The following is a 119,507-nucleotide window of genomic DNA, read 5'->3' on the forward strand; positions in this document are numbered from 1 at the left end:
AATTGCATTATTGCTTTTTCCACTGAATATGGTTATAAGAAAACTCCACTAAACCAAGCATAGCATTTCATCAGTGAGAAGTCCTTTAAGGAAAATACAATTAATGCTTTGGACTGTTTAAAGGAAGAAGTCAAACCTCATATTTGCCTGGGGAAATTTAAGGTAGCCTCCATGTTGCAGATAGAGAAAATCAAGAATAGTTTTTGTAGCACAACTTGTCAATTAGCGTGCATGTTTTAACTGTGTATGCCTAGAAAATTTTAATGTCTTCTCATTGTTACCCACGTACAAACCCACAACCAGTGTGAACACCGAAAATTTTGCTATCTCGGATGGTATTTATCTTGTTTCTTATAGGAATTTTAATCTCGTGATGTTTCATGTAGCCATTAACCCTTCTTCAACCTGGATTTCAAGGCACAGATCTGGTGTGAGCAAGCCAGGCAAGCCTGTTAACCACTCTTCTGAGATGCACACTCAATCTTGGTTGAATGAATGAACGAATTTCTCTACTTTTGCCTCAAGCACAGTAGGGTCCACGTAAATGCGGTGTTCTCTCCGGATCTTTCTTTTGAGGGATAATACTTCACATTCTTTGTCCCTTCCTTCTTATTTTGCCCTCTGTACATGTGTGTGTGCATGTATGCCTGTGTGTGTACATGTATATATTTTATTTTATTTTTTTTAATTTTTTTTCAACGTTTATTTATTTTTGGGACAGAGAGAGACAGAGCATGAACGGGGGAGGGGCAGAGAGAGAGGGAGACACAGAATCGGAAACAGGCTCCAGGCTCCGAGCCATCAGCCCAGAGCCTGACGCGGGGCTCGAACTCCCGGACCGCGAGATCGTGACCTGGCTGAAGTCGGACGCTTAACCGACTGCGCCACCCAGGCGCCCCACATGTATATATTTTAAAATTCAAGATTAAGTCGGGATGATTTTCCACAGGAGGAAAGAAGTGGTGTCAGCAGCTCCATAAGTCAGAGTTCCATTTAGAATTCTCTGGGAAGGACTCATTCCGTCCCGTGGCAGCACGGGGGAGAAAATAATTTTTTAAATGTCTATGAAGAACGTTTCCATTTTCCCAATGTCAATAACAAGGAGCAATGGTTCACCTAGTGGGCCCTCCAAAGACTTTGAGATGTGGTCTATTTGACCTGAGTTAAGTTTTCATAATATTTGCTATTGAATGGAGGAGAGTGACTTCCTATGCTGTTGAGAAGGAGATACTGAAGGATGTCCATGGAGTGATGAAACGCTGGTCTTAATGTTACCCTGGGACCTTCGATTGGAGGCAAGTCCTCCTTGTGAGTCATAATGGCTATGAAGAAGGAGCCCTGTTGTCTCTTTGGAGATATTCTGCTACATAGAACCTCTCAACCTGCCAATGTCAAAAGTGCCACAGTTTGGTAAGTCCAAGATGGTAACACGGTGGGGGCTTTGATGGTAAGAGAAAACAGGATTTTCAGCAGCCCTTTGGCAAATGTAAGCAGTCGGACAAGAAATGAACACATTTGATAAAATCATTCAAGAGCTACACTCAAAGTGGACTCCAGGGTGGAGAACCAGCTCATTTGCGGGGTGTCTGGAGGTGACAGAAAGACGACCAGCATTGAAATGGAAGTGATTACAGATCCAACTGTCCTGTTTCTGGATGAGCCCACCGCTGGCTTGGATGCCAGACCATCAAATACAGTTTTGTTTTGTTTTGTTTTGTTTTTCTAACTCTTGGAGAAGATGTCAAGTCCATGCCTGCCTTCACATCATCTTTGACCTTCTTCCCTATTCCATCTTTGTGCTGTGTGATAGGCTAACCTTGCTGGCTTTGGGAAAGGTGACGTTCTATGGCCCTGCACAGGAGCTATGGCTTGGATTGCATCTGCTGGTTGCATGTGTGAGTTCTAAAACAACCCTGTTGATTTCTTCCCGTATGTCGTGAATAGAGACTCCTCTGCTGTGACTACACAGAAACTGAGGACCTGGGAAACAGGAGGCATTTGAAGAGCCTGGCAGCCAAGATAAACAATACAGAGAGGAATTAGCTTAAGTTTATGTTAATTCTTCTCTCTACAGAGCAATTAAATCTGAACTGGATGGACTCTCAGGAGGCTAAAAAAGGAGTATGCTGTTTTCACACATATAGCCTGAAGCACTCTCTTTGATCATTGGCTCAGGCGGGTGTCCAAACGTTCACTCAAAACTTTGCACGGTGAGCCTCAAAACTCTCCTGAGATAATAGTGCCAGCTTTCAGCCTCCTAGTTGTAGAGGCTCTTTACTTCGGCTTAAACAACCCTGCAGGAATTCAGAAGAGAGCTGGCTTCCTGTTCTAACTGAAACCAATTCTTCAACCATCTCTCGGTGGTGTCTCTTTGGGCTCTTGAAAAGAAGCAGTTTATGCGTGAGTCTGTCGGGGGCAATTATAGGATAACGTTATATGTATTTTTTGAAAACTAATGTCAGACCTGGTGCCTGTAGAAATTTGATCACGTATCATGTTGACAAGGGGATCCTGTTTAAGGTTGGGACTGAAACTGAAACTGAATGGAGAAGACTTCTTTGTCTTGAGGCCTTTCCTCATGGTGCTCGCGCTGATGCCCAGAAACCTTGTCTCTGGTGTTGCTTGTTGCAGGTCAAAGTCCCATTACATTCTTTGGCTGCTCTTCTTTTCACTATCCCTTTAGTGCTAATTATGACCTTAGGAGGCCTCTTTGTGAATCTCAGAACCATGAGGTCCTGGTTTTCCAGAGTACAATGCGTAAGTATTTCTTAGGGTAACTACACAACTTTGCATAATGAATCGATAGGCCAAAGCATTTGTCTCAGATAAATGGGACACAAGAAAACAGAGCTGTTACTCAGCAGTGTGTTCCAGGGAAGACTTTTTACCAAACAAAGCTGTCCTCCCGGGGCCGGTGGGGGAATCGGCTGACCTTCGCCCACGCGACGGTTCGTTTCTCCACAATTCCCACCCCCAGATTTCTGCTTCTAGAGAAGCTTTTCTAAGCCAATTGTACCAGGCATCTCTGGACCCCCTGTTACATTCTTTCAGCCACCATTGAGTTCAGCCTCAGCCCCAGATCCCAACTCACTGACAACAACTTACCTTGTCTTTCCGCTATAGGAAATTCTCACGGCTGAGAGAAAATGTTGGACCCGTCTTTCCCCTCCCAAGGAAAACTTAAATCTGTAGGGGAGCTAATACCCCTGGGGACAGTCCTCAACTAATGAGGGATGTGAGCCAACTGCCAATTACTCCATTCACCATCTTTCAGGGGCATAATTCCAAGACATCTGTTTGTTTCTCAGGTGGTTCTAATGGAATCGGTGTCCCCAGAATGACCTTAAAAGCTTTTTTCTCCCTCCACCCTCCTGCTTCACTCGTGTTTCCTGATTTTATCACTCAAATAAATGACCTTCACCTGGGGCTTTGCTTTTAGGAAATCCAACTAGGGTGCCAAGAAACAAGATCCTTGGTTTTTTTTTTTGTTTTTTTTTTTTAATTTTTTTTTTTTTTAACGTTTATTTATTTTTTTGGGACAGAGAGAGACAGAGCATGAACGGGGGAGGGGCAGAGAGAGAGGGAGACACAGAATCAGAAACAGGCTCCAGGCTCCGAGCCATCAGCCCAGAGCCTGACGCGGGGCTCGAACTCACGGACCGCGAGATCGTGACCTGCCTGAAGTCGGACGCTCAACCGACTGCGCCACCCAGGCGCCCCGATCCTCGGTTTGTTTTAAGTACTCATTGTGCGAATTCATATCGTTGCGACCCCCCGTTGGAGTTGTGGTGTATTATTTTCATTTTTAGTGATCTCTATAATACCTCAGCATTTGGTGGGTATGATTGAGCCTGTATGGAAACTACAACCTGTATTACTATCTAGAAGAAATGAAAGTGAAGCCTAACGATAGGTAACACCATCCATTGGATAATCAGACAATCAAAGTTTGAGGAGGAAATGAGGAACAATCCACTGACTTAGAGAGGAGGCCTGATTTCTAGATCTAGCTCTGGTCATGATTCCACAGTGACAAAGTCAAACGTCTCTCTGCCTTTGGTGTCCTCATCTTTAAAATTAAGGTATTGAATTAGATGGTCCCTGTCTTTCTCTAGCTTAGAAGTTCTGTAATTTGTACCAGTCAACACCGGGCTAAGAACCTTTCCTGTCAGCGGAGCTCAGCCACAGTCAGGGTCCACTGTGTGGAACCCAGAAAGCCCATGGCTGCCGGCTTTTGGTGCACATCCCCTTGTTGGAATCAAACATCAGGTTTCTTTGCTTTCACAGCACATTCCCTGCCAAAATATCTGGCATCTCATAGGTGCTCAATAAATGCTGTTTTAAAGGGAACTCCTACCATCTTCTAAAAAAGACTCTGCATGGAACTCTACTAGAACGAGAATGGTTTTTGATGGACGCTCCATTAGTCAGGATGTCATAGAAATGGAAGGGGAATTAAGCAACTTTTAAATGGTCACATTTTGTGAACAATTTCTGTGACAATGTTTTATGTAATATGAATACGACCCTTACCCAAATTGCTGTGTCTTGTAGTTTCTTGTGTTGTGTTTGATTCTCTTATTGTAAGTTCTCTTGAATTTAGTCACGTTCTAGTCATCTGTATATACCGCTAAGTACTTGCCACATAAGACACTTGTCAATTTTGGGGATGGGAAGAGAAAGACACCAAGACTCCACTACATGTAGGAATTAGGACTCATTAGAAGTGTGTCTGAGATATTTGAAAAGAACAGTTAGAGCGGTACCTAGGTGACTCAGTCAATTGAACGTCTGACTCTTGATTTCCACTCAGGTCATGATCCCAGGGTCATGGGATCAAGCCCTGTGTTGGGCTCTAAGCTGAGCATGGAGCCTGCTTGAGATTCTCTCTTCTCTCTCTCTCTCTATCTCTCTCTCTCTCTCTCACCCCCTCTCTTTCCCTCTGCCCCTCTCCCCTACTTGCACTTGCTCTCTCCCTAAAATAACAACAAAAAAAGAATAGCTAGAAAATAAATTCCAGTGTGGTAAATAGCTTTCTAGTAACTTAGGTTTGAAATACTCTTTTTTTAAATAATTTTTTTACTTTATTTATTTTTCAGAGAAAGAGAGACCAAGTGTGAGCTGGGGAGAAGCAGAGAGAGAGAGAGAGAGAGAGAGACACAGAATCCGGTGCAGGGCTCGAACTCACAAACTGTGAGATCATGACCTGGGCCGAAGTCGAATGCTTAACTGACTGAGCCACCCAGGCGCCCCTAGGTTTGAAATAATCTCATGTTAAACTTCCCATTAACGTGTTTATTGACCACCCGCCCCCCACCAAAAAAAAATCAGTTGAAGGTCACCTTTAAAAAACTGTTTAAGTGACAACATCTGTCAAACTAAGCACTGGGAAATACAATTTCAATCAGTATAAAAAAGTACCAAAAGAAAAAAAATCAGCCAAAAAACACAATGTGATTCCGAGATGAGAAAGAAGGAAAAGAAGAGAAGAGACAACAGGAATGGAGGAAGAAGGAAAAATGGAGACAGTAGAGGAGAGAGGATCTGTGCATAGTGTGAATGTTTGATCTAGGTAGGTAGAGAATTTTTTACTGTTGTTATGAGCTTTATTGACATATAATTCATGTATCATAAAATTCACTCTTTCCAAGTGCACACTTAGCATACTCACAGTGTTATGCAACCATTGCCACCACCTATTTTTAGATTATAGAGAAACCACATACCCATTAGCAATCACTCTCCATTCCCCTCCTTTTCCCCTGACACCCCACCCTACCCCTACTTCCTGGCTCTATAAATTTACCACTTTTGAACATTTCATACAAATAGAATCTTATAATATGTGGCCTTTTGTGCTTGTTTTTTCTTTTCACTTAGTACAGTGTTTTTAAGACTCATCCATGTTGTAGTATCTATCAGCACATCATTCATTTTTGTTGCCAAATAATGTTCCATTGTACAAATTTACACATTTTATTTAGCTATTCATCACTTGATGACATTTGGATTTTTCCTACTTTTGGGTGATTATGAGTAATGAAGCCATGAACACTCATGTACAGGTTTTTGTGTGGACATATGTTATCACTTATCTTGGGTGTATACCTAGAAGTAGAATTGCAGAATCATCTATGGTTAACCATTTGAGGAACTGTCAAACTATTTTTCAAAGGGACCACATCATTTTTCATTTCATCAACAGCATATAAGGGTTCCAATTTCTCTATGTCATTGTCAATATGTCTTAGCCATCTTTTTCGATTATAGCCATTCTCATGGGTGTGAAGTGATATGTTATTGTGGTTTTGATTTACCTTCCCTAATGACTAATGACTTTGATGATCTTTGCATGTGTTGTTGGTCATTTACATCTCTTTGGAGAAATGTCTATTCAGATATTTTGTCCATTCTTAAATTGAGTTGGTTATCTTTTTATTACTGATTTACAAGAGTTCTTCATATATTCTGGATACAAGGAAAAGTCACTTATCAGATATACGAGTTGAAAATTATTTCATGCCTTTTTGTGGGTTATTTTTTGACATTTTTGTAATAACCTTCGAAGCCCAAAAGTTTATCATTTTTATATACTCCAGTTTATTTGTTTTTTATTTTGTTGCTTGAGCTTTTGGTGTTATGTCTGTAAAAAATCATTGCCAAGGTCATGAAGACTTACTCCTATATTTTCCTCTAAGAGTTTCATTGTTTTAGCTCTTATATTTAGGTATGTGATCCATGTTGAGTTCATTTTTGTGCATGGTGCGAGGTAGAGGGTTCTCATCATTTTTGTGCATGTGGATATCCAGTTGTCCCAGCACCATTTGTTGAAAAGATTTTTCTTTCCTCCCCTGAATGGTCTTGGCACCGCAATGAAAAAAATCAGTTGATTATACAAGGGGGCTTCTAACTGGGCTCTCAGTCCTATTCCACTGATCTACATGTCTACACTTATGCCAGTATCACATGCCTTGATGACTGTAGTTGTGTAGTAAGTTTGGAATCAGGAACCGTAGGTCTTCCAACTTTGTTCTTCCGTTTCTTTGTTGGGTTTGTTCTGAATATTTGGGATCTCTTGTAATTCTATATGAATTTGAGTATTGGCTTTTCCATTTCTGCAAATAAGCCAGCTGGAATTTTGGTAGGAATTATGTTGAATCTGAAGATCAGTTTTGGGGGTGGGTGGGTGGTACCATCTTAACAATTCCAAGTCTGTCTGATTTACGACGGAGGATGTCTTTCTCTTTATTTAGAAGTTTTCCTTCATTTCTTTAATAACAGTTTGTAGTTTTAGTTTCATTTTCCACATCTTTTGTGAAACTAACACCTAGGTATTTTGTCTTTGTTTTTGTTTTTGATGCTATTGTAGAAGTAACTGTTTTCTTAATTGTATTTTCAGGTGCACATTATTATCAGTGAACACTGATAGTGTGTAGAGATACAATTGAGTTTTGTATGTTGACCTCGAATCTTGCAACCTTGCTGACCTTATCAGTTCTAATAGTTTTTTTTTTTTTTTAGTGGGTTCTTTAAGATTTTCCATATATAAGATAATGTCATCTGCAAATTAAGATAGCTACTACTTCCTCTCCAATCTGGGTGTCTTCCTCCTTTTGTTGTACAGATGCCCTGGCTAGAATCTCCAGCACAATGTTGAATAGAATTGGTGAGAATAGACATCCTTGTCTGGGGCCTGATCTCAGGAAGAAAGCATTCAGTCTTTCGACAGTAGGTATCATTAGCTGTGGGATTTTCATCGATGACCTTTAACAGGTTGAGGAAGTTCTTTACTCTGCCTAGTTTGTTGACTGTTTTTATTATGATAGGGTGGTGGGTTTTATTAAATGCCCTTCATACTTCTTTTAAATTTAGTTAATATTATGTATGCCATTTCATGAGATAAGTCCCGCTTGGTTATGGTACGTGGTCCTTTGTATATATGTCTGGATATAGATTACTAATGTTTCGTTGAGTATTTTTGTGTGTCTGTATTGATTAAGGCTGTTGGCCTATAGTTTTATTTTCTTGTGATGTCTTTATCTTACTTTAATATCAGTGTGATACTGTCCTCATAGAATGAGTTAGAAATTGTTATCTCCTTTTCTACTTATTGGAAACGTTTCTGAAAGAATTAGCTTCAATTTTTCTTTGAATATTTGGTAGAATTTACTTGGCTTTTCTTTTTGGAAATATTTTTAGTTACCAATTTGATATCTTTGTTTGTTGTTGGGCTTTTTGAGCTTTTTATGTTTACTTGAGTCAGTTTCAGGATGTTGTATCTTTCTACTCATTTGTCCCTTTTATCTATACTATCTAACTTATTACATACAGTTGTTCATAGTCATTTTTCTTTCTTACAGTTGGTAGTGATGACCTCTCTTACATTCTTGAGTTTAGCAATTTGTCTCTCAGGGTCCACACCCCCTTCCCCTGCTTTTTCTTGGTTAGTCTAGTTAAAGGTTGTTAATTTTGTTGACCTCTTCCAAGAACCAACTTTTAGTTCCACCCATTTCCTCTATTGTTTTGCTATTATTTCATGTATCCTTGCTGTAAGTTTCCCTCTGAGCAGTACTTTCGCTGCACCACATGAATTTTGGTATGCTTGTGTTTCCGCTTTCATTCATGTCAAAGTATTTTCTACTTTCCTTATGATTTCCTCTTTGACACATTGGTTATATAGGAGTGTAACATTTAATATCCCCATATCACTGTAAATTTCCCAAAGTTCCTTCTGTTATTGATTCTAATTTAATTCCACTGTGTTTTGAAAACATACTTTGTGTGATCTCAATCCTTTTAAATTTATTAGGACTTGTCCTCTGGCCTTGCATGTGATTTATTCTGGAGAATGTTTTAGGTGCACTTAAGAAGGGTGGATGCCTATTCTATTGTAGGGTGTAGTGTTCTATAGATATCTGTTAGGTCTGGTGGCTTTTCTATCTAGTTTTTCTATTCATTATTGAAAATGTGGTATTGAAGTATCCAATTTTTATTGTTGAATTGTTTATTCCTCCATTCCATTCTGTCAGTTTTGCTTCATATATTTTCGGGGGTTATTGTTAGGTATATATATATGATCATAAATCTTGTATCTTCCTGATGAATTTATCCTTTATTATAATGGAAGCCCCTCTTTATCTCTAGTAACAATTTTTGTTGTAAAATTTATTTTGTCAGATATAAGCATAGCAACTCCAGCTTTTTTTTTTTTTTTACTGTTTACATGGTATATCTTTTTTTGACCTATTTACTTTCTTTTTTTTTAATATGAAATTTATTGCCAAATTGGTTTCCATACAACACCCAGTGCTTATCCCAACAGGTGCCCTCCTCAATGCCCATCACCCACTTTCCCCTCCCTCCCACCCTGCATCAACCCTCAGTTTATCCTCAGTTTTTAAGAGTCTCTTATGGTTTGCCTCCCTCCCTCTCTAACTTTTTTTTTCCCCTTCCCCTCCCCCATGGTCTTCTGTTAAGTTTCTCAGGATCCACATAAGTGTGAAAACGTATGGTATCTGTCTTTCTCTGTATGACTTATTTCACTCGGCATAACACTCTCCAGTTCCATCCACGTTGCTGCAAAAGGCCATATTAAAAAGAATTATTCACCACGATCAAGTGGGATTCATTCCTGGGCTGCAGGGCTGGTCCAACATTCGCAAATCAATCAATGTGATACATCACATTAATAAAAGAAAAGATAAGAACCATACGATCCTGTCAATTGACCTATTTACTTTCAACATATTTGTGTTTAGTGGATAGTTTTTGTTTAATGATTTCAGGGTTTTTTACATTTATTTTTTTAAATAATCATACAATACTATTCATTTTTTTCTCTGGATGTACAGTTCTAGGAATTTTAACATACATGTAGATATGTGTAACCATGCCTGTCATAGGATAGAAAATAATTCCATTATCTCCAAAAACTCCCTTCCTACAAACCTAATCCCTAACATACAATGATATTCTCCCTTGTGGAGAGTTCTTATTATACCATCATAGGTCAGGGATTCATTTTACATTATTATCATTATCCCTATTATTTTTTTTAAATTTTTTAATATTTGTTTATTTTTGACAGAGAGAGAGAGACAGAGCATGAGCGGGGGAGGGGCAGAGAGAGAGGGAGACACAGAATCCGAAGCAGGCTCCAGCATCTGAGCCGTCCTCACACAGCCCGACGTGGGGCTCGAACTCACGGACCGCGAGATCATGACCTGAGCCCAAGTCGAACGCTCAACCGACTGAGCCACCCAGGCGCCCCAATCATTATCACTATTATTTGACATTTATTTTGTGAATTGTCTTTATTCTTCAACTCTTCTGAGACTTTGTATTGAGTTATAAAACTCCATCTGCATGAAGAGTTAAGGGCAGACGGGGAGTATTTTCTGGGCTGCGATATTGATTAGTCATATAAATGTAGAAGATTCTTAGAAGAATTGGCATGGCATCAAGATTGAGGCTTGAGTCACACTTGAGGTCTGGTATCTTCTGCCAAAATTGGGAAAACTACTACACCACTGTCATATTACCTAATCTGAGTGGTAGTTTGGAAATACAAGGTCTTCGGGGATAGCTGAGCACCAACTATGCAATTGTAAATGTGTCCCCAAGCATGCCTGGCGTCCTGTCTCATCCTCTTGCTCCCAGTTGACTCTGGAAAGCAAATACAGTGTGAACAATAGAGTCCTATAACGTCCAGGTGTAGGACTGACCTTTGTATCATTGTTAATCCTTGTCCTCTCTTTTCAGAGACGAGACATTAAGTTGAAACTGCATGAAAACCTTTCCTGAGCCACAGGGCTGGGCAGCTTTTCCCTCTTTGCAAATCCAAAGGATTTAGCAGGATTTCCCCCTTCTCAAACGCCGCCCCCCTCCTCTGACCTTCACAGCTTCCCAACATTAGGGAAAGGCAGGAAGTTTTCCCTGTGGTTATTTTTTTGTGACGACATGATGGGGCAGGTTGATCAATGGGGGAAAACCCACGTTAGAACACGCCTTCTGTGTACATTCCCAATATTTGCTATAAGTAGGGCCATCCCAGACCCAGGCTGCTACCAGAACCCAGCAGCACTCCTAGCACACTGGGTACCCAGCACTGGGCAGATCTATTCCCTGAGCTGAAAATGATGGACAGTGGCAAGAACTTGCTCTTGGCTGCTTTGATGTCAGTGCTGCTACTCCACCTGTGCAGCAAGTCAGAAGGTGAGTATCACTCTTTCTGCTAATGCAGGAGGAAGAACTATTTTCATTTTCCGCTAAGCCTTGAGCTCACCCGGGGGTCCCCAAGGAATGGGAGCCTGTTAGAAAGTCTTCAGAAGTGATGGGAGTTGTCAGCTCATTGGCGAGTGAGTAGGGAAAGGTTGCTGCTGCTGACCGGGCTTTTCTCTCTGCTGGCAATCCCAGCAGATTTGGAGGTGGGTGGGTGGGCTCTTAGAGACCCCCCAAGCTCTGCAACAAGGCCAAAGTGCTATTTCTGGGAGTGATGTAAATTGGGTAACATTACCAGTAAGTGGGGTCAATTCAGAAATGTGGGGAACACTCCCACCTTCCCAACTTTCTCACCTCTCAGCTAAATAGTAAAGATCCAAACTCACCCTTTAGGGGCAGATGATGGGACCTGTCTTCTCCGTCCTTACGTGGCTTTGGGGCCATCTTTTGCCAACTTGGAGACAACATTTATTCCTTACCGTATAGCAGGTTATAATTTAACCTGGGGGGGAATGTCCAAGAATTGCTTTATGACTGTCAGAGCACATGACGTCTAATGACAGGTGCATCCCTGAAAATGCACGTGTTGAACTTTTATGATCAAAATAAAACATTAAAATAATAAATTAAATTAAAATGTTTCCATTAATATTACAATTTCAATTGCAGCCCGGATAAGCAGCTCCGATAAATCACATTTTCCTTTATAACTTCTTGCTGTTCCCCTCCTCTTAGTACCCAGTGGCCGGATAATAGATTAAGATCTCCATACTTCTTCATTTTCTGAATTTGGAAGCTTATCTATAAGAGTTTCTTCAAGTGGGAGGTACTCATATTCTTGAGTGATCATAGTGAACTTAAAATAAAACACTGTCCATTTGTATTTCTTAGTAAAGATATTCCTTTCGTTGGAGATCATGTGCTTCTAGACTTTCGAACCAAAATTGCCCAGCACATAAACCATTTTTTTTTTAAAGAGAGCTGGGAGCTACCTTAAATCAGGTCTCAAAGCCATTGGAACTCTTTCTCTAAATAGTTTATTTAGCATCTACAACTCCAACTCCAAGTAGTTCTGTAATACTATCACAAGATACGTTCATTCATGTGGACTCAATACTTGCAATTTCTTTTTAGCAGCAAGCAGCTTTGACTGCTGCCTTCGGTATACAGAACGCATCCTTCATCCCAGATTTATCGTGGGCTTCACGCAGCAGCTGTCCAATGAAGCCTGTGATATCAATGCAATCATGTAAGTTATCAACTGACTTGAATTCAATTGTATCAATTGAGTCTCAAAACATGTTTGCCTTTTTTGGAGTTGCATTCAGAAATAACCGATGTGGCAAAGATACGTTTGTTTTGATAGGGCATATGTACTTCAAAGTTTAAATAGGACAGGACTAAGGTGAAAGCTTGGTTTTTTTAGAAAAAGAACAGAGTCGAGGGCAAAAACCGCTTTCTAAGATAAACTTGTAAGCACCTAACGCGTTAGCTCATGAAAATATGGAAGACATCGATTTGGAAATGAGCATCTTCCACCAGGGAATGGTTGGGGCTTTTATATTTTCACATATAATATTCTTGATTCATATAGGATATTATACTTCGGAATGATATAAATTAGTCAGATATACTCATGTTTAGTGTAACCACCGGCAACAAAATTAAATCATTCTAAGACTATTTTACAGTCATGGTTCAACCATTTGTTCAGTTGCAGAGAAAGTAGGAGAGAGTCCCTTTCATTTCTTGCATCAAGCTTTATCAGAGATATATTTTTTTTTGGTATTTTGTTTCACCTCTGAAAAAACTAAAATGCTTAGTGGGTAGAGCAGTCAGCTGGAATACAAAATTTCCATTGGGTGTTCTATGACATAGCCGTTCAAAACTTTTGAAGCACAAATAAAATGTTCTGTGTTTTTTTGTTTTTTGTTTTTTATAGCTTTTACACAAAGAAAAAATTCGCTGTGTGCGCAGATCCAAAGAAGAACTGGGTGAAACAGGCTGTGCATATCCTCAGGTATGAGATATTTACCCTCAGTCCCTCTCCAAATGTCTGGGGCAAAGGTCAAGTGCAGAGTAGTGGATCATAGACTCGCTGGGACCCTTCCGCCTAAGCACTGTAGAATTTTAAAGGGGAAATTTGAGTTGGACCATAAAACAAAAATTCATTTTTTCCCACTTAACATCCTTTTTATTTTTTTTTAATTTAGTGAGTTTTACGAGATGTGTTAGTCCTCCGTGCATTTAATAGTCACAAGCTTCTTCATTTTGGTGCAAAGATGCCTCCCATTTATAGAATTTACAGACCGCATGATACTTCTTTGTTAAAAACTAAAAAATAAAGAGCCAACCAGAGATCAATATTCTGATTTCCATTGATGATAATGGAGAGTAACATTTTATCAACATGAACAGAAGCCACCTAATCCAAAGGTGCCATAGACACTGAATTTAAAGATGCAACCTAAGCGCTCAATCCTGTTTCAATCTCTAGCCAGCTCACTTGTGTTGGGCAGGGCCCTTCCTCTCTGAACCTTGATTTCCTCATCTGGACTCTGAGCCGCTGGCGCCCTGAGATTAATGAGAAGTAATGTTTAGGTGCAAAAGGCACTCCTACCAGCCAGTCCATCCTGTCTTTGCTTATTGTTTTCTTCTCTTCCTCTTGACAGCCAAAGAGTCAAGAAGATGTGAAAACTGATGCTCTCTGCGAAGGAATTGGACAGAGCCCAAAAGAACAAAAGAATCTAGCTGGAGTTGGCAGTTGAGAGTTTAGCACTTACCTGATTGGTGCCTCCTTGGACTTGTCCAATTGATGAAGTTGATACATATTGCATCATAGTTTGCTTTGTTAAGCATCACGTTAGAGTCAAACTCTATTTTATGTTATTTATATCTATGTTTTTTTGTGTGTGTGTTGCTATTTAATACTAATTTCCTATAAGCTATTTGGTTTAGTATGAATGTGTAGAGGAATGAGGTTATATAGCCTTTCTTGTAAGCTGCAAGCTATTTGTAAAAAAAACTATTTAACATTCTTCTGTCTACATAGTTTTGTTTCTTAAACTGTTGTAATTAACCTGTAAAAGAGAAAAATGATGATTAAAAATAAATATTGAAAATAAAAGAATGAAATAAAAATTATTTGTTGATAGAGTTATATAACACTTACTAAGATATATATTAAAATATTTTTAAAACATTTAAAGGCATGGTAAATACCAAAATTGGGGGTGAGGAGGAATCGTATTTCCCCACTTACTCCTGCCTGGTTGTTCTTCTTAACTCTGTTCCTCATGGTCCTGGTTTTCATTCTATATGAATTATAATGAAAAGGTGCTTTATTTTATTTTTTTATTCAAAGTCATCCAAACCAAAAATTAGAAAAATCCTAAATCTGAGATCTATAGCTCAGTGTTTACTGATGTAAAACTTTTCAAAATAAAAAAGTGTACCCATAAACTTTGAGACTACAGGGATATAACAACTACTTCGAAAACACCCTGAGAAATTCCTTTGTCCATCTAGGGGCCTAGGAATGGGCACTTCAGCACTGAAACATTTCTGTATTTCAAAAGTCCTCCTGGGTCGTCTCCAAGCAGTTTCCAAAAAGAAAATGACTATGGAGAGGGTTCTAGAAACTGATTGCCTCACTAAGCAGAAGAGAACTTCCGGGGCGTGAAACCTAGCAAGAACCCAGACATAGGACAAAAGGGTCCTGAACCAGAGTGGTTATTATTGCAATGTTCAGGGGGCATAGTTCATGGAGTGCCTGGACACAGCACTTGGGACAGTCTGCCTCAGATTTCAAAGGCCCCAAGGGATCACGGGAGGCAAGCACACTGATGGTCTGATGCAAAATCCAAACCCACGAACCCACAAAGCAGGGCGAAGGAGGGTCATTGGTGTAGAGCCCAAAGCTGTAAGTGGCTCAGTCAGCCTGGAAGTCATCTCTATGCCCGGGAATAACAACACTGAGTCATCAGGGAAAGTATGCTCAATATCCTGTTTGTTTATTCATCAAATATGAGTTTATTACTTATGATGTGACAGGTACTGAGCCAAGTGAAGCTTGAGATACCGAGAGATTAAGTTCGGACTTGGTCTTTGCTCCCAGGTAATTAGGGCTGAGCAGTGAGTTGAGAGGGAGGGGACAAGAAAATCAGCTCTTACCACACATGGTGTGAACACCTGGATAAGGAGAAGCACAGAGTGCGGTAGGGCGTCAGTAGTGAGAGCTTCCAGAAAGAAAGAATACTTGGTTGAATCCTGTTAAATAGTCAACACTCTGTGTTCTTGAACCATGAGGATGGCAACTGTATATGATTCCATACGTGAGCTGAAGTATGAAGGGCCAGTATGAGCCATCCAGTGGGAAAAGCAGGGGCTGTTTGGAAATATCTGGGAGCATATTTTAGTTCTCAGAATGTCTGAAGGTGGGGTATCGCAGGTATTCAGTGGGCAGAAGACAAGAACGCTAAACCTATTGGAATGCACAGGCCAGTCCTGCACAATAAAGAATTGCCCCATCCAAAATGTCAAGCGTGCCACCAATTTGGCAAACTGGATGAAGTGGAAAGTATGCAGGGAGTGGGGGTGGAGGTGCAGTAGTCGCAAGTTAGGCGAAACTGTTATCTCCGCCAAATCTAGTGGTTTGAACTTGAACATGGGAGCCCTGAAGAACCATTGAAAAAGTCCAAGCAGGGGGGAAGGGAAGTGGAATGGGAAAGGGAAGAAGTGGCGAAGAGAGTAGCAGTGAGTAAGGTTAGACATGACGAGAACTCAGTGAGAGCCAGTGTGGAAAGACAGGGGCAGAAGAGCTGAACTGGCGATTTCTAAGAATCACTCTAGACCTCCTTCCCACCCACACCCGTTCCCCTCTCTTGGAACAGCACAGAGAAAGCAGGCCATGGTCAGGGGGCCCCGCACCAGGCTGGCTCCTGAGTGGTCTGGGCAAGGGATCCTCGAGGAGCCAGGAAAGTAGCACATGGGTGCTCCGAAGGCGTCGGACTCAAGACTAGGAGTGCTAGTAACTATTCGCTGAGTTTCTGGAGACTGAAATTTCCAGCCCAGGATGCCAATTGATTAATCACAGTGAAAACATTCCAGTGTCAAGTACACGGCCATGAGCACATGGGTGGATCAGCGCGTTCCCCCCCTATGAGGTCAAGCTGGAATCACAAAGTCCCATTGCTCAAGCTGGGATCCCAGTGCACAGCTGAGTCCCAGCCGTACAATCTGAATGTTGAATTCCTTAGTCTCCCTGCACTAACCGCGTGGGTGGATTAGGGAGGTCGCTCCCTTTACACAGCTCTTCTTCTCCCACCCCACCCCCCTTTTTTTTCATTTTGGAAAATGTGTACCTTTCTATTTAATTTCTAATTCGGGTATAATTTACGCAGAGTAAAATATACAAATCTGAGCTTTGCATAGGTGCACGCCTGTGTGACGACTCCGGGCCATTCAAGATGCTGAATGCTTTTAGCACCCAGAAGGTTCTCTCATGCCCCCTCACGTCTGTACGGCCCCAGAATAACAGCTGTTCTGATCCACTTCTTAATAGATGAGTTTGCCTCTTCTGGGTTTAGTACGAGTAGAACGCCACAGAATGTACTCTGGTGTCTGGCTTCTTTCACTAGCCTCTTCTGTCTTTTTAACTGATTTTTAATTATACACGTAATACACGAATCCATTCTCCTTCTTAGATTCCAGTGATTGAGAAGCAGCAAAAGCCTCCTTCAACTTCCAACAAGGCCCCTCCTTCTCCGGAGGCAGCGCCTCAGGATGGAGTTTGCTTTGTTTTACTCCGAGTGGCCCTGTCTGTCTGTGCAGTCGTCCTGAGAACAGAGATCGCCACCACTAATTTGCAATTAGAGTCTAGTCATCTCTCCCCGGGATTAATCTCTGACCGCTTGAATGCGTCTCAGTTGTTAAGTCCTACTTTTTCCAAATGTCTCTGTGTAAACTGCTAATGCAAATGCGGATTTGGTTTGTATCCTCAGGGGTGGCTCCAAGTTCTTCTGTACCTCACCAGTGCCTCCCATTAGTGTAGACGTCAATAAGAGGCCACATAAGATCAGGATGGGGTAATAATGCCTTTTGACTCTGGCAATCGACTCTGTAGGTCATTGGTGGTTTTAGAAATAGTGGGCTGAAGAATGAATGGTGAGAAATAGTTTGGCAGCGAAAGGAAGAGGAAATGGAAGCTAGAAAGACAGGTTTTTGTTTTTTTCCGGACATTGAGAAAGTATTGAAAAATCCAGAAGAAAGAGAGACAGACAGACAGAAGGAGAAAGAGGTTGAGAAGACACTGAGGATATTAAAGAGTTGAAGATTCTTTTTTGTTTTAATTTTTTTAAAGTTTACTTATTTTTGAGAAAGAGAGAGAGACAGAGCATGAACATGGGAGGCACAGTGAGAGAGGGAGACACAGAATCCAAAGCAGGCTCCAGGCTCCGAGCTGTCAGCACAGAGCCTGACACAGGGCTTGAACTCACAAACCGTGAGATCATGACCTGAGCTGAAGTCAGAAGCTTAACCGACTGAGCCACCCAGGCACCCCAGAGAGTTGAAGATTCTAAGAGGAGGGTAAATAGTGGTTAACTTCCCTCAAGAGGTCGGAGAAGGGGTTTCCAGAACACAGGTTCGCGGAGTTCGCATCTGGTGGTCTTGCCTTTCTTAGTGAAACACTCATTGTCCTTTCAGAGTTTTCAGAGTGCCGAGTGAAGAGGCAGAGTTGGGGCTTTGAGCTGAAAGGGGAAGCTTTGAGACAGCCAGCGAAGGACACAGGGACAGGCTGAAGGATTGTTCCGTGGTGTCGTGGGTTTACCGAGGTCGGGGACACTCGACGTGCTGTGCCTCCGACTGGCATGTGCCAGGCAGCCTGTTGCAGGGTGAGTGTGAGAGCAGAGAACTCATGGGACGAGTCCAGGCATAGGCTTTGCCTCTAGAGACAATGTGAGGACAAGAGGGCAAGACAGTCAATGTCGAAGGGAGAGAGAGAGAGAGAGAGAGGTTGAAGTCCTCAACCATGGGCTGTAGACCAGAGATGAGATGAAGCCAAAAGGTATCTGAAGACTGGCAGAAAATGGAGAGGCCCCCAGATGAAAGGTCTCAATGTGGTAGAAGGGTGGGTGAGTGGGTGGGCTGGAGGGGCTGGAGGGGCTCCAGGGCCAAGGTGCAGGGTTATGACTGTGGTGTGTGGTGTGTGGGGAACTGGAAGGCTTTCTGGTTGCATGGGCCACCCCCATGGATTGCTTCTCCCCACTTTGTATCAGGGAAAGTACAAAGGCAGAGGATCCTACACGGAGCCCCCCTCACACAGCTTTAACCAATGAACGGCCATCTTGTCACATCTCTTAACATCGAACTCATTTCTCTCCACTTACGTACCCCCTGAGTAACTTAGCAGGAATCCCCAGACACCAAATTACTCTGTCTATAAATATATATTTGAAATGCAAGGACAATTTCAGAATCATAGATTTAAAGATCAACACTGATTCCCTAATATTACCAAATACCTGGTCAATACTGAAATAGTCCTGTTTGAAAAAGAAAGTCCCTATTTGTCCCCCCACCCCCCGCCAAAATTGTTTTTATTTATTTATATATATTTTAGCAGTTGAATTTTTTTTTGAATGAAAATCCAGGGGCGTGTGGGTGGCTCAGTCGGTTAAGCATCTGACTTGATTTCAGCTTAGGTCATGATCTCCCGGTTCATGCGTTTGAGCCCTGCATCGGGCTCTGTGCTGACAATGTGGAGGCTGCTCTCTCTCTCCCCTTACCCTGCTCACACCCTCTCTCTCTCTCTCTCCCTGTCAAAATTACAAAAAGAGAGAGAGAAAGAGAAAAAGAAAATCCAGAGAAGGGCCACACCACTGCGTTTGTTTGATTTGTTTCTTTTTACTTTTAATCTATGTTTCTGGCCACCCTCACCTCTCAATTGATGTTTTGGAGAAACCAGGACATTTGTTCTGTAGTTTCTTACCTTCTGGATTTTGTTGATTACCTGCATATGGTGTCATTGAGCATGTTCCCTAACTCCAAGTTACACATAGAGGCTGAGTTGAAGCTTGTTTGGAGGAGGGGGACATTTTATAAGTGACATTGGGCCAGGCAGGTGTAAAGTTGCCTACCTTGATGTAGCAACAGGAATGAAAGAAGAGACTGTAGGCCTGTGCCAAAGTCTTCACAGAATGTGAAGGATTGTTCCAGACCTTCAGCTGGCAGCTGGGGGTGGTGAGGGAGAGGGGATGTGTTAAACACATGTACTTCAAAGGGGGTGATGGGGAAAGTGTAGAGGAATGGAGAGGTGCCATCATGGAGGCACAGGAATGCTTGTCTCAACCTGCCCCCGGCCCTATGCTTGTCAGAGAAGACCAGAGGGGGAGTGATGTCCTTGCCCGACACTCAGTTTTCAACACAGGCAAGGAGCTAGAGGAGAGAAGGATGGAAGAACAGGAAAGAGTTGCCAGGAGAGGCCAGAGCGGACCATCGTGGACATGAGTTGGAGGCACAACACAGAATTAGAGTGGGAGCATAAGCGGTCTGGGAAAGGACAAACGAATGCAAGGATTTGGGATTGGGTAGCAGTCCTATCATCAATAATATCTAGACTAGTAAGCCTAGGTGCTAATATAGGCTGCTAAGACTGCTGAGGTATTCTGTCATTTAAACAAGAGGTAGGGACTACCTTTGGGTCTGTTTTGCAGGTAGAGCAACTGAGGCTCAAAGGAATTAAAGAATTCATCTAGTGTCACACGGTCTCGTGAGATATGATGGAATCAGCTGGTCTCAGGTTCTGAGCAGGCATCAGGCATAAAGATGTTTCTGTGTCAGTGAAGACGGTAACAACGGGTGGTATTATTATTATTTTTTTTTAATGTTTGTTTCAGAGAGAGAGGATGTGGGGGAGGAGCAGAGAGACAGGGGGACAGAGGATCCGAATCGGACTCCACATTGTCAGCACAGAGCCTGATGCGGGGCTGGAACTCACTAACGGGAGCTCATGACCTGCTCATGACCTGATCATGACCTGAGTGGAGGGGAGAAGCTTAACTTGGCTGAGCCACCCAGGCGCCGTGGACAGCAGCACCCCTGGTGTTTGATGCTTCTTAACGTTGCGTCTTTCTTCTGGCTCTTGGTCGTCTTCAGAGTCCCCTATGTGCTCTGCCACTTTAGAATGTATCCAAGTGTTAGAAAATGGAACCTTGTAGACTTTTGGGAGGAGGGGGTATCAAAATGACTTAAAAAGTCTGTTTCTTGGAGAAGCAAACTCCCGCTGTGATGTGGGCGGAGGCAGACGCTTGTCACAACGTTGTGCTTTTTCTTTCCCCTTAGGTGGCGGTTTGCCAAGCCGTGGCTCCCGGGCTGGGCCCAGTGGGTGCAGTCCCCTCTGGCTGGGAAGCTGCGTTTCACCAGTGGAAGGGATTCCATTTCCTCAGTTTCCGCCCCCAAGGCTCCCGGGGCCGGGTTCAGGTTTACTCTCACCGCCTGTGTCTTCCTGCCGCAGCCACGCGCTCGGCTGGGCTCTGACCTTGCCTGGGCCTGACCCCCTGCCCCACTGTACAAAATCGGCTCCACAATCTCCAGATGTGAAACCTGCCTGCGGATGAGTCAGCCTAGGTGGAAACGTCACTTGCCTTAAGGAGTGTTTTCCGCTTTGCGACAGACCGGGGACGAGGGGCATGTAAAAATATTGTCTCCCAGGAAAACCAACTAGAAACCCCCAACATCATGGAGTGACCCAGGCAGGCTGACTGCCTCCTCTCTGAGAAGCCGCCTCTTCGGGGGGCTTCCTAATCCCATTTCCGTGCACCTGCTGTGCTTTAATCTCATGCAGGTCTCTGATTTCTTGGTTCCCACCTTTTCTTTCAACCTGTCTGGCTTCCGTTCCTCGCCTGCCAACCGAAACCTTATGATGTGTCACCCCGTTTCTGGCCAACTGATCCAGGCTGTCTTCCCACCTATTTCTTAGCACCTTGTAAATTACTCAGACCGGCAAGCAGTTAGTGCCTCTGTTTCCACATTTATAAAGTGGGGGTAATTCTAGCGCTTGCTATGTGCTGTTCTAGTGGTTATTATAAGGATGAAATGAATTTACGGTGGGAACTGTTCTCAGCACCTCATAGACACTCAAATATTATCATTCCTGCCCCTTGCATCATCGATATTTATCCATTTATGTATCAGTCGGCTAGTTTCTTGAGCGCATTCTGATACTGTAATGTAAGTTCATTGGTGCACATTTCTTTCTACTTGTATCCCCAGATACTCACTACTGTATCCCCAACGCCTAAAAGAGTGAGTACATAGAGGGGATTCTCAATAAATAAGAGTTAAATGAAATTATTTCTGTAAAATACTAATCAGGCATGTGTTCAGAGTATATATACATATAAACAGAAAATCTACAAGAAAAGAAACAGTATTGTTTGATTTTCTATATATTATAAAAAGATAGGGGCGCCTGGGTGGCGCAGTCGGTTAAGCGTCCGACTTCAGCCAGGTCACGATCTCGCGCTCCGTGAGATCGAGCCCCGCGTCGGGCTCTGGGCTGACGGCTCAGAGCCTGGAGCCTGTTTCCGATTCTGTGTCTCCCTCTCTCTCTGCCCCTCCCCCGTTCATGCTCTGTCTCTCTCTGTCCCAAAAATAAATAAACGTCGAAAAAAAAATTTAATAAAAAAAAAAGATAAGGATTATATTTTTATATTAGTTATAAAAATATATAGTGTATATATGTTATATATCTTATGTGTATTATATATATCTTTTATATATATTTTATAAGATATATATAAAATATAAATATATTCGTATAAATACATTATAAATTTATATTTATAAATAACAAATTATGTATAAACATGCTTATATATTATAAAAATATAAATAAAAAGATATATCTGTATATATATTTCAATATATTATATATATCTTTTTATGTATCATATATATTATAAAAATATATATGCATATTCATAGAAAAATTGAAAAATGAAACACCAATCTGATTATTTTTCTTAATTCTAGGCCTTGGAACAATGGGTACATTTTGTTTTCTTCTTTTTTTTTTTTTTTTTTTTAATTTTTTTTTTTTCAACGTTTATTTATTTTTAGGACAGAGAGAGACAGAGCATGAACGGGCGAGGGGCAGAGAGAGAGGGAGACACAGAATCAGAAACAGGCTCCAGGCTCTGAGCCATCAGCCCAGAGCCCGACGCGGGGCTCGAACTCACGGACCGCGAGATCGTGACCTGGCTGAAGCCGGACGCTTAACCGACTGCGCCACCCAGGCGCCCCAATTTTGTTTTCTTCTTAACATTTCATTTTCTTTTTGAAAACTTCTCTACCATGTACACATATTAATTTCATAATCAGAAAAAAATTTAAAAATGAATGCTATCTAAAGTTTTGATGAAATATCTAGACTTACTTAAAAATAGAAGCAGAATGGAAATAACTATCGGGTTTCATCTCTTACTTGTTAAAAATAGATATTTCTAGAGATTCTGATTTATTAGGTCTAGAGTGAGGTCCACGAATCTCTATTTCTACAAGTGCCCAGCTGGTTCTCGACGGTGAAGTGAATTTGGTTCCTGGAAAAAGTTCATGAGTAAGGAAACAGATCTGTTTATCTCTGTGGAGGTTAAAGTCAGCCTAGGGGAGTCCTATCTTAAAAAGGTCTTTAAACTGGGAGGTTGATTAAGGAAAAGTCCAGTAAAGCAAGAAAAATGTTTTCTTCCCCAAGGACTGGCCTTCTTCATCTAAAGGAAATAAGTGAGCTTTCTCTCCCTACGCAATGGGATCAGGTCACTCCCTGCTTCAAAGTAATGCTGTGTTGGACTTGTCCACCATGGGCACCAGAAAGACAGAGCCATCCAGGTGGGACAAATACCCAGGATTACATGGTCAGCAAGAGGTAAGGTTGGGAACGGAGCCCATGTCAACTTGGTCCCCAAACCCATGTCTTTATTGAAGAGAATGAGACCATCATCAGATTAATGGTAGCATTCCAAGCACATGTCACATACCCAGAAACCGAGGACCTTGTTCACCACTCTATGTCAGAGCTCAGCAGAGTGCCTGTCACATGCTGGGAACCCAGGAATACCTGCCAAGTTAATGAATGATTGTGAACTTGGCCTGCTCCTGTACAACACCATAAATCGGTGATTTTCATTTAACATGAGGTCTTTAATTTCAGAGAACTCAGTGCAGTTGATACCCAAAAGAGGGATAAGAAATTAAAAGGAATTTGGGCACATCTGTGGTCTACCTCTGTCATCAGTAGAAAGCAGCAACCCGGGGGCACCTGGGTGGCTCAGTCAGTTAAGCGTCTGACTTCAGCTCTGGTCATGATCTCCCAGCTCACAAATTCGAGCCCCACATCAGGCTCTGTGCTGACAGCTCAGAGCCTGGAGCCCTTGGTTCAGGTTGTGTCTCCCTCTCTCTCTGTTCCTCACCTGCTCACGCTCTATCTCTCTGTCTCTCAAAAATAAATAAACATTAAAAAAAAAAAGAAGAAGAAAGAAAGCAGCAACCCAGTGTCATTGTCAGAGTCAGAATATTGAGAGCAGATGGGCTTCCATTGTCAATTATGTCTCAGGCTCTCACCGGCAATGTTAGAAGAAACACGCCCCTCCGCCTTGGCTTTCTGATTGAAGTTCATTGCACACATACCCGTGACCTCTTATCTTTTTCAGAACCACAGATTTCTGTGAAGCTTCTGTTATTTTATTTTGCTCTGTTTTCTTTTCTGTCTTTAATCAACTCTCTAACTGCTGAGTTTGGAGTTGGACCCGTAGTCGGGTAAGGTTAGTGAGCATCTCAAGGTGAGAGAGGCCCCAGGGAAAAATAAAGAAAGGCTAAGTAGAGAAGTGAACATAAAGTGTTGCTTATTTGAAAAGAGGCCTGAATGCTGCCCCAAATGAATGAAATACATCACTCCTCACTTAACATTAACAACGGAGTAAAAGATTAAAGGAAAGGCCTCTGAGGTCACTGTCTAAAATGTACTTTCATTATTCATTTACACATTCATTAAAAATTATTTCATTATTGGGGCGCCTGAATGACTCAGTCGGTTAAGTGTCTGACTTTGGCTCACGTCATGATCTCACAGTTCATGGATTCGAGCCCCGCGTCGGGCTCTGTGCTGACAGCTCAGAGCCCAGAGCCTGTTTCAGATTCTGTGTCTCCCTCTCTCTATGCCCTTCCCCCACTCGCGCTCTGTCTCCCTCTGTCTCAAAAATAAGTAAACACTAAAAACAAACAAAAAAAATATTTCATTATTTTCAAGTTGTGCCTTTCACTCCAGGTCCCTGTTTTAAAATAATCATCTCTAAGATGGCTTCTAATCTTGTATCTTATAATTCCACGAATCTGCAATGTACTACTTTGAGACTCTGTTTTGGTAAATAAACAGTATCTGAAATGCGCTTTAAGCTAACAAAACTATTTTTTAAGAGCTTGGTAGTGTATCTTATGCAATTATAAGCTTAATATGCAATTTTGTAAAGTTAAATGTGCATTTCTAAGTCACATGTTTAACCTGGGCACGGACTGTATTGCATGGTTTTGAAAGAAGTTATTTCATTCTTGATGCAAAGCTGGCTTTTCCTAACACAGTGTTCCTGCCATGTTGATAAACTGCTGAAGACGATAAGGTAATCTGTAGAAGAGGAAGGTTGGGAAATATCAAAATGTCAGCATGGAGATTCTTGCATCAGACGGAAGATTAGATCTCATGACGTCTACAAACCTTTACACCTTAAAATCCTGCATGCTTGTCCATGGATTTCTGTGTTAGGCAGATTGCGTCATAATTACCTGGACAGATTTTAAAAATACATGCTAGACTCCACCCAGAAAGATTCTTATTCTATAGGTTTTGGGTGGAGTCTGGTACTCTATTCCAGTGCCCAAGGTAGTTTGATGTTCCAGATTTTGGAATTCCTGACCAAATGTAAATTCCTGTTACTTCCAAATATCTTATATTTTAAGATACATGTTTCTCAGATTCAGAAAACCTTCCAGAGTTCAGTGTGGATAATGGAAGCCACTGTAGGTATTTTAATCAAAAAAGGTTTCAATGGAGGAAATTAGGTCTTGTTATTTGTTTGAATAATTTGCTCGGATAATTATTTTATAAAACTGCACATTGGGCATTTGGTGATTGTGTCTTTTAATTTCACTTATTCTCTGTCCTCCATATTTCCTGGAGGAGCAAAGCCTACGAGCTGACTAGATTCAGGTGAAATCTTCTGACGTGATTTCATAGGTGAGGTTAATATCATGTGCTTCTCTTCACAAAGCACATAATGCCAGTTTGTCCCACAATTAGTGATGCTGATTTGGTCACTTGGCTCAGGCGGTGACACCCATCTCTTTATTTGTAAAGGAAGTATTTCTCCTTGTAAATAGTAAGCAATCTGTGGGATGATACTTGGACACCATGCCGATATCCGCGACGTAACTTACGTAGCAGTTTTACATCCACTGCTGGTCCCTGCATGAATCAATTATTTCTGGTGGTTATAAATCTCCTATTATTCCTTCTATATTACTGGTTGGAGTTCTTCTGGAAAGAAGAGCTTTTCTTCAGCACTTGGGAATGATTTTCCCAAAAAGGTATTAATTTTCAGGATAATGATTTGGTAGGGTAGACACCGCCAGTGATGGCAAACGTTTCCTTTCCTTTCTCTGGGTAATAGTATGGATATTTACTTACTCGGTGTGTCATAATCCCTTAGGCTTCATGGAGCCCATAGTGTCCTCAAACATGACTCCTGTGTCTGACATGTACCCAGTGATCTTTGCACATTTCTTGTTTCAGCAGCAAGATATCCCAGGCTTATCTTGCACTTTCTCTGCCTCAGAACTGGAATCTGTGATTTCTCCAAGAAATCATAGTTGTGTCTGGGGGTGTGGGGGCGGTATATAGAAACCAAGATCTTTGTCCTAAGGTACTGGTTGTAACTGGGTGTACTGCTTCTTTTTTTTTTTTTTTTAATATTTTTTTTTTCAACGTTTATTTATTTTGGGGACAGAGAGAGCCAGAGCATGAACGGGGGAGGGGCAGAGAGAGAGGGAGACACAGAATCGGAAACAGGCTCCAGGCTCTGAGCCATCAGCCCAGAGCCCGACGCGGGGCTCGAACTCACGGACCGTGAGATCGTGACCTGGCTGAAGTCGGACGCTTAACCGACTGTGCCACCGAAGCGCCCCTGGGTGTACTGCTTCTAATATCTTCCCAGGAAAAAGGACTAGAGAATATGTTTCTAAAAATATATGAGTATCTATAGATATTTCCAATTAAATATTACATTTTGCAATTGTAATTAATATTGCAGAATTTTTACTTAGATCCTTGGGTTTTAGTGTTGGTCTCTCCTTTTGCACTGTCAATCTTGGCTCCTGATAATAACGATGTATTTACTTGCTTTATCTCACAGTATTTATGAGATAGTTTCAAAATAGTAGCAATGTTGTTCTTAACCATAAAACCAATAAATGAAGTTTACAATTTCTTTTTTAGGTCTATGTAGAATATATCCCACTAGGTTTATATACACTGCTGTGTTACAAATCACTTGAAATAAATGTTTTTCTCTGTGTTGTTATCAATTTGACCAATGACTAGGTGAATTATCTCCTTTTCCTTTTTCTTGTTGATTTGTTTCTCTAGCACTTGTTATAAGGTTTTTCAAACATAGAGAGAAATGGAAACAATTGTACAGTGAACACCCATATGATAACTAGATATCATGATAGACATTTAAGTCTGCTCATCTCCATCATCAATCTGACATGGTTTTGATGCATTTCCAATGACTTGCAGACATTAGCACACTCCACTCCCAACTATTTCAGCCTGCATATCAGGAAGTGTGGTTTGATATTTGTTCCAGTACTCCAGTTTTTTTTTTTTTTAAGTAATTTACTTGAAACAAAATACACACATCTTAAATGTGCCATTCCATGGGTTTTGACAAATGCATACATTTGTGTAATCTAATCTGTTATCAAGATATATTCTCTTTTGTGTTTGGTTTCTTTTACTCAGCAAGGTTTGGGGATTTATCCAGATTGAAGTATGTATTAATACTTTATTTCTCGGGGCGCCTGGGTGGCTCAGTCGGTTGTGCATCTGACTTCAGCTCAGGTCGTGATCTCACGGTCCGTGGGTCAGAGCCCCCGCGTCAGGCTCTGTGCGGACAGCTTGGAGCCTGGAGCCTGTTTCAGATTCTGTGTCTCCCTCTCTCTTTGCCCCTCCCCCGCTCAAGCTCTGTCTCAAAACACATTGAAAAAAATATTAAAGAAATACTTTATTTCTCTTTTATTACTGAGTAATAGCTCATTGTATAGATATACCACAGTTTGTTTATCCATTCACCTGTTGGTGGACATCCAAGATCTTTCTAGTTTAGGGTTTTTATGAAGAAAGCTGCTATGAATATTCTTGTAGAGTATTTTTGTGGACATACATTTTCATTTTTCTTGGATAAATTAACTAGGAGTGGAATTCTGGGTCAGAGAGTAAATATATATTTAGTTTTATAAGGAAGTGCCATATTTTTTTTTTCTGAAATGGTTATAATATTTTAAATTCCCACCAACCATGTAAGAAAGTTCCACATCCTTGCCAATATTTACTGATGCCATAAAAAAAAAAAAAACACAACTTTTTTTTTTTTTTTTTTAGCTATTCTGGTAAGTGTGTGGTGATTTTGTTATTATTGCAAAAAGTTTTATCTTTTGAGAGTGTAAAATTTTATGATCTTTTCTGATTTATAAAAAAGTTGTATTGCTTTATTAATTCTGGGGCCTCAGTATCAATCTTTCACAGAAATTAAAGCCTGCCTGTGATGTTAGATGTTATTTAATTTAACTCTTTTTCTAGGTATAGAAAATGAGGCTTAGGGAGCTTGTCCAAGTAGATATCGAGAAGATTCTAGAATGTGAACTATGAGATTTCTATCCCAGTGCTCTTTCTTTTCTACAAAGCTCCTGCTACTTGCTCATGTGTTTTTCCCCCTTACTGATGACATTCTCTTCTTGCAAAAGTTGCCTATTCTTGACTTTTAAAAAACAGTATGGTTGAGTATGAGGGCACATGTGATCATTCTGAGTGAAGCTTTACTCTATTTTTTGTTTCATTGTCTTATAACTATCATTCATTAAGAAGGATTCATTCATCAGTTAAGAAGGAATTGGGTGAGGCTGCCAGGGGCTGATAACAGGGAGGGTTGAGCCCGGAGAATCTTTCTTTCCATCTCAAACCTCATTTTCTGAGAGTGTTGCAAAAATTCACATTTTTCTAATGACATTCGCTTTTCCTACCAACTTTGGAGGAAGTTCTTAAATAACTTCTCCGATGGGCATGTACTTAACGTTCAATTTGAGGAAGCTTTTCAAACACACGTTGTCCAAGTATTTCTAGAGGAAATGTTAAATGTGGAAAAGATTTTCAAATGAGATTTTTAAACCAACTTCTCACAGGGGCCCTAACCAAACGTCATTTTAAAACATCATAGAGCATTGACTCATACATTTAATTAACATCTAAATTAAGGGAAACACTTGTTTTTAAATGGGGAAATTTTTACTAGCAATACTACACTGGCATTTAAAAAAAGAATCCCTGAACAGTTCTAAATTTTTTTTTTTTTTTACATTTATTTATTTTTGAGAGACAAAGTATGAGCGGGGGAGGAGGGGCAGAGAGAGAGGGAGACACAGAATCCGAAGCAGACTCCAGGCTCTGAGCCATCAGCCCAGAGCCTGACGCGGGGCTCGAACCCACAAACCGTGAGATCGTGACCTGAGCTGAAGTCGGACGCTCAACTGACTGAGCCACCCAGGCGCCCCTCTTTTACATTTTTAAACTTCACTCCATCTCATTTCTACTACCTCTCCGGTAAATAATCTCCGAAGAAGTATGAAGAGACAGTGCTAGGTAGGGCCCAAAGGGTCTCTTTTTTGCATTATTTAATTAAAAAAATTGGGGGGCCTGGGTGCTCAGTAGGTTAAGTGCTTGGCTCAGGTCATTATCTCACGGTTTGTGACTTTGAGTGCCATATTGGGCTCATTGCTGTCAACGCAGAGCCCGCTTCGGATCCTCTGTCTCCCCCTTCTCTCTGCCCCTCCTCTGCACTCTCTCTCTCTCTCTCTCTCAAAAATAAATAAACATTAAAACAATTTTAAAAATCAATCCATAGAAACTTGTAATTTTAGAAAATTTACTGCTGAGCATCTATTAATGGGCGGGACGAGAATTTCAGGAGGGTCCCCAGGCGGTAGGTAGAAATGAGTGATTCTGCCGGCATCCTGCCTCCAGGGGTAGCAGAACTCCACAGAAAGTCCCTGGAAAGCCCAGATCTCTTGATTCCAGAACTTCTGGAATGGAAAGGCGGGATGGAAAGGCCCCTCCTGAGCTCAGGAATGTGGAGTGCTGACCATCCTTTCTCTTAGGGCTGGAGTCATGGGATGCACCACAGCCCCCTTCCCCCGCCCCCCCTCCCCCCATCCCATCCCCTGCACAGAGGCTTTTACAAACTTCGTCCTATGCCCCAGCAGGGCTGGTGGAGCAAAGCCTTTACGTGTCAAAGAAAAAAAGTTTTCAGAGTAGTTGTCATTCCATGCGTGCTTAACCCCAGTTCTCCTAAGGTAGGTCCTTGGAAAATTGTCAGACACGGCCTAAGTCTGGAATGAAACATAAAACATAAGGGAGTTTTATGAATTAATAAATCCATGGGAGTTCTTGCTTCGACAGCACATATACTAATAAATGCATGGGAACACCCTCTAGAAACCAGTCAATGGGGTAGCTCTGGGCATAGAGAGATGAAAATGCCCATTCCTGCTCATCAGATGGGCAAAGAAGGTGAGGCTCTGAATCAAAAGGAATTTCCACGGACTGCCAGTGGGAATATAAATTGCTACCACCTCTTTGGAAGACCGTTTGGCATTTCCTACCAAAGCTGAACAGGAGCATGCTCTGTGACTCAGCGATTCTGTCCCATTTCTGACCTGGAGAAATACATGCACACATGTGCCAGGATTCTTGTATAAGAATGTCTGCAGCAGCAATGTTTACAGTAGTTCCAAACTGGTCCATCAACTTTAGAGTGAATGAATAAATTGTGGGCTCTCATGCCATGGAAAATGTGCACGGAAGGGAAAATAAGCAAAACCACAGCTAAACGCAATAGCCTGGAATCTCAAACATAGCACTGAGCCCAAGAAACAAAACAAAAGGCAGGGATCTTCGTGCCCTACCCCGGGATGATCCCATTTTTATAAAACTCGAAATCAGGAACAATGAAATGTTGTTGCTTAAGAAGGCATACGAAAGTGGTAAAACTCTAAAGAGTTTTTACCACTCTAGAGTGAGGAGGGGCGCCTGGGTGGCTCAGTCGGTTGAGCATCCGACTTCGGCTCAGGTCATGATCTCACTGTCTGTGGGTTCGGAGCCCCACGGCGGGCTCTGTGCTGACAGCTCGGAGCCTGGAGCCTGCTTCGGATAAGTGAGGAAGTGATTAGCCTTAAGGGAGAGGATAACAGTTATCTTCAGGGGTAAGCCGTCTGTGTGACAAAGGATACGTGAGACCTTGAAGAGTGCTAACCCAGGTGGAGGCTGTCTGGATTTTTAAAAATTATTATTCAATGTACTCCATATTTGTTTTATGCACTCTTTCCCTATGCTGTTATATCTGAAAAATTTAAAAACAGGTCAATTTAGGGGCACCCGGGTGAGTCAGCTGGTTGAGCATATGACTTTGGATTTTGGCTCAGGTCACGACCTCAAGGTTGTGGGATTGACCTGGATGTCAGGTTCCACACTGAACATGGAATCTGCTCAAGATTCTCTCTCTCACTCTCTCTCTCTCCTTCTGCCCCTCTCCACTGCTCTCTCTCTCTCTCAAAAAAGATAAAGAGGAAAAAAGAACACGTCAATTTATAACCCCACCTTGAATTTTTACTGATAAGGAAGTTAAACCCATGGGGTGACAGAAGTAGACATGACTTTTGACTAACCAGGCTAGGAAGGTCATGGAAAGGTGATGTCCTGCACGGGCACTGGAGGAACAGCAGGAGATAAGTTAGAGAAAAGAGGAAAGCATTCTGGGCAGAGGTAAAACTTATCCCGGGAAATGAATGATGGCTGAGACTCCAGGTTTATGTGTGAGAGAATAAGGGGCAGGCAAGGAAGGTCAGATGACAAATGTCCCGCTTGCTTATAGGAGATTTACTAGAAGTTTTTTTCCCCCAAAATAAATGCATTCTTGTCATGAAGCAAGAACATGAAGACCTAAAGAAAAACGAGGAAACGAAGGAAAACTTCAAAGGGAAAATTGAGGCACAGACACAAAGGAGAAAAGCAGGTAGGGAATGAGTCGGGAGGAAATCTGAGGGAAAAATTTATAAAATGTATAAAAACTAAAAACATGAGGAAGGACTAGAGTGAGAGAAGGGAAGGCAGGCAGGCTGTTAAGACCATTTTCCTCTCAGGTGAAGGAAGGGGAAAGATACATGAAAGAGAATGGAGAAACAAAGTTTTAACAGAAAACAGAGAAATCGATCAGGAATGTCTAACGGGAATCGGGAAATTAAAAGTTCATGGGGTAAGAATAAAATGAGGCTTAGTTTTTAAAAGAACAAATATTTACAGGCAATCAAGAAGGCTTATATTTCAAAGTTCAACAAAACCAAGTAATAGAAGTTAGGGGGAAAAAAGCCCAACAGCCAACAATGGTCATAAGAGAAAAGTCCAATTAATTTACTCATTTGTAGATGCTTGGGGAAACGACCAGGTCAATGGGGGCAATATTTACGAGTTGTGATATCAGAGAGAAGATAGAAGGAAAAAAAGATGAAAATGGTTAGATTTTCTAAATTTCCAGTGTCTTTACTTCTTACTTTGCTAAGAAAAAAAGAAAAAGGAAACAAAAGATGAAAGACGAAAAGCACCACAATGCCAATCATGTAGGGTCACTCCAAGTCATTAAAACAGGAAGGCACAGGCGGCCTGGTCACAGTTGGGAGGAGGATGGGAAAATGATGAGTTCACTTTTCCCGGGGGCAGGACACTCCCTCAACTGGAAAGGCCAGTTCCACTCAAGCTAAAGGAGCAGCTAGGAAGTGACTTCACAAAAATCTTCCTCTGCTCTAGGGTAATTTGTGCCTTTCATGATTTAACTCAGTCTACCACATCTTGACCTAGTTGAAAACTGGGTCAGACCATCTTATAAACGGAAGCCTAAAAACCACCCACCCTTAAACAAATTCCTATTTTGCACTATTTTCCATATTCAGTTTCTTTTCTAAGTTTTTGGAGATGCTCACAAAAACTGCTTGAGCCCGACGAAGAGCCCGGACTCTGAATCCACAGAGAATTGGAAAGGAACAGGAAATTCACCAGACAGTAAGAGGATTTACTTGCAGCCCTTCCTGCTTGGTCCTGGGTGTTAACTTAGGAGATGTTCAGCTCATTTCGTGGTGATTGTGACATTTCTCCTCTCTTTGACAATGCAAGTGCAGATGAACCCCATTTTGGCTCAAAGACTTATGTGAGAGGCTGGAGGAAGACTGTGTGGAGGGAGTTGGGGAAGAGAGGAGGAGTGAGTAACACTTAAGGCTGCAGAATAGGTTGGGGGCAGGGACTCCCCGGCAACATGAGTTTGCGGGAATTATAAAGAGTGGTAATCTGCTCAGCTTCACATTTGAAGCAGGTTGGAAGGGACTCGAGTCTCTGGCGGAATGAGGGGGAAGAAATTGGTCTGAGCATAGGTCCAACGTGACAAGCTGCTTACTATTGAACAAACTTTCAGCTTGTCCGGGACCATAAACTTCTCTGAGAGTGTAATTACCCATGCTGGGTTTCCCATCGGCCTGTTTGAAATGGGTACGCTCTCCCAAGGAAGGTTGCCAGGGAAAATAGAGGACAACCAGTTCATCTTGAGTTCCAGATACGCAACGTATTTTTTCTTAGCATTGTTATGTTGCAGGCAATATTTGGAGCAGACTTAACCTAAAAGGACTATGGGCTGATTATCTGCCATTCAAAGTTAATAGAGCATCTTGGATTTTTATTTGCTAAATCTGACAGCCGCGTCACCAAGGCATTCTTGGGAACCACAGATAGAAGAAGCCAGTGCCGAAACATGAAAGCAGACTGTGCCACTGAATCAAAGCTTGCGTGAGAACTACACAGGAGGGCTGCCTGGATTTTAGGACTCCTCCAGCTTTTAGAACAGTAAGGGAGTAAAGCGATGTTTTAAGTCACTAAGGTTGTGGTAATTTGTTACAGGGATTAAGTACTTTGGAACTACTGAACCTCTTCTCTTCTGTTTTTCTTCCTTTTCTGTCTTCCGTGTCTACCTCTCCTTAGGCACAGAGAATGCCACCGCTGGAGAGGATATTAGAGATAATTGGAACCAATTCGCTTGTTTTCAGATGAGGAAACTGAGGACACGAGGACCATTTAATTCACTTGTAGAGTAGCTCGCAGTGTTCTTTCCTCCATGCTATCTATACACTTTCATATTTCTTGTCCCCTTCCTCCTCTCTTCATCTCATTGTCTCCCTATTCCAAAATCTTTCTAGTCTTCCTGTTTCTAGCCCTTATTCTTTTCTCCATCATCCATCCATCCCCTCTCCCTCCACACATGCATCCATCCATCCATCATTTATCCAACATAGTATAGTCTTCCCTGTTTTCTTTAATTATTCAAAAGGGGCACTTTTTTCTTTTTTTTTAAAAGAAAAATTTTTAAATGTTTGTTTATTTTTGGGAGCGAGATAGAGACAGAGTGTGAGTGGGGGAGGGGCAGAGAGAGAGGGAGACACAGAATCGGAAGCAGGCTCCAGGCTCCGAGCTGTCAGTCAGCACAGAGCCGTGAGATCATGACCTGAGCTGAAGTCGGTTGCTTAATTGACGGAGCCACCCAGATGCCTCCAAAGAAGCACTTTTCAAATTCACTAGTCCTCACTTCCCTCCAACTTAATCATTTGGCTCTTCCTTTCATTATGGTATGTCACTAGCTATAGATCTATCTGGGTAAAGAGATTTCCCTTTTAAAAATGCAATTATCTCTAATTTGGTAGTCAGATTTTCATATGCAAAAACCTGTCTGGGGCACTTTGTTAAGAGTCCTACTCCACACCTACTCTTTGTATATTGCTTCAGTTCTCCGTATACTTTGTATATTTGAATATTGTTTCAGAAACTTTGATGAGCACCTAGCAGAAACCACTTGTTTCCCAGATTCTGGGATTTCACCGATTGGTCTGAAAAAAGATGTAGGGGATTCACAGTGAAGGGGGATTGAGGAACACAGAGTTATCAATTCTTTATTTTTCAAGGCAAAGTAATTAAAGACAAACGAACAAGCAACTATGCCATCATCTCATTTAATAAAGAACATTTTCACCTCCTAACTATGAGAAGAAGAATTTCGGAGCAGCGGACACTCGTCTCAAGAAAGCACAGGGAGTAAAGTCACGTCGATCTCTAAATGTCCCTTCGAAAAAAGAGAATGTATTAAAGAATGCAAACAGATAAAAATACAGAACGACACAACTGTGTATTTTACTTTATTTGAGTGTGGTTCTTCTTTGATAAAAGCCTGTCGCTTGGCACATGTATACCTGAAGCAGCGTGAAACGAGGTGACAATCGTCTTCTTCCTGGATTTATTTATTTTTTTTTTTTTTTTTTAAATTTTTTTTTCAACATTTATTTATTTTTGGGACAGAGAGAGACAGAGCATGAATGGGGGAGGGGCAGAGAGAGAGGGAGACACAGAATCGGAAACAGGCTCCAGGCTCCGAGCCATCAGCCCAGAGCCTGACGCGGGGCTCGAACTCACGGACCGCGAGATCGTGACCTGGCTGAAGTCGGACGCTTAACCGACTGAGCCACCCAGGCGCCCTTCTTCCTGGATTTAATGTGTGTCAGTTACTGTTGGAAATCCGGCCTCAGATGCCTATGCTGACAGAAATAGAAACCACTTTCTTCAGGCTCTGTCGGTCAACCTATAATATCCTGGATACAGATAAAGAAGGGACGTCATGGCTCCAGCCATTTCTCCTGATTTTTCGCATCCTCAGTGGTGAAAGCAGTTCTTCTTGTTGATTGGCCCAGCTGGGAAAGAAAGAGCCAGAGGCCCCAGGGCTCTCTCCATTCCTGGTGGTCCCTTCCATCCTGGGCTGCCCCACCCCCCCCCCACCTCCGGTGGGGGGGGGGGAGTGGCTGAATGCAAGTATTCTGGGTCCAGGCGGAGGTCTGGATGGGGGCGAACCTCATCCCCGGCAGAAACCCCAGCTCAGACTTCTGTTTGGGAGCCAACCTTTCTTCATCACAGGTGTGATGAAAATTTGGTGGCCCCTGGTTCTCCAGGGCACATCAGAATCACCTTTTAGAAATGTGTAGGCACTTGGCTTCAGTTCAGCCCCCTGGGATCAAAGATTGTGGAAAGGAGGTGGTTGACGTATGTTTTTATTTTGTTGTTGTGTTTTAAAACACAAAACGATCTGATGTCTAGTCTAGTTAAAGACCTTACTATGCATCAGTGGTTCTCACCTATGTCCATGAGTACACTTGCTTGGGGAGCAATGCCTGAGCCCCCCACCCCAGACTACTTGTATCAGAATTATCTGGGGGCGCCTGGGTGGCTCAGTGGGTTAAGCGTCCGACTTTGGCTCAGGTCATGATCTTGCAGTTTGCGAGTTCGAGGCCTGCATCAGGTTCTCTGTTGTCAGCGCAGAGCCTGCTTCAGATCCTCCGTCTCCCTCACTGTCTGCCACTCCCCCGCTCTCAAAAAAAAAAAAGCAAACCATAAAAAATTCCAGATGATTCTAATATGCTGCCAGAGTTGAGAATAAGAGGGAATAAATGCTTGTATCCACAAAATTTTGCATGCCCTTTCACAAGCCCAATATTAAGGAATCTGGCAAATGACACTTGTAGCCAATAGTCAGCTAGCCACTCTTCAGTGTGACTTTATAAATCACATCGGCTTTTTTAGAAGCAGAGTAAGCGTTGTAATAGAAGCTAATGCTTTCCGAGCACCTCCTGAGTGCCCAGTCCTGTTCCAGGGTTTGCACGTATTGCTAGAACGCACAAGGATGCCAAGAGGTTGACACCATTATTATCCTTGTTTTACAGGAGAGAGGATGAGGGTTGATTCAGTCACTTGGGTTCGTGCTGTGGAGTCATGAGGCCGGTGTAGAGGCTTGTGATACCCTGGCAATTAGCACGAGTCCAGCGGGACCCTTGTGAAGGGCAGACACAGGAGAAAAAGAGATCTCTGGAGCATCCCTAGTGGGAAAGAGAATTGGCACACGAAGACAGCTGAGACTGAGACGAAGACAAAGGTTCTTATCCAGTTTGAACAAGTTTCCAGAGCTTTCTACCCTCAGAAGGGGAAGGAGACTGTCTTTTAGCGTGAGACATGCAAAGTGTAACCTGCCCTTCCAGGGTGAGCTCTTCCAATTACCACGGGGCTGCCCAAAGAAAATCATCAGAATTGAAGATACAGCATCACACTGGTAGGCTCTAGAATGAGGGAGGCAGCAGGCCTTTTCCCTTGTGGCGTTCAGACCACAAGCAGAGAATGAGCCATACCTGGAAAAGCAGAAGAGGGTGTGCAGGGTTTCGAGGTACCTTGAAGGGTACATAGAGCTGGCTTCCCATGGGCTGTCCTGTAGATTTATTAGACTTGCTGAGTCTGGTCTCCAGGGCTGGACTGTTGGTGGACACTGAAGATTTATCCTGTTAGAACAAAGCTATCTCTAACTGCCTTGAGAAGTGAATTCTTTATTCCTGGAAAGAACCAAGGTAAGTGGAACCATGCCTCTGGACGAGAGCACCTTTCCAAGGTCTTGGCAAGTGACCTTGTGTGGTTCTGTGATGATTCCTGATCCTTATTCAGTTAGTGAGCAAGGGCTTATTGTCCTTGAACTAGGCACGAGGGATGCAGTGGTGAACCCACGGATGTGGCAAGTAGGGAGGAAAGAGAAATGGCAGCTTCATTCCTACACTCATGATCCCTCGCTCCCAGGACCTATTCAGATTGTTCGGATTCAGATTATTTGGCACGTTTCCTATTATATTTCAGAGTCAACCTGTCTCTTTCTCTTTTTCTTTCCTTCTCTTTCTCCCTTTGCTCATATGCCCTACGTAATTCCCTCCCTCTTTGTCTGCTTTTAATGCCTCCTTTTCCCTTCTTTTTAACCATCTAACTCTGGCTTTTTAAATTTTCTGTTTTATTCCCTGTTCTTTCCTTTACCTCCATCCTATCACCTGCTAATGGGTGGAATTAATACATATATTAAAGAATATCTATGTACTATATTTATATAGGTACCCACCTAAATATCTGCTCAATGTTTTTATATTTTGGGTTAAATTAGAAGAATCAAATGAATATGGTCTGCAAATATTCAAGGATTGCATATAACTTTCACTGGGCTTATGAAATATTTTAACTAAAGAGAAAGCAGATTGCTTCTTTCCTCTAAACCAGTTCCCAAAGGTGAACTTCCTTTCTCGGCTCTGTGTATGGGAAGTACTGAGCAGGTTATGTCATTAATATGTCACACATTGTATATTTTGTTACCCGCCAATGAATAGCTTTCTTGTTCTGTTCCGGTTTATCAGGTACCAACATTTCGAGGACAATAGCATCAGTGGGACAGCCAGCCCTGAAAGCTAACTTCACTTCATTGTTTCAAAAAGTGGTGGTTTCCACTGTGAAGAAATGTGGTTTAAAGTTTTTATTGTTTTCACTGCTGGAGGTTAACGTGGTGAGTGAATTTTGAGAACAAGCATTTCCAACAGTTCTGCTCTAACATGAAAGTGGAGACCATGTAACAACATATTTTAGGAACTCTAACTTGGAAGGTGCTAAAAAAAAAAAAAAAAAAAAAAGAACACAGTAGACGATTGCTATGTATTAAAGAGCACGTTGTACTCCAAGAGGGAAATAAATCAAGACGGTAGAGGAAGCAGGGAGCTACCCAAGAACACGGTTCTGTCGTCTGTAAACCACTTAACGAACACATCTGGTTAAAGCCGTGGTGCGGTCCCGAAGTTTTGGTGGGATATTAACCCCCCATTTTAAAGGAGACTTTGGCCCAGATAACTTCCTACCTCTAAAAAGAAATCAGATTGCCGTGATAGTTCCCCTGGCTTCATGCCCTGTTAAGATAATATCATGAATTCTTTCCTTACCGTTCCTACGATGTTGCACTATTTTTTTTTTTTTTTTTTAACCTCACTGTGTTTCTGGAAAAGATACGACCAGTTGCCAAACTGCCAAACAGATCTGTCGATTGTTGAGGGACGAGGAACCGCCATTTGGTGATGTGTGCCAGGTACTGTACTAGGTGGTTTACACTCATGATCTCACTTATTTCTCACGACAGGGAGAGGTTATCCTTCCACGTACGGGATGCTGGGGCTCAGCTCTGGGAAGGTCAGGATTCGGCAATCGATGAGGGGATTCACACTCTCATTCTTCTGACTCTGACACCCCCGCACTTAATATTGCAGCTGAAAACAGAGCCCAAATCAGGGTTTAGACACCTCTCCCCCCATTCTGCTTGAGAGAGGTCTAGGGTGGCGAGGTCGTGTGGAAACACGTGTGCTAGAAGGATGTCTGGGAGATGCAGTCTTGGATTCTCAGCCTCTGGCGTGCAGTAATGCCTGATCCAACACAAGGGGTTGGAGTGGACTAGATGGAGACATTATCCAATGCTCACCACAGACCACACCTTTGGCCCCCCCACACCCACAAATACCCTTCATCCTGCCTGTAAACTTTCAAACCACAGCAGCAACAACAAAAAATGCCCTCATTATTGTCATGAAACCATCGCTCATGCAAATAACATATTCAACCTGCCCCCCAAAGCAGACACCCAAATGTTACCGGTGTCAGCCATCGCCTCTGGAGGTCAGCCTTTCCTCCTTTAGTTCGATCTCTGCCTGGGTTGTTTTGCTATAACCTACCGGCAAAATTATAACCAAGCCCCATGTAAAATAGTAGGAAAAGGGAGGGACAAGGTAAGATACGACACAGCATGGTGAGCGGAAACATGTCACCCTCACAGTGTTCATTTCTGCATCTGGTTGTGTGGCTTTATTTAGTATTTGCTATTTCTGTCTTCCTTACTCCACTGCCAGTTCTGTGTCCCCCCCTCAGCAGGTTGGGGTTCTTAATTCACGGGGAAACTGAAACCTTGGTTCTTGAGGGGCATGAATCTTAGGGAAGTCCTTGTTAAATCAATTCTCATGGTCTTCCATTGACTTGGACCACCTGATATAGAGCATGATCTAGACGATTTTGGGGGCTCGGGGGATCGTCTTTGGTCAACATTCACAGGACGTAATAAAGATTCTCACAACCTAGCCCCATTCTGAGATCCCCTCCGCCTTCGTCTTCTCTAGACTTCCTTGTCTCCAAATTCCAACTTTTTCTTTCCAATTCCCTGAACATTTTTCCAAGTGGTAGCCATTGCTCACACACCAGGCCCTCTTTCCCACCCCAGGCAAAGTGGACGTTGAGCTGTGCCGTTTTGAGTTCTGTCCCGAACATGGCTTTTCACTCCCCAGTGTCCCTGACAATTACTTCTAACTGGGATTGTAACTCTGCAGCTGTCCATGTCCAACCCATGAAGGCACATTTCAATCACGTTTAATTTTTTTGTCTTCTTCAGCCCACTGCAAAGCTCCTGACGTGGCTAGAGGTGTGGGCAGAAGAGAAAATGTCAGGGGAGCAGTATAGACATCCTAGGGGCATACAGTTTGCTCATGCGACGAACTGATGCCTTCAGGATCTGCTCCAACGGGATCCCACGAATGTGCTCCCTCTTGTTGATAGCGCGCTGCTGGTTACGCCTGACTTTATTGCTTACAGAGCCAGGCAACATCCAGTTCGGGGTGGACGCCTCCATTTACAAGGCAACTGGTCTTTTGGTAAGGGGTTTAGCCTCTACTAGGGCTCCATAGCAAGCCAAGCACTATTTTTCCAAAGAAGATTTTCTTCAAGAAGCCATGGTGTACTTCGAAACCCAGTGATTTTTCCTTCACGTCTCTCTGTCTAGAGGCTCTATCCATCATCCATTATGCTTTGACCCTTAAGAACCAAGAGGTGGGGCTGTTCACACTGCAGCCTGGAGAACTGAGGATGCTCCCAGCTCAGTCCCACTCAGTCAGCCGCCTTAGAGGTCGTTCAGTAAATGAGTTGAGACCTTCCATATTCCCACCAAGCTTTTTGCCTCTTAATTGGATGGAGTGCGGGGTACAATATCTTACGCTTCTCTGTGAAGCTTATGTCCCAACAAGCTTGAGAACACTGGTCTCCCACAAACATCTGGAAGGTGGCAGATCCTTGCATTTAACGGAATTTATCTCTGAACCACTTGCATCGATGGGGTATAGCAAGGTATCCTGCCCTTGCTCACTCCATCTTATTAGTGTATTGTCATTACCTAGTGAACCAGCATGATCTCTTGGGGGCCACTGGGATGGCCAAAGTGCCCCCATGCTGTGGACTCTCAATATTTCATCCTACAATGGTTACAGCCCCAACCGTATCAGATGACCACTCCCAGATGCCTATCTTTGAAAATCTGCTCTCTCCAATCACTTTTTCTGACCGAGTAATGATCGGGCAGCGCTTTATTTTGTTTTATTTATTGATTATTTATTTAAAAAATTTTAAAACATTTTATTTGTTTTTGAGAGACAGAGAGAGACAGAGCATGAGTGGGGGAGGGGCAGAGAGAGAGGGGGAGACACAGAATCCGAAGCAGGCTCCAGGCTCTGAGCTGTCAGCACAGATCCTGATGCGGGGCTTGAACTCATGAACCGCGAGATCATGACCTGAGCTGAAGTCGGATGTTTAACCTACGGAGCCACTCAGGCACCCCTATTTATTTATTTTTTTAAAGTTTATTTATTTATTTCTAGAGAGACAGAGATAGTGCAAGCAGGGGAGACACAGAGAGAGAGACAGAGAGACAGAGAGAGACAGAGAATTCCAAGCAGGCTCCACACTGTCAGCGCACAGCCTGATGCAGGGCTCGAACTCACGGACCGTGAGATCCTTCCCTAGGCCGAAACCTGGAGTCGGACGCTTAAGCGACGTAACCACCCCGGCGCCCCCAGGACTTCATTTTAAACAAAAGTCATTAAAACAGGAAACGAGAACGTTTCCAAGTCACCGGAGGGCTAGAAGAACAGCTGTTGAGCGGAAACTTCAGGGGGGTCTGTGAAAACACCACCAGGGAGCCGGTGAACCACGTGGGTGGCCAGCTCTGCCTCGGTCAGAAAGCAGGGACTCAGGACGCCAGCACCCGGCGGATGGCCACCGGGGCCACAGCACCGTGGGCATTCCGGGTGGCCCGCGCCCTGCTTTCCAGCATCCACGAAGCGAGAGGGCAGAAGTGGCAAAGTCTGTTAAAGCTGCTGCCGAAAAAGCTGCGGCGCTTCCCCGGCTGGGAGGCTGAGCCCGCGGCTGCAGCACAATCTCTGCTGCCCGACGGTGGCTCTGCTTCCGGATGGCACAGGCGCCGCCTGTTTGGTGGGAGTCAGGCCCCACGTGCACCCGGGCTCTGACCCCATCTGCAGCCACCAGCCGACCCGAGGCCCCCTAGCGGGGGGATGAAGCTCAGCCGAGGGAGAGCCTTCCTTGCAGGGTCTGCCAAAGGGGCCGTGCAGGAGTTCTGGAAATCAAAACACTCATCGGGGCGATTCAACAGGAGGACAGAGAGGGAGGGAAGCGGAGGAAGCGTCCGAAGACGAGCCGGTTTGACAAAAGGATGCTGTTCCGTAGGTCCCGTTGGAGACAGCAGCGCGGGACTGGAACAAGAAAGAACCAAGTAGATCAGAGAGGCAGGAGAAAGCCACAGACGCTTTGGGAAAGAAGGGGGTGGCATTGAGAGAAAGGGGAGCGAGGGGGGAAAGATCCGGAACCCCCACTGATAGTAGAGCAGCTGAGCTCCGCTCCGCTCCACCTTCCTGTGATTACCCCCAAACACCGCTGCTCTGAGACATACGGGAAGTCCAGGGGATTTAATTCCGGGGGAAAGGATGACAGCAGCAATGACAACAACAAGGACAGCATCCTGGGCCTCAAATTCCGTGTTGCGGAAAGTATTTCTGCGTATATTCCCATGGCAAAGAAGACAGGATGAGGGCGGTTTGAATTTTTTTTTTTTTTTCCTTTTCCATTTTGAAATACGAGCTGTTAGCGACCAGGCCGTGGGTTGAATTGACCCACGTGAAGTCACAGTCCTGGTTGACAGAGGGACAGACATTACTGCTCTGCCAGGGCCGTGGCTCTGGAGTCCGCACAGACTCCTCTTGGGGAAGGGGCTACATTCTTTGAAAGAAAAGCAGGGGGCCCCTGGGTGGCTCAGTTGGCTAAGCATCTGAGGTCATGATCTCAAGGTTCCTGAGCTCCAGCCGGCCAGCGTTTGGGCTCTGTGCTGACAGCTCAGAGCCTGGAGCCTACTTTGAATTTTGTGTTTCCCTTGCTCTCTGCCCCTCCCCCACTCATGCTCCTCTGCTCCTCCCCCACTCATGCTCTCTCTCTCTCTCTCTCTCTCTCTCAAAAATGAATAAACATTAAAGAAAACCTAACAAGAAAAAAAAAAAGGCAGGAGAAAATAGAATTTCAGATTTTTTTGAATAAAAAGTGTAGACTAAAAAGGCAAGCGAAAAAACTAAAACAACTGTTTAAAAAGGCCACACACAGGGGGAAGGAGGCTCAAGTTACCTTGCCCTCTCAAAGCCTCAGTCTTCCGTCTGTAAAATGGGGACAATGATCCTCATTTCACTGAGGTGTTGTGAAGATTAAATCAGGTCATAATTTGTGTAATACACTCACCCCTTTGTGGCTGGCACAAAGTAAGCTCTCAGTAAATGTAAATTATTATTACAGTTACTACCGTTGCCAGCATATTTGCATGTTATTAGCAAGGCTCTCCAAACCACGTGCTTTGGTTTCTTACAGCTCTGTCTCCTACCGTAATCACTATCGTATTATACATTCCATAATTGATTTCTTTTGTTTCTGTCAAACAGATTAAACTGTGGCTGAGAATATAGCAGTGAGGCATAAGTAAAGTTAAATGCGATAGAAAACAAGAGAGTCTAGCTCACCAACATTGAACATTCTTTCCAAGCAAAGAGGAGCACACATTCAAATGACCAAACCTCAACAGATACAAAATTACAAAAAGATGAACAAGAATCTGTCTTGTGTGCTGTTTTGGTATATCCAGGGAATGGTCTGCAAGGACAGGTTTCTGGAATCCAGACGGAGGGCGTGCACTCTGCAAGAGGGTTGGTACATTCCTTTGTGTGACCCAGTCTCTGCGGTCTCCGCACTTTGGAAAGCAAGGGTCCCCGCTTATAGGGAACATATGTATAATGCTGCCCCCTACTGCCAGTGGGCTACTTAGCAGCTAAATAACCGCAACTGACGTGTAAAAAGCCCTCCAAGTGATACTTAGTTTGAATGGATGGTCAGCAACATGGCGCATGGATACGTTCCAGAGTTAGATAAGTCAGCTGTAGAGGCAGATAATTGCAGTATGATAATGTTTAAAGAAAAATAATGTTAGATGCCTGCAGATTTAAAGGGGTAAACGGTGGGTTGCGTATAGTTACATCATTAATCGGTGCACGAGTCTCACGAGGCCAACGCTATTATTACCCCTGCCGTGAGTGAGGGAAACCAGGTTCTAAAAGTGACCCCGCTGTACACGGCAGAACTGGCATTCAACTTCAAACTTCTCTGACTCATTTGGGCGTCCTTTCCAGGCCACGATGCCTCCCCGAAGGAGACACAGCGGTCCACAGCATCAAAAGGTTGACTCTTGGCAAGTCTCACAGAATCGCTCTTACACTGCCTCTGCCCTTACCTCTTCTGCATTGAAAAGCGGCTTGCAGGCAAATGCACTTCATTAGAGGATGAGCCACACAAGCGAGTTTAGGGAGGGCTAAAGGCTTTTATGTGAATAGGGCTGGAAGGATCAACACCCCCCTTGGGCATGCGCGGAGGACAGCCCTGCTCTGGAGGAAGAGTGTGCAGAAACCTGGCCCGTGGCCAGCTCAGGTCCGCCTGCTATGGGGGTCCCCCCATTAATCCTGGCTCTGGAGCCCTAGAACGGTGAAGGGGCATCGTTTATAATTTTCCAACCCAGACGTGACACCTTTTTATAATCCCCCAAAGGCATGGCTCGTGCTAGTGTTGACTCCGTAGAAAACACTGCTGAGTGTTATCTGCCTTTTGGTGATTCACAAGTCCGGCAGAAAGTACTGGCAGACCGGTTCCAAACCGACCCCCTTCACCAGCACCACTCACCAGCATATTTAGAAAATGACCCTGTCACGTGGGTAGACGAAGGAAAGATGGGGACAGTTTGTTATAAGATGAGGGGGGGTGACGGAGAACTTCTTTGGCGTTTGGGATCCAGGAGCAAAGAAGAACAATTCCAGCCTTCTCTGAGATACTGGAATCCAACAAGCCTCACAGCGGAGCTTTTGTGCGTTACCACAACGGGTGGAAACTGGGTAGAACTGGCAGCCCAAGGTGGGTTAGAGAGAACCCCCTAATTTCTCATGGTCCAACTGGTGAGTTTAGACACTGGAAACTTCTCAGGGCCCACGACCAGGGCACGAAAGGTAACACAGGAAAAGCTAGAGAGCCTTCTAGGTTCTGCTGGCCTCGAGGAGCAAAGGGAGAGGTGACACACAGACAGTCCAGCTGGGATCCAAAGCAAGACATAGCCACATCTCAGCAGCCGGCTGCAAAGAGGCGGCAGGGAGGACCCTGGCAGGTAGGGGGAGGGGTTGCAAACGCAAGTCGGAGGGCAGGACCAAGGGTAACCGGGACTGAGACTTCCGGGCCTTTCTCCGCTGCAAGCCAGGCCAAGTGGCTATCGTGTAAGATCTATTGGGAGTTTAGAGTAAACTCTGAGGAGCACAACACAAATACAGTTCTGAATGTAATGAGGTTTTAAACACGAAATGGCGGGGCGCCTGGGTGGCGCAGTCGGTTGAGCGTCCGACTTCAGCCAGGTCACGATCTCGCGGCCCGTGAGTTCGAGCCCCGCGTCGGGCTCTGGGCTGATGGCTCGGAGCCTGGAGCCTGCTTCGGATTCTGTGTCTCCCTCTCTCTCTGCCCCTCCCCCGTTCATGCTCTGTCTCCCTCTGTCCCAAAAATAAACAAACGTTAAACACGAAATGGCTTCCAGAGGAATCTCTGGACTCCTACCCACGTACCTGAAAGCGGCGGGGTGCAGGGTGCTGAATGGGGGCTCGAGGCGGGAACTACCCGCGCCGTGATGGGAAACCCACACGCACATGGTTAAATTGAGCTGAGCATGGGCATCATGCTCATGACTGGAGCCTGGTATGACGTCAGAGCAGAGGAAGCACGCAGCCTGTCAGGGGGAAGGGTGCCAGACCCAGAGCCCAGCGCATGAATAAGTGGGCCACGTTAGGCTGTACCTGCATGGAATGAAAGACAACGGTCTGCAGATGAGTAACTGGGCGAGGACAAGGGATTGCTCAAAGGTCACCGATGGGAAGGGCAGGATGGGAGCTTTCGTCTTCCAACCTCCAGTCGAGCGCCATTCCCCTGCCTGCATTTCTTCCGTTGTGAAAACACACAGGCAGAGCAGAATCAAAGAACGGCAGCACCGACACGGAAATTAGACCTCCTATGTAGTTTGGACTCTCATCCCGTTGACATTGTGTCCCACAGTCACAAGCCGGCAGCTGGTCAAAGCGCCTCCGTGAAAACTTGCCACGCTGGGAAATCCTCAGGATTTTCCGAGACAGGCTGGTCTGTTACTGGACACGCTGGCACGAAGTTCTCTGTATTGAGCTGCCCTCTGTCTCTGGGGATCTGCCTCTGTCAACCCTGACCTCTACCTGCACACAGTCAGTTACTTCCTCTTCCAAATGGACCCTCCAAGTTCTTTCTTTTCTTTTTTTTAATATCTCTTTTTGAGAGAGAGAGAGAGAGAGAGAGAAAGAGTGCTCAAGAGGGGAAGGGGCAGAGAGAGGGAGGTAGCGGGTCTGAAGCACTGTCAGCGTGGAGCCCTATGCGGGGCTTGAACTCAGGAACCGTGAGATCACTGTCTGAGCTGAAGTCGGACGCTCAACCGACTGAGCCACCCAGGGGCCCTGGATCCTCTAAGTTCTTAAGCATCAGACATTAATGGAGGACTCACTCTGTGCCAGGCATGGAAGGTGGTATCGTGCCCATGCTAGGCTCCCTTGTTCACGTTTTACACATTCTCAGGTCCTTACCCACTTTTGTTGTTCTTCTCTGGACAGTCTCTAGAGTTGTTAAGATACGTAGCCCTCTCCTCCATTCCAAATCCTCACGGGCCATTTCTTTAAGAAGACAAATCTATTTGGATCTACACAGAAAGTAGTTACGTCCCTAGGGATATAAACTAGTTTTCATATTCATACGAATTATACCCATACTAACATAACTGGAAATGTATACAGAGGACTCCAAATTGCACGTAGGTGATTATTAGAGGAAAAGTTGATCTAGGTTATCAGTTTAAATGGCAGGAATATGCATACACCCTTTCCCCAATTTCAAACAAACAGCCTTAGGAAAACAAATGCTGGTTATCACCCCCATCGTTGACACAGAGTGCTTCTGAGCAAGCCAGACGCGGAGATAACAACCCCATTAATTAGATGCTGGCATCATTCTTATCTCTCCGATGAAGAAACTGAAGCCACAGGGGTCATGGACCTTGCCTAAGAGCACACGGCTGGTAGACAGCAGGGTCAGGCCTCAAGTCAAGCCTCCTGCTCTTAGTGGCAAAAGCTGTTGGTGCACCAGCCCTGTCAATGTGGCCCGCATGTCCCCACGGTGACCCCTCAGTGAAGGTAAATGCGGTCCCACCTAGAGACATGTCCCCGTCCTCGAACACAATAGTTTCAAACCACCTGAAGTCTGATCCTTTCTAGGAATGACATCCCCCAGGTATTTTTTTGCAGAATTAGATCCCTTGTACCTGAATGGTGACTCACACTGGTACGTCTTTTAGGCGTACTTACTTAATGATTCATTTAGTGGCCCCTGGCCCCGCAGGTTTCCCGGTTCCAGGTGAAGATCAGTCCTTCAGTGGTGTGGAGGCAGGAATGGGAAGAAGGTTCAAAAGCCCGGCGGCAGCCCCTCTGGGCTCACTGTGCTGGGGTCCACTTACCTGGTGGGGGCACAGCTCTGCCCTGTACTGACATTCTCTGAACATTCAGATCTCATTCTTTGTACTTTCTTGCCAGGAAGGCACCTCCCCTTTTTAATGGACTGCTTTCAGCAGGTGCCCCAAAGACCAGTGAGTGAGGCCTCTCATCGATGCCATCGCTCCTTCCAGAAGGAACTGGTCAAATGGGAACCCCTGAGCCCCACTGGGGCCGGAATCCCATTCCTGTCCATCTGTCTCACCTCAGTGCTGAGCCAGATTCTCGGGCCTCCCTTCCTGGGTCCTTCTCCTCTTCCTTCTTTCCATCTCCCACTTGTAGATGCCCCCTCCCCCAGCCTTCCTTCGCAGTCTGGTACCTATTGGTGTCTCTCAGGGCATTGAGCCTCTAAAATCCAATTATGTGGAGAATTCCAGTTCCTTCCCACATTGTTTCTGGGTCTTACTCACAATCTCGGATGTGGCTGAGCGACCAGTTTACTGTCCCTGGAAGACTGTTCAGAATACATAACGGGCCTGACAGTAGGGGGATGGTGACCGATTTCACTCAGCCTTGGCCAAGTCATGGCCACTTACTACACCAACTGAGTGGCTTTCACTCTTTATTGTTCATCAGAATCACCAAGAAGGCTTGTTCAAACATGGACTGTTGGGCATCACTACCAGCATCTGTGACCCTGTAGGTGGCAGGGTGGGGCAAGAATTTACATTTCTAGTAAATTATGGGTGGTACTGATGCTACGGATCCAGGGACCCACTGAGAACTGAAACCCAGAGTGGCTTCCATTCACCAGACAGAATTCATTTGGGGGAGTGAAGTTGATGCTACTAATTTTTAAGTTTCTGGTTGTTCAAGGCAGATGCCAGTGGGAATAAACCCAGAGTCAAGAGTTACATTTATAGGTACCAATCCGTACGAATGGCCGTTGTTGATCTAGTGAGTCACCGATGCCCAAATCAACACAGAATGGCATGAATTGAGGAAAAGTATTATACGACTTTTAGGAAGGTACCTGCGTAGCCCCGTGAGGAAGTCGCACCTAGTCAGCTGGACACTGAGATGAGAACCCATTACCCGGGCAATGTGGGAGTTCTGGTTTTGCAAATTTCTGTACATCACTCATGCTCATAGCTCTGCACTGGGGCTGAGTTAGCGTGAAACAGACTTTGACTCAGGTTGAGAGATTCATGCAGCACCTTCTGGGAATGAGTAAATGGTGAGTCAGTTAAGTGTAGCTGTAACCTCAAGTGAAGCCAAGGCCAAAAAGAGAAATCTGCCGGCACTCGTGAACTTTGCTTGCTTCTCTGTGGATCACCGCTTCATTTGCATGTAACCCTACGACCTTCCAAAAAGGAGGATAGGGTACTTACATTGGGTATTGGGACAGGATTCTGGGTTGTCATGTCATAACACTAAGAATCCTATCAGGAGAGTGTCTAGGGAGGGAACTTGGGAAACTGAAGGACAGCCAGGGTGCTTGGACATCCGGATAAATGACTCTCGAGCAACAGCAGAGGTGAGGGCTCCTGACCTCTGGGGGCCATGGGCTGTGGAAAGATCAGACCTCAACGCCAAAGGCCTGTGCTCCAGGGATGGTAAGCAGGGCTCTGGATATGATGTGGCTAGGAAGTTCTCTAACATAAGTGGGAGAACTTGGCTTAACTTCTTTGAGCCAATGGAAGCATGTCTAAAGCTTCAGAGCTGGCATTTTTTTTTTTTTTTGAAAAGCAAAAGGACAACCTGTTAAAGTTTGGTTCAAGGGAGTAGGAGAAATCCTTTACCTGGAACAGAAATACAGGAGCCACTTAGGAAGTCCAGGAGTCCTGCAAATGGAGAGAGTGGGGAAGGATAGGTCACAAAGGTGAAGGCTCTTGGTCTCATAACTAGAGGAAGATGGAGGTAGAATTAGGGGTGAAACAGGGAGTGAACTTGAACTTGGGACTCTCTTAACAAAAGTGCAGCCAAATAGTGCTGTGGTTGTTATCTATATCCTGGAGCATTCTGAAGCCTGGCTTGTTTTGTGAAAACAAAGGCCACTCTATTTTGTAATCATTTCAAACATATGAAAAAGTTACAAGAGTTGTATGAGGAACTTCTCAGAAGGAGCCCTTTTGCCTAGCTGGATTCCACATTTTGCTCATTGGCTTTATTGTTTCTTATCCACCCACCTATCCAAACACACACACACACACACACACACACACACACACACACACATCTATACATAAACATAAAGTCTTCAAAAAACATTTGAGAGTTGATTGCAGATATCATACCTCTTTATCTCTAAATAAGTCAGTGTATTTTTTTCTAAGAACAAGGACATTCACTTATATAACCAAAGTACAATTATCAAAATCAGGAAACATAATAGTGATATACTATTAATATAATGTTATCTAAACCACCATTCCTACTCAAATCTCATCCAATTGTCCAACCATGTCCTTTAGAGCTAATTTTCTTCCTGGTTCAGGACCCAGGATCACTCAGGGCCTCTAATTGTTTTATGTCTTTAGTGTCCTTTAAATTTTTTAACGTTTATTTATTATTGAGAGACAGAGAGACACAGAGTGTGAGCAGGGGAGGGGCAGAGAGAGGGGGAGACACAGAATCTGAAGCAGGCTCCAGGTTCTGAGCTATCAGCACAGAGCCCGACACGGGGCTTGAACCCACAAACCACGAGATCATGACCTGAGCTAAAGTTGGATGCTTAACCGACTGAGCTACCCAGGTGTTCCAATGTCTTTAGTGTTCTTTAATCTGAAGTAGTGTTCAGTCTTTTTCTTTCTTGACCTTGACAGTTACTTCGTACAATTTCTTCAGCTGGGGTTGCCCTGATGCTTCCTTGTGATTGGACACAGGTATGTATTGCAGGCAGGAATTCCGGAGAACTGCTGTGTCCTTTTCAGCGCTTGTAATAGGAAGTATGGATGTCAGTTTGTCATGATATTGGGGAGGTTAACTTTGATCACATGGCTATATGGTGTCTCCATTTACTATTTTTCCAAAGGCCTCATTTTAATTTTTTTTTTTTACATTTATTCATTTTTGAGAGAGAGACAGAGCACAAGCAGGGGAGGGGCAGAGAGAGAGGGAGACACAGACTGTTAAGCAGGCTGCAGGCTCCCAGCTATCAGCACAGAGCCTGACGCGGGGCTTGAACTCACAAGCCATAAGAATAATGACCTGAGCTGAAGTCGGATGCACAACCGGCTGAGCCATCCAGGCGCCCCCATTTTAATGGGGGCCTCATTTTAAATGTCACAAGCATAAACAATAAATGGGTGAACAAAATCTACTAAAGGCTACCTCGTTTCTATAGATGAACTCTTGGCCCTTCCATACTTAAACCTTTTCCAGTGTTAACAATGAGGGCAGAGTTTGAACTGGAAGGAATCTTTAGATTTCATCTGGTTTTCTGTTTGCCAAGTATGGGATGCTATGTGCTGGCCATTTGTATTAGGCTACATTGTATCACACAGTAGCAAAGGTTCTCCTATTCATTGATTTCTCCAATCTCCTGGGTCCCGGAAGTAGAAAGGCTCAGTTGGGTGCTTAGGCTGTCTTGAAAATTTCAAACGGTTGCTGATTTTTCCCTATTTTTTTTATTTGTTTAAGAAAGGGGAGGCCTTTGGTTCTTGGTCTCTGGTAGGCAATAGTGTAGGCTTATCCAATAGCGTTTAAAAAATCACATGTGGGTCACCTGAATGGCTCATTCGGTTAAGAGTGGGAATCTGGGTTTCAGTTCAGGTCACGATCTCACTGGTTGGTGAGTTCCAGCCCCATGACGGGTTCTGCACTGACAGTGCAGAGCCTGTTTGGGATTCACTGTCTCCCTCTCTCTGTTCCTCTCCCCCCTCAAAATAAGTAAATAAGTAAACATTTTAAATAAATAAATAGTCACATTTATTGTTACAGTTACCTGCTGCTCTTCATTGACAATCGTGTACAAATTTTAATTTACAGGATTAACACCTTTCTTCTTCAGTTTACATTTAAAAACGTGAAGTAAAATAAGCGAGTCGATTTAGAGAAATTGTAAGATCTTACAGAAAACTTTTAGGGAGGGGGGTCATGGGAGGGATAGGGGAAATTCTGACTTAGAAACTTCGGCCAAATTCCTTAAAGGAAATGGGCAGTGTGGTTTGCTGACCCTTCCCGGCCAGTTTTCCTAATGGCAACTCAAGTTGGCAGGCAAAGGACAGACGCTGGCAAGAAATAGGACAGGCCACCAGAAGGTCCGGATGGCCTTAACCCCAGGGTTTAGGGCACACCGGGCTCCAGGTTACAGCCGCTCATCCCGCTTCCGCCGCTACCTAGCTGGGATCGGCTGTACTTTCTTTGAATCTCAGTCGTCTCATCCGTGACATGGGGCGGTAAGAAACGGTGCACAGCTCCTCCCTCGGTTGGTCTCTATCCCTATAGGTGCAGAAGGTCCCTGGCGCAGCGTCAGGAAACGTAGCCTCTTCAGTGGTGCTCCTAATTCTTTTGTGGGGACCGGGCCTGTGGAGGGGCCTGGAACGGTGACCCGGAGGGGTTTTTTCTTTCATCCCTCCTCCTGGGAAACCTAATGGGCCACAGTGCACGCGGCCCGCACCTCGCCCTGCTGGGCCGCGCCTCTCCCCTTGTGAGGTCACCCCGACTGAGGACGCGAGGGCACCCCGTCTCTGTCCGGCCCGGGCGCCCAGGGTGCAGATTCGGACGGGAGCAACGCCGTGATCGCTGTCGTCGGCCACGCGCCCTGAAGTCCCGGTCCGCCCCCGGGAACACGCAGGCAGGTTCGGGCGCGCCCCCTGGTGGCGCCTCGTGGGGCCGCGGGCCCGGGTCCAGCCTGCGCGCCCAGCTCCTCGCGCTGGAAGCCCGCGCATGCGCGTAGTTCGCCCCGCCGCTGTTTGGCCGTTTCCATGGCTACGAAGAGCATTGACGGTGGTGGGGAGGTCTGGGAAGGAGAAAATGAAACTCAAGAGCCTCCTGCTCCGGTATTACCCTCCAGGTACCGGCCGGGCCCCTTCCGTCCTCGCGTGGGGTCCTTGGCTCTGGGAGGGTCTGGGGCGGAGGAGGCTGCGGGGACCCCAGGGGCCGGGGGGGTGTCCCCTATACGGTGATCCACGTGGGGGACAAGAAGCAGGGCACTACCCAACCTAACCCACCACTCCTTCGGTTGCTGGGCTCTGTTCCTGGACACTTTCAAAATGATTCTTTTAGGAAACCTCTAAACGTGGAAGTTACAATGCTTTTCTGGCTAGTTAGGAATGTGGCAGGTGGGGAGGGAGAAGGCCCAAGATACTGGTTTCCGGAGGGGAAGACACCCAACAAGGACGGCACTTTTCATTTTAAACGTCCCAGGATGATCACATCAAGGTATGTTGGATATGAAAAGAATGCATATTCAACAGAGCATATTACGTGGGTGACCGCATTCCAGACCACACATAGCAGTTGATCCGTGCATTTATTGAGGGCCTGCCAACGCGCACTCTGTGCCTTGGGGCTTGAAGGTCACAGCCCTTGACGCCCATGAGTTAAGGAATTTGGAAAGAAGTCCACAGGACGCTACAGTTTTAGAAAGGGATAAACTTGCCTGGTTCTCTTGTTTCATAGGTGAGGACATGGGCATCTTTGAAGAATTAAGTGAAGCCCACTGGTCACCGGCTCCTTAGGTACAGACATAGGGGAAGAACTCTTGGTTCCGGGTCAGAATTCCCGTAGAAAATAAGAAGAATATAGAATAAAAAGTCCGCAAAACTTGCTACAAAGCAAGTAGGTGACCAAATATCCTGGCCCGATGAGACCTGAATGACTTAACTTTCACCCCTTTGCTGCGGAATGGAGGTTAACATGATGAGCTCTGGGGTCATAATAACTGGCTCTCACCATATACAAATTTTGTAACGTGGGCAATTTGTTTCGAGCCATCAAGCCATTTTGGTCACCAAGTCACATGGTGACAATAACACTTCTCCCACTGGTCTCCTGACCCTTTGCAGGTGCTCTCCCATTTGTCTCTTTCCCTTCCCAGCAAACCTCCTTGGAGGAATGTTTTCCTCATTTCTCTTCTCCCGTCTGTCTGGGACTCACTCCTATCATGTTTTCACCTTCACCGCTCCATTGAAACTGTGCTTTTCAAGATCTTCAGTGGCCTCTAACATCACTAAACGCTCTGGCCACCTCTCAGTCCTACCTTTCCTGACCTGAGAGCAACATTTGATGAATTTGGCCACTCTGTCCATGTCCATTGGCTTCCGCACCTACTTTTTTCCCTCCTGCTTCATTGTCATTTCTTCTTTGTCCATCATGTTGGCTTCTCTTCCTTCTGACTTTGATGTTGGAGTGTCCCAGAGCCCTGTCCTTGGACTTTTCTGTCTATACTGGGTGATCTCATCCATTCTCAAGGTTTAAAAACCTGAGTAGTCTTGAGTAACTCACAGCCTGCCTGGTTATTCCTTTGGATATGCAATGTGCATGTCATTGAGGCATCCTATGGTCTGTCTCCTATCAGTCAATGGCAGTTTCCTTCCTCCACTTGCTCAGGCCACAACCTTGGACTCATTCTTTTCTCCCATCTTGCACACCCCACGTTTAGGCCAGTAATAAATCCTACCAGTTCACCTTTATTTTTTTATTTATTTAAAATTTTTTAATGTTCATTCATTTTTGAGAGACAGAAAGAGACAGAATGTGAGCAGGGGAGGGGCAGAGAGAGAGCGGGAGACACAGAATCCGAAGCAGTCTCCAGGCCCAAGCTGTTGGCACAGAGCCCAACGCGGGGCTCCAACCCATGAACCGTGAGATCCTGACCTGAGCTGAAGTCAGACGCTTAACCGACTGAGCCACCCAGGACCCCTTTACCAGTTCACCTTTAAAATATATACAGCTATATATACAATGGAGTATTACTTGGCAGTCAAAAAGAATGAAATCTTGCCATTTGCAACTACATGGATGGAACTAGAGGGTATTACGCTGAGCGAAATTAGTCAGAGAAAGACACATATGGTATGATTTCATTCATCTGGGAACTTTAAGATACAAAACAGACGAACCTAAGGGAAGGGAAGCAAAAACAATATAAAAACAGGGAGGGGGACAAAACATAAGAGACTCTTAAATATGGAGAACAAACAGAAAGTTACTGGAGGAGTTGTGGGAGGGGGGGATCGGTAAATGGGTAAGGGGCATTAAGGAATCTACTCCTGAAATCACTGTGGCACTACAGGCCATCTAACTGGGATGTAAATTAAAAAATAAATAATAAAGTAAAAGAAAAGAAAAGAAAATATACACAACATTCATGGTAGCAATGCCTACCATGTTTCCTGTTGTTAGTGCGTTCACCCTTGCCCCACTCCTGATTATTTTCAACACAACAGCAGGATGACTGGAGAACCTAAATCTGATCATGTCACTCTTAGGCTTGAGTCCTCCAATGGCCTTTCATTTCACTTAACGTAAAAAGGCCATGGTCTTCAAGGTCATAATCTCCAAGGCCCTACAGGCCCTTCCCTACCTTTGCCTTGGACTCCACCCTCCTTCCCCTCCAGCAAAGCTGCTCTCCCCAGTGTTCCTTGGCTGAGCTGGGCATGACCCCCACTCAGGGTCCCTGCACTTCCTCCTCTTTTGGCCTGGAATCATCTTCCCTGGACATCTACATCATCAACACTCTCATGGTTTGTGTGTGTGTGTGTGTGTGTGTGTGTGTGTGTGTGTGTGTGTGTTTAATAGCTCTGTCCTTAAAAGCAAGTACAGTGATAAAAGTGAAAGTGAGGCTTCCCTTCTAGAATTTCTAGAATTGCCAGCTTCTCCTCAAGATATTTCATAGCCTCCCCGTCTGCTTTGTTTTTTCTTAGCATGATCTCAGCTCAATATACCATGATTTTAATTTACTTATTTCCCTCGATCACCCCTGCTACAATAAAAGCTTCATGAGGTACGGGACTCTGTTTTGTTTACAACCGTATCTCTAGCACCTAGAGGAGACAGAGACTGGGGAATGAATAGACATGCAACATAGTTGTTGAGTAAATGAGTTTAATGGGGTGACATGTATTGAGTAGAAAACCTGGAGCTCCTGAAATGTGAATAAGTCAGAGAGATGATCTGTAGGGTTCGCTCCGGCTCTGAAAGTCCAGGTTCCAGCAATGCCACATTCCAGGAAGGCTGTGGTCTCCCACTGGCAACTATTGCCTTAATGATTATCTTACAGTGAAGTCATATCACTTAGCAGGTTAGACACTGAATTTCTGAATTCCAGTCTTTGGTGAGCCATACATTATATGCAAGTTTCCAAGGTACTTCTGAATAGCAGGTGGGTGTTGGAATAACATTATCAAGTGGGAAAAAAATTGCTCACCGCTGAATCATTCCCATGTTACCTTTATCCCTTCTACAGTTTTGTTTCATCGCTTAATCCCCCGATTTCCATCCTCTTACTTTCTTTTGAGTATCGTATAGGTCAGGAGCATTCCATTGTTGGCATCCATGGAATGATCTCTCTCCCTCCTAAAAGTCCATAGCAGTAATACGGCTAATCAAACATGGGCATTCTCTTTTTATCTTATTCATTGATTCATAAGCTCTTTGCTTTGTGAAGAGTGGGTGTCCCATACGTGCTTTTCACCTGACTCAGGCATCACAGCCATTGTCTTTTACTTCTTGTGTGTAGGCCTCTGGTGTTTTGGGTCAGGAGAAGGAACTAAATAAACATTAATAAAACTAGTTAAGGGGCGCCTGGGTGGCTAAGTCGGTTAAGCGTCCAACTTTGGCTCAGGTCATGATCTTGTGTTTTGTTGGTTTGAGCCCCGCGTGGGGCTTTGTGCTGCCAGCTCAGAGCCTGGAACCTGCTTCAGATTCTGTGTCTCCCTCTCTCTCTCTCTCTCTGACTCTCCCCAGCTCGCACTCTTTCTCTCTGCCTCTCAAAAATAAATAAAAGATGTTAAAAAAAAGCCTAGTTAATATTCTGGGCACTTTAAAGGTCTTTGTTGGTTGAATGTGATCTGAGTAAGGAATGCTCACATCTTTTAAGGCTTAGCCTTTGAGAACATTGCAGAATTTGGGGGGTAGCAGCTTCTTCGATGTTTTGGGAATCATGCCTATTACACGAAAATGCACAACCAGGGGCAGATCAAGAAGACTAAGGTACTGTGGGAAACAGTCACTGAAGAACCACATGTACTCCTGGAGCATCTTTGTCTGTGTTCTGCTTGACCTCTTCACTGCGCACCACCCAGCCTCTGGCTCATACGGGAACTCAGTGGTCATGGGAGGGGTGAGCATTTGACCTTGGTGTTTTGTCTCAGTGAAATAGTCCAATGCGCAGGTTTCAGATGTTGCCCTTTGTTTTTTAGATCCACTTGTATAGTAACCAACTAATTTTTAGTAGTCAACTTAAAGACCTAACCTTTTTTTATTTTATAAGAAACAAGATAGTTGTGAATAAAGAACACAGAATTTTGTGCATTTGCTGCAATTTTTTAGTGCATTCCCTTAGGATATAGATTATGCTGTGTGGGCTGTCAAGTGCTAATTTTTTTTTTTTAACGTTTATTTACTTTTGAGAAAGAGAGAGAGTGCGTGCTTCTCTTCCCCCAACAGTGCACATGAGCAGGGGAGGGGCAGAGAGAGAGGGCGACAGAGAAGCCCAAGCAGGTCCTGCACTGTCAGAGCAGATCCCAATGTGGGGCTCAAACTCACGAACCTTGAGTTCGTGAGCTGAGCTGAAGGCATTAAATTGATAGCAATTTGGTAGGTTTTATAGTTCTGTATCTTATTTGACTTCTCAAATAACCTTTCAGGGATTTTGATCTTCAGGACCTGATGTTCTACTAATGTTAATCTCTGTCATTTTTCTTCCTTTTTCTCCATGTTCTAATTTTTCTCCTACTTTTTTCTTTCCTTTTCCTCCGACTTTTTTTTTTTTAATTACAGAAGTAGTATTTACTATTAACAAAATTCTGAAAAATACATGAAAGGTTAGCTGAGATCGTGCTCAACTCACTGAAGGTGTGACGGGCCCTGGAAGAGAGCCACCTGATATGTCTACCAACAGGAAGTGAGAATACCTGTCCCGAACCTTGCTAATATTTAGTTAGTATTGTCAATCTTTGCAATATTGCTAATCTGATGAGTAAAAATTATATCTGTTGTTGCATTTTGTGTTTCTTATTAATGGAGTTGGGTACATTTTAGTTTGGTCTGTTTATTGTTTTTTTCTGTTTGCAAATTGACTATTCATGCCTTTTGGCCATTAAAAAAATATTTTTAGGCTCCTATATATTAAGTTCTTCAGGTTTTGCATTTAGAGTTGAAATTTTTTTGCTGGCTATGATTTGTCTTTAACTTTGTGGTATCTTCTCTTGCGAGAAGCTTCAAATTTGGCTTCAGACAAATGCATCGGTTTTTCTTTTTTAGGCGTTAAGTTTCACATCATACTTAAAAAGCCAATTACATACACTAAGATGTAAATATGTTCTAGTATTTTGATCATTTTATAGTTTGTTTTTAATATTAAAATTTCTAATCCGCCTAGAATATGTTTTTGTATATTGTAGAAATCCAATTTTACCAATTTTTCCAAAATCCAACTGCTTATTACATCATTATTTATTGAATAATTTATTCTTTCCCCATTAATTTAAAATATTACCATCACTTCATTTTTAAATTCCCATATATAGATGATTCTCTTATATTGATCCAATTTTGTGTCAGAACTGCACTTTATTGTTTTATAGTTTGTGGTAAATTTTCAAATTTACCATAGAATCATTATCATTACTTTAATTCATCGATTAATTTAACATCTTTATAATATTGCATTTTCTCATCTAGAAATGTGTCTCTCCATTTCATCACAATTTTCTTTTATGTTCAATAGTACAAAACATTTAAAATAGTACAGCCAGGCCTTGTACATTTGTTGTTAATTTTATATTTATATTGCGAATTTGATCTTTCCTTTTCTTGAATCTTCCCTTGTCAATGTATCTAATTCTTACTTCCAATCTTAGCTTCTTGTATTCTATTTTTCTTAAGCTCTCTTAAATCCTTTCCAGAACATATGGCATACAAATAAGATTTTAGAAAGATTTTGACAGTGTTATGACATCCATATTTTGTTGAAAAAGTTAGTGTGGAACATGAAGCCTCTTTTTACACTAAGGAAACAACAGTATTTACAGTGGTTGGCTCTCCACTGGATCCTTTCTTTTTTTAATTTGTTAAGTTTGCTTCTTAGAGTCTGGCTTCAGGTCTTTGATATGAAAGAATCACTTCTTGGGGAAAAGAAACCAAATAAAACTGAATCAAACCAGCCTGTTAGGTACAGCTGTTTGCCTGCTGGGTCTTGCTGTTCTGGGCAGTTTGTTGTTGTTGTAGTTGTTCGGTTATTAAAAGCATTTGGAATGATTTTTCGGTTACAAAATGTTACCCTTCATTACACAACGGCTGCTCGGGTTTGCCTACTTAGTTGTGGCAAATCCATGAAGCCGACTGTGTGAAAATGAGCTTCTCCTGAGACTGTAGCTGTGCAGTTGGGTGAGTGGTCATGTCTGACACTGAGGAACAGCTCTCCAGGAGAAACAGGATTGAAGAGAAAGATCCTGGACTTGTGGGAGGTGCAGGCGAGATATCAACATGTGTGGAACTCAGAGGAGGTCTAGACGGGAGTGTTATTTTTGGCATTGATGGCAGTGAAAGCCATGAGGATAGGTGAATTTATACAGAGAAAAAGACTGGCACCCTAAATCAGTAGTTCAAGGTCAGGCAGAAGAGATCAGTAAAGGAGAAACGGAAAATAACAAAGTGGAGAAAAAGATGGAAGGATTTCATAGAAGCCTATTGAGGATAGTATTTGAAGGAGGGACATGGTCATCGTGCCAATTATTTCTGAAAGTCCATGTGTCATAAAGACAGGGACTGTTAATTGCATTAAGCTGTCTGGAGACACTCATCCAATCATCTGTCTGTTAGTTCACGTATTCAACAAGCACTGTTTGGACAGTTCCTGTGTACCAAATTTCATGGTAGACGCTAGGGGTGAAGAGAGGCAGACCCAGGAGACCATAGTCTAATGAGTCAGATGTTGCCAGGACAGAAGATAGAAAGACGGTAAAGACAATGAAGTAGGCAGGCACCATGGAGGGAGAAATGGAAATCACAGAGGGGAAGTAACGTCAATCCATTTGACAGTGTTGTTTGTACTTGAAACTGGCCAAATCATGCACTTACTGTGCGGAAACCATCACGACTCATTCCAGGGAGGGTCCTCCTGGGAGTTTGAAGAAGCAAATAGTTTCCTTCTCAAAGGTGTCACAATCTCACTGGGAGAAGGCATCGATGCAATTTAAGTAATACAAGCTGACTATGTCGGATATGTCGCAAGGCAGTATTTGATTAATCGTTAGGTAATAAGCACTACTTAATGAGTTTCTATATGCCAGGAGCTTTATGTACGTATTCTTTAATTTCAACCAGCAAACTGAAGGTATTCTCTACAGATAAGAAAAGTGGGATATAAAGGGATTACTTTACTAGTATCATGAAGTGAGTAGGGAATCGAGCTGGAGCTCAAACCTGGACCTCTTTGATGCCAAGCACATGCCTTTTCAACCCTGCCACACTCCATTTCAATGGTGTAGTGCTTTGGAAAGCAAATACAGTGTTTTGATAGAATTTCCTATTTTCTCTTGATCTGAAATGCTTCAGAAATCCTATCTTTTATATCAAATATATCTGATAGCAGGGATTCTCAAATTGTAACAGGACCCTTGGGGTCTCTTGCACCCTTTCAGTGGGGTCTCAAGGTCAAATCTCTACATAATAACAGTCAGATACCATCTGCTTTTTTCGCTGTACTGACATTTGCCCTACTCGTACAAAAGCAAGGGGAGGTGAAACTGCTAGAAACTTACTACAAATCAGGCGGTGGGTGGCCACAAACTCTCAGAGTGGTCATTGTATTTCTCACTGACACACACTGGCACAAGGAAGAAACCCCCTCAGTTTCACGTAGGAATGTCCTTGATGAAACAGTAAAGCTCACTAATGTAGTGAGACACTGACATAGGAGTACTTGCATTCTGGGTGGTGAAATAGAAAGTACCCATTAAACACTTCTGCACGGTAGTGTTCCATAGTGGTTTTGAGGAAAACACCGTGCGATCCTTTGAGCTGAGAGATGAACTAGCCATTTTCTTCACGGAGCACCATTTTTACCTGAAGGACTGAGAAGCAAATGTAGCTTTCAGACCCGGACATTTCGGAGACATTTTGCTTGAAAAGGGGCAAAGTGAGCCTGAAACTTACAAGCAAAACTGTCAGCATTTCTTGCCAGTGACAAAATTTGAGCTTTCAAGCAAAAACTAGAATTTCAGAAAACTTGTATCTACCTCCATGAGCTGGGTAGCTTACCAACACTAAAAGAGTTTTCTGATGATAGATGTTGGTAGTGATATTAACAAATGTGATTGGGGGGGGATATTGTATGATTATATACGTCAACATTTAGAAGATGTGCATAACTCGGTAAACTAATATTTTTCAGATGTCTGGTGCGTGGTTTATAAACCATACATGAATAAGATATCCTTTGAACATGCGATATAGACCAGTGGATTTTAACGTAATGTACGCAGAGTTAATTGATGTGGTTTCAGATTCTGTATTGCAACCATTCTTTATGAATTAACACTTGTTAAGTTTTAATGTAATATTAAAGAAGATTATCCATGATTACTAGAAAATGCAGTTAAAATATTTGTCCCTTTTCCAACTGCATATCTGGATATGACCAGATTTTTTCCCATATACTTCATCTGAAATACCATGTAGCAACAACTTGAACGCAGAAGCAGAGATGAGACTCCAGCTGTTTTTATTTATTTATTTTTTATTAAAAAATTTTTTTTAATGTTTATTCATTTTTGAGAGACAGAGACAGAGCACAAGCAGGGGAGGGACAAAGAGAGAGAGGGAGACACAGAATCCGAAGCAAGCTCCAGGCTCTGAGCTGTCAGCACAGATCCCGCCGTGGGGCTCGAATTCACAAACCGTGACATCATGACCTGAACTGAAGTTGGATGCTTAACCGACTGAGCCACCCAGGCGCCCTGAGACTCCAGCTGTGTTTAGTTAAGCCAGATATTAAAGAGATTTGAAAAGTGTAAAGCGATGTTACTTTTCTTGGTTATTTCTATAAAATATGTATTTACATTAACATGATATGACTTTATTATTGCTATTTTAAAACAGTTTAATACAGAATTTAAATTTTCTCAATTTTAATGCGGAAAATATTACAGAAATAAAATTTCTTTGGCCTCCTCAATAATTTGGAGAATGTAAAGTGGTCCTAAGGCCAAAACTTGTGAGATCCACTGGCCCACATTTATAGAGGTAGTACAATAAAGTGGTTAAGAGGCTCTGTTCAGGTCCCCCCCCCCCTCCAGTAACTTATCTTTCTGTTGTTCAGATGGAATATAGTCTATTGATCTGTCTTCAAGTTCACTGATTCTATCCTTTGTCCTCTCCATTCTCCTATTGAACTTATTCAACAAGTTTTTCACTTTGTCCTTTGAATTTCCAGTTACATAATACCCATTTAGTGTGTTTTAAAAACTTCTATTTTTCTGAGATTTTTAAAATTTCGTTCATTTGTTTCAAGTGAATTTGCAAATGGTTGCTACAGCATTTTTGACCTCTCCTTTAAAATCCTTGTCAGATATTTCCAGCCTCTGATTCACCTCCATGTCTGTGTTCATTGATTATCTTTCTCTGGTTCTTGGTGTGAGAGGTGATTTCCTATGGTATCCTGGCTATTGGGGTTTGTCGATGGTCTTTTCCTGTTTATTGTATCCTGGACATTTTGGTTCTTATGTTAGCAGACTCTTGATCCTATCTGAATCTACTTTGGCAGACAGTTACCACGTTTAGATTTAGCGTAGAAGTTCTGGTCTACTTTGTGGGCTTTAGTTCCAATGGCAGCTTAGTGTTTTGAGCCCTTGCAATGCTCTTCCAGTCTGCTTTGTTCTTCTGATGCTGCTAAGGCCCTACTCAGTTCCAGCTGGTGCCACCTGCAGGGTAGGAGGTACTTCCCAGGATGGCTGGTCTCACTGAGTGACCTTCTGGGGGTGGGGAACAGGACTCTACCTGGTTACACTGCTGGTTGAAATGCAGGAAGACACTTGCTTTGTCGCCTGGTTGTGGAGTGGGGTCTGGGATATCCCAGGACTTCACTGCCGCCCCCTTTGCAGGTGGATGAGACTGCCCACCAATGGCTTGGTTGTGGAGTGGGGTCTGAGCAGTCTGGGGCCTTCTCTGTCTCTGCTGCAGAGAGATAAGATAGTGCCCAGGGGCCCCAGCTGAGAAGCCGAGGTCGAGGACACCTGGGGCTTTGTCGCTGGGCTGCTGCAGGCAGATCAGAGCACTGCTGGGGCCCAGCTTTGCAGGAGAACTGGGGCAGCCCCGGGCTTCCACGGAGGGAATCAGACTGCCTAAGGGGCCCCAGCTGTGGAGCAGGGCTTAGGGCTCCCCATGAGTTTGTTTGTTTGACTTCCTTCTCCTGGTCCTCTGGCCACAGAGAGCAAGCTTTGCTGCGGCTCGGTTTTTGTTGGCTGTGCTCTTTGGTGGTTCTGGGCAGCAGGTCAAGCTCCTCTCCTGTTGAGGGACACGTGGGAGACAAAAAGAAAACCCAGGGGACTCACCATGCTGTGATTCCTCAAGTCCTGAGGCCTCTGGCCGGTCCACCTTCTACCCAGTTTGTGATTATTTTAGCATCGCCTGTTGAAGACTTTCAAGGGTATGTAGCTGTATTTAGAGGAAGGACTAGGGAAAAGCGAGTTCACACAACCGTGTTTTAAAATCAGACATCACTGCATTATGTTTTATGCTGAGAAATTTTCATTTTTTAATTATTTACTTTTGAGAGAGAGAGAGAGAGAGAGATAGACAGACAGACAGAGCCTGAGTGGGGGAGGGGCAGAGAGAGAGGGAAACACCGAATCCGAAGCAGGTTCCAGGCTCCGAGCTGTGAGCACAGAGCCCGACACGGGGCTTGAACCCACGAACCGGGAGATCATGACCTGAGCCGAAATCAAGAGTCGGACACTGAACCGACTGAGCCACCCAGGCGCCCCGGATGCCGAGAAATTTTACAAACTAAAAAAATAGAGGTGAAAAAAAGGTTACGGCAAAGTAGACTAACTTCTGATGTTGGCGTGTCATCCCCAGTGTCTTACACCACGTTTGTTTATTTTTACAGGAATTATGTTGGAATATGAAACGAGTGGAGAACTGAAGACCAAATGCATTGATTTGCTCAACCTCAGTCCCAGGTAAACCCGCCATGTGGTGCAGCCTGGGTTTCCGAGCCAGATTTGTTATTGACAAACGCTGGCGCAGGGCCGGGTATGGAAGGGCTGCGTGGACTCACCGTGCAGTGCTCAACACATGTTCTGCGGTGTATTGTTTCCTGCTTGCTTCAGTGAGACCTGCTGGAGGGCCTTGCTGGGTGAGGACGAGGTGGGAAAAGGATCGTCCGTCTGCCCTTTGTTTTTCTTCCTAAATACACCTGTTGTTGTTTTTAATCTTTTGGGTTAGAGCAGTTTTAGAAAGCTGTAAAGACAGGAGCTCCCCCACGCCCCATGCCCCGCATCCCAGAGTCTTAACTTCGTAGATTTGTGTGGTGCGTTGGTCAGAGTTAATGAACCGGTATTCACACATTATTACTAACGAAAAGACCATATCTTATTCAATTTTACTTGTGTTTTGTTGTTGTTGTTGTAGTTGTTGTGGTGGTTTTGTTTTTTGCGTCATTAGCTTTTTCTCGTCCGAGATCCCACATTACATTTCACTGTCAAGTCTCCTCAGGCTTGTGGTGGTGGTGACAGACTCTCAGACTTCGCTTCTTCTTGATGACCATTTAACATTTTTGAGGAATGCTGGTGATTGGAATTTTAAGAATAGTACTGAGCCTGTTATTTCCCTGGTAGACAAACATCTCACGGGGCTGACTGTATTCTGCTCCCCTCATTAACTGTCATGGGGCAGAAGTGGGAGGACCCCATCTTTGTCTCCAAAGCTTGTTGTGCGCCCAGAGGAAATCCTCTTGTGAGGGCATATTGCCCAGAATTCATTCCCTTTAGGAAATCCTGTGCAAAACTAAGAAAAAAAAAAGTCATCCTCTGCAAAACTCCACTTCAAAAGACAGGATCAGATCAGTGATTATCCTGTGGGAGCCCAGGCTCAGATAAGGTGAAGATATTTTGAGTGGAAGAAAATTGTAAAGCGAAACAAAAATGCCACGATATGTGTTTCAGAGTTGTGGGCCAGCGAAATAAGCGACTTTCCACTGTGACTGACCTGCTTGGCCATGATTAGTGGAGCGGAGACAGACACGGGCAGCGAAGAGGACCTCTCACAGAACCACAGTTAGATAGTAATGAGCTGCTCTCCAGTTTGAAACCTCTCTCATGGCCACGGCCACTTGAGCGGTCTGGAGTCTGTGGTGAGGACCGGTCGTGGCTCGGATGGTGACGGCCCAGGTAGAGTTCATTGCCACTGCCAGGTGACCCCACAGAGAAGGCGGTCAACTGTTTGCTTTTTAATCAAAGAAGAAATGGTGGCAAAGATAAGGCATCGAATGTCATCACAACAATCATTGCTCTATCTATTTTTCGGGGGAGACAAAGTCTCAGATCAAGTCACGATTTTCGGTTCTTTTTGTAACTGGCACATATCACTGGTAAGTGTGATTCCGCCAGCATGCTGAAAGTCCCTTTGTTAGACATTCATTTATTTAGTCTGTAACGATGTTTTGTGCACCACCTCCATGCAAAGTTCTAGGTTAGGTTCTGTAAGAGGTTCTAAAGATATTAATCTTAATCCCTACCTCAACGAATTTATTGTCTAGCTTACTAGAGAAACGACTTGTATAAAACATGAGTGGCACAGATAAATGTCTATATGAGAAAATATCTTGCAGGTAGAGATTCAGAAAAATACAGATTTTGTATTTAAAAAACTGTAGATCCTTGGGGCGCCTGGGTGGCTCAGTTGGTTAAGCGTCCGACTCTTGATTTCGACTCAGGCCATGATCTTAGGGTTGGTGAGACCGAGCCCCGCATCAGGCTCTGCACTGACAGTGGGGAGCCTGCTTGAGATTCTCTCTCTTCTTCTCTCTCTGCCCCTCCTCCATTCTCAAAATAAATAAAATCAACATTAAAAAGAAGTGTAGATCCTGGGGAGCGTAGTCATCCTATGTAGTGAATAAATGTCTCAAAGTAAAAAAGAGAAAGGACGGATCTTATTTCTAGTTCTGCTCAAGAAGCTGAGTGAATTCTGCATATAAAAACATTTGCATGACATGGGGCACACTCGAGTTACTGTATTAGAATTAGAAGTAGAATTCCACAGGGTTGGGATGGACAGATTAAATATCTGGTTAATTTAGACCTTGCTGGGAAATCTGTTTTGCTTTACAACATTTGTTGGAAACCTTTCCAAGAGGCATTATTATCTTTCTAATTCTTACGAAAGTATAACTCCTTTGACAACACACTCTGGAAATTCATCCAACTCATCATTGTAAACTGTCTCTGATTCATTCCTGTTCTAAATATTCACTCCTATTCCGATAGATTGTATTTCTTGAGAGCCGAGATGACATCTTTTACACTCCTCCCAGGGCCCAACCGTAGTAGGGACTCAGTAAATGTAGGTGGGATGAATCGTCTTCTAACTCAGTCCCTTACACAAGACTGGAGCTCAGGAGATGTTTATTTACGAAGACCAAGGCCTGCTTATCAGAGTTTGCATTTCTGGGCAATAGAGGCTGAGACGGAGGCAAGTGGGTGAGAGGTTTATTGGGAAGTGACATCTATGACAGACGGGATGGAACAAGGCTCAGCACGAGGAGCCATCAGCCACGATGACGCAGAGGTGATGACATTTTCTGCCAAGCCCACGAGGGAGCTCCAGAGTAAAGCTCATTGGCGAGAGTCGCTTGCGGGGCAGAAATGGCCAGGCTAACCTTGGGCTCAGGCCTGGGCTCGGGGCCGCTGGGGAAGAGCATGCCTCGGGCTCCCATGCTGAGGTGGATCCCGAAGGAGCGGCCGTTGGAGACTGTCAGCTACCTAAACACCTGCCCCCCAGCGGGGCCCCGAGTCCTTTCTTGAAGGGAGGGAACTGGACAGTACATCTTCGAGACATGTTCGTGACATGTTTTGCAGAATGACCCCATTTTGGATGCTTTGTGGCTTATAGACGCTATTCTTTGTCTTGAACAATTATTATTCTGGGCTGGCAAAATTTACCAGAATTGCTACAGGTTATTTGAATACGGAGGGAAGCCTCGAATCTGCACATCCCCAAGCAGTTCTTTTTTAAGAAAATGATGTTGTAGCCCGTAAGAATTATTAATGATAATCATCATCATTCTCTGAGTGTTCATTTTTTGGTTCGCTACTTGCTCCTTCCCTAAAAAAAGTATTTCAAAGTTAACCTTTTTCAAATCTCAGTTTCTTCATCACCAAAGTAATTATGATAAAAGCGTTATATTAGAGGATTGTTGTAAGATTAAACAAGAAAGCATATGGAAGGCACAAAGTATAGTCGTATCGGGAACATTCTGTATATGTTCATTAAAGAGACAAAGGAAAAAAAAAAGAAAAAAAAAGAGACAAAGGAAGCAGGAAAAAAGTAAAGAGAAAGAGCTCAGTCTGCACTTGACCTTCTTAGGTAAGCAAATCAATATCCTTGCTCCCCTTTCCATGGGGAAGTCACAATAAATGAAGAATCATCATTCTGAAGAACCCAAGCCACTTTCAGGCAGACTTGATTTCTTTATTGATTTGTATCCCACCCCCCACCCCCCAGAAATCTCTTAGTAAAGCTGATGGTGTTTTTACATTTTATAAATGGGCTTCATAAATGCAATGCATGCTTCATGGGTTGCGTGTGTGTGTGCAAATTTTGGTATAGAAAATAGTAACTTTTGTGTGTGGGAATTTCAGTACTGACGTCAATGCCTTAGTAGAGGAGATACAGAAAGCGGAGCCGGTAATCACAGCTTCACGATCAGACCAAGTAAAGTTTTTACTGCGGAGATTACAAGACAAACTCAGGCAGCACAGCAACCACCAATTCTATCTTTTTAAGGTAATGCATGTTTTAAAATGACCAAATAGAAGAACTTCAAAGAATTGGTTGACATCTGATCAATCTGAGATAAAATGCAGATTATATTTTCTCTTTCCCTTGGTGTCTCATATATATTTGCCAAGACTAAGTCTCAGCAAATGTTTATTTACTGACTGAATGAAACTGAAACGTGTTTCTCAAGAGAAGTTAAAAAAAGATTGGTAGTAAGTTTAGCTATTCTTTACGATGTTCCATTTAAAGGATGACCATTAAGGTAGCTTCAAGTTATTGAATAATTGAAGTTTCTTTTCAGTTGGAGTAACATTAAGAAGTTCTGTTTCATGGAATATCAATACCTACTATTTTCTGCTTCCATGTGAACTAAACTATATTTCAGGAAATTATTTATTGATACGGCTTATATAATAATTTTAATGCAATGTAAATGTGCCTATTTTTCTCTATAGTTTTCTCGATGATTAAATTCAAAGTATAACAAATGTAGTCAATTACTCAGGAATAGCTTTTAGTTTTTCTTAATTATTTAACAATATTTAATAGTTTATCCTAATATTGCTTCATATCACACTGGTTTTCTTTTTATGATTTAAATGAATTTTGAAGAAATGCCATTGTTATCAGGACACCTGCGTGGCTCAGTCGGGTGAGCATCCGATTTATGCTCAGGTCATGATCTCACAGTTCATGAGTTCGAGCCCCGCGTCGGGCTTTTTGCTGTCAGCTCAGGGCTTGGAGCCTGCTTTGGATTCTGTGTCTCCTGCTCTCTTTGCCCCTCCCTTGCTCGCTGTTTATCTGTCTCTATCTCTCAAAAAGAAATAAACATTAAAAGATTAAAAAGGAAATATTATTATCTATATATTTGGCATATTCTGTCTCATAAAAAAATTACATCTTTTGTAGTCATCCCTTTAATGTATTATTGAAAGATGAGGAAGTTATTCTTGTAATATTTATTTTTCCAGCAGGTGGCACTATTTAACTTCAAATATCAGCTCTATAACTAGAGTGACCTTGCAATTTATCTTCCAATGGGAACATTTTTGATAGTGAAAGCAGACACTGTTGATAATTATGCCCCCGCAGCAGACGTAACTGGGACTGTCCCAGCCTAGCCAATCACTCCATCTGTAAACAGACTATCCAATTTATGTATGTTCGTTTGATAAATATTAAGGTATCCACTCTGTGCTTGACAGTGTAGGAATTGAAAGATAAATGAAATAAGAGCCATTCTGACTCTAGAGGAGCGTTAGGATTCCAGAAGTATTAATTAATTGTAAAATCTGCATTTGAAACGTATTTAGTGTATTTCCTCTATATGCTTTTTATGCCTATGGACAAAATCATGTGCAATATTTAAAAGACAATATTATAAATTAATGCTATTTGGTATCTTATTTAATAGCAGTAATTTATCTTAAAAGCCATTTCATGGAAAACACAGATCCAATATTGTTTTTGTAATTATGTTAACTACCAAATGTTTTATTGGTCTTAATGGTAGGAGATACGTAGTTTTTTCTCTTCTGCTCAGATAGTGAATATTGTCCACTTATTATGTATAATTAAGATAAACTTGAATATCTTCCTTGGTTTGAAATTAAAATTAATGATTTAAACTCTTTTTTTAAGTTTAAAACAAATGCTGTTTTCTTTCATTGAAGGTTCTCAGAGCACATATACTGCCATTGACTAATGTTGCACTTAATAAATCGGGGTCTTGGTAAGTTTCTGTTATTTATTTAAAACTTAAAATTTTTAAAATTTTAAGTGAAAAAATTATTTATTTATTTTCTTGCACCCAAAGTCGAAAAGTTGCTTTTATTTTATTTAATTTTTAATTTTATTTGAATCCAAGTTAGTTAACATATAGTGCAATAATGATTTTAGGAGTAGAGGTTAGTGATTTATTACTTACATATAACACCCAGTGCTCATCCCAACAAGCGTCCTCCTTAGTCCCCCTCACCCATTTAGTCCATCTCCCCCAGCACCCCTCCAGCAACCCTCAGTTTCTTCTCTGTATTTGAGAGTCTCTTATGGTTTGCCTCCTTCTGTTTTTATCTTGGTTTTCCTTCCCTTCCCCTATGTTCACCTGTTTTGTTTCTTACATTCCACATATGAGTGAGATCATACGCTATGTATCTTTCTCTTATCTTTCTCTGACTTTTTTCACTTAGCATAATACACTCTAGTTCCATCCACATTGTTGCAAATGGCAAGATTTCATTCTTGTCGATCTGTAATATTCCATTGTACATATAAACCACATCTTCTTTATCCATTCATCAGTCAGGGGACATTTGGGTGCTTTCCATAATTTGGCCATTGTTGATAGCGCTGCTCTAAACACTGGGGTGCATGTGCCCCTTCGAATCAACATTTTGGTATCCTTTGAATAAATACCTAGTAGTGCAATTGCTGGGTCATAGGGTAGTTCCTTTATTAATTTTTTGAGATGAAAAAAATATTAAAAAAATTATTAGACTTTATTATTTATAGTGGGTTTTAGGTTTACAGCAAAATTGAGCAGAGGGTACAGAGATTTGCCACATACGTCTGGCCCCCACACACCCTCAGCTTCTTTCACTGGCATCTTCCCCCAAGGATTGTGCATTTCCTACATTTGATGGGCCTACATTGACCAACACATCATTATCACTCAAACTTCATAGTTTACATTAGGGGTTGCTCTTGCTTTCTTTCATTCTATGGGTTGACAAATGTTTAATGACAGATCTCTACCATTAAGGCATCACACAGAGCAGTTTCTCTGCCCTAAGGATCTTCTGTGCTCCATCTATTTATTTCTTTTTTTTTTATTTCTTTTTTTTATTTTTTTTTCAATGTTTATTTATTTTTGGGACAGAGAGAGGCAGAGCATGAACGGGGGAGGGGCAGAGAGAGAGGGAGACAAAGAATCGGAAACAGGCTCCAGGCTCTGAGCCATCAGCCCAGAGCCCGACGTGGGGCTCGAACTCCTGGACCGCGAGATCGTGACCTGGCTGAAGTCGGACGCTTAACCGACTGCGCCACCGAGGCGCCCCTCTATTTATTTCTATATATCCCTTCCTTCCTTCCTTCCTTCCTTCCTTTCTTCCTTCCTTCCTTCTCCCTCCCTCCCTCTCTCCCTTCCTCCTTCCCTCCCTCTCCCCCCCCACCCCGCTCCCTTCTTGTCTCTATTTTAGAGAGAGAGCAAGTGATCAGGGGAGAGGGGCAGAGAGAGGGAGAGAGAATCCCAAGCAGGTTCTGCCCTTCCAGGACAAAGCTGGATTCGGGGCTTGATCCCATGACCCTGGGATCATTACCGAGCTGAAATCAAGAGGCAGACACTCAACCAACTGAGTCACCCAGGTGCCCCTCTATATTTCCCTTTCTATTCTTCATTTCTAATTTTTAACAACCAAGGATAAATTTTTTTAAATAAAATTGTATATATATTTAAGGTGTACCACATGATTTGATGTACATACACATAGTGAAATAATTGTTGCAGTCAAGCTAATTAACATATTATCTCCTCACAGTTACCACTTTTTGTGTGTGTGAAGAAAGCACTTGAAATCTATTCTTTTAGTGTATTTCCAGTATTCAAGCCAGAATTATTATTTTATTTTATTTTTTATTTATTTATATTGTAATTTACATTCAAGTTAGTTAGCATATAGCACAATAATGATTTCAGGAGTAGAATCCAATGATTCATCCCCTACGTATAACACCCAGTGCTCATCCCAACAAGTGTCTTCCTTGATGCCCCTTGCCCATTTAGCCCATCCCCCCACCCCAACCCCTCCAGCAACCCTCAGTTTGTTCTCTATATTTAAGAGTCTCTTGTGTTTTGTCCCCTCCCTGTTTTTATATTGTTTTTGCTTCCCTTCTCTTATGTTCATCTGTTTTGTATCTTAAATTCTACATATGAGTGAAGTCATATGATATTTGTCTTTCTCTTACTAATTTTGCTGAGCATAATACACTCTAGTTCCATCCATGTTGTTGCACATGGCAAGATTTCATTCTTTTTGATTGCCAAGTAACGTTCCATTGTGTGTGTGTGTGTGTGTGTGTGTACACACACACACACACACACACACACACATATATATATGGCACACACACACATATATATATGGCACATCTTCTTTATCCACTCATCTGTTGATGGACATTTGGGCTCTTTCCATACTTTGGCTATGCACTCCTATGAACAGTGGGTTGCATGTGCCCCTTTGAAACAGCACATCTGTGTCCTTTGGATAAATATTCAGCAGAGAAATTGCAGGGTAATAGGGTAATTCTATTTTTAATTTTTTGAGGAACCTCCATACTGTTTTCCAGAGTGGCTGCACCAGTTTGTATTCCCACCAGCATTCCTCTTTTTCCACATCCTCAACATCTGTCATTGCCTGAGTTAAATTTAGCCATTCTGACAGGTGTGAGGTGGTATCTTATTGTGGTTTTGATTTCTATTTCTCTGATGATGAGTGATGTTGAGCATTTTTTCATGTGTTGGTTGACCATCTGGATGTCTTCTCTGGTGAAGTGTCTATTCATGTCTTTTGCCCATTTCTTCACTGGCTTATTTGTTTTTTGGGGGTTGAGTTTGATAAGTTCTTTATAGATTTTGGATACTAACCCTTTATCTGATATGTCACTTGCAAATATTTTCTCTCATTCTGTCGGTTGCCTTTTAGTTTTGCTGACTGTTTCCTTTGCTGTGCAGAAGTTATTTTGATGAGGTCCCAGTAGCTCATTTTTGCTTTTGTTTCCCTTGCCTCTGGAGACGTGTTGAGTAAGAAGTTGCTGCGGGCAAGATCAAAGAGGTTTTGCCTGCTTTCTCTTCGAGGATTTTGATGGCTTCCTGTCTTACATTGAGGTCTTTCATCTATTTTGAGTTTATTTTTGTGTATGGTGTAAGAAAGTGGTCCAGGTCCATTCTTCTGCATGTCGCTGTCCAGTTTTCCCAGCACCACTTGCTGAAGAGACTGTCTTTATTCCATTGGATATTCTTTCCTGCTTTGTCAAAGATTAGTTGGCCATACGTTTGTGGGTCCATTTCTGGGTTCTCTATTCTGTTCCATTAATCTGTGTGTCAGTTTTTGTGCCAGTACCATACTGTCTTGATGATAACAGCTTTGTAATTCATCTTGAAGTCCGGAATTATGATGTCTCCAGTTTTGTTTTTCTTTTTCAGGATTGCTTTGGAAATTCAGGATCTTTTCTGGTTCCATACAAATTTTAAGATTGTTTTTTCCAGCTCTGTGAAGAATGCAGGTGTTATTTTGATAGGGATTGCATTGAATATGTAGATTGCTTTGGATAGTATTGACATTTTAACAATATTTGTTCTTCCAATTCTTGAGCATGGAATATTTTTCCTGTTTTTTGTTTTGGTATCTTGTTCAATTTCTTTCATGAGCTTTCTATAGTTTTCAGTGTACAGACTTTTAACCTCTTTGGTTAGATTTATTCCTAGGTATTTTATGGTTTTTGGTGCAATTGTAAATGGGATCAATTCCTTGATTTCTCTTTCTGCTGCTTCCTTATTGGTGTATAGAAATGCAACTAATTTCTGTGCACTAATTTTATATCTTGTGACTTTGCTGAATTCATGGATCAGTTCTAGCTCAGGCCAATATTATTAACTATAGTGATTATGCCTGTGCATTACATCTACATAACTGCAACTATGCAACTGTGCATTCATCCTACATAACTGCAAATTTATGCTCTTTAACCAATGTCTCCCCATTTCTCCCACTCCCCAGTCCTTGGTCACTACTGTTCTACTGTCTGCTTCTATGAATTTGACTTTTTTTTAGATTCCACCTGTGTGTGAGATCAGACAATACTTGTTTTTCTGTGTCTGGCTTATTTCACTTAGCATAATGCCCTCCAAGTTCGTCCATGTTTTTGCAAGTGGCAGAGTTTCTTTCTTTCTCATGGCTAAATAGTATGACATTCCTTCCCTGATGGATATTTGTTGTTTCAATGTTTTGGCTGTTGTGAACAGCGCTGCAAAGAACATGGCAGTGCAGATACCTCTATGAGACCCTGATTTCATTTTTTAAAATTTTTTTAACTTTTATTTATTTTTGAGACAGAGAGAGACAGAGCATGAACGGGGAAGGAGCAGAGAGAGAGGGAGACACAGAATATGAAACAGGCTCCAGGTTCTGAGCCGTCAGCACAGAGCCCAGTGCGGGGCTCGAACTTACGGACCGCGAGATCATGACCTGAGCCGAAGTCGGACGCTCAACCGACTGAGCCACCCAGGCGCCCCTGATTGCGTTTTTTTTATATACACCCAGAAGTGAGATTGTGGGATCATACGGTAGTTTTATTTTTAATTTTTTGGGGGACCCACCATCCTATCTTCCATCACAACTGTGCCAGTTTACTTCCCTGAAAAGCTAAGAGGAAGTGTCTGGAGAAGAATCAAAGGTACACTGCCTTGTCAACCCTTTTGTTTGGTTGAGTTTCCTTGTCAGAATTTATCATTTATCTGTTTACCTTTTATCGTTACCACTTGACACTCAGACCAGTTTTTTAATTTATTTATTAATTTATTTCTTGATTTAACTTATTTGTTTTAATTAATTTATTTAAATTTAAGTTAGCATACAGTGCAGTATTAGTTTCGAGAGTAGAACTCAATGATTCATCACTTCTGTATAACACCCAGTGCTCATCACAAGTGCCCTGCTTAATGCCCATCACTCACTTAGCGAACCCTAACCCTAACCCTACCCCTAACCCTACCCTGCCTCCCTCCCTCCATCAACTCTCAGTTTGTTCTCTGTATTTAAAAGTCTCTTACGGTTTACCTCCCTCTGTTTTTATCTTACTGTTCCTTCTCTTCCCTTATGTTCATCTGTTGTGTGTCCTAAATTTGACATATGAGTGAAATCATCTGATACTTGTCTTTCTCTGACTGACTTTTTTTCACTTAGTATAATATACTCTGGTTCCATCCACATTGTCTCAAATGGCCAGATTTCATTCTTTTTTATTGCAGACCAGCTTTTTACTTCTGTGCACTTTTTTCTGTGTTGGGGAAGTAGCTTTCCTAATGGAGTATTTAAGGAATAACTAAGATAGTATTTTTAACTTTAAAATATTAGAGGTCAAGGGGTGCATAGGTGACTCAGTTGTTTCAGTGTGGTCAACTCTTGATTTTGGCTCGTCATCTCAGGGTCGTGAGATCGAGCCCTTCATTGGGCTCCATGCTGAATGTGGAACCTGCTTGAGATTCTCTCTCTCTCTCTCTCTCTCTCTCTCTCTCCTCCCCCCTCCCCACTTGCATGTGCTCTTTCTCTCTAAAATAAAAAACTACATATGAGAGGGCAACGTACAAATTATTCCTGTAGAAGAATAGTCATGTAAGAGGATTGCTAATCTTCAGTAAATATTCACTGACACTTACTAGTTTGCCAGTCATGTTCCAGGTCCTGGGGATGATGGCAGTAAACCTGATGGGTAGAAGAAAGACTAGCAAAGAGGTGAATGTGCCTGCTCAGGGTGTGCTTTGGGGTCAAGTTGAGGTCCCAGAGACAGCCAGTGCTGTTGGTCTTGTGGGCCATGAGCAGAAGTTTGAATTTTCCTCTAGATTGTTAGGAAGCTATTGGAGGGAAGTTAAAAAAAAACAAAAACCTCCAATTTCGGTGTGGAAGATAGACTCATAAGGAGTAAGGACCATGTGTGAGCCAAGATCTATTAGAAGATGCTTTCATTGTTTAGGCAAGAGACGGAGGCAATGGAGCCTGGTGAAATGCATCCACACTAGGGGTGTATTTTGAGATTGGGCTCACAGAATTTACTAATAGATTGTGTGTGGTATATGAGGGGATTAGAGGAACCAAAGATGATGCTAAGATTTTATGGGCTGACCAATGGGAAGAACGATACTGTTTATTGAGATCTGTTAGAATTTCAGAAAATGTTGCCGATTAATATTATTTAATTAGTAATTATTTATAAGAATGATTATTGGCAGGATTACTCTTAATCTGATTTAGTGGCTCCATTTTGGTTTAGGGATAAAATTTAAAAAGTTCCTAATAAAAGGATGTAGCTATTGTTCCCAATTTAACGGTTCTCCATACACGATTTCATTTTGTAAAAAGCAAGATGGGGCACCTGGGTGGCTCAGTCTTGGTTAAGCGTCTGACTTCAGCTCAGGTCATGATCTCACGGTTTGTGAGTTCGAGCCCCGCCTTGGGGTCTGTGCTGACAGCTCAGAGTCTGGAGCCTGCTTCGGGTTCTGTGTCTCCTTCTCTCTCTGCCCCTCCCCTGCTCATGCTCTGTTGCTCTCTCTCTCAAAAATAAAGAAAGATTAAAAAAAAGAAGAACAAGATAAATGGGGTTATAATCTTGTAGGTAAAAAAACAAGGTCTTTATTAACACGCTGCTGTTGTCACTTTGTGATCTATTTGTCTCCCGCGTGTTAGCTTTATTACAGGAAGCTATGATCGGACGTGTAAACTTTGGGATACTGCATCTGGAGAGGAGCTTCATACCCTGGAGGGCCACCGGAATGTGGTTTATGCCATAGCATTCAACAATCCGTATGGGTAAACAGACATTCAGTCATTCACTTCTTCCTCATTAATCCATTAAATCCTTTATTTTCTCTCCATTTATTCATGTCTTCCTCTGGTTGACATGGAACTTGTAGAGGTTGGGTATGATTTCTGTAAGGCAGATAATGAGCTCCAGGTAGCCAAAGAAAAGGCCTTTGCCTTGCGTATTTGAGTAAAAGTTTTTAATGTGTGTCTTTTTTCATGACTGACCACTGTGACTTTTTCCATTCACTAAGCTGTCTCAGTAAATATGTCTCTTTTATGATGGTATTATGATGGCTAGAACACAACAGTAAATGGCTTGAAAGTTAGAAGAGAAAGGCCAGTGGGATTTCTCTTGGTGGAGGTTCTGAGGATGATGTGCAACTCCAGCAGAAGCTTGGAGGTGGAAAATAAAGGAGGTGGGAGGGCACCCTGGGGGAGGGCACCCTGCAGCTCCATGGCCTAGGTGGGGCTTTGCCCGGCTCCCCCAGTGCCCCTGGCTCTCTAGTGGATGTTTCCTGGTGAGAATCAGAAGTGGGTGAGCTCAGAGTGTTCTGCGTAGTTTGAACTCTGTTCTGGATGACTGAGTTGTCATGAAGGCTTTGTGTACAAAGGAGGGACGCAATGCAAGTGCCATTTTGGGAGGGCTGTTCTGGCAGAGAGAAGGGGTCAGAGGGTTTGGATTGGGATGAAACAGGAGGCAAGGAATTTAGTTAGGAGGCAGATAAAAAGATACATTCATGGGATGATGAGAACAGTCTAGGGTAGGGGCAAGGGCAATAAAGGTAATCCTATCAAAATCTGATGCACTTAAAGTAGAAATTTTATACCATATATGTTAAAAACTTGATATGTAGGTTGCTAATGTCATTATATCTTTCTAAGATGTAACACAGTTTAAATCATATCAATTGTGATGGCACAATCAAACTTAATTGGTACATTAAAATGATTATTCCAATTACATTGCCAAAAACTTAACTTTGATGTATGCAGTTTTACATTGTAGAGAATGATAGTTTTTATAATGCCTTATTGCACCAACCTGTGGGAGAGAGATTTAATTGCTATTATAAATTTATAATTGCTATTATAAATGATAATGCTTTACCTCTACTATAATTCCTACTTTACTTGCAGTGTTATTTAAAGGACTTTAACAGTATGTTCTGCATGATATAATATAATATCCTATAATATTATACTTACAAGACAGGATATTTTTGCATATCTATCTTAGAACAAAGTTTTGGGGGGATAGAGAGGGGAGGAACTCTTCATCTTTTGGCCTTTCTATTGGATTCTACCAAGACCCCCTGACAAAAAACTCGCTTGTCCGATTACATAGTCTGATGATTTATGTATGGATTAAAGCAGCCTTTTTCACAGCACTTTGGGACACTGGGGTTTCAGCAGAGTGAGTTCAAGATTCAAGATCGCCACCAAAGAATGAGAGGGTGTGTGTGTGTGTGTGAGAGAGAGAGAGAGAGACAGAGACAGAGACAGAGAGACAGAGAGACAGAAAGACAGAGATAGAGATAGAAGAATCAGGTTAGTTCTTACATGTTTTATACATTGGGTCAGAAGTAAGCTTTGATTCTATAAAGTAACTCTATAAACTGTGAAATCAGTGTTATCTTTTATAATGTAGTGGTGAATGGGTGTAGAGAGCAGTGTGTGATCCAACAGGAACTGAGAGAGAAACAGCAGCAACTTGAGACAATATGTCTGAGGGGGAGGACGGCTGGAAAGTGGAGGGAAGGAGCTGACAAAGAGCACACAGTGCTCTCAGCATACATGAGCAGAAGTTGGACATCAGCAGCTAATGAGAAACGCTCAGACCAGATGGGGAGAGAGTTAGTGCAGACTTTGGGTTGACAACCAGCCTTGAGTGTTATTAGGAAGCTCGAGGTGGGTGGGTGGGTATTCTCCAGAACAGTCTGTCCCTGGAGCATGGAGCATGGACAGAAAGGACCTGACTCCTTTAGTATCAGAGACCACAGAAATACTTATGTGGGTGGCCTGAGAGCGAAGGAGAGATACAGGGCACTAATGTTAGTGTTTGGATAAAATATAAATCCTATGACTGTGTCAAAGACATAGAATTTGCTTTAAGATACGTATTTGGGTCTTAAGACCCAATGAGGGTCTTGAACAATGAGCTTGCAGTATAACCGGTGACCCCGTTGGGTGAAGCATTTTGATGGGTTGCTATAAAAGACAGGGGTCAATGGTAAAGGAAAAGATTTAGTTCCATGGTCAAAGGTTATGCGGGCCAACCTACTCTTATCTATCTGGTGTTGATAGTAACCCTGCTCTGCGGTGTACATGGAAAGCCTCTTGTTTGAAAGGGACTGAGGTCTCACCATATTTCCTCTGAAAACCGTCTTCCTTCACCAAAGAGCTGACAATTGGAATATTAGCAGCATTATTTTCCCAAGGAGACACTAAATTCTCAAAAACTCATCTAGCCATGTGGTTCATTGGATTTATACCTTTTCATTTTTCTTCTTTTAAATTCAATGTTATCCTTGTCAGTAGATCTAATAGAATTTTTCCGTTTCCTGCCTCTCATACATTTTTAATTTCCATTTGGTAAGAGTTTTCTAAACTAAAAAATTTACCATATTCATTGTGCTAGTTTAAAAACTGATTGTAATCTCAAACATAAATTTATACTTTCAATGTAAAACATTTTAAATTAAATGCATCATCTTATATTATTGAAAAATCAGACCTTAAAATTGTTATCCACCGAAACAAACGTAAGATTGTTTGTTGTTTCAAAAACAAAGTAAATTTCTGAGTAGATGCAGACCTACGTATTAATGTCTTGTCTTAATTCAGTGTCTCATACAGTGTGTTTGAATTTGTTTTCAAAATCTACCTTTGTTTTAAATTTTAGTGACAAAATTGCCACTGCATCCTTTGATAAGACTTGTAAGCTATGGAGTGTAGACACGGGAAAATGTTACCATACCTTTAGAGGTCATACAGCAGAAATAGTGAGTATATTTATTTTGTTATATTTTTTATGTTGTTGTTTTCCTCCTCCTTCTTCTTCTTCTTCTTCTTCTTCTTCTTCTTCTTCTTCTTCTTCGCTTTTCTCTTTCTCTCTTTTTTAATAGACTTTATTTTTTACAGGAGTTTTATATTCACAATAAGACTGAGTGGAAGGTACAGAGATTTCCCATATATTCCCTCCCGTCCCCCCAAAACCAAGCATGTCCCTTTATGAACATCCCCCACCAAAATGGTACCTTTGTTACAATTGATGGACCTATGTCAACACATCATTGCTATTTGTTTTTAGGAGTCCATTATATAAAAGTGGTGGTTCTACCTTCATGATTAATTTTATAATTCTATCCAGTATTTTTAGCTTACATTTATTTCATATGGTGACATTTATGTAAATTACAAGCTATTCGAGTGTTTATATATTAAAGATGTCGTTCAATAACCTGCATCCTGCATTGACCAATTAGATGTGTAATATGATAAACATTTAAGTGCAATATCCAACCTGACTTCTTCTTTTTCATTGACTTGCTTTTGAAGGATTGACTTGATGGGGGTTGATAAAATTCTTAACATAGCTTTTAAAGTACCTTTTTTTTAAAAAAAAAAATATATATATATGTATATATATCATGGGAAATATTTAGGCTGATTGTTTCCCGGATATCATTAGAATTCAAATTTGCATAAATAGTTTGATACTCTAAATAGCTTTCACTATTGGGAGGCCTTGACCTTGGCCAATTCTGTGTTACAGCTTATAACAATTAGTGAGATAATTGGCACCCTATGGAACAAATGACAACTTTTAAAAATAAACAAGCTGCTTATTTTAGGAGTAAAATTTATTTATATTTATCCTTCAAACTCATGGTGTACTCATCCAATAAGGGCTCATGCTATGTTTAATACTTTGCTAGACACTGGGGGATAATGCAGTGAAAAACTATAACCGACTCGTTAATTGCGCTCAGTGTGCACAAAGCGCTGTCCTAAGCCCTTCACATATATTAGCTTAGTTGCATCTCATAACAACCCTAAGGGCTAGATATTTCCCCCTTTTACAGTCCAAGATGCTGAGGCATAGAGTATGTAATTTACCCAAAGTTATAAAAAAGACATAATCCTCATTCTCACACTCCCTTGGAACTTTGAAAAAGTTTTTTTTTTTATATATATGGTTCCTAAGAAAATATTGATTTTTTCATAGTCAACAACATTAATCCAATAAATATTTACTAAATATTGGCTGCGTGTCAAGCCCTGGCCTACGTGTTTGGCATGCCAAATAGAATCACACATAGATCTTGTCCTGCAGGGATTTTGTACTTTAGTAGAGGGAGTAGAGGCACCAATAAATAAGTTCAAAGATGCTTTGTGGGTGTGCTAGAAGTTCGTGGGGAGTTTAGTGTGGTCACAGAGGGGAGCACCCAGTAGGGGGGTGCTGAGGAGAGACTTTGCACGTGTACTCAGGACGAGGAAGCAGCACGCCCACAGGAGGTGTGCAACGGTGGTGGGTGCTTTTGAACTCGGGTGACTCTGTGTGGCCAGAGCAACGCTTCCCAGCCTCACCCTGGGGTGATATACACAGAATACGCCAACGTGGCCATGCAACGCACGGAGGGGAGTTGCCTTCTGCCCATGGGCAGGGGTGCTGGCTGAGGACCCCTTGTGCTGCCCAGCTGCCTGGATTCAAGGCACCTTATCTTGGCACCTGCAACCCGTTCAGAGCCACATCGCATGGTGAGCGTGATCGAAGTGGCCCGTAGTTTTGATTCCTATGCTATACTAAGGAATTAGGGCTTCATCCTGTGGATGGTGCTGTGCTGTTGGGACTCTTAAGCTGGGGGATCGCGTGGTCACTTTGATTCTTTGGGAAGATCATTCTTTTGGCAGTGTGCAGCGTGATCGGAGGTAGGGGCCAGTGGGACATCTTGTTTCCAAGCAGAAATGACAGAGGCGTAGGCGGTGGAGGAGTAGGACTGGGTCAGCAAGTAGATGTGAGGCCTGAAGGAAAAAAGGGCCCCCAGAGAGATTCCCTGATTTCAGACAATGGCAGTGCCGTTCACCAATTCTCTATATAGAAGGAAAAGCAGCTCTGTGCTCATATGACTCACGTGTCTTAGACTGATTGGTCCAAGCTGCCCGCGTGATGTCCATCGGAGGCCCTTTGGGCTTGAATTGAGTGGCAAAGTCTGGGCAGGAGACACGGATATGTGGGTGAGTCAGTGGTATTAGGGTGGCAGTGGGGACCACCGAGGAAGTGAAATTTCTGAAAGGAAAAGGGTCAGTGTGGGGAGAAGTGTGATGGCATCTTGAGCAGACGGAGAAGAGAAGAACTCTCCAAAAGATACAAAAAACAGATAGGAAGCAAAAGAAGAAAAGCAGAGCAGGGTCATGGCTGTCAAGAGGGAAGAAAATATGGAGAAGAAAGGGGTCAACACTGCAGATGTCAAGGAGGTTAAGTGGGATGACCGACAGAGCCATTGGATCGGCCCTTTAACCAAAGTGGTTCCAGCAGGGTTGAAGAGTGGGGGATGGGCAGTCAGGGATTTGGTGGTGAAAGGGAAAAAGTAGTCGAAAAGGGGGCACATAGAGTCAAGGGAGGGTTTGTTTTTATGTGGGAAAAGCCCAAGCACGTTTCTAGGCCACTAGGAGGGATCTAGTCCAGAAGGAGGGAAAAAAATCAGTGGGTACGTGGCTCCTAGGTATGTGGGCAAGAGGGTGTCTCAGAAGGGCGAAGGGATCCCTCTGCACCTGAGACGGACGGAAGGGAGGAGAGGCCCAGGTGAGGAAGTCCCCCACTCCCCATAGATGAGTTTTCTCAGGGAAATAGTAGGAGGCCAGGCTATCTGTGGAAGAGGGGTGAAACAGACCGGGGACAAGAGTGGGGAAAGGGACAATGTACTGAGGCAGAGGCACGTTCACGTCGGGAAGGGTGCTGAGCACACAGCTGAGGACAGAAGGCATGAACGAGCAATGCCATAACCTGCTGTGCGGTTTTCTGAAGCTGAGTGGTGACGGAAGGCAAGTGAGTGAACGCAATGGCCGTTGCTACAGTTGGTGGGAGTCTTACCGATGGCGCAGTGGAAAGACAGGGAGTGAGGTATTGAGGATACTGGCAGGAGCCATGTTCTCAAGATGTCAGCTGAGTGGGGGATGAGGGGCCGGGAAAAAGCAGGGGTCTGAATGATATGGAAAATGTCCTGGGGATGGCTTGGTGAGGAAGGAAGCGGAAGTCCTGGGAAATTGTAACTCGGGATTGATGTATTGGTAGTGAATTTTCTAGAGGAAGTGATGTCAAAGTCCAGGGTGTGGCCATGGGAGTGATTATGAAAGGGAGTGCAGGGTCATGGGTCTGGGGTACTGGACTGGTGCCTCACAGGAAGGCCGTGTAGGACTTGGACTTGAGACTAAAATCCAGTAGCCAAAGTCCTTGGTGAGTGAGGGGGAGGATTGAAAGGACTGTGAAGTTAACACCCCGGAAGCCGGAAGCCAGAAAACACAAATCTCATCTCGAAGGAGATGGGTTTGCTTTTGTTCGTGTTCTGTGGTCTGGAAGCGGGGAGGGGCGCCAGTGCCCCTGAAATCCTGAGCTGGGTGCCGTGGGAGAGCAGGAAGCTTCTTCCCAAGAGGAGGGTGCTTCAGGATCGAACCAGCACAAGGCAGGCCACCCGGATCTGATGTTTCACTGCGTGGTTTACAAAGAATTAGGCTGAATCCAAGGTGGTTGCGTCTCGAAGCTTCTCTATGCAAAATTGACAGCGTAAAACTCTTCTCTCTCTCTCAAATCTCTTCCACTTCCTGTAATTCAGGTGTGTTTGTCATTCAATCCTCAAAGCACCCTCGTGGCCACTGGCAGCATGGACACAACAGCCAAACTGTGGGACATTCAGAACGGAGAGGAAGCGCTCACTTTGACGGTACGTTCAAAATGCCGACAGGCTCCGGAGCCTTGCATTTTCATTCGCCGCCCTTTAGCACTGGCCTATCATTTGAGTTTGTTTCTATTTTTGTGTTTATTGCAAACTGACCTCTTGGGCTTTCAGACTCTGCAGTGAAAAGAGTGTCCCGGTTGGTTTGCTGGCTCTTCCAAAAGGCTTTGATGGGAGAGCGGGGGAAGCCACGCGGGCTCTTCCCTGTGACTGGCTTTAGTCTGTAAACCATACCAACTGTGACTTAAAGCCACCGCCGTCTTCCTGGCTTAAAGCCAAGTAGGAGGAGGCTGGCACTTTCTGGAGGGGCGGAAGTGGAGAACTTGCCAGAAGATTCCTTAAACGGATGACTGCTCGCTCCGTCCTCCACCACCCCCCACCCCCCCAGTCTTAGAAGCCTTCTGTGTTACAAAGTCTGAAATGACAAGGGGCCAGCGGAAGGAGGAGCAAGGCCACAGGGCACCGCCCACAGCCCCGGTGCTGCCTGTCCCCACAGGGGCCTCTGTCCACTGCCACCAGGCGTCCAGCACTTCCCTGCCGCCTCTGCTTCTCCCCACCGCAGCCCACACCCCCGTACAAAAACAGGGTGATTCTCTGTGCCGATCGGTGGGAACTGCTAGCTGGAAAACCCAAGTCTTATCCTTCCAAGTTATAAATGGACATTAAACACAGGACCCCTCCCCTAGGAGAGCTTTTTCCAAGAAAGTTACAAAATGGCCCGGAGAGAGAAAAAGCACCCTTTTTAACTAACGCCGAGGGATGCAGAGTGCCAGCCTTAATTAGCGTAAGCGTCCTCTTTCGATCTTCGTTCTCATCCTGTCCGAGGGCGGCTGTCTCTGCATTACCTCCACTTTCAGACACATGCCTGACAGTCCTCGAAGGACGCATCTGTCCCTGCACACCTACACCTGCCTGCCGCCAGAGAACACGTTCGTTTCGTGTGTTCGGAATTGCCATGTTCAGCCGCATTTAGTTTTTTGCCATTCGGGATCAATCAGAAATTTGATTTGTAAATGAACCTTTCCGCTACTTAAAAAAGTAATATATGTTAATTTGCTACAATAATTAGAGAAACAAGGGAGACACTGCAGAGTAGAATCTGCTGCACAGAAGGGCTTCTTCGGATTGTCTCAGGACGTCTGATGCATCAACCGTAGACAGGGACCAGGTGAAAGTCAGGCCAAAGGCCAGATATTTATTAACCTATTTGATGTTAAGTCATCATAAGAATATCCTTTAATTTTTTTTTCAATGTTTATTTCTGAGAGATAGAGAGAGAGAGAATGAGTGAGGGAGGGGTAGAGAGAGAGGGAGACACAGAATCCCCAGCAGGCTCCAGGCTCCAAGCTGTCAGCACAGAACCTGATGTGGGGCTCAGACTCGTGAACTGCAAAATCACGACCTGAGTTGAAGTCAGACACTTAACCAACCGAGCCACCCTGGTGCCCCAAGAATATCCTTTTTTTTTAACTTATTAACTTTATTTCACAAACTTGCCTATTGTTAATCCATAAAGTGCACAGCCCTTTTATTTTTTTTATAATCATTTTAAGTTTATTTTTTGAGAGAGAGAGAGAGACAGCGTGTGTGTGTGTGTGTGTGTGTGTGTGTGTGTGTGTGTGTGTGCAAGAGAGCTTGAAGGAGAGGTAGAAAGGGAGGGAGACAGAGAATCCCAAGCAGGCTCCACACTGTCAGTGCAGAGCCCAATGCGGGGCTCGATTTCACACACTGTGAGATCATGACCTAAGCTGAGATCAAGAGTCAGATGCCTAACCCACTGAGCCACGCAGGCTCCCTGAATACAGCTCTTTTAAAAGTGTTTTTAAGGGGCCCCTGGGTGGTGCAGTCGGTTAAGCGTCCGACTTCAGCCAGGTCACGATCTCGCGGTCCGTGAGTTCGAGCCCCGCGTCGGGGTCTGGGCTGATGGCTCGGAGCCTGGAGCCTGTTTCTGATTCTGTGTCTCCCTCTCTCTCTGCCCCTCCCCCGTTCATGCTCTGTCTCTCTCTGTCCCAAAAATAAAAACGTTGAAAAAAAAAAAAAGTGTTTTTAAGACAATGTGAAAAAAGCCCTCTGATTTCCCAAATCATGCTCTCGCCCTGTCTATTCAAACAGAAACAAAAATTAAAAAAAAAAAAAATAGCTGTACTATGTAAAATTGACTTTATTTAAGTGTGTAAGTCAACTTTTAGAAAAATTTAGTCAAGTGCCACTTTCCCCAGACTCTAGTTTTCAAACATTTCCCCGGAAAGAAACCTGTGCCCATTTGCAATCTCTCCCTATTGCCACCCCCAGTCAACCACTAATCTTTTTTCCCCCTATAGAGTTTTGCCTTTTCTAGCATTTTCTTATCAACTAGGATATTGTGCATTTGTAGAGAGTGTTTTTCCACAGGTGTGCCTGACGGTATCCACTCTCTTTCTAGGGACATTCGGCTGAAATCATCTCTTTGTCCTTTAACACCTCGGGAGACAGAATCATCACAGGGTCTTTTGATCATACAGTTGCAGTGTGGGAAGCTGAAACTGGAAGGTATTCTCTGTCTTTGGGAATATTAAAATCTGGGGGGCGCCTGGGTGGCTCAGTCGGTTAAGCGTGCAACTTCGGCTCAGGTCACGATCTCATGGTTTGTGGGTTCGAGCCCCACATCAGGCTCTGAGCTGTCAGAGCCTGGAGCCTGCTTCGGATTCTGCCTCCCTCTCTGCCCTACCCCTGCTCATGCTCTCTCTCTCTCAAAAATAAAATAAGAAAACATTAAAAAAAATTTAAAACCTAAATCAGAGGGTTAAGAAAATCTTTGCTGTTCATTAGTTTAATCTTATATCTATTAAGTGTGCTTTGGATTCTATAGGAATAGGACACACCACAAATAAATTAATTCATTATTTAATGGTATTTCTGATCCATAAAACATGTGTATTTTCTTAGAATTCTGAGCAAATAATGCCACACAGCAACATACGAGGAGAATGTTAACAGTAACCTGGGTGTATGGCTGTTACTTATTCTGTATACTGTGTAATCAAATTTCAGTGGCTTGTCATTACGGTAGGCATGGATATCAGGAGTAAATAAAATCATGGCTAATTTCCCCTACTTAATTTAGTCCACAAACTTCAATTTCCTTCCTAATTATTTTTGGTTCTAGTTGCTAAGATGTTAACTAAATTAGACTATTTGTTCTATAAAGCCCTACCTTGGACCTGTCTGCATCTTGGTAAGGGGGCTAATCATCAGGGGTAGCAATCAAGATGAGGAAGGGCCCTTCAGACACTCGAGGGGAAGTTTCTGAACTACCAGGGGGTCTGCTCATCCGGTGTAAGAGCGCTTCCAGAATTTCAGACCATCTTTATTATTTTCTACCCATGGCTTTCTGAGGTCTTGTCTTAAGTAATGTTGCCATCTTTGAGTGCTTAAAGTTTTGGTATATTTCTGCTGAAATGAAATGAGTAGCCTAGTTGACTCTTTTTGAGCTATAGTAAAGCCATCATTGTTTGGTCATCAAAGAGGTTATTTTGTAAAAACCAAAGTTCAGATTCTTACACCCACAGGGGGCTAGACATCATTATTTGGGCACATATCCTGACGTGTGGCATCGTTCACCAGCATGCATCCTTTCCATTCTGCAGGAAGGTGTATACCCTAGTTGGGCATTGTGCTGAGATTAGCAGTGCTTCATTCAACTGGGATTGCTCTCTGATATTAACCGGCTCTATGGACAAAACCTGCATGGTGAGCTCAAGAAACACCTTTGCTCTACAGTTCTTGTGTGCATGCTTTTACTGTGTCAGACATTCCCTGCAACATTAACAAATCTCAAAGGTACTGTAAAATTAAGATATTAATTTATAAATGATAGTTGGCATTAAAAAATTTTTTTAAATGTTTTATTTATTTTTGAGACAGAGAGAGACAGAGCAGGAGCAGGGGAGGGGCAGAGAGAGAGGGAGACACAGAATCCAAAGCAGGCTCCAGGCTGTGAGCTGTCAGTACAGAGCCCGACGCGGGGCTTGAACTCACAAACCGTGAGATCATGACCTGAGCTGAAGTCAGACACTTAACTGACTGAGCCACCCAGGCGCCCCCTTTTTAAAAAATTTTTTTAAATGTTTTATTTATTTTTGAGACAGAGAGGATAGTTGGCATTTTTAAATGTTGTTTCTGATCTCCCGAGTTTAAAGAAACTATGTAGTAAAACAATGTTAATTGAATCAGATCAAACAATGTTAATTGTTACAAGATCTTTAAAAAAAAATAAAAGGCATGTTATTTTTCTTTATTCTCTCTGTTCATTTGTTGAACTTTGATTAGAGGCAGTCTCAGTGAGGCTCAGCACAACATCTCCCTGCCTTTAACTTTCTTTTGCTAAGAGCTTATGCTCTGGAATTATTATTTGATTACACATCCAATGTATTATAACCTTAGTACTTTTCATGTGCTGGCGTTACAGTTTTAGATCAAGCTCCTTATCATTTGATGACCTTCTTATGAAAAGAGGACACTGCCTCTCCAGTCAGCGAAGCAGGCACTTTGAGATTTTTCCTACTATTGTGGCAGATTTGTACTACCCATCCTAAATGTCTGTCTCTGATCTTCTCCTCGTCCAAAGTGTGCCTTGTTAGTTGGTTGGCTGTGGTCTCTTGTCATGAATCCAGGTAGAATTAACAGAACATGTGAAAATGATACACATGATCTTGGCCCAGTTATTTAGCCAGCCGTGCGCATGTCGTCAGGACTACTACTTGCTGTTTTTGCACTTCAGACAGGAAGTTATCATAGTCGTCTTTTTTTTTTTTTTTTTACTTGTAGCTGTGGGACGCTGCAAATGGAAAATATGTGGCAACATTAACAGGCCATGATGATGAAATACTAGACAGCTGTTTTGATTACACTGGAAAACTTATTGCTACTGCTTCAGCCGATGGTAGGTCATCGGTTCATATATTTAATTTATGGGGGGGGGGATTTATGCTTTGTCTGAGAAACATGTGTAATTCTACACTATAGGTCATCTACCTGATGACCAGCTATGGTACAAACCACATCTGCCTCATCTCTGTGATGTTGGTATCTATGTCCGTATCGTATTCTTGGTAACCATGTCACGATATCTGCGTCACCTCCTTGGCAACCACGTCTGGTGTTATACTCGGTCTTCACACCTCCTTGATGACTATGGATGGTGGTATATTCTGGATCATCTCCCTAATCCTGCATTATGCTCCACTGTGTTGACCTCATCAACTTGACCACCATCCACAGAGCTATAGTAAGTCTGTATTATCTCCTGTATCCACACGTGCTGCTCCATTACGTATAGTGCACTTTTGTGACGAACACACATGATGCTGTGCTATACGTCATCTTCTCCCTTACCATTGATGAGTCTACACTGTATCTGCATCATCTTATTGGTAACCGTGGACTGGTGGTAAACTGTGCGTGCCTCAACTCATTGAAGACCACATATGATGCTACAATACATCTCTGTCATCTTCCTGTTGACCGTGCATATTATTATGCCCATCTCATCCCTCCAGGACACAATTTACAGGGTACCTCTACTCCAGCCCTGGGTCACCAAGTAAGACCCTACATTATACCATCATCCCCTCCTGATGGCCGTAAATGATAACACACCATACTCACATTTTCTTAAAAACCATGCACGATATTCCATTTCACTCCATCATCTCCTTGATTGCTGCCTAGGAGGTATCCTCTCCTTGATAACCATGTATGGTTACCATGAACTCACCTTGTTGACAAATAAATATGATGTTACACCATGTCTTTGACATGTCACTGAAAGCTGCATATCATGCTATGTGACATCTGTCCCCCCTCATTGACAAGCATCGGTATTACAACATTATGAATACACTCTGTCTTGGGTGGTAATTTATTATACTAAACAACAGGTCGCCCTCATAACTATGTATTCCTGACAAGCATGTAAGAGACTCCACGACTTCCACATCATTTGCTGGCAACCCTGTCATTATGTCCACATCACATCCTTGACAGCTGCATGCGATGACACATCTGCACCATCTCCTTGGCCAGCATACGTGACGCTATACTAAGTCTATGTCATCTCATGACATCACACAACCATGTGTGATGCTCTTCTTTGAGTCATCACTCTGATAATAAAGTATGATGCTACACTGTGTCATCTTCCTGAAGACTGCAGGTAATGCTACCCCACACCTGTGTTATCCAGCTGATGACCACATATGCAGCTGCACCACGTGTGCATAATTCTTTTAATAGCCACCTATGATGCTACATTGTGTCCGCACCATAGACCCGAGGATTACGTTTTAAGTTACACCATGACTTTGTTATCATTTAAAGACCACACTGGATGCTGCACTCTTATCTGCCTCATCTCCTTGGCAAGCTGGTGTGGTGCTATCCAAAGTCTACCTAATCTCCTGGGTAACCATATGCAATGCTATTCCATGAGAGACCTCACCTTGGTAGCCAAGTATGATGCTGAACTGTCATCTCCCTGGAGACCAAATGTGATGCTACACTGTGTCTATATCATCCACCTGATGACCATGAAGGGAGCCACATAAGTCCACATTATCCCTCTAATGACCACATATGATGCTATCTTGTGTCTATATCATATACCCGACTGCTATGTTTTAATTTACAGTCCTTGTCATTCTCTTTAAAATCTTGTATGATACTACACTATACCTTCATCTAATCACTTATAACCATGTATGATCCTCTGCCATATCTTCACCACTTCCTAGAAATTTATGTGCGACGCTGTAATATTTCTACCTCATCACCTCGGCAAACACGTCTTCAAGGTCCGCTATGTCTGCTTCACCTCATTTACAAAACTACATGATTCCACATCATGTCTGGATTGTGTTTTTGAAATCTGCTCCTCAGGCTATACCTTTTGTGTCATCTTGAGTGCTACGTGTGATGCCCTAGTGCCTGTCATCTCAATGGTAGGCTCGTATAACGTTAATCTGTGTCAACAATTAATAACGTTATGTGATGCTTAAGTGCTCGCTACCCTCCATTAATGATGGTACACTCTGATTGCATCATCTCCCTGGCAACCATATATAATGCTACACTGTGTGTCATACCCTGATAATTACCTCATCTCCCTGACAATCAAGTAAGGTGTAGTGCTATTTCTGTGTTATCTCCTAAAACACATGTATGATGCTATACTATGTCTGTCTCATGTTCTTCCTAGCAACATATAAAGCTATATCATTTTCTTGATAATCATGTATAATGTCTATACTAGGAGAGATTCCTTGATGACCATGCATGATGCTACATGATATATGCACCATATCCTAGAAAACCATGCTACATTATGTGAAACCCCCTGTACAAGTATGTGTCATGCTCTACGATTACTACATCACCCTTTTAACAACCCTGCACCATGCGACTAAACTATTTCTGTATTATGTCCGTGATAATCATGTATGACGCCACACTATGTCTGTGTCGTTTGGAAAACAGGATATGGTGATGCATTATTTCTGTGTTACTTTTCTGTCTATTATTTGTGATGTTGAAATATATGTGTCTTGTATTCCTGATCAACACCTATGACATTACAATATGTCTGTGGCGAGCCTATTGTATCCACATATGACACAAATTGTGTCTATATCGTCCCTCTGATGACCACATACGACACTGCACTGTGTGTCCTCTCCCTGATAATGTACGACACCACGCCACATTTGCATCATTTCCCTGACATCCAGGGTGATGCTACACCATTTCTGGTCATCTCCTTGACGACCACGTACGAAGCCATGCTGTGTCTCATCATGTCTTGGCCAGCGAATGAAGCTATAGACTCTGTTTGCATATTTCTTAACAGTCATGCGTGATGCTCTATTATAAGGAATCTCCTGACAATCACGTATGGTGCTGTGAGATATCTGTGTCATCTTGCCCACCGCGCATGACCCTGCACTGTCTGTGGCCAGCCCACGTGATGGCATCCTGTAACTGCATTACCTCTGTGATAACTGTATTCGTTTGCCAGGGTTGCCATCACAGAGTACAACAGACTGAGTGGCTTAAAATACAGACATTTCTCTTCTCACAATTCTGGAAGCTACAGGTTCAAGATCAAGGTGCTGGCAGCGTTGGTTTCTTCTGAGGCCTGCAGATGGCAGTTTTCTCCCTGTGTCTTCATGGTCTTCCCTTTGCACGTGTCTGTGTCCTAATCTCTTTTTCTTACAAGGTCACCGGCTATATTGGGTTAGGGCACACTTTAAGGACCTCATGTTAATCTCATTTCTTCTTTAAAGACCCAATCTTGGGGCACCTGGGTGCCTCTGTTGGTTAAACGTCCGACTTCGGCTAAGGTCATGATCTCGCGGTTGGTGGGTTTGAGCCCCGAGTCAGGCTCTGTGTTGACAGTTCAGAGCCTGGAGCCTGCTTCGGATTCTGTGTGTCCCTCTCTCTCTCCCCCTCCCCGGCTCGTACTTTGTTTGTCTCTCTCTTAAAAATAAACAAACATTTAAAAATTAAAAAGAAATAAATAAAAAGACCCAATCTCCAAGTAAGTCAACTTCTGAGGCACGGTGGGTTGGAAATTCAACATATGAGTTTTGTGGGGACCGCAGTTTGGCCCAATAACAGCATGTGCGACATACAGCATGTTTGTGTCTTCTGCCTGAAGACTTCTCTTCTTGCAAATCCCACGGTATGACATGTCTGTATCGTGTCTTTGCTAATCATGCTACACTCTGTCTGTATCACCTTTTAACCTACTGTATACGATGCTACATTGTGACTTCCCCACCTCCCGAGAGCCATGGATGATACTATACCAGGGATAAACTCCCTGAAGACGGTGAATGACTCTTCTTGACGTCTGCATCATATCCTTGACAAAAACATGAGATGCCACACTCTGGATCATATCTTAAGTATGTGTCATGGTGTGCGATTACTCCAGAATGTTTCAATACATACATAATGCTCTGCCATTATTCAGGTCTTTGACAACCTCGTAAGGGTATATGCTGTATATCCTATACTGTGTTTATATCATCTCCTTGATAACCATGGGGAGTGCTATGCTATTTTGCAGCATCTCCTAGACAGCTAAGTGTGATGCTAAGTGTTACAGTATGTGTCATGTCCATGATGACCACCATGTATGATGCTCCAATATATCTTGCCACCTGTTGATGACCCCATATGTTGCTACGCTGTGTGTTTTAATCTCTTTGGACAAGCATACATCATGCTATACTATGTCTGCCTCGTCTCTGTGATGGCCACATAGGACACTATGTCTGTGTCATGCTCCCATGAATGCGTATCATGCTGTGCTATGATTGTGTCATCACCATGTCAACACGCATAAGCCTCCACTGTGTCTAAGGCATCTCTTTGATATTCACATATGATGTTTTATCATGTCCAATTCCTTCGTGACTCCAGGGGACTCTACATCATGTCCATGTAAACTTCTTAACAGCCATTTCAGGAATTCTAGCAAAGATGGAAGGCTTTTTTGGGGGGGCGTGATTTGTTCTTAGTTTTCCTGCATTTGCTCCTTGTGGCTAACATACTGTTAAGCAGTCGCGTATCTTTTGTGTTACAATGACTTGTAGAGTTTTGCCAGTGATTCATTTTAATTACACAGTCTTTATTCCACCTGTGTCTCCTTTTTAAAAATTACATTTGCATGCTTATTCTTTTACTCACTAGGACTTTTCAAAGGTGATCCTTTGATCATACAGAAAGTTCTTTCTATGCTCTGGAATTATAAACACCTTGAATTTGAGAGTTCTACTTTTTCAAAGTAACCACTTACTTTTTCATCTTATCACAGAGCTTGGCTTTTTAAAAATCATCCCTTAACTGTAATTAATCTACTCTTTTCATTTTAAATATCATTCTCACTTATACAAAAAAATCCATTCGACACAAGTAGAGAGGGTACCTACTCTGTGCCAGGAATCGTTTTAGGAGCATGGGATAGATCAATGAGCAGAAGAGAGAGGAATCCCTTCCCTCATGGAGCTGTACTGTGGAGGGGGAGACAAGGAAGAATACCATACATATGTTTTACATAGAATGTGAGGATATAGAGAATGTTAGATTATAAAGAATGTTAAATTATAGAGAATGGCAGATTAGGAAGCATGTTAGGACTTTGTCAGCACTAGGGGAGCAGAAAGAAGCCAGGTCTGGAGATCAGGGTGCTGAGGGATGGGTAAGAATGAACTGCACATTCAATTCTTCTCCTTTTGTTTTCTCTACCATCTGTTAAGCCCCCCTAGCAGTGATTCTATTCTTTCCCTGTTCAACAAGACGTTGCTTCAAAAAAAAATCTTCTTCTCTTTTGGCGTGTCTTGTGAGCCTCTTCCCATTGTGTACCTTCTAAGAAGTCTTGATGCTTAGGATATCTTGTTTACTTAATCTCTGGTTCTTGCCCCACACCCCCTTCTTAAAATTGGATCCATTCAACTGGGTTAGTTACCTGCGCAGCTACATCTGTGTGTATATATCACCTTTTTCTTCCTCATTGGAATCGTTCCCAAGACTGAATTATTTTTTGGTGTCCTATTCATATTTCTGTCTTTTTAAAGTCATAGTTTCAGACTATATTATTTCTGTCTTGCCTGGGTTTAAAATGCTTCTGAGAAATTTCGAGAATGACTCTATGTAGAATATTCACTTTTGTCGTATTAACACATTCTTAAAACACGTTGGTCACTTGAAGATTTTTGGAATGTCCAAGTAGCAAGTTTTATATTTTTAGTCATATTGATTGTACAATAGCACTTTTCATTTACTCCTTCCTGAAGTTGACATTGTCAGAAGGGCAAGTACAAAATTTACTAAGATATTTTGTTCTTCTTTGAATGAAAATTAAGTAACCAAAATTCATTATCTTTGGTAATTTTGCCTCTATCTAATGTTTTTTTTTAAAATTTTTTTTAACATTTATTTATTTTTGAGACAAAGAGAGACAGAGCATGAACGGGGGAGGGTTAGAGAGAGGGAGACACAGAATCTGAAACAGGCTCCAGGCTCTGAGCTGTCAGCACAGAGACCGACGTGGGGCTCGAACTCACGAACCGTGAAATCATGACCTGAGCCAAAGTCGGCCGCTTAACCAACTGAGCCACCCAGGCGCCCCTCTATCTAATGTTTTAATTGCACTAATTTTGCCTCTGTGTAAAGTTATAATTGCAATAAGAGAGCAGCCTTCACCTGGCTAGATAAATTTTAACTTTTTTCTGATAATTTTACTACTGCTGTTTTTCTCCTTCTACACTTGTTTGACTCCTCCACTCCTTAATTCTAAAGAAATGTATATACCTCTCCCTCCTCCCTCCCCCTTCCTTCCTTCCTTCCTTCCTTCCTTCCACCCACCCATCCATCCATTCACCCACCCATCTATCCATCCATCCACCCACCTATCCTGTATCCACTTAATGGGTGTCTACTGGGAGCTTGGCACTTCTGGGCACTGGAGAACATCTGGGAACAAACCATTCTACTAGCTCTTTCTGTAGAAAGGCATCCCTAATGCCTATTCTTTGCCCAGCAAGTAGTGGCTGTTGTTCCTTTTTTTTTTTTTTTTTTTCAACATTTATTTATTTTTGGGACAGAGAGAGACAGAACATGAACGGGGGAGGGGCAGAGAGAGAGGGAGACACAGAATCGGAAACAAGCTCCAGGCTCTGAGCCATCAGCCCAGAGCCCGACGCGGGGCTCGAACTCACGGACCGCGAGATCGTGACCTGGCTGAAGTCGGGCGCTTAACCGACTGCGCCACCCAGGCGCCCCTGTTGTTCCTTTTCAAGAAGGCCTCCTGAACCTTCTGTGCCCTTACACGCCTTTTGGTGTGTGGTGCTGGTCTGGTGGCTTATTTCATCCCCAACTTCTCAAAACTTGTTTTGATTCTCCCCTTTCTCTTTAAGATCTTCTGTTTGGATTCCTTCCCCACCTTTTCGACCTTGGAACCCATTGTTTCTTCTAGTAAGCTCAGGGCTATAGACGCACCCTCTTCCCCCCTCTTCTCCCGCGGTGGCACCAGCCTGCACGGACAGTTTCAGGTGGTGGCCCTCGCCGCAGGAAGGGAGACAAACACACAGAGCCTGTATGTCAGAAGGATAGATATTTACATAATTCAAAGCACATGGTTCAAAGTTCTGTGTTGCACATGAATTCATATGTATCTCCACTCTTTCAAAAAGGAACAGCAAGGGTTTTCAGTGCAGCCACAAGGAAATGCATCGCCAGATTGGAGGGCCATGAAGGTGAAATTTCAAAGGTGAGTTGCATTCTCACCTGGAGCAGTTTCTTTAGTTAAAAAGAACCGAATGCATAGTGGTCTGTTGGCACTAGGGTTTGCCCAATTATCCTACTCTTTCTAGAAATCACAAAAACGATATTTTTAAGTGTGACCTCAAACTCAGCGTAATAAATGATCCCTAAAATCTTTAAGACAGTTTAAGACAGTATTTTTTTCTCAGCCATCAGCAAAAGATCGAGTTAGCGGAAGATACTTATTAAAGCCATTTAAGAAACTTGTGAAGTACTTTTCTCGGTCTTGGCTGACACACAAATGTATATTATGCAGAATAACATGCTGTTCAGCAAGTATCAAGTGTGCTGTAAATTCAATGCAATTGAGAAAGTGTGTCCGGGAAATATTTAATACTTCACAGTTTAAATTTTTTTAAATGTTTATTTATTTTTGAGCGAGAGAGACAGAGCGTGAGGTGGGGAGGGGCAGAGAGAGAGGGAGACACAGAATCCGAAGCAGGCTCCAGGCTCTGAGCTGTCAGCAGAGAGCCCGACGCAGGGCTCGAACCCATAGACTGCGAGATCATGACCTGAGCCAAAGTCAGATGCTTAACTGACTGAGCCACCCAGGTGCCCCAATACTTAGTAGAGTTTAAAATGACCTATTTTGAAACTTCAGAGCTGTAGCTTAGGATTTTGTATAAGCTTCATCCATACGTGATTCACAGAGCAGAGACTTCCAATCAGTGACCTGAAGTTTAGCCATGTCCTGTGACAATTTTGGAAAGATCTGGACATGGGGACCCTCCACTCCCACCCAGTTCAGCCCAGTTCTTTGGTCTTGTACCTGAGATCAGATTTGCTCCTTCCTTTTAAAGTATAATTTTGATGGCTTCAGGTCCTGGAAGGCTGCCCCTAGACCCTGGAACTGTCCCTGTGGTGCTCCCCACCAACCCACGCCCCCCTCCTCCCATACCTGCTGCTGGTGGCCCGGAGCTCAGGAGCTCCTGTCTTTCAGGGTTGGTCTCTAAGGCCATGCAGAGCACATCTTCTCCATAGGCTGGGATGGGCAGGAAGGGAGAGAGGGAAGTGTGGATGTGGGAGACAGCCTGGGAAGAGAGCCCAGACTGTGTTTCTGAGTGGCTGGTCTAATAACTTGACATGCATGATGTGTCCTACTCAACAAGTGCACATGTTTTTGTGTATGTGTGAAAATGAAGAGTTCTCAAACTCTGTATTATTGCATTTTAGGCTTATATATTTTAAGAGAGAGAGAAAGAGAGAGAGCACAAATGGGGGAGGAACAGAGAGAGGGGAAGAGAGAGAGAGAGAGAGAAACCCAAGTAGGCTCCACATTGTCAGCATGTAGCCCCATGTGGGCTCAAACTTACGAACAGTGAGATCATGACCTGAACTGTAATCAAGAGTCCAATGCTTAACCAACTGAGCCACCCAGGCACCCCTCAGCAAATGCTTTTTGATAGCTTCCACTATGCTAGGCGTTGTACTGGGGACATAAGGACAAAAAAAAAAAAAAAAAAAAAAAAAAAAAAAAGCCATGGCCTTGAGCCTTTCCCTCATCAAATTTTTAGTCCTAGAGGATGTGACCCAAATCATTGTGTTATGATGATTTAGAGAGGCTTAGAAGCATGGTGCCCAAAGGAATAGTGAACTGACCATTTCCTTTGACAGCTGCTCAGATACGTTTGACAACACTTGGCACATAGGAGGCACTAAGCACAGGTTTATGCAATGTGCTTGCTTTGAGTGGCAGTAGAATGAAAGTCCCTGCCTGTAGGCACGACATTCACTCATTCTGTGGCCAGGTTGAAGGAGGATCTGTATGCTTTTGCTTACAGAAAGTTGGGTTACGGGGATGACATGGGGGGTTGGATTTGAAGGAGCCTGACTTGTGTCCTCATCCACACCAGGGCTCTCTTGGTTTGCCTGGAAAGACTTTGGAAAGAAGCTAGGTGGGGAATACTCAAATTAGAAGAGAGCTTCGGTCTTTATCCTTAGAGTTGTTGTGTGTGGTGGTGGTGGTGGGGGGGGGGGTGTAGCCAGTTAATTTCTTCTGTCTAGAAGAATTATTATGTATTAATAATAATCATGTATTAATCCCCGCAATATTTTTTCCCATCAGGAAGGAACTGTTCTATGTAAGAATAAATGCCAGGCTAGGAAGATGACAGGTGCTTAGTAATGTCCTCTTTTTGCTGGTGAAAAATATGTCGGGAATCATATTACACAAACCTGTGATCCTTTTTCCTTTCTGTCTTGTAGATTTCTTTCAACCCCCAAGGGAATCGTCTTCTAACGGGCAGCGCTGATAAAACAGCGAGAATCTGGGATGCTCAGACTGGTCAGTGCCTCCAGGTTCTTGAGGGGCACACTGATGAGATCTTTTCATGTGCTTTCAACTATAAAGGCAACATAATCATTACAGGTACGGGAAAGAGAAACACATCTGGGTGTTCAAGTTCACTGTTTTTCCATTTGATGGCATCGTTTGAGGGGAGGGCAGAGAGGATAAGCAGAGGGGATGCCTGGGGTGGCTCCATTCTCGTCTTGGCCAATTCTGAGATGCTGTGAATTTCGCTCCTGTGAGTAGGACACAGACTTGCCCAATTTGTGACTGCCAGGAATCATTAAAAAAATTTTTTTTCGCTCCCCAAATGCCCGAGCTGCTCAAAGCCTCCACGACTGGACACATTGAGTGTATTGATGATTGTCAACGACCCGGAAGATGTTAATTTGTAAAAAGAGAGAGTTAGTGAATAAAATAAAGGAAAAATAACTTTGTGCAATTTGTTTCGTTAGGTAGCAAGGATAATACCTGTAGGATATGGCGTTGACGGAAGAGAGCCGGCTGATGAGCGGATTTGCTAGCGATGGAGGTGAAGGTAGAGCTTCACAGTTGTCAAGCAAGCTATTTTCATGTTTCACATCTTCTCTTTTCTGCAAGTCAACTACATGCTGTCGTTAGCTTCGCAGATATGACCGTTAAAACTAATAAACTTATATCACGTCTTCATAGTATTTGATGGAAATAATAGGAGAGACCACAATGTGTGGCCAATGTCACTGGTGATTGCATCTTTGTTTTTATTTTTAGTAGCATCATGATAGTGATAAAGGAAATCAGAGTGATTTCACAGTGTGTCTCAGATTCTCCTTTGAAAGCTCTTATAAAATCTGTTGAATAAAGGTTTTGGAAGCAGTTGTGAGTGAATTACCCATCTACATGTATGATGTATGTGTCTCTTGTGATGAGAACTTTTAAGATCTACTGCCTTAGCAACTTTTTAAAAACATTTTTTAACGCTTATTTATTTTTGAGAGAGCGAGAGAGACAGAAAATGAGTGGGGGAGGGGCAGAGAGAGAGGGAGACACAGAATCCGAAGCAGGCCCCAGGCCTCGAACTCACAGACCGTGAGATCATGACCTGAGCTGAAGTCGGACGCTTAACTGACTGAGCCACCCAGGTGTCCCTGTCTTAGGAACTTTCAAATATACGATACAGTATTATTGACTGTTGTCACCATGTTGTATATTACACGTTCAGGGGTTATTTATTTTTAACTGGAAGTTTGTACCTTTTGACAGCCTTTACCAATTTTGCCCACTCCCCAACGCCCTGCATTGGTATGAAGGCATAAACCACCAATCTGTTCTCTGTGTCTATGAGCTCAGTGGTTTTTTGTTTGTTTGTTCATTTGTTTTCTGTTTTGGTTTTCTTTTAAGGTCCCACATAGAGTGAGATCATATGATATTTGTCTTGCTCTGTCTGACTTATTTCACTTAGCGAAATGCCCTCAAGGTCTGTCTATATTGTTGCAAATGACAAGACTTCCTTCTTTTCTATGGCTGAGTACTATACCATTGTATTTATAGACCACGTTTTTTAGTCTATTCATCCAGCGATGGATGCTGAGGTTGTTTCCATATCTTGGTTATTGTAAGTAATGTTGCAGGGAACATGGGGGTGCATAGATCTTTTCTAGTTAGTGTTTTCATTTGCTTCAGGAAATACCCAGAAGTGGAATCACTGAATCATATGGTTCTATTTTTAATTTTTTGAGGAAAGTCCATCCTGCACCGTGGCTGCACCAGTTTGCATTCCCACGTTTTTAGGAGGACATGTATGTTTGCAAATTGACTAGAAGTTTTATTACTTATTTTGTGATTTCACTTTGTGCAGCTAGGAACGAGAGGCAAAATTGGAAGGGAAACTTAATCTTCCCTCATATTCAAAAGTGTATCTATGCCTCCTCCCCCCAGAAAAGAAGTTGCCAACCTACACTGATAAAATTAAGGTCGCATATAAGGAAGGCAAAATGGATATCACTTAATAGAAAATATGAATCGAGTTCATAGTGGATGTAAAATATATGGGCAGGTTTTTCTTCAAAAGAAATGTTAAACAGGATAGACATTCAGACGAATGAATTAAAAAATCTGGATGGAAAGCAACTGGGATACCAGGAAAATTCATCAAACACCAACCTGATTACTGCTGAAATACTGAAAGCTATTTTTTTTAAAAGGTTTTTCTATGTAAACATGCCTTAATGCATATTAAAAGTTACTGTTAAAAGATAAAGCACAAGTTAGAACCACTGATGCTTGAATCCGGAGCAGGAGAACACACATGAGAGTCTCATGGAGTCATTTTCTTAATAATAACAAGAGTGGTCAGTGTGGCTGAGGGTGTCGCCCGCCAGACACTGCCCACCCACCTCACACATCATCCCTGCAACCCTCCAGCCAACCGTTTCCGAGAAGGTGACGGTCCTGATCTGAAAATGAGGAAGGTGAGTCACACTCAAGTTAGATAATCTACCAAAGACATCGCGTCCATTATACTCCGTGCTTAAATGAACACTTATGGGAGAAGAGTATCAGACGTATCTGTGGGAAGGTTTGGGCTGAGAATTACCCCTCAGATCATCTATGGATGTCCAGAACCCAAGAAGAAAAATAAAACAAAAGCAGAACAATATAAACAAAAACTTCAGCTGCTGGAAGCAGGACCTTCAGAGATGGTGAAGCCAAGGAGAGCTCGGATTAGAAAAACCTGGGCCAAAACTTAGCTACTTCTTACGAACCCAGGAAGAAGAAGCTGCCATTGGCTCTTCCTCTGACTCTGATGGCTTTAGGGAAAGTCGCAATACTGTTTTGTTACATCATTCAATAGAGAGAGCCATTGTATAGTCATGGAGATCATTCTACGTCTCACTGACCTATTTAGCTGTAGGAAGCCCTTGGTCAGAAAAGGCTCCTCTAATTTTTATGTGTTGAGGCAATCTTTCTTCATAGAATATTTATTAAGGTTTCCAGTAGTATTTTTTATTATCGAAGTATAGTTGGCATACAATGTGGTGTTACTTTGAGATGAACAACATAGCGATTCCACAATTCTATACATTCCTCAGTGCTCACCTCCAGAAGTGTCGTCACTGGTTGTCACCACATGTTACTACAATCGTATTTACTATATTCCTTATGCTGTCCTTTTCATCTCTGTGACTTATTTAATAACTGGAAGTTTTACTTCTTCCAGCAGTATTTTTAAAACTACTTAAAAAAAATGTTTGGACACTGAAGATCATAAGAGAAGTGATAATATACTCACTTAATTTTCATCTGGAGTGTTGTAGAGAGGAAGTGAAGTGTGTGTGGAGTCTGGAGTCAAATTGCCTGGATGTATGTTCTTCCTCTTTTTTAATGTTTATTTATTTATTTTGAGGGGCGAGGGGCAGAGAGAGAGGGGAGAGACAGAATCCCAAGCAGGCTCCACACTCAGTGTGGAGCCGGATGCAGGGCTCAATCTCACAACCATGAGATCATGACCTGAGCCAAAGTCAAGAGTTGGACGCTCAACCAACCGAGCCACCCAGGCGCCCCTGCCTGGACATACATACTCTGATTTCAACTTTGAATTGTTGGACCATTACCCCCACCATGCTGCCTCAGTTTCCTCAGACAATGGTGATAATAATCATTCTTGTTTTGAGGATTGGGAATATCTGGCAAGCATGATGAATATTTTCTATTATTCTTATAAACAGTGACTTAGCAGTCACCTTAAAAAAAGTATCTTTGATACATGAGCGTATTTCTCAGGAAAGAACATAGCATTATTTACTCAGAAGTGATAGTTGAAACATAACTCACTTTAATGTATTATAGGTATCCTGGGGAGAAATAGAACTCAAATTTTTATCAATTAAAATTTAAGAGCCCTGGGATCATTGTCCTTTTAAGATTTCTCTCTTGGACAGAAGTGCTGAGATGTGAGGTGATCATCAGTATAAATGATTAATGTCTAACCCATCTTCATATATTCAGATTTAATATAGGATTTTAGGAAAGTGAATCATTCTCATAAAAATGAAATCTCTTTTCTAACAACTCCTGTCTAAAACTGCAGTAGCTCATGGTTTAGCATAATGCCTGATTTAGAGACAAAATAAATGCTTTTTGAACTATAAACACTGCTTTTTATACGCCCAACTTTTACACAGCGATTTAAAAACACATCCATAATCTTTCAAATTATAAGTGGCTTATCTCCTGTCTCCCCACAGCTGTGGTTATTCTTCAAACAATTTACCTTGGTGGGTCTCCAAGGGGAGGAGACCCCTCCAAGGGGGGGAATTTGTAATGACAAGAAAAAGCAATTACTATAATTAAAGACATGTTCCTTCTCAAACACAAAGAATTGTAAAAACTGGCTCAAAATTTCTATAATCTTTTTAGTTATCTTACCAAGATTATTTCATTTTTTTGTTCAACTTCACGGTTATCTTGATTAGGATGATTTTGGTGGCAAGTAGCAAAAGGCACAATTAAAACAAAGTCATTTCCAAAGTTGGTTGTTTAAAAAATTTTTAATGTTCTCTGTCAAAAATAAATAAACATTTAAAAAAAATTAAAAAAAGGGGGGGTTGCCTGTGTAGCTCAGTCAGTTGAGGGTCCGACTTTGGCTCAGGTCATGATCTCACGGTCTGTGAGTTCGAGCCCCACGTTGGGCTCTGTGCTGACAGCTCGGGGCTGGAGCCTACTTCCGATTCTGTGTCCCCCTCTCTCTCTGCCCCTCCCCTGCTCATGCTCTGTCTCTGTCTCTCTCTCTCTGTCTCTCTCTCTCTCTCTCTCTCTGTCAAAAATAAATAAACATTTAAAAAATGTTTTTTAATTTTAATGTTTATTTATTTTTGAGAGAGAGACAGACAGACAGACAGACAGAGCATAAGTGTAGGAGGGGCAGAGAGAGAGAGAGGGAGACACAGAATCTGAAGTAGGCTCCAGGCTCTGAGCTGTCAGCACAGAGCCAGAGGCGGGGCTTGAACCCTTGAGCCATGAGATCATGCCCTGAGCTGAAGTCAGATGCTTACCTGACTGAGCCACCCAGGTGCACCGCCCCAAATTGGTTATTTAGTGGCAAGAGGACCCAAGGACCCAGGGTTTGAGGGCTTTCCCTTTTGTTTCCTATTGTTGACTTGTCCTGTGTATCCTTCCTTGTTGCTAGATGCCTGACATGTTTTCTTGGTTTAGGTGTCTTGCCATCTTTTTAATCTCATCAACTCCAGAAAGAGAACTTCTTACTTCCCTTTCTATGATTTTCATTTGCCCTAACATCTTAGCAGTTCTATTCCTGCCACTGACGGAACCATCTTGCCTTTTTTCTCTTTATTTTCTCTATCTGCCCACCATATCATAAACACTTGCCTCAATTAAAAAAAACAAAAACAATTTTAGCTATCCAGTCTTAGTGCCATTTTTATCTGTAATATGTAATCTCATTACCTCTGTACTAGAAACTGAGACAATCTTCTAGTTAATTATCTTGGCTTCTTTTTGCTCTATCAGATGATTGCTTTCTAAAATGAACAGAAAAAATAATCCTCCAAATATTTATATGTTTTACAGTTTACAAGACTTTTACATAACTCAGTTCATTCGATAAAGAGGAATGAAGTAGGAATTATTGGAGCCCAAATTTAGAATTGATAACACATAGTTTAGGAGAGGGAGGGTGGCTTGCCCAAGATCATTTGGCCAGGGAGTAGCCAGACATGAATTCACAGCCTAGAAAGGCTATAATGTATACATACACACACACACACACACACACACACACACACACACACACACACACAGAGACGTATATATACATATATATGTACATATATACATTTATTATATATGTACATATATATGTATATATATGTGTGTGTGTGTGTGTATCTATATATGGCCAAGAGAGGCCTCAAATAATGGTGTGTTGCCCGAGTTTTTCCAACATGGTTAGTGTGTGTTTCACATACTAGCATGTAGTTTTTAAAAATTGTTTGGATTTCCTTTGAATCCTCTGAATAATTTTTCATTTTTTAAATGCTTATTTATTTATTTTGAGAGAGAGAGAGCAGAGGAGGGGCAGAGAGAGAGAGAGAGAGAGTCCCAAGCAGCCTCTGCACTGTCAGCATAGAGCCCAATGTGGGGCTTGAACTCACAAACTGAGATCATGACCTGAGCCAAAGTCAAGAGTCAGATGCTGAAGCTACTGAGCCACCCATGCACCCCCTGAATAACTTTTTAAAAATAAACATGATGAAGCCTGGTTCTTTTTTCCAATTAATACAAGTTTGAGTTTGGACCTTTATTAGGCATTCAGTTATTTAGTAGCAGGGTCCCAATTTCCTTTGGCCTGGGAATCCTAAATTCACATTTCTCCTAGCAATCATATTGTAACAGAGTAGAAATGTTTATCCCAAACATTACAGATACCAGATGAAAATTAAAAATAAAAGCTTTTGGAAGTAGAAAAGAGCAAGGGCTCAGATTCTTTTTTTTTTTTTTTTTAATGTTTTTTATTCTTGAGAGTGAGAGAGACAGAGCGTGAGGGGGGAGGGGCAGAGAGAGGGAGACACAGAATCCGAAGCAGGCTCCAGGCTCTGAGCTGTCAGCACAGAACCCAACGTGGGACTCGAACTCACAGACTGAGATTATGAGCTGAGCTGAAGTTGGACGCTTAACGGACAGAGCCACCCGGGTGCCCCACAAAGGACCTCATTTTTAAATGCAGTCTGTGATATCCAAAGTACTGATTTTTGACTTACTAACACAATAAGCCAGTGACAGGTTATGATTCACATATATTTCTTTCCTTTCCCTTATATTGGAATGAGTTTATCATTCTTAAATATGGCCCAGGTCCACCTATATGGTTAAAGGGAGTAAAGATTCTAGCACAGAAAAGTGTCCTCTCCACAGCTGTACTCATTCTGGTGAGATCCCTGAGCCCAACCAGATTCAATTGTGGTTGGTTGTGACTCGATTCACCTTTGCTTTTGGCAAGCGCCATCTTTTATGTTGTTATTTTTCATGATTTAAACATCAATATTGAGATTCCTCAAAAGACTAAACATACAATTACCATATGACCCAACAATTGCACTCCTAGGTATATATACTCCCTACCCCCCAAAATGAAAAATGGTACTTAAACATAATGTACCCTCATATCCATGGCAGCACTATTCACAACCGCTTAACTGTCTTACCGACGGGTGAATGGATAAACAGGTTGTGGTATATCTATACAACACAATATTATTCAGCCATAAAAATGAAGTATTGATATACGCTACAATGTAGGTAAACCTCTGTTGAAAACATTATGCTGTAAGAGAATCCAGATACAAAAGATCATATATTGGGTAATCCCATTTATTTGCTGTATCCAGAATAGGTAAATCCATAAAGACAGAATGTAGATTGGTGGTTTTGCCACAGATCGGGGGTAAGGAGAAATGGACAGCACCTGGTTTACAGGAGCAGAGTTTTATTTTAGGGTGATGAAATGTTTCGGAATTAGAGGTGGTGATTGTACAACCCTTATTAAATGCTAATGACTTGTTCACATTAAAATGGTTCATTTTATGTTATATGAATTTCACCTCAATAAAAGTATATCAAATGTTCAATCTAGGTCCACAGTCTTTTGCAAGTGGTTAAGTTGTTAATTTTCTTGGTTTTCACAGCATGGTATACTTGGGTGTTTTTTTTTGTTTTTTTGTTTTTTTGTTTTGTTTTGTTTTGTTTTTTGCCTGTCAGAGGCATATTGTTTAAAGGAAATTCACACATTGACCTCATGAAGAAAAAGACATACTCAGGAAAGACATGGGTATTAATTCTTTAGACATAGTCATAGCTGGATTATATCTTTCAACAATTACTTATTGTCTCTGAGACACTAGGTGCAAAGAACTTGATTAGTTTTTTGGTGAAAAGGCTATGAAATTTCGGGAATTTCATTTTTTTTTTTTTTTTTAGAAATAAAAGTATATTGTGGAGAAGTATACTTTGAAATAAAACCGAAAGGATGAAATGATTGAATCATGATGGGAAAAACGCTTTCTTATTATTGCATAAATCTGGCCCAGAAAGAGAGTATTCAGTTGGTTTTTATGCTTTAGAAGTTACAAGATCCAGAAGCCGTCAAAATGTCTTCTTATGACAATTCATGGTTTGATACTTTCTGACTTTGGTTTGGTTATATGAGAGTAGTCTGTGTTTGGGAATGTTACTTTTAGGATTGCCCTGTTCTTTTAGGGTGAACACGGTGGAATTTTACAGGCCTCTATTCATTGTAACATCTGGAAGATTCCACCAGGGGGTTTTTATAGCTTTGAGTCTTCTACTCCTTTTTACTAGCCACCTCCACCTTTTTCTCCTTTCCTCTGAAATACTCTGGTTTTTATAAGAAATCCTCAGAAAGGATATTGGCTTAAAACATGGAGAGGAAATGATAAAGTTGTGTGTGTGTGTGTGTGTGTGTGTGTGTGTGTCTCACAAGGGTCCTTAAATTCTGCACATTAAGGTAAAACCATCAGTTTCTCTCTACTCCTAAATTTCCTCTTGAGTTTGGAATTTCAGTTTCATTACTAGATCTGACAAACGAGTTTATGAGAATGCAAGAGGTGGAAATCTCAGAAAAGTTGTCTGGAAGCTGTAAATACAATGAAGACCAGAACTGCTATTCATTCTACCTTCTGGGAAAAGTTGGATGCATGTCTTTGAACAAAGTTGCCTTTGCTACTATTTTCTTGGGACTGTGAGATCTTAACGAAGTAATTAATGTTCCTTCTCACTAATGAAAAAGTAGAAAATGTTGCTGTTTTGAAAGTGCATAAGGTTGCCTGCCTTTATTCTCTTATCTCAGCAGGTGGCAGTGTTTATCTTTTGGCAGATGAATTGTTGCTTCTAATAGCTACAAATGGAGAGTAAAAAGAGTAAACTTTTTATTCTCTGTCCTTTAAAGATCAGGGTTATGTGGGGATATATAACCATGCTCAGATTTTGGTGTGGTTTACACTTAGGGCCATCTTGGCGTCTCTGGGGCAAACGACACATCTTGATGCAGTGTAGAGATATTTTTCTATCTATGGGGTCTTAGACCAGTAAGGTGAATGGGAGACAGTTCTTTTTTTTTCCCTATAGGCCCCTCTATTAATCATTTTAAAACACAATCAATCCCAAGGACTCCAACATTCATTTATGTCTTTTAATGGTAATACCTGACCAGAGTGTAACATTGATTCCTTTTATGTTTTAATAAAGTTTACTGTAATTTCACTGGGTGAGAGTCTAAGAATTGTGAATACTTTGAACTTCAGTATGTTAACATGCCCATAAATCAAAAGGGTCAAATTGGTTTGTGTTGGGCTATGAAGGACAAGAGTAAGTCTGAGACTAAATTAACAACGGCTGCTTATTCATAAAACTTGTGGGAGGGAGAGCCAGGTGCTGTCACTTTCCTTCCAGCGGGAGTTTGTTCAATGGAGAGTCAGTTTCATGGAGTAAAAACATGAAACACCGAGTCTCTGACGAGTGTTCTATTAGGATGGGCGCTTTGGGAACACCTTTGCACTTTTGGTGGGAATGCAAACTGGTAACTTCCTAATTGGTCTTCGGGTATCTTAGGCAGTCCTTAGTTGGTTTCAAGGGGGCACACAGATAGCTTGGGGACATTTCAAAAGAAGGATTGCTCAATGTTATGGGCAAAGGGTTCTTTTTTCCCCCCGTGGTGGCTATTTCCTGGAATAAATGGGAATGCTTTGTTGCCCTCAAACTGTCATACTATATTCGTTATTTGGTGAGGGATGGCTGCTGTGACAGCCAGTTTCTTATGAAGGACAGCATTTTGGTAATTAAAAACATGAATTCAGGAATCAGAATTCCTGTCTCAATACCATGTTCAACCACTTCTTAGATGTGGGACTTTGAGAATTCAAACACCCCTTAGCTCAGTTTTTCTCATCTTTAAGAGAGGACTAACAATAGTATGGGCAAGTTTGTGAGCGCTAAATAAATTAAGTTAATAGAGACATAATGAGACTGATACATTGTAAACATTCAATTAATGGGGCAGCTAATATTTTTGTAGATGCTGCTTCAATGATTTGGATTTAAAGGATTTAAGAGTTGAGAAAGAATTTGCACATTCAAGGCGAATTTTCTTATTAATTCATGATGCTTTGGGGCCTGTCTGCAATAGACAAAGCCTTCTAATTCACCTTCTCCTAGGAAATTAATAAGGAAGGGATATCTTGAGGGCTCATCTCTCATGAGTTCTCACGGATTCAGGTATGTGAATAAAATTTCGGTTCAGCTTAACACACACGTTGTCTCTAGAGCTCTGAATCAGCCCAGAGTTTCTATATTTTTCCCCTTTTGCAAAGCTGTGTTTTAGGTAAAGCCTTGTCCAGCCTGCACGCCACGGAAATCACAGTTGAAGAGGAAGAAGATGCAAATGCTATTAATTAAGTGGAATTTCAAAATTCTTCCTGAAACCCTCCTCTTAGTGCTCGAGGAGATGTTCTTATTAGGGAAATTAGAGGGGATTTATCAAACACTTCTCAGAAATATCTTAAAGGTGGAAATAGTCCCCAGGATGCTCTCATGTGCCTATTAAAATGTCAGTGATTTGCATGTGTCGGAGGAGTTGACAAATGCCCCCAGATTTGGATTTTAATTACTCATACTGGTCGATCAAAGGAGCCAGTGCCCCTTCAGTGAGAGCGAGCACACCCTCCCGTCGTCACCTCTGGCGTGTGACGGGCACCGTGTCGGGTTTGGACTCAATGCCCAACATGCAATAATCCCCTTTGAATCTTTTGTGATGTGGTTCCTAGTTGTAGTGTTTTTCTTCATCCTAAACACTTTGCCAGTGGCTAGTATTGGACTCATTCTCATCTTTAATTATGGAAATAGCAGTTCAAGGAGGAATGGCTGAATTTCGGCTCCAGGTAGAAGTGGTTTTCCTGTTTTCCCGGACAAATATACACTCCCGCAGGGGGAGATGACACTGGGTGTTTTTCCCCAGGCGGGAGAAGACTTGTTTCCCAGGTGTGCCTGAGGCAAAGGGACACGCGCAATTATTTTCTAGGTCAGAAAATCTCCGACGGGGTAGAGTAACTGTTACAGTTATTAACTCTTGGGTTATTACCATGAATAATCAGCTAGGTTGAGTCATGCGCAGTTGCCAATGTTGCCAAATGTTGATCTGCAAAAAGTAATTTCGTGTGGGTCACCCCACTGTATTGCTGTATACGTGCAAGGTGAGAGATTTTATGTCCGTGTTTGTTCTCAGACGGATCCTTGATCACGGCCCACACCCATTATTGTGGCCTGGTGCCCTCCTCCTGCAGAGGGCAGACGGCAGGCTTCCAAAAATGGCTGATGGTATCTTGACCTTGATCATTGGCAGAGAACTCGCACTTAACACGGTGTGTGCCACAGAGTGTGCCCTCTGGAATGAGACAGGGCTCACCTCATCATTTTATTATTATGCGTAAGTCATTTGACCTTCTTGGGTTTGTTTCCTCATCTATAAAGTAGGAATATAATAATAGACTGAAATGAGATAATACACACAAGGAAAAACCAACTCAAAGGCTGTGGGATAGCTGGCAGGTAAGAAGTGTCCTTGACCTTGCGTTACTCCATTAAGAATGCGCCTTCTCAGGGTTGCAATCGGTGTTGACTTGGGTGATGGGGACGATGACGATCTTGCATGAACTGCCCTTGTGGGTGCTTCTCTGCCTTTCTGAATGCCAGAACCCTCCCTTCCCAAATGTGCTTCTCTCTAGCCACTCAGAGTTTACTGACTCCCTTGGGAAAAGCAGGTGGCCTATATTTAGAATAGCATCAGCTGCTTTCTTAAGCATTTGAGCTAATGCTTACAAGTATTAATCACAAAAACTTTTTAAGCATTGGCGGAAAGTAAACATTTTGTTTCAGACAGTCTTTTAAATATCCCAAGGGTCTTTTAGACTTGGTTTGAGAAGGAGGATAAAAATAGAAGAGTATGAACATATATATCTGGGAACAAGTCTCTTTGGAGGGAAGTCAGTTCCTGCAAAATAGACATTATAACCTATATAGATAATTAGTACATGAATCGTGTTAGCAAGTTTCACCTTCAGTTTTGAACAGTCTAATGAAGTGATGTCATGTCAGGTGTTCATACAGTTCACTGTTTAAAGAAGAGGCTCAAATCTCCCGTTCTTATGTTCTAAGGTATTGGGGAACTGGTCCTAACCTACATTTCTGCCCTAATCCTTCTTGCTCCCTGATATCCAAGATGTTATGGGATAAATTGTATCTTTCCAAAATTCTTATGTTGAAATCCTAATCCACTTCAGAATGCAATCAGAGTGTAATTATATCTAGAGATAAGGCCTTTAAACAGGTGATTATGTTAAGGTCTTTAAGATGGTCCCAAATCCAATCTGACTGGTGTCTAAAGGGGAAATTTGTACATGCAAGGAGACACTGGGGATGCACACGCACAGAGAAAAGACCATGTGAAGACAAAGCAAGATGGCCAAGTCAAGGAGAGAAGCTCAAGGAGAAGCCAAACCTGTCAAAAGCTTGATCTTCGACTTCCAGGCTCCAGAACTGTGAGAAACACATTTCTGTGGCTTAAGCCATCCAGTTTGTGGTGGTTTGTTATGGCGGCCTGAGCTAATACAGTAGATAACTAGACCACTCATCAGGTCTCAGATACACGCCAGACCTTCCTCCCTCTGTGATTTTACTGTTACCTGTTTTAGTCCACTTGGCTATTACAAAATAATGTCACAGACTTGGGGGGTGTGGCTTATAAACACCAGAAATTTGTTTCTCACAGTTTTAGAGGCTGGAAGATCCAAGATCGAGGCACCAGCGGATGCGGTGTTTGGTGAGAGCCTGCTTCTTGGTTCATAGATGGCCATTTTCTTGCTGTGTCCTCGCATGGTGATGACGCAAGGGAGCTCTCTGGGGTTCCATGAGGGCATATAATCCCATTCATGTGAGTTCTACCTTCACGACCTAGTTAGCTCCCCCAAGCCCCACCTCCTAATGCTATCACACTGGGGGCTAATTTTCAACATACGAATTTGGTGGGGGGCACCTATCTACCCTAAAACTCATTTTCTTGTATCTCCAGCTGGACAACCCCCCACCCCATGCTTTACACTTGACCCCAGATATCATTTTTTCCTTGGCCTCTTCTTTGATCCCCCCCACCCATCCTTACCCCTCCAAGGTAGGAAAGATCTTCATCCCAAATTCCCTTTGTGCATGTCTATTTTATAATTTTAAGTTATGTTATTCTTAAGAATATGGACTGCGTTTCAAGAACTTGGGCTGGAGATGAAAAAGTTGAAGGGGCCATCGGTCATCAGAGGCAATCGTTTGTTTTAGAATGAATGAAGCTTATGCCTGATTTCAGACTGATAAAATTGTTCGAGTGGCAAAAGGAAGGTTGCAGAGTTAGAAGGAACCTGAAACTTGCTGGAACCTGGTGTTAAAGGAGACAGAAGAGGTGGTCAAAGAACAGACAGAAGGTTGATGTTGAAAGGAAAAGAGTCATGTTCTGACTCTGGATGGGAGGATGTGGGGAAGAAGGTAGTTTTCCTAATTTTGTGGGTTGTTATTTCTAAAATCATGCAAAGCATGAGCTCGAGCCAGATTTCCGAATCCCTCTACCCATCACGCTGGATCTGTGACGCGGAGGGCTTTTCAATTCCATTCAGCCTTTTCTTTCTTTCTTTCTTTCTTTCTTTCTTTCTTTCTTTCTTTCTGTTTATCTATTTATTTTGAGAGAGACAGAGACAGCACGAGTAGGGGAGGGGCAAAGCGAGAGGGAGGCAGAGAATCCCAAGCAGGCTCTGCCCTGTCAGTGCGGATCCTGATGCAGAGCTAGAACTCACCAACAGTGAGATCATGACCTGAGCTAAAAACAAGAGTCGGATGCCTAACAGAGTGAGCCACCCAGGTGCCCCATCACATCCTTTCAGTCTTAGTGTTTCCATATCTTCAGTGGGCAAAATTGTCACTGTCATCAAAGGATTAAATGAATAACACATGTTTAGCACAGAACCTAACGATAGTGATAACAAAACTCCTATTAGTAATATCAGTGTCCTCCTGACAAAGGACAGATTGGGTAGATTGCTCCTTGGAGGAAAGAATGTACTCCCCTGAGGAATCATGGAGCCTCTCACAAAGGGAATTTTGGAAAGGATTTATTACAGGGTTTGGGGCTGTGTTAGGTTCTTGAGGGAGTGTTTAGGGACTTTGCTCTTTACTCCAGGTTGCTCTCAGAAAGCGGGTGCAATTCTGTGATGGGATATACTCAGATTTTTTTGCAACTGATAAATTTTATGTAATTGGTGAGGGAACAGGCACCACTCATACGAGCCAGGAGAGGGGGATGTTTGGTCATTTTTTGTGCTTGAACAATGGTAATATTCAGGCTGTGTTTGGACATGATAATGGAGTAGTTTTGTTTTTGCCTTGATGTCAAGGAGGTAGCAACACCAAGACCTGGCTGTAAATACCTGATGACCTTGGTTTCTGTAGGGCTGTCTGCTGAGAATTTGGTGCTTAGAGACTGAGAGGAATGTTGCCTTTTTTTTTTCTCCCAATAGTCACTGAAGGAAATCCAAAAGGCTGATGGGTAGGCACCAAAGGTTGAGCCATTCGGGACCACGGATGTGTGTAGGCATCCGTACTGAGATTGTGGGATTCTCTCCCAAGGTGTTTGGTGGCACAGCACAGGTGTGGAGAAGGCATGTCCTACAAGTGGCTCTGGCCTGGGGTTTACTGAGAGACCACGACAAAAGGACAGCAGCAAAATCGAGAGTGCCAGGGAGAACAGCTCTGTTGGTTGGCCGTGAGGTAGGGGTAGTGCAGTTCACAGAGACAGAATATGGGGAGACTAACCTCCAGCACAAGAGTCTTTTAGAAAGCCCAGAAGTCCTTCTGGGTCATGAGAAGATCCCTGGCTAGAAGGAGTCTAGGGCATTGGAAGTGAGAAAGTCAGGGGGGAAATGGAAAGTCTGTGTTGCAGAATGAACCAAGCAAGTAGACTGAATTCTCTCTGAGCCACTTGGGATTTGTCAGTCTTCCCTTTTCTTCTAAGACAGGATCTAGGTGAGGTGACAAATACCCTGCCTCTGTCCACAATGACCCTCACCTTTCCCTCTCCTGAAAGGTGGCATTCTCTCACATTCCATTTTTATTTTATTATTATTATTTATTTATTTATTTATTTATTTTTTTAATTTTTTTTTTCAACATTTATTTATTTTTGGGACAGAGAGAGACACAGCATGAACGGGGGAGGGGCAGAGAGAGAGGGAGACACAGAATCTGAAACAGGCTCCAGGCTCTGAGCCATCAGCCCAGAGCCCGACGCGGGGCTCGAACTCACGGACCGCGAGATGGTGACCTGGCTGAAGTCGGACGCTTAACCAACTGCACCACCCAGGCGCCCCTCTCACATTCCATTTTTAGAGGATGTTCCACTGTGAGTCAAGATGATGCTTCTGGCACTGACACTCTGTGTGGCAGTTTGTCGTGCGGGCTACGAAGCAGCCTTACCCCTCCCCCCTCTCCCCCCCCCCCCGGCTTCCGAGACTTTCACGATGGAGTAGTTCATTTCTGCCTCCTCTCCCCCAGGGCTCTGGCACAACTTCACGGAGGAGAGATGAGGTCGGAAAAAACCTTGTCAGCACCTATTTGTGGTTTTTACAAAACTCCCTCTCCTCTCTCAGGGACTGATTGTCTTTGGAATAAACCTCAGAGCCCTAGAAGGCCACCTGTCAGGACCTCAGGAGAGTCATCATTGCCTTTCGTGCTGGTCCCACCACCAGGAGGGACCCTCTTTTCACCCTGAGCTTCTCCAGACTGTGGCAGAATGCTCCAAACAATGATTGACTGGTTAAATGAGTGAGCTAATATTGACATGGCCTGTTACTTCAGCACTGATTTTCAACAGATGTTTTATGGAACATTAGCTGTTCTTTAGAGGTTTCTTAGAGACATCCATGTCAGTGAGTGAGAATTCCGTCCTCCACATCTTTCTTTACCAGAAGAATTTAACTTTTTTGTTCTTCCTGACTTTAGCCTGCAAGTGAAATGCATTCAGAGAAAGGTTTTTGAATGTTTGAGAGAGAGGGAGGAGAGAAAGAGAGAGAGAGAGAGAGAGAGAGAGAGAGAGAGAGAGCCACCACTGGCTACATTCCATCATGAAAAATCTGGTCATGATTGAACCTTCCCAACTTATTTTCTTCTATTTGTTCTTATGAATTCTTTGTCTCATCTAGCTTATCTCATCCAGCTTTTACAATGTATCTGAGAATGCCATTTCCAGTCTCTACACTTTTGGTCCCTAATTCTCCATCCTGCAACTTCAGCTCATGGTGGAAATCTTCCCTCGTCACCATGGCTGGATGCTTTCTTCTTATGATGAATTGCATAGCATTTATGGTGCTTTTATGGCCCACCCTTTATATTGTATGCTTTTTCCCCATCTGGTTCATTCCCCATCTGGTTCATTCATTCACTCAGTCATTTGGCAAGTGTTCATTGGTGCCTGTTATGGACCATGCATATTGCTAGCTATTGGGATTCATAATGAAGAACACAGATACCTCTGCCTTCAGAGTATACAGTCTAATGGAAGTTGGCGTGTATTAATTAACATTCAGTCAGAGAAACAGAATTGGTAGGAGATATATATTAAGAGATTTATTGTGAGGCTTATAGGATTTGAGGGATCACAAGAAGTGTCTGAAAGGCTCACGGCAGGCCATCAGGATGAGCTGGGCGAAACTCCCAGACCCAAGCTGGAGCTGTTGCCCATGGGTAGAATTTCTCCCAAGAAGGCTTGGTTCTGCTCTTAGGGTTTTTCACCTTATTGAATCAGGTCCATTCATATTTAAGATAGCATTCCTTACTTCAAGTTAGCCGATTATGAACTTTGATTACCTCTACCAAATACCATGATACCAACCTTCATAGCAAGTGTTTGATTGAATAACTGAGGACTGTGGCTTAAGTTGACAGATAAAACTGACCATTGCAGGAGAAAACATTAAAGAAATCACTTGGGGGCGACTGGGTGGCTCAGTCAGTTAAGTGTCTGACTCTTGATTTCAGCTCAGGTCATGATCTCACGGTCCATGAGTTTGAACCCCTCATTGGGCTCTGCCCTGATGAGTGCAGAGCCTGCTTGGGGTTCTCTCTCTCTCTCTCTCTGCCCCTCCCCTGCTCGCGTGCTCTCTCTTTCTCTCAAGATAAATAAATAAACTTAAAAAAAGAAATAATTCGAAAATATCATGGTAAGTTTCAGGAAGGAAAAAAGGTTCTCTATTTTCCTCTGTTTGCTGGAAGTTTAAAGTTAAATTTAATGTACAATTTTAAGATGTAAGAGACTTAATTTATTCCAGGAGTTTAATGCAAGTATCAAATCCACTGAGTCTCAAACCAGAAATCTTGATGAAAGATACTAATGCCTAAACCTTAATATGGACCAATTAAATTGAAATCTCTGGGGCTTAGCTCTGGCACTGGCATTTTGGAAAGGCATTTCTAGGTAATTCTTTGTTTGATTAAAAAAATTTTTAAGTTTATTTATTTTTGAAGGAGAGAGAGAGCATGAGTGGGGGACAAACAGAGAGAGAGGGAGACAGAATCTGAAGCAGGCTTTAGGCGGTCAGGTCAGCACAGAGCCCAACATGAGGCTTGAACTCACGAACCGTGAGATCATGACCTGAGCCGAAGTCAGATGCTTAACCGACTGAGCCACCTAGGTACCCCTAGGTAATTCTAACACATAGAGTTGATAACAGCTGTTCTAACGAACTTGAATATTCTAGTTGTCCACCTTTATACTTGTTTTGATATTGAAATAAGCTTTTCATCATCCTTGGAAGCAAATACTTACATAAATTAGAAACAAATAATTATTTTAGCTCAAAATATGTGGGCTGATCACAGCCACTGAGATCACTGAAGTTACCTCCCTGGATTGTACACCTATCACGGGCAAGTACCGTGTGTTAGTTAATCATCAATTAGGATAGATAAGGTTAAGCTGCAATTACAAACAAACAAGCAAAAAGACCCTCAGTTCTCAGGAGGTTAATAAACAGCAATTTATTTCTCATTTAGGCAAACTCTGCAATGGGTCTAGGCAACTGTTCGGGGCAGGTGTTCTCTCCGGATAGCTCATTAGTGAGATCTAGTTGATTTGCTTTAGTATCTCTGCATTTAGCCCAATAACTGGCACATCGTAAGAGCTTACTAGATATTCGGCGAATTCACATCCTCATCTTCTTCTCTTTTAGATATTGTGTGTGATTTTGTGCACGTGTAGGTAGCGGATCTACTTTTTTCCTCTACAGGCAGGTGTTTCTCAGCCCGCTAGCTCTGTAGTCTACAGCTCCCCAAACCCATGGATCCTGGGAGTGGAAGAACAGATACCTGGCACCATGAGATCTTTGTGATGCCAACTGCAGTGACATCATCAGTGAAGAGAAGCTCCCTGTGATACCTGAACTTGGTCTCTTCAGACTTTCTCTTTTAGACCAAAAAAAAGGCAAGAGACCTTTTAGAAAACCCCCCATTAAAAAGTCAATTTGCAATGAACCCGACTAGGTTCTGTGGAGAATCAGTAATGTAGTTCCAGATTCACTTCCCTAGTCAGATACAGCTCCCTAGTCAGCCCTGTCACCGCACATCCCAGATCTGAAGATTTGAGGCTTGCCTGAAAAGGCCTGTAGTCAGGGCCTCTCCAGGATCTTTCTAGTACCTGCACGCTTCTGCATTTCCTAGCCCTTCCTGTGAGAGATGTAGCCAACTGGTTAGAGAGGTTCACCAACAGACTCCCAGAGGGTGAACTTTCCATGAACATCTCCCCAGGACAAAGGAAAATGGGAACATTTCTATAGCAGAGCAGCATTGGGGAAGACACATCTTTATCCAGACGTTAAATTTTCATTGGAAATACTTGCTTTGGATTTAGATTTCATAAAATTTCCCATTGAAGAGTTAGGCTCGCATACCTAAATTTTCCAACCATATTTGAAAGTTGCCCAATAACTAAACTGAATACCAAATAATCGTTTTCCTTTCATAGACCACCCACATTGACAGACCCGGTTCATCTTTATTAGAGGAATTGATTTGGCCTTGAAGCAAAAGCATCTGTTTCAAAATTACATATGTCCAAGTTTTAACTAAATTCATTAATCCCGCTATCAATCTTTATTATTAACTTCAAATTAATAAGTAAAATCAAAACTTCACTTCCTCAGTTACATTGTCCACATTTCAAATACTCAATAGCCATAAATGACTAGAGGCTACCATATTGGAGAGTATAGATATTGAAGATGTCAGTTCTGAATAACACAATCAGGTGGATGTATGATAGTTATTCTGTAGCCAAGTCAAGGCAGAGGCCAAGGTCAAGCTGGATAACAGTATTTACCTTTTCTTTGTCTGGCTTGGGAGGCTGACATTTTATGGGTAGACTGACTCTAGTTTGTCTTGAGCCATGGGGCTGCCAACCTCCAGGTAGTCCAAGGGCTTGTGACTATTACCCACTGTTTTTGTGTGGGAGATGCTCAAATATTTGTTGAGCGATTGCCAAGTTCATTTACTGCCTATTTGAATCTTAACCTGTTTTACCTTGAGAGAATTTTTTAACACCTAGTCACAGAAAAGGAAGATTGAAGTACTTATTAACTTTTCCAATTTGCTGCATAAACTTGATATTTTTTTTTTTGCATAAATTAGTTTTGCCATTTCTAAAATGGCACCACACAAAAGCAAATTAAGGCAAGACCAATGAAGCATCGTAGGTGATATTTGAATTTGGGCTTCCTGACTGTTTTTTGGCCTCGCTCATGTCTTTCTGATTTAATTAATTTGGAAGTTTTGTCAAAGAGAAGCTTAGTGTAGATTCAAAGAAATTTTTAGCCTGAGGTGCTTGTTTTTTCAGAGACCTAGTCTGACAAATATGAAGTTTTTATTTTTAAATATAATTTAAATACTTAACTTTGTCCAAACACAATGACAAATGTGTTATCGTGAGGAAATGCATTTCTTAAAGGAAGCTGCTCTAAATTCCTTTAGCAATCTCTTTTGATAAATCAGTCGCTTGTGTATATTATTAAAAGATCAGCCAGCAGGAAAGATATAATTTTATCTGGGTTAAAGTCTTTAGTTTTAAAATAATGAAGACAGATAAATAACAGGATTTTAGATACAGCCTGGTCTGACCAATGAGCCATCACAGAGGCTTGGTAGAAGATTGTTCTTTTGTGCTTGGGTCTTCTGATTAAAGTCTCCAGCTTGAAGCAATGGATTCATGAACTGCTGTTTATGCTTCTGCATGGGCCATTTTTGTTTTGTTTTGTCTTTCAATTTTTTTTAACATTTATTTATCTGAGAAAGAGAGAGAGAGAGAGAGAGATGGAGAGCTGGGAGGGGCAGAGACAGAGGGAGACACAGAATCCGAAGCAGGCTCCAGGCTCTGAGTTGTCAGCACAGAGCCCGACCCGGGGCTCGAACTCACGCACTGCAAGGTCATGACCTGAGCCAAAGTGGGACGCTTCATCGACTGAGCCACCCAGGTGCCCTGGCGTGGGTCATTTTGTACCAAGAACTAACATTTCTTTATAGGAAATATCAAACTTGTATACAGACACATGCACACAGGCCAACAAATACTTCATGTAATTATAAAATTGAACATGATAAAAGAGAGAGAAAGATCTCATTGGCTACAATAAAAGAAGAAAAGTAGGTAAAAAAGAACTCCTAGTCTTTGGGTATTAGAGCTTTTGGTATACAAGAGTGATTTTCTGGGGTCCTTGGGCTTAGTTTTGGTGTTCCCAGGATGCCTGAGTACAGTGATGCTTAGGTATTCGTTTAACAATTAAAGTGGCATTCAAATTAAATCTGTCAGGCAGCTAAATCCATAGTCAAAGGATTAAGCTATTCTTACAGGGCCCTTAAAGGACATTTTATGTGGGGTTGTGAAAGTTAACATTTCCATACTGCTTTTGCTTGAGCCTAACAATCCTCAGATTTTCTCTCTTGGTGTTCCTATTGAGATCTGAACTGTGAGGCACATACAAACCGATCACAATTCTATTTATTACCAGAAAAGGACCCTCAAATGTCAGGCTTCGACTCTAATGTATTTTCCTTTTTTACGGGAATAGCTGACGAGAGTTGAAACATCTATAGCCCAGATTTCTTCAAAAGGGCCTGTTGTTTTCCATGAAAGAACATATATTTGCAGGCCAGGTATGGCAAGGGGCTTGAGGGGCTGGAACGCTCCCACCATTGCCCAAAACCCTTTTAACTAAACACAAATGATCTATAAAATCAGTTCATTTTCACCGTAAGATAAGATTTTTTTCCCGTAACTGCACTTCCTACGTGGAAATGATGGAGCCATCAGTGTTTGCATGCTCAACTGAACATCTGTTATAAAATGTGTGTTTTTTTTCCCCTAAGCACGACTGAGTATCTGTTATAAAATATATTTTTTCCTAAGCGCACTTTAACAATTTCCAATATAAAAAATATTCTCTGAGTTCAGAGTTTTGGTAATTGAGAACATTTTGCGGGAGGTTAATTTGCAAGTGTACTTATCAGTATTTAAATTAGATTCTGATTTTAAACTTAGCATATTGATGCTGAATAATT

The 119,507-nt window shown here is 42.6% G+C and overlaps 2 protein-coding genes and 1 long non-coding RNA gene across 6 annotated transcripts; 2 read left to right on the top strand and 1 right to left on the bottom strand.

The window, feature by feature from the left end:
* Positions 1–11,080: 11,080 nt before the first annotated feature.
* On the top strand, positions 11,081–14,361 carry CCL20 (C-C motif chemokine ligand 20). 2 transcript variants are annotated; one of them, XM_025912337.2, is made up of 4 exons: positions 11,081–11,214; positions 12,355–12,469; positions 13,163–13,240; positions 13,893–14,361. In XM_025912337.2, exons 1-4 carry the CDS (start codon positions 11,136–11,138, stop codon positions 13,912–13,914), a joined length of 294 nt encoding a protein of 97 aa, XP_025768122.1. In that variant the 5' UTR covers positions 11,081–11,135; the 3' UTR covers positions 13,915–14,361. The 2 variants fall into 2 exon arrangements, with proteins under 2 accessions (XP_025768122.1, XP_025768123.1); XM_025912338.2 differs by having other exon boundaries at positions 12,358–12,469.
* Positions 14,362–52,278: 37,917 nt separating this feature from the next.
* DAW1 (dynein assembly factor with WD repeats 1) lies at positions 52,279–116,185 on the top strand. 3 transcript variants are annotated; one of them, XM_086719841.1, is made up of 13 exons: positions 52,279–52,474; positions 63,737–63,809; positions 67,488–67,632; positions 69,300–69,358; positions 76,086–76,208; positions 79,105–79,204; positions 83,036–83,143; positions 85,578–85,684; positions 86,782–86,884; positions 87,962–88,076; positions 95,389–95,465; positions 97,724–97,886; positions 116,132–116,185. In XM_086719841.1, exons 1-13 carry the CDS (start codon positions 52,348–52,350, stop codon positions 116,158–116,160), a joined length of 1,329 nt encoding a protein of 442 aa, XP_086575967.1. In that variant the 5' UTR covers positions 52,279–52,347; the 3' UTR covers positions 116,161–116,185. The 3 variants fall into 3 exon arrangements, with proteins under 3 accessions (XP_086575967.1, XP_086575966.1, XP_025767919.2); XM_086719840.1 differs by lacking the exon at positions 116,132–116,185 and adding an exon at positions 98,261–98,479 and having other exon boundaries at positions 52,280–52,474; XM_025912134.2 differs by lacking the exons at positions 52,279–52,474; positions 116,132–116,185 and adding exons at positions 52,699–52,842; positions 98,261–98,479.
* Positions 87,413–88,909, bottom strand: LOC147578721 (uncharacterized). Its single transcript, XR_015255606.1, has 2 exons — positions 88,802–88,909; positions 87,413–87,971 (listed from the first exon to the last, which is right to left on the bottom strand). It is a non-coding gene; the product is annotated as an uncharacterized LOC147578721 (long non-coding RNA).
* Positions 116,186–119,507: the final 3,322 nt, after the last annotated feature.

The sequence above is a fragment of the Puma concolor genome, chromosome C1, assembly GCF_028749965.1.
Source record: "Puma concolor isolate L17-30 chromosome C1, mPumCon1.1.hap2, whole genome shotgun sequence".
Classification (NCBI taxonomy): domain Eukaryota; kingdom Metazoa; phylum Chordata; class Mammalia; order Carnivora; family Felidae; genus Puma; species Puma concolor.

Coding starts and splice junctions, on each gene's coding strand:
- CCL20 (XM_025912337.2), top strand. CDS start 11,136: ATGATGGACAGTGGCAAGAACTTGCTCTTGGCTGCTTTGATGTCAGTG. Junction 12,470..13,162: donor TGTGATATCAATGCAATCAT/GTAAGTTATCAA, acceptor TGTTTTTTATAG/CTTTTACACAAAGAAAAAAT. Junction 13,241..13,892: donor CAGGCTGTGCATATCCTCAG/GTATGAGATATT, acceptor TCCTCTTGACAG/CCAAAGAGTCAAGAAGATGT.
- DAW1 (XM_086719840.1), top strand. CDS start 52,348: ATGCGCGTAGTTCGCCCCGCCGCTGTTTGGCCGTTTCCATGGCTACGA. Junction 85,685..86,781: donor TGGGAAGCTGAAACTGGAAG/GTATTCTCTGTC, acceptor TCCATTCTGCAG/GAAGGTGTATACCCTAGTTG. Junction 86,885..87,961: donor CTATGGACAAAACCTGCATG/GTGAGCTCAAGA, acceptor TTTTACTTGTAG/CTGTGGGACGCTGCAAATGG.